The 112,579-nt window shown below is 39.3% G+C and overlaps 1 protein-coding gene across 6 annotated transcripts; it reads right to left on the bottom strand.

The window, feature by feature from the left end:
* Positions 1–39,734: 39,734 nt before the first annotated feature.
* On the bottom strand, positions 39,735–112,336 carry PCGF5 (polycomb group ring finger 5). 6 transcript variants are annotated; one of them, XM_086751853.1, is made up of 13 exons: positions 112,247–112,299; positions 111,226–111,328; positions 110,457–110,567; positions 98,414–98,530; positions 76,376–76,679; positions 65,192–65,288; positions 61,067–61,122; positions 60,885–60,944; positions 56,840–56,988; positions 55,396–55,494; positions 53,698–53,787; positions 51,796–51,855; positions 39,735–49,460 (listed from the first exon to the last, which is right to left on the bottom strand). In XM_086751853.1, exons 5-13 carry the CDS (start codon positions 76,485–76,487, stop codon positions 49,413–49,415), a joined length of 771 nt encoding a protein of 256 aa, XP_086607979.1. In that variant the 5' UTR covers positions 76,488–76,679; positions 98,414–98,530; positions 110,457–110,567; positions 111,226–111,328; positions 112,247–112,299; the 3' UTR covers positions 39,735–49,412. The 6 variants fall into 6 exon arrangements, with proteins under 6 accessions (XP_086607979.1, XP_086607982.1, XP_086607985.1 ...); XM_086751856.1 differs by lacking the exon at positions 111,226–111,328 and having other exon boundaries at positions 112,247–112,312; XM_086751859.1 differs by lacking the exon at positions 51,796–51,855 and having other exon boundaries at positions 112,247–112,298.
* Positions 112,337–112,579: the final 243 nt, after the last annotated feature.

Genomic DNA, 112,579 nt, shown 5'->3' with positions numbered 1-112,579 from the left:
GACATGGCAAGAGAAAAATTCACCAAGTGAAGAAAATGAACTTAGTGACCACACAACTTTTACTAAAGTTTCCATTTCTCCTCTCCAGAAAGCTGGTGTTGGTTATTCAATCTTTAAACTTCAGTTAACTTCACTTAAACTCTTACAAGATGTAACAGTAGCATGATCTCCCCCAAGGTATAGCAAGGAACAAAAGTTAAGGAGGAGATAACCCTCTATCTTTGTCAAGTCTGATCTGGAAATTATTTTTAAATTAGATAGAGGCAGATATTAAACACAGAATTTTATCCAATTTCTGTTCGGACTGGAAATAAGAAACGAGTATGCCATGCTAAAGAAGGCTCAAGTGAGGAGGCAGTATATAATGTTTAATTCAGAAAGTTGCATGTGTACCTGTGTCATCATATGACCTGTAAAATTGTAAAATACTGGTAGAATTAAGACTTCTATTTAGCGTGGCTTGGCAAATGCTTGCTTTCTGGCGGCTTAACAAGCTAGCCTGATTTCTTTAAAAAGAGAACATTCCTGAACCGAAGTGACAGCGCGGGACAAAGCTGCAGCCATTGCAGGGCGCTGCTCCTCCCGGCCGCAGCGGCCGGGGCGGCGGGGAGCGGGGCGGCGGAGAGCGGGGCTGCAGCTCCCTCCAGCGCCCGCCCGCCGGCCGCGGAGCCGGGAGGGAGCCGGGAAGGAGGAGCCCCGGCTGGAACAGCATCGCCCGCGGCACCGCCCCCGGCCCCTACCGCCTGCGGGTTGTTTCGTAGCTTGCAGACATGTTGGGACGTCGTAAAAATTCCGAGATTTTGAGCTTTACAAAGAATACATCTGGGATCAGGTCACATATACAATAATTCATGCGAGCATCCTGGAGACTGAGAGGACAAATGGCATAGATTATCTCCTATGTTAGTTTTGGCAGGCTTAAGAGCTGGATGCTTGAAGACTCTTGAGGATTTCACGTCTTTAATGCAGTATGTGGTTTTCGCTTTCTAATGTCTCAATGGGATGGGTACAGTGCTTGCTCCTTCCGATCCCTTGGTTAGCTAATTCTCGTTGTGTTTCTTATTTCTTGGAAAGATGATGGCTAACTTTTATAAATCGGAGAGATGTCTGAACAGCTTACAGAAGTCTTGAATCTCCCACGGAGGAAAGGCCTCTGTCAGAACTAAAATCAGAGGGCTGGGGCAGTTCCTGCCCCCACCCACTGAATGGTGCTGTTCTTGCGGATGAATCTGCTCCTTTCCGGCCAGGCTTTTCAGGCTGGTGTGTAAGATAAACCAGTTCTGCTTTTGATCTGTTGTTACAAGCCCGTGGGAACCCAGAGTGGAGGAGGAGCCTCTCCTTCTGCTGGGTGCTGGTGGGGCTCTTCCTGCAGCAGAGCAAGCCCTGAGCACAATTCTTCCTAAATCCCATTCCTCACATGCAGCTGGAGCCAGACATGGATCCACCTGCAGATCTGTAACACAGGCCCCGATGTGCCCCAGCTCAGCGCGTGGCTGAGCAATAGCTGTTGGGTGCTGTGTCAAACACGCAGGTACTTGGCTTTTCCAGGCACAGCCTTCTCTCTTCCAGGGCTGCTTTACTTTCCCTTCTTCCCTGCTCAGGGTAATGGTTGTTTGAGAAAGTCAGTAATTTCAATATGTGTACCAGGGCTTTCTCCCCTGCCTCCTATATACACCGTCGGTTCCAAACCCAACACTGCCACTTCACAAGATTTTCTTAAATTTCCTGCATTTCTATCAGTTGCAAATTTCCCCTTGCACACTGCTACAGACCCACTGGCTGCCTTTCAGCAGCTTGCCCGGAATAGCTGTGAGAGTGAGTAGAGATAAGGAACACTGTGCTGTGCTGTGGCAGCCACAGACCAAAACCACAGAAGGGAGAGAAAAACTCCCAACAAGACCCCAAACTGTCCTGTAGCATCAGCATAGGCCCATCACACATGCATACTGATATGTTCACCATACCTCTGAGGAGCACACCTGAGGTTTCACAGCAGCTTTGAGGGAAGACAGCAGCTTCATGATGTATCCTCAGTCAGTGTGAACTCTGACACCAGAAGCACCGTGCATGCCAACAAGACGCAGCAGGACACACAACTCATGATTTTCCAAGGGCACCAGGCTTATGGGATCAGATGGGTGCCAAGGGCATCCCTGTGCTGTGCAGCATGGATGCTATTCAAATAGCCTGATCGGCTGGCACGTGGCTGCAGACGGGGCACTCCAGTGCAGGTCACACTAGCGTACTACCCAAAGGCCTTTAAAAAAAATACACCAATGTAAATGAATAAGATCTAGATGTGTTTTACGGATACTAGCTAGCTTCTTTTACAGAAATACTCATACTCACTCAAAACTTGTTCCTTCCTAAACAGTGTCTATTCTAGTAAAACCTCCTTGTCCAACATAAAGCACAAAAACTTCCCCTCAGTGTGTGTGGAACAAAAGGAGTGATACAAACACAACTAACGTAATGGTAACTGGATTCACTTAATAAATGAACAAATAATACTGTTTTGCTTCTGTCATCTTCAGAGGAAATGTTCACCAAGTGGTTAATAGTAAAATTTTCTGCCCTTGCACCACACAGAATCCCAGTATATAAAAAAAACAAAACCAAAACACTGGTGTTTGACTCTAGTGGTAGAAACTTTCTAAAAGCAAAGCTTTTATAGCTTATAATAGGATTGATATATCTGACTTCTTCCCGAGCATTTATCTTTTAAGAAATGTTACCCCTTTGTACTTTTCCTGCACTTATTCTCCTTAAAAAAGAAATATTCCAATATTTTTCACAAATATCTTCACCTCTACATAATCTCAATAGGGTCATACTCACTGGAGTCCCTGACACACATAGTAAGGCTGTAGAGAATCCTGTAGTTACAGAACACTTTTCATACATAAATAAGAGGTACTAAAACAAACTGCTGTACCAGGTCTCTGTATAAATTATTACAATTCTTTAAACTGAAAACTCCGGCTACTGAAAATCAACCTGGAAGAGCTTTTCTTGAGACTGGCTTCAGCTCTGGGCTTTGTTGGCCAGTACTGATAGCATGAGCAGGACATCACTTCCCTTTTCAATCTGAGTGATGAAATAGGCTCATCCCAGTCTTCCACCCCGCACTGCTCCACCTGACCTCTCTGGAAAAAGAAAAAAGGCAGAGCTTCCTGTGAACCCTCTGTCCAGCAGAAGAGTCAAAAAGGAGAGGCGTACAAATCCTCCCTGTGCTGCAAAGCCTGGGTTGGGGTGAGCAAGGGTGTCTGCTCTGGCAAGGTGCGGAGGGGAATCTGGGCAAGGATGGCCCTGCTCCCGCCAAGGGGCTGAGCTGGCAGCAGGGGAACAAGGGAACCAGCTGTGCCTATAGCACAGTCTCCCACATTTTCAGCTGATACTGCAGAATTTACTGTTATTGAGTATAGAGGGGTCAGATTTGGTGGAAAGCACTGCAGGAGTACAGGCTCCTTCCCAAGACAGTGGTGCCAAGTTATAACGTCATCTGTATTCAGCCAAGTTGTTCTATTTATAATAACCTTTCAGGTGACCCAATCGTATACTTGGTAAAGCATTTCTAAAGAAGGAGATTACTTTCTATCTTTCCAGGGTATGAAGTAGTGTACTATATAAATACTGCAGCTTAACTACTGTCTATTTTGAGTGTCAGTTAGGATCAGGTAGTGTTTATACACTCCTGATTTTTAGCAGTTTTTATTCAGGACTTTTCAAATTTGCATCAAGCTGAAACTTGGCATGTAAGCTGTCAGCACAGATGCTAGTTTTATTCTAAAAATAGAGTATGTTAAAGCTTTTAAAGGTGCAAAATGGCTTATTTATACAGTGGTTGCAGATGCTTTAATATTTTGGCTCTTTCAGCTATACAGAAGCTTACTGTATCACCTCCCTTCCTCCTCCATTCTCCAACGTTACAGTCCTGAACAGTGAGGAATAAGAAGCAAGTAACAGCACTGTAGTAATAATCCAAGGACAGTGTGACCTGGAAACAAGCGTAAGTAACAGTCATTTTTGGTGAAACAGAACTATCTGTACAGAAGCACCATAAAGAAAAAAAAAGGAAGAGAAGACACTCAAAGTGAACATGTTACCCAAAATGATGACAGTGAAAGTGAAGATACTCAGCACTGTGGAGGGCCTCTAACCCTCCCATTTAAACAAGGAAAGACTTCTTCCCAGGGATTACTGTGATTACCGCAGAGGACAGCTCTACATCCACAGTAATATTTGTTGAGTATGTGTATATACATCTAAGGCATCGCAATTCAGAAAACTTCTAGTAGCTTAGATTACTGAGGTGCAATGATCTACAATGCTGTTTGAATGGTAAAAAGCTGCCCCTTACAGAATAAACCAAACCACATCCACAGGTGAGCCCATTTGCTCCATTTTGCACAGGCAAAGAATGTCTCTGAAGTTCACAAACCTGAGTTCTGGTAGACTAGCAAATAAAACCAGGAGGTTATAAAACACAAGGCCTTTCATGCAGAATGTCCTGCCAACAGCTGCAGAAGGGGGCAGATCAATGTGAAGCTGACACACACCCTGTTGTCTTTCTTTTGTAAGTGCTCTGAAAGACAGGATGGGAGAGAGAACAAAGCTAGGGAGGTCCTGCCTGTCAGAGATCTGTCTCCAGCACAAGTTTCCGTTTGTAACAAATGGAAGCAAAATACACATAATTATTTGCAAGCATGTTTAAATATAAATCAAAAGTGTCCCATATGATATGTGGGGTTTTACTATTTTTCTAAGTTTTAAGAATACTTACCGGATGCAAAGGTTGTGATGAGATTTCAGTTGAACTTACTCATTTAACACGATCTTCAAATTCACAGCCGTATTTTTTCTAGTAACAATTTACTCTTCATAGAAGCACTTGTGCCAATACAAGTTAATGTGCATGACTACTTCTTTATTCTACCCCTCTTGGGAAGGCATGCTCCATCTGTTTATAAAACAAAGACATTTTGCCACAATGGTTACACACAAATATTTTTAAGTTTAGATCCTTTCATTCCACTGAATTCAACTAGACCCAAATATGAATAAAGACCAGTCACAAGATTATAAGCTTGAAGCATTTGCTCATCCATAACACAATGTATTCACTACTCAATTTTTTTTTTCTCTGAAGAATGGTAGAATTTCAACCTCTTTTTAAAGGTTTTCATCAGTAATTTATCCTCTAATATTTACTCCATATAATGTCCAGCTCTATCAAAAATAACGGATAACGATACCACATCAAGCTCTATTTGTGGCTAAGATTTAACAGCACAAACCTACAGTACTTATGACATACAAATGTTTTAGTCCTTGCTGTCAGAATGCAGAAATGTGAAGGACCTGAGCTAATTTCTTTGGGTCTCAAACAGCTGTGAATGAGAACTAATTTACAGTCAGGTTTTGAAATCATGCCAGCAGGAGGTTGCTCTTCAAACAAATGGTCCAGTATACTATTGGGAAGGTCACATATCTCATGTCATCATTTGATGGGAACCTTGTCAGAAGTCTCCTCCCCTCCTGCTACAGCTGTCCTTTTGAAATAGCTAATGTTTTCTGGTCATTCTGTGCTCTGTGAATTGTTTCTCTAAAAGCTTATTTACAGAAAACACAGGGATCCATTTTCTTAACTTGGCAGGCCTGGAGGTAGAACCAGATCATGTTTGTTAAAAAACCCAGTGCTCAATGTGGTACAAATATGAATCTTTTTTAATAATTTCAAAATGTTAACTTCCTTTTACAAATAAAAAAATATTAAAAAACAAACCCACAAGGAATTCTTCTGTATCAATCTTTTGCTTTTGAAAAGATACATGAAAATTTAGAGATTGCATTTTTTCCTAATGTGCATAAAAAAGAGACAGCCCAGAAAAATATGGGCAGAAGAATCCATGTTTGTGTCACTGTCTGCCTAGACCATATCTTGTATCTGCATGAACGAAGGTACCTTCCTTCACAACATACATCATCTGCTGCTGCTGTGTGGGCATAAACTGGAGTTTCTTTAGCACTGTACTCTCCTTTGAAGGAGGTTTCAGGAAGCCTAGGCATGAGATTAGGGAAGAGCACAGAATGGCCATGGTGCCCAGCACTCACACTCTCAGAAGTCAGCATCGCTCTCCGGGATGCTCGGTTCAGTGCAGAGCTCTGAGCATGTTGTCTGTGCTCGCTAAGTGTGCTCCGGGTGGAGTGCGGCACCTGGAACCGAGCTGTCACAGGGAACGGGCCAGAGGAGCACACCTTGGCCAGAAGCTTTTTGTGTCTCTTCCACAAACCTCAGGTTGCACTGTAATGTTTCCCCTCAGGAAATGTCATGCTTGATGCCAGAGCTTTCTAGCTCCTAGGAGTTTCTTCTGTACCTGTTTCCAAGTGAGACTAATAGAAGCTGGGGTTTTTTTGGTAGGTTACTCATCCTGTTGATAGTCAGCAGTGGCTGTAGTTTCGTGAACGTTTCCAGGTAGCAGAAACCAGTTCTGGTGTTGAAAGGAGCTGTCCACCCTTCCCCACCCTCCAACTGCTTGCTGTCATCCCACCACTCCCCTGCCCTGGTGTTTGCAGAGCATTTTGTGTGGTCATGTGGAGAGCTGGTTATGCTTAAACCAGGGAAAAACCAAGAAAGGTTGGTAAATCGTACGTGAAAAGACAGTGAGGGCCAGCAGCAGGGCCTAGGCTCAGCAGTGGCTCAGTGCAGTTTCTGAAGGTCAGGCGGTAGCTCCAAGGCTGGGAGGCAAGGACACTGATGTAGGTGCTGTACAAGAAAGGATGACTGAGTCAACCCCTCGGGGAGATTCAAACAGGGCACCCCTGGGATTTGGAGCCCAAATTCACTTCTGGTGGCTGGCTGCCTACAGCACAGAAAGGGAATGTGCACATATGTTATTTTTTTTTTGTGAGAACTGCCCAAAAAAAGGTACAGTGAATATTTTTTGCTTGTCGTGTGATTTGACACGTGACATACCACAGCAATCTTCCAGGGCAAGGAATGTGGTCCTACTATGTATCTGATATAATTAAGGATGTATGACTTAAGTACCAGCTCATGGCAGCAGTCTGAAATGATACCATTGGACTGAGATACAACATTGTGGTTTTGCTTCCCATCTAGGGAATTGCAATATGTGCTAAAAATACTGTTGGGCAAATGGAAATGCAGAGTGCTAGCATACGGAGAGGGGAAGATAGAATGTCAGTCCCTGTAGAAGTCACCACAGAAGAGGGAAAACATAGCATTGAACATTTTAAGGTGAGCTTTTTTGTGTTGCCAGCAAGATAAGCTGGGACTAGGTTGACATTCTTTATCCCTCCCTCCCCTCTGTCACTTGCAGGATGAGAAATGATCTGTTTAGAAATGAGTCATAGGTAAATAAAACGTACATAGGTAAGCATTTGCACCATATTAAGTATCAGTTTTCTGCCACACATCATATCCGTGTAGCTGCTGAAGATGTTCTTTTCCTCCCTGTGTTTTGTCAAGGGAAGATGCATTTATTTTTCAGCTGTATTTAAGTCACTCATCTCTAGGGAAACATAGGAGGGGATGCTTGACACGCTAGGACCGTGGTGACTCATCCTGCCCTCCAAACCCGCTCTGTGCCCTGGCTCTGCTATCCCAACTCTGGGTGGCACACAATGACTGTGATTTCAGACAGCAGCCGTGAAAGAAGAGTCATTCTGACAACATTTTTGGAAAAAGTACCGGTGACCCTGTTTGAAATTGTGGTTACAGACAGCAGCATCTGCTGCATTATTTAAATTGCTACATTCAAGTTCTACAAGCATATAATCAGAAGAGAGGGAGCAGAGAAATTTATACACAGAGTTACTTGTAAAGGACAATAAGGTAGTAAACAAAATGTTCTGGATAAATAACAAATTAACCAAAGTGACTAGATTTGAACCTTAGAGAGCTGTAGAGCCAACTCCTACCCATTTTACCCATATGAGTAGTTTCATTAACAACAATCTGCTGCTTAGTAAATTGCCAGTTATACTTTAAACAATTAAACTTGTTCTTTTGTTTCTCTATTGTTACACATTTTAATAATTCGAGCCATAACCATTAAAACTTGTGCTTTTGTACCGCCATGTTGCAAAATACACTTCACATTACTGTTAAACCACTCAATCTCCCTTTGCTGTCTGATTGTCAATGTAGCATCCACAGAAGAGGCAGAGGAAAAGTAAAGACGTCCAAAACAGGTGCACGAGCGGGATGATGCAACCGTCTGCTCACTCTGCCCCCAGAAGCAATGTGGCACCTCGGGGCCATCAGCATGGATCCCAAAAGTGGGACCGAGTGAATTCCATGCCAAAACGTTGACAACATCTGATACGCGCAAGAGGGATGCTGAGCGCACAGAACTGCGTGTCTTGCTGAACATAATACCATGCAAACACCAGTGGGGTTAGAGTCACCCTCAGTAATCATTTATGTGCTATAAAAACAGATGTGCCTTATAATTGCATCTAAAAGGTGCGATCTCAAAATTAACAATCCAAAACCTGCGCAAATATAAAAGTTTTGTAACTTTAATTATTAATTTGGAAAAGTTACTCTCCATTTTCTTATACTGTAAGTACCAATTTTAGTAAACTACTGAGTAACATCTATGGAGTTTTCAAACTGTTTTTTATTTTGTCACATTTTAATGTTTATAATGACTCTATGCTACATAGATAAAGGGGTGGTTATGCATGTATTGGCTTAGAGCAGTGTGTTTTCTTTTTAAAAGAGTTGTTTGTGTATTTTCTTTTCTTTTATACTATTCATGGAGTACTTAAGGCTATTCAAGAGAATAAATAGCTAAACAATCATGATCTTTAATATGCACATGTGCAATACTTACTCTGTGAAAATGAGTTGTCAGAATTTTGTATGAAGTTGTGGGTAACATCTCTTTCCTGAACAACGGCACATTTAGGAAGCGACTGGCAGTTTTCAATTCTGCCCGTGAGAAGTGGCACTCCAGAAGACTCTGTGCCCATTCTTCTCAGGAGCGTTACTGAGAGGGCGACTGGCTCAGTGGTGCAACAGCTCTGGAGGGAGAGATTTAACTTTGCTGCCCTTATACAAGGGGAAAGTGAGGTAAAATGATATTAATGTGAATTTTTATCCTTACTTCCAAGAGTTACACTTGAGAAGCTAGTAGAGTTGTGTACAGGCATTATTCATCCCTGTTTCTGGAGACCCTAAATCTGTTATGCTGAATGTTGCACACAACTGGAATAAAAAGCCAGGCCCAAAGAAATCTGGCAATCTGTGTGTGACACAACAGACAATAAATGAATGCTAATGGATGGAAATATGGAAATAATTCTGTTACAGGCTGCTCAGCAATCTGAAGAATTGGTATGCAGGGAAGGTGAGAGTGGGTAAAAACTTCCTGTTTTCTAGCAAAAAGACTGCTTCCAAATAGAAGGACTTTGCTCAGTATCTTTTTACAGTCTAGCTGGAAATTCCTGTTGACACTGATGAGTATTTAGTGATTTTTAAATATTTCATCCTATATTTCGTGCATGTTTTTGATGAATGTTGTGGAACCCTCCTGGATAGCCCCAAAATTGTGACCTCTAGGTTAAGGAGGATCCCCTAAACCTTGGGGTTCTGTCCTAAGGCTGAATGCAGTTTCACCAGAGTTCATCAGTGTACATGGTGGTGGTGCCCTGCAGTTAGAAATCCAGCACCTCTGGCTCTGGTGTAGATTCATCAAGAGAATAAGCCAGAGACCAGGCTGCCAGTGTCCATAGGTCATGGCAAATCCATCCCAAGCAGAAAAAAGTGTCTTGAGTCTTTGTATGGCACCAAGGATAACACAGTCCCAATCCAAAGTGCAGCTCCATGATACAAGTAAGAATGATTAATGGTAACAGACTGCTGTACAACTGAAAACACAGGTCAAGGACACAAGATGTCCTTGCCTCAGTAATTTTCCATTTGCTCATCATGCAAGTGTCTCCAGTGACTATCTGACTGTTCTCTTGGCTTGTTCTAGTCTTGTGGGCAAAGCATTAACTGTGATGAACTCGGGGTTCACGTGAGCTCAGCTCACGTGGTAAGTGAGACTCCAGACCCCCAGTCTGTGGGAGTAACTCCGCTGATGGCACTTCCTTAAGTAGACTTGTGCCCTCTGTTCTCTGCTGTATAAACTTGGCCCATTAAATCTAAGGATTTCTGCTTAAAATTGGTTGGCATAATGGAGTTTCTGCTGAAAGATGATTGAAAAAGGAGAGAAGTGAGTGTAGGAAGTGAAGCCAAACTGTAAGTGGTGTGAACCTTGTTTTCCTTTTCAAAGTAAACCTAAATGTATGTGATCTAATTTAAAATGATAGGATGCTTTTGAAATATATATAAAATGTTTCATTTTAGTAAGGAGAAATGCTGAAAATCTTCTTTGCTACCAAGCAGACACATGGATGACACTGGCTGGCAGCCTGTTACAACACAGTAGTACAAAGGGAATTTTTTCAAACATTGCCATAATATTTTTTTTTTCTTTTTCAGTTGAGATCTTACTACTAGCAAGTCAGTTAACTGAGAAGAATTTCTCATGTTTTGGGTGGTAATGAATCTTCCAGAACAGTGTTAACCAACACCTCAGGCAGTTTTGCTGGTTCATATTACTCTATATCCCACAATACATATTGCTGAAATGGGAGAAGGGGCTTAGGTACACACTTAAAACATTTCCTTCCTGGTTTTGGTCAGCATCATATGACTACATGAGAGAAACAGCAAGGGATGCATCAATAATATAAGCAGTAAGCTACATCTCAGGTTTTAAGTTAAAAAAGAAAACAAAACAAAACAAAACCTCTTCCTTCCCCGCTCCCCCTCCTTACTCACGTCTAACTGTTCAACGGACTTTGTGAGAAGTCTTGGAACAATTTCCCTTTTCAACACTTCTCATTTAAATGACTTACTAGAAATTAATATTTCATAGCATGTCAGGACTCTGTTCTTCAAAGCTTTGTCTCTTTAGTGCTAATTATTTCAACAAGACCTATACTAAAGGCAAATCCTGTCATTTCTCTATATTGTCTGCATTAACACTATAAAACTAGCTTCATATGATAGTTAAAGTTCTCATTTCTGGTGTTTCCTCATTTTCGCTTTTTAGTGTCTCCCATACAAAGAAGTGACACAGTTTGAAGAGATGCAGGGTTTGGAAATCCTGCAGTTATCCAGCCATGGCCTCATTAGTAAAAAAGAAAAAAGCAAGACTGATAAAATTTAATCCTTCCTTCCCTTTCTCTTCAAGCCAAAGCAACCTTCAATTTCTATACTGGAAATTCCCATAGCAGTATCCATAAACAAAGTAATGTTTAACCCTTCAGGTCAGTTTGAAATAGTATGTATTGCCTGAGCAAGGAGGCAAGGTCTGCTTAAACACCTACATGTTTGGAGTTAAGAAACTTAGAGAGTTTCCACTGGACCTCACTTCTCTTGTCATAATGGAAAAAAAACCAAAACAAAAACAATCAACCCTCCTGTATTCATTTCACAGTCTAATGGGTCCAGAGGTAACAAAATGACCCCCCAAACCCAAGACTTACATCATTTGATCAAATGGAAAGACACGCAGTACTAAGCTGGAAATCTTTTCCATGTACCTTGGCCAAGGTCAAGACAACTCTGTACAGCCTTTCACCTGGGGTGTCAGTATTTCAGATACACTTTCAGAAGCTGTTGCCACAGTTCCTTCATGCACTGTGCACACGGAGGAAAACATGTGTAAGGCAAAGGCCAGGCTCTTCATCTCCCCCTTTGACCTTCCCTCTTCTTCCTTTATTCATACTCAATCTTCAGCAGCCCATCTCTCAGCTGCAACTAGGAAAGAGTCTTCCTTTGTCCTGGCTCCTGCCTGACTCTCCCTATCTAGTTGAGCTTCCAGGTGGACCCTCAGGTTGAGAACTCAATAACAAAAGCCACTGCGAATGGCCTACAAGAGAACAGCGCGAGGGCTCACGGCGGCTTTCTGCCTGCCACTTGCTGGTATAATCCTCCAGGTGAGAGTATTAGGGCTGATGGGTGCTCTGTGTTGCCAGAGAAGCATAAAGTAAGACCAGCGCAGCCAAAGAGCAGTGAACACTATGAGCAACAGTGGCAATAATTTCTCCAGACTCCTCTTTGTGTCACTGAGCAGCCCGAAGCTGGGGAAACACCTCAAAGAAGGAAAGAGCCAGAGTTTCAGGCTTCCACTGTTCGTCCTCCAGCCTCTGAGCTGAATGACCTAGATCAATTTTGACTTTCTAAAACCGGTATTCAGAAGAACCAAACTTCACTGCTTCAAATACTCAAGGCAGCTTTCCCCTCAATAGCTAGATATGACCTTTACTCATACACACTAATTTTTCTGAAAGAGAACAGTTGCCTTTCCATGCCCTTACCAGGTGCCTGACATCCTTATTCACATTAATCAGACACATGAAACTAACAATTCAGTTCCAGTTTTATGAAGTGCAGATTTCTGTAAGGACGGAGTTACCATCACAAAACAACCTGCTATTTATTATCAAGTCCCATCGGTTTTGACAAGTTTATTAGTTTTAGATGTGGATCTTCGGTAACTCCCATTCCTTGACTATTACAAGAATTACTTTAGCCTTTCAAACTCTTGATAAACATGATGCAGCAATAAACGAACTGAAATTAAAATAAATGTGGTGGCATTAGCTCTGCATTTGGACTGAGCTATTATTGTATTTTTTAGCAAACACAAGGAAAAATACTTGTAAGGTGGTTCTTTTGAAGTAGCAAAACAAGTAGGATGATTTGGGGAGTCATGGTATGAGTAGGACTGAGTCTTATAAAGAAAAATCCCTTCTGACATTGTAGCTGAAAAAAACAAGGCATAATATTTTCCATTTATCCATACAAGCTATTGCAACGATTTCTGCAACACAGCTGAAATGGTATCTACAGATAGCCATTGGGGTGCAAACTTAATGTTTGTATGTATGAAGCATCCTGGCATGCACAGATGATCTTCAAATGCAAAATATTAATTCTCTGTTTTGCATCACAAAACGTTTGCTGTAGTCCTACAGCATTCAGAAACACTGTTTATGATCGAGGGCCAGATTGTAGTATCCATGTTCACAGTTATTTAGCTTTTACCCTAGCCTTTCCCAAATTTTCCTCTGTTTTGTCCTGCTTCTGTTGGGCTTGTGACCATATAAACTATACGAACAATTGTACTTCTGTCAGGCTAGTCACTCCATTGGAACTCCCAGAATCTCACTGGGCTGATAAGTCGCAGTTCGATAGCTGCTGCCAGACATAACAAGGACATCCACTGGTGTCAGTAAAGCTATTTGTGAAGCAAGACGCTGCTCAAAGGGAATGAGGGTATCTTACAGTTGGTCTGCTTCCTAGGAATGTGGAAGTTAGGGGAGCAACAACAGGCAGAAATATTAAGAAGTCTTTTTGTATGGTTAAATACTTACTTGGGGATTGCGAAATATAGGAAAACAGGGAACAAAAATATATTAATTCAATAAAGACTGGATTAATGAGGATGATTCTTCACCTCAAAGCTGAAGCACAACAATGAACAAGTATATGTTCCAGCAGAAAATCCATCGCTATTTACCTCCTTCTGTTAATACAATCATAGCTTAGGCTAAGCCCATCATAAAACTTAAATGAACTGGAAAAGAGAACATTCTGTTTTGCAACTGTTAAAAACATTTGAATACGATGTTAAGTTTGCCATTGGTTTTGGCAGCAAGTCCTTGCTCCTCTCAACTCCTGTGTACACGCTTTCTACTTTTTTGTAATAGGGACCTTTTCAAGTCATTCATTTCACTGGGTTTGCATGGGAATGATGCAATCTGGACAGTGTGGAGAGCAGCCTTTGAAAGACATAGTTTCCGAGGTTGTGCTGGGTGACAGCAGCACTTTGATCTCTCAGACACCTGAAACTTGCACTTACTGTAGGAAAGACTGGAATTAACGAGCAAAATAAGGTGATACTGGTCACTCGGCTGCAGCTGCAAAGTCTCACCTGGCACGTGGCTGAGTTTTTGGGCAGGCAAAGCATATACCAGCGTTGTCCTTCAGCAGAAGCCCCAGGATAGATCTGATACCGAACAGAAATAATTCTCACTTCATCTGTGGTGCTTAGCAAACAAACTTGTTTCGCTAATTTTTCTTCCCTCAGATTCTGAACTACAATAATTCTCGCTTCAGTGAAACTGGAATAAGGAAGATTCTAAAAGCAGGAACGACTGATAAGACAGGAATAAAATGACTTCCATGTGTATGTGATTATTATAAATGTGACTTCTCTTTTAAACAGAGTACTGTAAACAAATGCATGATCCAGTTTATTAACTGAAACTGGCTGGATTACAGTTTGAAAATAAGATACACATGTTGGCAATTACTATACTTCACTATAGTTAGGCCTTTAAAAAGCATACTTCATGTGGTTTTTTTTCCTGTAGAAATTGCAGCCTTTTCAGATTGCCTTACTAGAAGATTTTGAGACGTATCTCGTCAAAATGTATATACAAGCCTGACTGCTGAATCTGTATTCAGATAGGAGAGGGCGGATCCAGACTCTGGCAGTTACCTGGCCTGGGGTAGAAGTTAGAAAGCTCTTCCATCCAGACAGGGTACACTGCAGAGGGGGACTAGGTATAAATGTTTGAGTAGTTAGCATGTTTGCCTATAGCCTGTGTTGTTCAGGATATGAGACCATGAGATGCATGGCCTCGTTCAACTAGGAGAAGAGCTGTGTCAGTGCTCTGTTTTATCAGGGCTATTTTATCTCGCAGGATGGTTGTTCTCATCTCCTGGTCTGTAAGATGGTGACAAGACAGACCTTCCCTGCTTCTCATAGATGTTATTAGGGGAACTTAAACTGCCAGGCTGTTAGGTAGTAGTTGCCTAAGAAAGGTAGATTTTTTTTTTCAATGTTTTTTAGAGTAGCTTTTAAAGAAAAAGCTTCTCTACTTGGTTTAAATAAAGAGAGAAACCTTCTGAACAACAGCAGCCTGGCAGTTGAGACACACACGGGATGTCCAGGCCAAGTTCTTGTTCCCTGTCAGGCGGAGCCCTTGCTTCGCCCTGGGTCTGCTGCCTTGCTGGTACACAAGCCTTACGTGCTAGGCTGCTGGCCGCTCTGGAGCAAGTCTCAGAGTGAGAGCCTTCTCTTTCTGACACACGACAATTACATGATTTAAGCACTTCACACATCTTGAGAGAGCTCTGTGCTGGGATGTGCTCGTTAGAGTGGAGGGGGCAAGTTAGATCCCATGGAAAGGAACAGCGATACAGATCTGAACCAGAGCACCATATTCAGCCTAAACAGATGGTTGTTCTTGCACAGTTTGGACAGACAGTTGGCAAAACCAGCCAGAGGCAATTCAAAGATAATATTCCTGTGCTGTCCCACTTCCCCGTGGTAAGGAAACACATGCTAATCCTGGCACTAATCCAGCACTGGGCTGTGACATTAGAAGGACATAGGCAGCAAGTAACAAATTGTCTGCAGAGATCATTAGGGATGATTATTCACTCTCACAATACCAGGATTTTGTGTAGTGGATGCAGAAAAAAGAAGAGGAAACCCAAGCCCTGAATTGCTGCTTCAAGCCTATAATAATTTCTAAGATATCCAAGCAATGATGACAAAATGTTTTGCAGATATTATTGGAGCAGTAATTTTGGGGGCTGTTAGTCCCATCCTGGCATAGGTAACACAGGCAGGAGAAAGCCAGACCTTACGTCTCCCTTCCCGTCACACAGCCTAGAAGACCAATGAAGTATCACAATAGAGACAAATGACAGCACAAATAAACCTCCTCATCAAATTGACTCCAGTATTAGTGGCTTACCATGAAATGAGTTAGAAAGACAGGAAGTTAAAATGTCGAGTTTAAAAGCTAAAGGAACTAACTCTGGCCTTGGCTAAGATTCTCACACAGCAGCTCTACAAGTAGGAGTGCCACAGTTCAAGTATTATTTACTTCAACCAAAATTTACCACATTTACAATATGAAGGATTCCCTCAGTGAAGGAGCTATGTCAGTCCTGCTCTCCCTTCCAGCACAGCAGAGGCAAAGCTGGCCAAGTGATGAATTACCTTAGCGTACTGCACTTCAGGCTCATCAGGGGTGTAGCAAGACATCACTTTCCAAGCAAAGCCTGGGATAAAATTACATCAGATGCCATATCAGCCTTCAGCTGCCCTGAGCAGGCCAGTAGCACAGGAAACCTTTTTTTCCTCATCTTATGTTATAGCTTTCCCCTAGAAAAATTCAGATTATTTTTGTGTTTAAGTGCTGATTTTAATGTCACTTTTTAACAACATGAAATAATTTGTCATTTGCAAAAGGAATAGAGTTAAAATGGAGGACATCATAAATCTTACTAGAAAAAAATCTGTTCAAATTACATGAGATGGAAATATGTTCTGAAAAGTCTCTAAAGGATCTTAAAAATGCAGTAGGTGACAGAGATGCCATCCACTTACTTAGTCCTTAGTCCTACCTACCATCATGACTAAACTAAATAGCAAAATAATCACTTTAGGAGGGATTGGAAAACACAGGGAGAAAACTGAGCGAAGGACCAAGCAAAGCCAGTATTCCTACCTCTCTCTCTTTCCTTTCATTCTACAAAGCCAAAGATTGTTTTCTCATCATTAGAAAATGAAAGCAAGCCCTGCCCTGTTTAGTTAGAAAGTTTGGTCTCTTTATACCAGCTATCTGCTCATACAGGCAGAAAATTGCAGATAAACCCTTGTAACAGGCTCTCTTTTACTATAAGACCACATAAATGGTTGAGGTATTTATTTCTTGGAAGAACAGTAGATGAGTTTCTGCTCTGCTTCTGCGTTTGTGGGTGTTAACTGGTGACAGCAATTAAAAATTATTGCCTTGTAAATTGTTTCCATTACCAGCCTAGGTCATCTGTTGGAGGGAGGCAGAGGTGAACAGGGCCACAGCAGTTTGTGGATTTCTCAGGTTGGCAGCCAGCACTAGCACTATTGTGGTTATGTCTTTCTTCCTGTGAAGGACACGCACTGGAGCAGAGCTCCACCAGCCTTTACAGCATGAGTGGTAGCAGGCATCTTGTATTGCAGCAGCTCCAAAGGGCTGACACGATTGTCTCTGCTTTCACGTTCCCATCTTTGCTGCAAGTTAAGCTAAGTCATAAGTCAGCTAATGGCTTTAGCAGCCACCTGCAAAGGATGAGATGGACATCACTTCATCAAGGTTTCACAGCAAGCCCCAGCAACTCATGGTGGCAGTGGCTTTGTCTCGTGGGGAGCTGAACTGCAGCATACCATGGCCCCAGCAAAGATCAGACTGCATTTATGCACTCAGGCTTTATAAAACAGCCATCTGTTACTGTTCAGACACAGTGGACTCAGGTGGGTTTTGGCAGCTGGATCCCCAAATGCATTCAAAGAACGGGATGGGACCAGACTGTGACCAAGATATTGTCAGTGATGTAGACCTGGGGGACTGCTCCTGGGACAGAGATCCTCCATCATAGCAAACCCCCTACCAAGAACTGCAGTGATGCAAGGACAGAAACACTCATGTCACTACCTATAAGGTGCTGGTTTCATGATTTGCACAATAATTATTAATGGCAAATTTGTCCCTTGCTCTCAGACATAAAATTTGCAAAGCTATGAAGCCAGGTGTCTGATACTGTAGAAATCACTTCAGAGATGAATACCACCAAAATTATTTTTAAGTGGCCATTATGGAGGTGTTTCTAAAAGTGAAAGCCTTTGTTTAGGGAAATCTGCTAAGTTGCCAGCTGACAATAAGGTTACCTAAAATAGAACTGATGGAATTTGGATGCTTAGATGACAAATCTATCTTATGCTAAATACCTCTCTTTATTGTTCAGGCACCCCTAGATTTTAATTTTTATGTTTTCTAATACTTGACTTCTGTTATGGTAGGAATGATACTACTGTCATTTGGTCAAATCTAGCAGCCACTACCTTCATTAAAACCAATAGAAGCAAGATTAGATACCAACCTATTTACAGCAAAGCCAACCAACCAACCCCCCAAAAACCCAAAGAAACTCCTAAAACTGTAATTTATACAGCACTTTCTTTGATGCAGGTTGTGTTCAGCTCCATGAGAACCATGAGGGGGTACATTAAATCTTTTGCAAGGCTGAAGAAGGCAGGTACCAGATGGAAGACACTTTATAGTGGATTTACTCTGACTGCTTCTAAGACATTGAAACTTTGGCAATTGTTTGAGATGTCTTCAGGTTCTCTGGCTAGAATCTGTTCTTTCAGGCCAAACATGGACGTTCCCAAACCAGAACAGTTTTCTAACCAACACTGTAACAGATCAAAAAAGAAAAAAGTCTCTTCTCTCCTATATAGTTAAGGGAAACCCACAATGAGGAACTCAAACCCAATACTCTGCTTTTATACAGAAATTCCAAGCAAAGAGGAGCAGGGGAACAAGAATTGTAAACAGCCAAGGAATGGTCTTTAAAAAGGATGAAACATTAGATGGTTTCATGCATATCTTAAGAAGATATCATTGTGAAAATGGCTAGAAGGAGCTTTTGTTAGTGTTACAAATTTAACTGGAAGCAGAATTCTGTCACAGTAATGAAGCTGTTACTGTAAATATTTTACAACAGAGAAATAAGCTTTTAGTAGCTAATAAAAACATATATATATATTTTTAAAGGGTGCATTACCCAGGTCAGCATTACATTTCACCTTTGATTTCCTTTTTTTCCACACCCTCTGCACCTTTCTTTCTTGCTGAAGGCTATAATCCTTGAGAGAGCTGGATAGTGAGGCTCTGCACAAGTGTAATAGTCTAAACCCGTCTTTTTTTTTTTTTTTGCAGATTGAGACTTAAGAATTTAATGATTTACAAGACAACACCTCTGCTTGAGGCCTTCCTTCAGCTTTTATTAATTAAAAATACATGGCTGTGATACAAAGCGGAATCTCCGTGAGGTGAGAGGCATTGCATTCCCGAGTATATTTAACAGAGAACAACATATTAGATGCAATTTAGGACTCTTCTATATTGCTTATCTCATTGGTGGCATACATTTAGGAAGTGTTAAAAAGTCTAATGCCTATAAAACTTAAGCATGTTACAGCAAGCCAAAAAAGAAAAGGGAGGTTATGCATTCTCTCAGGAATCTGTCTGAGGAAGTTATGGGTGTAGCTGCAGCACGCTTTGGCTCTGGGGAAAGCCTAGCGCAGGCAGTGTTGTGGGATGGCCCTGGGGAAACTTACAGAAACAAAAGCTATAAAGTAAGAGAAAAATCTAGATAAGAGAACTGATATAAATCCTTAGGAGAAATGAATCTCCTATTGGACTGAGAGCAGAAGAGGATTATCTTCCCTCTGGAATGGAGTTTGTTGCAGAAAAAGAAATGAAATGCTACAGCAAGAATGGGTTCCCCCAGAGCAGTTACCGGGACCTCTCACTCAGAGGAGTGAGAGGGGTTTTTTCTGTTCTGCTGTTTTGTTAGTTACGGCAGTAACAGCAATTTAAGCAACTGAAAGAACTTTAAACAGCTTGGGGATGTAGTCAGGATTCTGTGATTGACTATTATTCTGTGATTTATATAAAATGAATGGGACTTAATGCAGCAGGACTCCAGATCTTGCCCTCCTCACCGCTGACCCCAGAGCCACTCCTAAAGGTGCTGTGAAAACCTATACTTAGTACTGGAAAGAGCCATTACTGACAAAAATGGTTTCAGAAAATGTTCAAAGTAGTCATGTGGCCTCATGTCTGAATTATTTTTCTAAAAGCAGAAGTTACCTGGTTAAGTCTATTCTGGAACAGTATTTTCAGAGTACTCAGAAAGTCCTGCTTTGTTTGCAAATTTAGACCAGAGAATAAATAAAAGCAACTTGTCAGCTTCATCAAAACTATATATTTGAAGCTGGAAGCAAATATCAGGATACCTTCTCACTTGAACATTATGGGCCAGACTCAAATGATGGAAATCAGAGTAAAGCTCAACAATGCTATTTTGCCAGTTCCCACTAACTGGACTTCTGACTCTGGGCTGAGCTGCCCCATGGTCAGACTCCAGTGCTGACACCTGGGCAAGGTTTCTGCTCCACAGACCTGCAGAGTGACCACCAGCCCTGCACATACACATTTTAAGTGTAGCTTCAGCATCTGCAAGTGGACCAACACATTCACTTGCATAAAGTGCTAGGCTCTGCTCAATTTTGCAAAAGTCATGTTTATCATGTTAAGTTTCTTTAGGGAAGAGGGAGACAAGAATTAGGCTCCTTGAAGCTGCTGCTTCTGCTGCTGTGGCTTTTTTAAGTATAGAATTTATTGGTGTAAAAACCAGACATGTGCCTAAGGCAAAATTCCAGTGCCCAATGTTTTATATCTGTGCTTACTTCGCAGCATCATTCGAGACCCAGAAAGGACTGGTCCAAGTAGTCTTAATAATAATTGCTTAATAATATTACAGCAGCTTCTCAGGAGGTTCCCACATGAAAAATCCACTGCTGGCAGATTGAGGAGGGAAGAGGTTTAGGCAGAAATTCTCCCTCTGGCATACACATCTTTAGGATTTTATGTGGACCTAAACACATGAAGAATATAGCTTTCACCCACAGATGGCGATGAACACAATCTATGCTTTCCCAAAGACAGAAAATTACATATTTAGACTCAAAGAAATGCCAACATATAGCTTAAGGAAAGACGCTGTAGCTTATGTCAAAACAGTATAATTGATTTGGCATGAAAAAAAGTGAGAGTCAGACTGGTATAACATCTACCCATTCATCAGGCTCCTGTGCAACCCAGTAAAGCACAAACTCTGAGAAGAAAACTGCCTCATCCTAATAAGGCAGAGCTGTCTGCTAGCAACATAGTCTGCATGCCTTCTATATGAACTAATGCAAGCCACCAGAAGAGCAGCTTCTGTGTGGCTGAGGAGCCGTCTCATCTTTCCATCAATAACAAAGTATGATCATCTTTGCAGGATTACTCATGCTGAGTTGCACACAAATGCTTTGCTAGTATGTGTGCTGCATGAAAATCTCATGTTACAAGAAAAGCCACTTACTGATGTCCTGGGTTACCCTCTGCATCTCCTTCAATATGAAAGCGCAGTGAAAAAAACCCAGTCATCATGCCTGAATAGTAAGCTTTTTTTTTTTTTGTACAGGGAATATAAAATTATAGCAAATATTTGATTTATTTTTTACTCTGTAGTAAAATGATATTGCTTTTTAGTTTGACTTGTCAGGACCTTCCTTTGTTTGGATTTGACTCAATATGACTGAATCCTTTAGAAATAATAGATGAGCTTTGGAACAGAAGACACGAGCTCACAAGAAGGGCACCTATCCAAACAGCCATGCTTCTGCCTACTGCTGAGTGGAGGTGGAAGGGTGTCTGCTGAGATAGGAGCTGCTTCTCCCTTATTTTGAATAAATGTCTTTATTTTTTGATATATTTATAACATTTATATCCACTACTTTGATGTGTTTCAGGGAGAGCCAGGTCTCCCTACTGATGTCAAGAGAAGCAGCTGAAAACAGGCCACTAACAATTTTTGGGTTTTAAAGCAGGATGTGTGGCTGTGCAGGAAAGAGGAGATTTCTTGTTACAAGCACAAATAAAAAAAAAAAAGTAATTTACAAAGAAGAATGTAAGTAAACCATGTCAGAACTATTCATGTTTTACTGTAGCTCTTATATTTTTTTTCCAAAAAAATTATCCTTCCTACAGCAAGATTTGCATCTGAATTATTAGGAGATTTGCTTGCTTAAGGACTGCAAGATGTGGCTTTTGCTCCGAAACTTCATTTTGGGCTTTTCTCATTCAATCAGAAACACCCAATATATTAAAGTGAAAATGAACACTCAGCTGCATCTACTGCATCTTACTGTTTTCTCACAATAATTATAAACATCTACCCAAAGCATGGTGACATTTTGTACTTCTGCAAAGGAGCTAAGTTAAAGCAAACAGTGACCTTTTCCTACTGCCTGCAATAATCACATATGGCTCTACTGGCCTCCTAATCCCCCTCCATGCCCTCCTTCCAAATTTCTTCCTGGAACAGGGTATTAGGGACTTAAAAGAAAACAAGGAATTGTGATGAGGGTACGAGAATGTGCTGTGGTGTTCTTGGGTGAATAAACAGTGCAACTGAAAAGATTTTGATTAAACAGAGATGTTTATCTCGGAGCAGAAGAAAACAAGCTTATTCAACTTGTATTTCTATGAGCTGGTTTGTTTTTGTTTGTCATCATTGGGGGCTCCCTAAAGCTTGGTTACAATTAATTTTCAGTTCACAGGAGATACTCTCATTTGCTCATCAATTATTCAGGCAGTGAAGGTAGCCCAGCCATTCACACGCAGAAAGGAGCCTCTACCACAAAAACCTGCCAGTTACTGTAAGCAGCTCCTTTAATAGCAAATTTCTGCAAAACCACAAGATACACAAGAGGTGCATCATACCAAGCATAAATACCCCTCTATAGATAATAAAGCAGAAAAGAAGTTGAAATTTGGAAAGGTACTTTTAAAAACCCTTCTAATTAATATGAATACATAGAGACAAGGCAAATTATGATGGATTTCTCTGATGTGCCATCTCCTACAGATACATATTTTCTCTACCAAAAAACTACATATATCAAACTCTACCTGTGACAGGAGAGAAGCTAAGTCTGATGAGGGATTTACAATTCACTTACAAGGCCTCTTATTTCACTTGTAATTCTTTAATAGTTTCAAGTTGCTAGTTACATGGTTTTAACAGTGGGCAACTTCCCTGCATGGGTTATGGTTTTCAGTTCAAATTTCCACTTCTGAGTAGATGGACAAACCCAGTTATTTGAACCTATAGATCTTGCAATAGTCCATCTCCATTGGAGCAACAGAGAGGGAGATTGCATTTTTCTCCTCTGGATAAAGGATTTCATTCCTCTAAAGCAGAATCTGTCAGCACACACCAAGCAACAGTGATGTATCTATTTACCTGAGCACCTACAGCTGAGCAAGTGTCATAGTTTAGCCCTGATGGGGAGCAGACTACACAGCCTCTCTCTCTCTCACTCCCCCACCCTCCAGTGGGACAGAAGGGAGAATTAGTAAACAAAAGACTACAAAAACACCTGGGTTGAGATGAAACAAAAAATAAATTTAAGAGCAATAACAGAGGACAACAAAACAATGATGGAAAACAAATACAGTACAATGGCTTACAACAAATCTCCACACCCAGCTTCTTCCCAGTAGCAGGAGGCTCCCCTCAGCACCCTCCTCACTTATATACTGAGCATGATGTCAGATGGGATGGAACAGCCCTTTGGCTAATTTGGGTAAACTTACCCCAGCTGTTAGCTAATTAGTTAACTATCCCAGCTGGGTGCCCCAGCCATAGGGGCCACCAGCTCCCGTTCTCCTCCCAGCTCAGGTGAATATTAACTCTATCCTAGCCAGAACCAGGACAGCAAGCTATTAATTTAGTAAGCCAAATTCAGAGCCTCATTCTTCTCACCCTAAATAAATGCTCCATCATCATTCCACTGCTTATGCTCTTGCTCTGCCATCCACGGAAAGCTTGGTGACTCAGAAGTGCCCACTCTTGGGCAAAAGAGTGGGGAGGACACTAGAAAACAAAAGTACAGGAAAAGAAGCCTCCTTAAAACCAGGAAAGGTCTTATTATAAATATATTTTGAAGTGGGCAACAATAGAGGAAAACTTATTTCCTCTTTCTCCATGTTGCCTGAGTTCTCTAAGCATGCTCTGAGCCCAGACTGCAGTTGGGAGGGAGCTCACTCATCTTTAACATCAGTTGCAATATGCAGGGTTTACTGGACTGAATGCCCTCATTTGGGTTGAGAAATAGCGCTCTCATGTCACTGCTTTCTTTACTCCCTTAAGTTCCTATCTGCTCTCTCCATGTCACTATGATGAGAGAATGCTGAGTCCAGTCCCAAGCAATCATTCTGAGTATGTATTTCAACTTTGTTGTGGTTAATTAACTTGTCAGATAGCAATCCAGGAGCAGTTGGATATATAGGTCCCTCAGGCATGCTGCATATTTTATCTTGGCCATATCTCTAATTATAACCATAGTTGTGATTAGAATGCTGAGATACACGTTTTTACACCTTGCTCTTTCCTTGCCAGTCCAAACTTTCATTTCAGCCTCCTCTCTCTGGCTCCAGTGGCAAAGAAAACAGACATTAGTGACAGGGAACGCCTGCCAATGCAGCAGGGGCGAGCCAATGCTGATCCCTCTTCCAGTAACATGTCCTGGCTGAACATGTCCAGACTAAAAAGTCATTACAGCCAAACTTACACATCCTCAAAAGCAGCTAGTATCACTAAGTACTAAAAGGAACAGCGTTGTCATCAGAGCTTCTTGAGCAGACCACCTTTAGATTAACGTATAATTTAGAAGCAGGTTTAAAATGAGCTTTTCCTTATACTGGAGGGCATTTCTCATGCTTAGTTGTGCTAATAATACATAACCCCTTGAAATACTCATGCTTTCAGAGACCTGTTAGGATCCTTGCAATGAGGGAATTTAGACCAGGAGAGCTGGAAAAAAACAAACAAAACAAAACCAAACCCCTGACAAAAAAGGATACAAGGCAACATCAAAAAGGACTTACGCAGGACTCAAGTACCTGATCCCAGACTCTCCCTGCTTGGTTGCCTCCCTAGCAGTGGAGAAAACTCAATTTGACAGAGAGATACCTACTTTTTCTACTTCACAATGCCCAGGTGCCCTGAGCTGCACCACTTTATACATCCAGAAGTGTCTTTGCCCAGAGAGAGCAGAGGAGCTGAGCATCCAGCTCTGCTTCAACCTGCTCTCCACTCAGAGACAGGGCTTTAGCTCAGCCAGGTGGCAGGAATCACCCCCTCGTGGTGCACTTGGTTTCCAGGTCTCAGAGATGGAGGCAGATACCATGGTGGTTCCTGCCATCTTGTAAGACAGAGAATGAGGTGGGGTCCCCTTAATTTGTTATAAGTCTGATGCTTAGCTTCTGCCTGAGGGCAAGAAAGCTGTGATTCTGAGCAAGATGTCTTTGTCACTACGTGACAGCTTCATCCTCTGTGAGGCAATGGTCCCCGTCCCACCAGCTGAAGCTGTGACACTGTTCAGGGAAGGACTCGTCATGCTCAGGGCACTCCAGTGCAAGCAGGGAGCCCTGGTTCTCTCTCTGCTGCCAGAAATGCTTGCATATATCACTGTTCAAGTGCCAAACACAACTCGTCTTGGGGGCAGGAACCACAGCTCATAACTCCCCTCTTCCTCATGAGCGCCCTAAGCATTAACTTGCAGTCCTGCTGCTTTTTGTTTCTTTGTATTCATGCTTTTGCTTTTTTAAATTAACTTTGGTTTGGTGGCACACATTCAAAATGAGAGGGGAAGGACGTTCTTCCAGGATAAGCAGTTGCCTTGAAAATTAGGACACGTGGATTTGAATTCTCTCAGGTTGAGAAGGGAACCGAATATAAATCCCCTGATTTCTCTCCAAGGGCTGTAACCACCCCTTGCTATGGGGAAGGTGCACACCTGATGCACCCAGCCAGCCATACCCCACGCCTTGAGGGAATGGGCCTTGGAACCGTCCCCAAAGCAGAGCCAGCACCAGGCTCCTGCAAGAAGGCTTCTCCCTGAAGCTTGAGGCCTGCAGTCCCGTACGGGACATTTCACTCAGGTAATTATCCAGGCAAGTTCTTGCTGAGCATGCAGACTTTGCATGATCCTTTCCTCAGGCTTTCTGACTGCTAATCTAAAATGTTAGGGGAAAAAAAAAAAAAAAAATCAGTGATTTTGACTAAAAATTGATACGGTAATAATGATGCTTTCAGGATTGAGCCAATATATACAAGTGCTACACTGACCTTAAAGTTTGAGTGAAATGGTCTTATACCTGATTTAGTTACTTTTTTTTTGGCTGAAAAGTACTTTTCCCTCAACTTCTTTTCGAGTAATGTTAGTACTACCTCTGGGCTACTTAGAGCTAGTCAAACTGCAAAAAGATTGTCTCAGGGCATGAAAAAATGCCAACAGATATTCACAAGCTGGGCTTAGATCAGGTGCTGAGTAGGCTACTGTGAAGGCATCAAACAATGACCACTTCAAGGCATCCATAGCAAAGGCCTAGGGGCTGGAGAGGCTATGACCTTGCCAGTGCTTTAAGCCCTACTGTCGTGTCTGCAAAAGATCAAAAGCAACTGAAATAACAGTTATCATGTTACATCATGTTGGTTCAATACACAAATACATGTATGTTCCCTTTAGTTTTTCCTGTGCTTTAATAAAAGTGTAATTTAAAAAAAAAAAATCCATGAAATTAAACTGTGTATGTCAAAAGCCAAGCCTATTATGTTTCGCTACTTTTCAGTTAATCTACACTAACAGGATTTTTAGAAGTTCAACATACCACTGCTGTCCTGTAATAAGAGTTCACAGTATGGTAAGATACTCTGCCTTATTTTTCTTCTTGGCCCAGAGTGAATAATTCAGCATTGCATGTTTCATTGTCTGAGTCATAAATGTTGAAATTGAAGACACAGACGCATTGGAGTAGTGTCTCATTTTGCTTGCTTAAAGATCCACTGAGATATGTTGAGACATTTACAATTCCCATGAAACTCAGGCTTCTAACTTGAAGCTTTTTATGTTTTCCCAGCCACTGCCAGGACAGCAACTCTTGAGGATGCAATACATGTTCAGCAATTGCAAGAATGCTGAAACCCCTAGATATTGTCTGAGAAGGGGATATGTGATAAACATTGCTTAATTCTCCTAGCAGTGAGCGGGTTTTACTGGTGGACAGGCCCATGCTAATTCTCATTACTGTGTAACCTTGGTGGCAGTCCCTGTTCCTCTGCCTACAAAGAATTTTAGTATTTAATGAAGTTTCTGTTTACTGAAATGACCTCTTTTACTCTCTAACACCCACCCATTTTGGTAGCAGAAGAATGCAGTTAGATCCTCCCAACCCTTTCTGCTCCAGGATAAACAAACCCACCCCCTTTAGCTCTCTTCTCCTCTGTAATGTGCTCAGCATCCTCCTCAGTCCTCCATTTTAATGGCTCACAACTGAATTAATCTATTTATCAATAATTGTGCTTGTTTAAAAAAAAAAAAAGTATTGCTGGTCTTCCTACTGGAAGTAAGCCCAAATACATCAGAATGCAGGATGAAAGATATTGAACTTTTTTTTTTTAAAGGTGAGATTTTGCTCCTTGTCTATGGAACTAGTTGTGGTCAACTCAGCAAGAGTCATTTGTGCACCTGTTGAAGTCCATACAGAGCAGGAGTAAATCTACTACTGCAGTAAATGCAGTGAGTCCAGTGTTGTTTGACATTGTTCTGTAAGTCAGTTGATATAACTGACTTGATCCTCTACACCAAATCCAATGCCAAAGCAGATTAATGTTTGCCATTTTGGAACAGAGATCAGAACTGATGCTTGTCTGACCTCCCTAAGACACCCCCAGTGCAGGAGCTAGCTAATACACAGCTAGTGTCTAACAGAAAGGGTGCAGCTCAAGGTAATGTGGCTACCATAAAAAGAGCACCAGCAACACCTACTTCAAATTCTGAATATGCTGCCTGTGGAAAAAAGTCAGTGGAAGACTTTAGGAATTTGTAAACATGCCAGCCATTTAAGTAATTGTGTTACGTTACGTACAATAGTGTAGATCTTCATCCATCTGTAAGTACTGTGCAAACTTTTTCTGCAATGCTGAATTATTTTCTCTTCTGCAAGCTGAAGGGTACTGAAACGGCGGCTCTGGGGTAGATCAACAGAGCGGATGGAACAACCTCAGCAGCCCGCTCATTAGACCTCCCACACGACCAGAACTGGGCAGGATTTTTTGCACAGCATGTTCCTCTTCTCCAACCTCACAAGGCAAATTAGAGTACATCCAATTAAGACACAGAGGAAGCTTCAGCTAGAAGGAAATAACCTAGTTCATATTTCGCTGGGACCTGAGGGTGATACATCCATCTTTAGTAAAGCAAACAGAACAAGGATAACAATGCTTTGCAGTCCAGGGCCGGAACACAACCCGTACTGTAAATAGAGGGTTTACATCTTATTCTTAGAAGGATCATCTTTTAAAGAGTTGCCAAAACCCTCACTGGCCAAAGTTAATGCCCTCTGACATGTAGGGAGTTGTATTTTTAAATGTTTTGTCTTCGTGACAACCTTATCCCCTAATGAAGGGCCACCCCACGCACACCCCATTATAGTTTGCTGTGTCACAGCTTGCAATCCTCCCTTTGTTGGTCGTATTTGCAGCCCTATAATTCAATACTGCTCTGATCAACTGGTTCCCTGTAAAAACCTTTGGAATAATTGAATTGTTTAGGTTGGAAAAGACCTTTAAGATCATCAAGCCCAACTCTTAACCTAACACTGCCAAGTCCACCACTAAACCATATCCCTAAGCACTGTGTCTACAAGTCTTTTAAATACCTCCAGGGATGGTGACTCAATCACTTCCCTGGGCAGCCTGTTCCAGGGCTTGACAACCCTTTCGGTGAAGAAATTTTTCCTAATATCCAATCTAAGCCTCCCCTGGTGCAACTTGAGGCCATTTCCTCTCATCCTGTCACTAGTTACTTGGGAGAAGAGACAACACCCACCTCACTACAGCCTCCTTTCAGGTAGTTGTAGAGAGTGATAAGGTCTCCCTCAGCTTCCTTTTCTCCAGGCTAAACAACCCCAGTTCCCTCAGCTGCTCCTCAGGAGACTTGTGCTCTAGACCCTTCACCAGCTTCATTGCCATTCTTCAGATGCCCAAATCTGAACACAGTATTTGAGGTGCACCCTCACCAGTGCAGTGTACAGGAACATCTTTGAAAAATTATACAGCAAAACCACTCCAGAGATAAGAGTTTTCAGGTAGGCTGGAAAACACTCCCTGTCACAGATGAGACTCAGGAGTTTTTCATTTGCTTTAATGCAGTATGTGTTAGAGATGTCTATACCACACAGTAAGGTGGGGAGGGGTTTACAGTGAAAACAAGTAATACTGCTGTAAACCTTTTACACCTTCCAGCCCAAGGCCTGAAAGAATTTCCCAGCTGCTGGTGTAGCCTCAGGGGCTGCCCAGGACAGGGCACTCCTGGGGACAGTGGCTTCCACAGTGCTCAAGGAGAAGCTGCTCGACCCACAGCATCGACCCACAGCATCTTACTACAAACCCCTTGCTGGTGCTGAGCTGCTTTGGTTTTGGCTCTGGCAGGAAATGATTCAGTTGCATCAGTGCAGAGCTATTCTATTCCATGGGCAGCCTCCCAGTCTACTGCACGAGTTTTAAAAGCTTACTAGGTAAATATCAGATTTCATATTGTTTCATTTACCATTTCCCACTCCAGTCCCAGAGCAGCGATGTAACTTTGCATTTCTCATCAGATTGCTGCCGGTCTCCTCTCCTCTCTTCCAAGTTTTCCAAATAACAAGAGTTAGCATTTCCCTAGCATTCACCCTGCGCCCATATCAACACAAAGCCAAGCAAGGCCGTGGCACCTCTTCAGGAGCAGGAGGAACACAAGAGACTATGAGACCAAAGACACTCAGGAACTGGTAGAAGGTACTGAAACCATTTGAGTCTGCTCCTGGGTTTAAAGAGCCAGCTGCCAGGACAAAAGACTATGGAAAATATCCTCTCCACAGACTCACCGTAAATGAGAATGGTCAGTGGTGACAAAGCTGCTAAGGAGATGGTAACTGTAGCTAATTAGATGGGCTGCTGCCTAGCTGTCTGAAACCCAAGGATTTGTCTGTGAAATATTTTATTGTAATTTTCTGGGGCCTTGCCAGCCTTGTGCATTATGCCAATGTAGTTCATACAACATAAAAGATGTTTATTTTCCCTTTCTTCTGTTATTCATACCTTAAACACATCATTGTGTTCTCTGTTAGGTCTTTTTTATAGGAAAAGTAGATGAAAGGAGGTAAAGGATTGAGCTGCAAAATCTTGCATACCAAGCATAAGGGAACACTTGTGAACTTAAAAATATTTTGCAAATAGACAATTATTTCAGTGCAAATTTTTTCATTAGGAAAAAGTTTTAGCATGTGAAATGGCCAGTTCCAACATTTTCCTAATTCATTTTTCAGTTCAAAATTAAACAAAATTCCTGTTAGGGTCATTTTAGCTTGGCATCTCCAAGTCAGCATCTCTCCCTCTTTCTTAGCATGTCTTTATTCTTTCCCTGCTGGAGATAAGCTGGGGGATTTGCATGCTATGTTCTCACTGACTCATTTTCCAAATATGGCCATTTAACAAATATTATTTCTGCGGGCAGCCATCCCCTTCAGATCCCTCATAAAGGAAATTACTCAATCAATCAAGTTAATTTTCACTCCCCCCGAAGCAGCCACCCACCCCAGCAGATGTTCAGAAACAGACTAAAACAAAGCTGAAAACCCACTCAGATCCAAACATCTCTTGCCAATGTCCTCCTGCAGCTGAGGTGGAAATTAATACTTTATCTATACTAGGAAGCAATGCAGAGAGCAAGACTGTGTTCTGCTGCTTTAATTAGCTAACTGAAAAATTAATAAACAGCAGTGATGAGCTCTGGTCCATTCTCATGATGCTTACAGTCAACCCACTTCTACTAGAAATACTGGTTTTGGGTTGAAGAAAATTTACAGGTGACATTAACCCTAACGAAGTGTCCCCTGCTCACAACACACATTACCGCACTTCTGCAGCTGGCCCAGAGGAACAAGTCTCACTGCCTTGTTTCATCCCAGGATGAGATCCACACTGGAAAGGGAGCAAAGACTCACCTGGAGGTACTGAGGAAATCCTGCAGCTGCATTACTTCAGCTTAGGTATGGATGCCCCTGGGGAGACCCTCCAAACTTCTTGAGTGGGGTCTGTTTTTGCAAACCTGTAACCTGTGGCAAGTAATGCACAACAGCATTAATCACAGGAGGAAAATACACAGCATGACTACTTTTACATCTCTTGTTTGAAATAAGAAAAATAAGGTTTAATAGCACATATACTAAAAAAAGGATCTGGGGATCTAATCTAATCTGCTTTACATGAACATGGTGTTCATGGAGCAAGTCCAGACTTTAACTGAGAAAGCTTAGAATTAGGCTCTTCTCCAGAAGAGTCTTACCTTGTCCAAATTCTTGCCACATGCAATCTCGCTGATCCTAACATGCTGGCAAAGGCAGCAGAGAAGTTTGCCCCAAGTTTGAATTTCCTTGGGAGCCACACTTGGGTAGAAGGGGCACTGGCACCCTTAAGCAGATTTAGTGAGTGCATTAGCTGGCCTTAGATAAAGTTTGGAAGAAGAGAGAAAACTGAAGGTTTAAATTGAATGTTAAAAAAAAAAAAGAAAGATTTTTCTCAGGCATAATATCAAGAAAGGTTGTTAACAACTGAAGCAGGTCACCACAGAGGCAGGAGGTACAGGGGGTGGAAGGGAAGGAAGAAAAAGCAGTTGGTTATGGAGAAAGAGATTTCATGGTCAAGATAAACCTTGTGAAATTACTCAGAAATGTAATACCAATGTAGAGCATCCATCCTTGCAGTATGTAGAACATAATACAAGAGAGATGTGAAGGAACTGAGACCATCAATTGTAAGCCTGTAATAGGAAGCTGAAACCAAGGGAAAAACACTGTGAATAATGACAGCAGAAAAGAGAATGAAAGGAGAAACTGATCTATCTACCAAGATAAAAAGAAAATAATGCATTCTTAACTGAGTATGGCTAACCAGGGCACTTGTAGACTAGATCTATTCACATGCCTAAAATAACTCTCCTGTCTCTGTAGCATCAGAGGTCACACTACCCTAGGCCTTGCATGGCACTATTTATGTTACAGGTGTCACTGTGTAAGGAAATTAGCCATCTCCCAGGGGTTTATCTCCTGGGACTCTTCTGAGCTGAAAGGCAGAGGGAGGCAAATCAAGTAATCCACCCTTGTGAGCCAGGGCAGAGGATGCTGTGGCTGCCCCGGGAACGTCCTGCAGGTTCCTGCCACCTCACATGAGTGGGATGGGAATTTTCCAGAGTAGGGGTGGCCTGGGGAGGATGCCCCATGCTTTGGTGTTGTGCTAGTAACGAAGGAGCAGTTGAGGACTGAGACAGCTTTGCATTCAGACCTCAGTAACTGCACATACCTGTGACTGCTGGTTTAGCAGCAATTTCCATCCTGCTGACACAATCAGCACCAGGAGAGCCAGTTGCAAAGAAATTAACCACTGTAATTGCAAGCAGAGTTGTTGCTATTAAAAGGACAAAGATGTTTTAATGACAAGCAGAGGAAAATCTTCTGTAAGAAGATCTGATAAGTCAGCACCTGATTTGACAGGAGATCCAACCTGAAAGGATGGAAACTGGTAACACAATGCAGCTGGCTTCTCAGATGGGACTTCTGGTGCGGAGAACAGCATAGTCACAGATGCTGGTAAAATTAACAGCAAAAGCTCGTGGCTTCACAAGCTCATTGGCTTCTGCAGCTTGAACTGAATTGCTGACAAAAGATGGTGAGCAAAATCCTTCTGCAATTTAAACAAATATCTGTGACATGTATCATATCTAATGAGTTTAAAATGTGGAGGTCCAGCACATTTCTGTCAGCAGCTCCTGAATATCAATAGCTGCTTTGCTCTCTGTTCTGCTTATTGGGAGGCAGCAGACTATCAGGTCAATTTACCTTAGTTTTTCTACATAATTACCTAGCATAAACGCAATCAGAAGAGTCCAGCTCCAGCTGCATCGCTTGTTGAAAGTAATAGATCCTGGAGATTAAAAGGATGTTTTTAGAAATCTTTACCACATAAGAGAGCTAGAGCTGTGAAGTGGTGTTTGGTGAGTGGTCCTGCCTGGGTATGGAGCCACACTATTTCACCAGCACCAAGCTCCTAAAGGTCAGGGCTGATGACAGACTGCACGCAGATGGAATTTCCAAACCTTAAGATAACTCTCTGCACCACCTCCCCAGCTATCACAGCTAATCTAGAGCAGCTGTCTCCTGCATTTAAGCTTAGTGTTTGCCTAACCACTGTAAAGGTATTATTTACAGTTCAAAATCCTGACTTGGTCATCTGAACCTAGGGAGCGGCTGTTCGAGTGATCATGAGCAGCAGTGAATTCTATACTAACAGCTTAGGGCTCAACTATTGCCTTTGTACAGGAAAACGGCCAGGTATTAATGAACATGGAGAATGTCTGTAAAACCAGCTTTTAATTTTTTTTTTTTAATTCTGCTTTCTTTGGCTTCTACTTTGATGTTTAATGCACTGAGTTATTTTTTTAAATATTGTGTACATTTTTTTTTCGATTTAATAAGACATTTTCCAGTCACAGTGCTCTCTTCTTTTGCTGCTGTCACAGTTGCAGTCTCTCCATGCCACTGAAGGTCTCTCAGTGCTAACGGAGGAGTTTTGCTTTCTGACCTTCCAGTATCAGGGTTTACCATTAAATTTAGAAAAAAAAAATGCCTGGGGCTTTTGGGAAATTGTCAAAAAGTAATTTTTCTTTGAATGAAAAGCACAAACTCTCAGTATGCATTCCACCCTTGACAAAAGCACTGGGTGCGGGTGAAAGCTAAACAAGCCTTGATCCATCTGATTCTGGAGAGCCATGAGGGAACTCTTCCTCTTGCCTCTGTTTTCTCCATGTTCCAGTCTGGAACTTGGGCCTTGCATGCATCCACGTTGCTCTGCTGATAGCAGTCAGCTGTGCTGTGTTCCTGCTCCCCGTTCTTACTCAGACTCACTTTGGCATCTGGGCATTGCTGGCTTGCTCACATATTCATGGAAGTCAGAGAAAATCTTCTTCCCACCTTCCTTTGTGAATTTTGTAGAAGCACAACTGGAGCATCTAAAGTGCTGCTTGGAAGGGATCTATGACACTTTGAGCATTTTTAATGCAACCTTCACAGGTCATCACTCACCAAAGGTGGATTTCTCTTCCTTTTCTAAATATTACTGATGCATGAAGAGATACAGACTCAGTTCAGCTTCAGCTCCTCAAATTAGGAATGCATATGTGCCTTGTGGTCTATTGCATTAGAGGTGCTTGTACCTGTAGGCTTTTAGAGATGTGTATAATTGATCCTGTGCCGAAGTGGAAAAAAACACATTTGACTCACAGAGTAAATGGAAACAATCGTCAGCCTCTGTGGGGACTACATTTAGATAAGTTCTCTTAGCAGCAGTCTACAACCCACTATGCTTTTGCTCTTGGGACATGGTATCTTTTCTTAGAAGCTATTAATAGTATGAAGCACTATCTAGTGCTTACTTTCTCACAGAAATGTTTTATTTATATTCACAACTGTGCACTCCTTACCGTGTTATTTTCCACCACTACCACTCCCAAATAAATATTCTTATTCCTGTGGTTGCTTGTGGGCAAATAAAAGCAGACCAGACAATATAGCTGCTTCCCAACAGGTGGCTTTTCTTTCCCATGACCTATGCTCCCAAAGTATTTAGCAACAAGAAAATTGTGAATCTGCAGACTGTGTCTGGCAGCGAGTTTCACAGCCTGAATCTCAGGCTGATGGCCACACCAAGAAGCCTCCTATCTTCTGCCATAGCTAGGACACCTTTTTTTTTTTTCTGTCTGTAATGCTATGGTAAGGCTCTGGGATGCTCTTCTTTTTCCAAGGTCAGATTCTTTAGTAACCGAACACTGACAGAAGCTGGAACTAAGTCTGAGCTTATGAGTAGGAAAATGTGAGGACATTTAAGAAACAGTCATATCTGCTGGTCACATATTTTAACTTGAGGCATGGCTTGGCAGCAGTTCAGAAGATGGGTGATATTAAAAATGTATTTGTTGGTTAAAGGTAATATACTTTGAAATGCAGTTTTTTTTTTAATACATGCACCCCACGGGCAAACATTGTGCACAATGAGGCATGGTGTAAAGGCAGCCTGGCTAGCAGTGACCCGAGCTTGCACCTTGGCTCAAAACCCACAGCCACTGCCTGTCTGCTGCCAGTTTTCGCACTCGTTGCACATTGCTGCTAATAGCTTGAACAGTCCTGTGCCAACGCAGCTATGGTACTTATACTCAACTGGTTGCCTCATTGCTGCTCTGTGGGGTGGCTGCCTGGTATTCCCTTGTGCTGGCATGCTGAGCAGTTTCCTCCACATTGTGCCATCTTTGATGCTACATCTTTGGAAATTCTTGGCCCTACCTGCTGTTGTGCAACTGAGAGAGCCAAGAACTATGAAAGCTGAAGACTGAATTTCTTACAGGCTCTTCAACTTTGGCTTTAGCCAGTCTCCTCCTGTGACTAGCAGCAGATGACATCAGAATAAAGAAAATGAGTACACAGTCCTTTCCCTTGGAAAGACAAACAGTCTGGCTTACCACATCCATCCTCTTCTCAAAGTCCAGCAGATATTATGAAGAACATAAAAGAATTTAGCTTCTCTTCAGCTTCTTTAAGCAGTGATTATTGTAGTTTCCCCATGTTGGGAAATAAGCCTATATTACGGCTCATAGTGATAAAGCATCTCACTCCATTTCCCAATGAAATAATTTTTTTTTACTCCTGAGAATTTGTTTGCCATAGAATAGGTCTTGGCCAGGAGCTGGAGGCAGAAACAAGCATTTTGAGGCAGATGGTAAGCAGTTCACTATGTGCAGTCACTGAAAGGGTTTTTCTGGGCGCTTTTCTCCAAAGCCAGGGGACAGACCTGAAGAGATTTCAGTGTGAATTCTGATTTCACATTACTCTTACCTTGAAAACTTATCTTGCGCTTGCAGCTGAATGCAGTATTATTTCTTGTGCTAAGTTGTTCTATTCTACTTTCACCTATGGCCACGTTGCCATGGCAAAGTCACTCCTGCCTGTGTATGTTTTAAATACATAATGTACAAAGCACTCTGGATTTCTTTGACATGGTAGGCATCTATTTTCCAGGTGATTTTCTTGTTTTAAAGATAATCTGTAAAACAAATGGAGAACATGTTACCAGTAGGCCAATTCGTATTTCCACAACGGCGTCACTAAAATCCTACGTTCATGTGCTGCATGTTACACGTGCGAGTACTGTTTAAGCATATACCTTTTTACAGGCTCAAGCATCTCCATAACACATCTTTGGTTTCATGCTGTTATCGTGCTGCAACATAATTCCTTGTGGTTTTCATAGCAAGTACAGAAAATTAAATTATAGCAGCCTTTGGTTGAAAACAAGAACAGTGCAGACTTTATCCTTCATAGTATAACTTCTCTAAATAACCTATAGCATTATTTATTTATTTATTCATTCTTAGATTAACACAGATTTCCAATAGCCTGTCACAATGACCAAACATTTTTTAATTTTATATGTCTGTGAATAAACTAAAAAGTCAGATTAGATGGGCCATGTTCTGAACATGTGCATTCATCCTCTCAAAATATTAGCCAGAGAGCTCTTCAAAGTAGCAATTACTCAAAAATAGAAAAACATGTTACATATTGCTTACCTCAAGCAGATTAGCAATGTTCTTCCATTTATTTATAAGGTACTCTGGAAGCACCTTTTCACTCTAAGAAGAAAGATTCTGGCAATCAGCAGAACATGAAAAGAGGGGGTAAGCTGACTGCTGCAAGTTACAGAACTATTTACTGGTACAGATCCATGCTTTTTCTTTCTCTAGTTCCAGGGATTTTCATTACCAGAGAACAATCTGAGCTGAACGTTTGCAGAAAGTGTCTAGAAGTAGTCTGTGAAATTGCTGTTTAACATTATAATACAATCAACACTGCAGATGAAGAAAGAATAAATATAAAAATACAGGTGCTATTCCAGATGCTATTTGCTTCCAAGGGATACCCATTGGCAGTACATCCCTCTCCCTTTCCTTTTTAATGAATTCAAATACATTCCAGAATGTGGAGAAAATGAATGGTGTCCAGATAGTTACTTCTGGATGCTGTACCATACAAAATCTATGGAAGTATTTAATATATGCAATATAAAACCTAAGATATAGTCTATACACAATGCTATATAGTAGGTTTTACAATAAATAGTAGGAAATCCATTATTTTCAGCTACACTAGCACTTCTTAGACGTACACTTAGAACAAGTGCCATTTTTTTTTCAATGATAGAACTCGTTTAGATCAAGGCTGGTGACAGTCAAATTGTTCACATGAACCAGAATCAAGTTACTGTGTTGAACTTTGTGAGTCCTGTGGAATTAGGCAAGTCACCCCTTATATCACAAGTAAATAATTTACTTTGTAACATGAGTCATGCATTATCCGTCTCAGAAGAGACCACTAGATCGGCTGTTCAAAGCCATTTTTCTGCTGGGAGTTCTTCATGAGTAATAAGCCAGTTTACAAATTTAACATCATCAACTAGCAAAGCAGAGGAGCAGCAGCAAACTTCCTGAGCCCACTTTTTAATTTCTTCAGAAATCTTGATGTTGGGTGCAGCATAAGGACAAGATGAGCACACAGAGTACTCTCTTGACATCTGCATCACTTTAAGCAGTTCACAGCGAGGAGCATGAGAAAAAAACCACCTTCTAGAAAGTAGTCAAGACAAAAATCATACCACTTTGAGAAAGACAGGAACAGAAAAATTAAAGGAAGAACACTGGCTAGTAAAAAGCTCTGCCAGTTCTGCAGATGTACTGGGACATCAAAATCTGTAGAGACTACTGGCAGCAGGACTGGAAGTCTGCAGGGGCACTGACACATACATGTTGTGCATCTTCAATCATCAGAGGATAACATTAAATCCAAGGAATTTAAAATGTCCCCAAAACTGGTATTAAGTACAGCTCTTCTTAAGAATAGCTTCATTATTGTAATTATTTTCCGTATCTCTAAATGCACTTACTGTAGTTATTTGTGTACTGCAGAAAAGGACAGAACTTCACCTATAAGCAGTTTGGAAAAGATGGACAGAGTGTTTTTGAATGTAAGAATGTTTTCTCTTCCTGTGTTAGTTTAATGGGATAGATGCCAATGCTTTTATGAATTATGAATGCAGCAGTCTTCTTTCCAAATGAAGATGTTGGAAGTCTGCCACTGGAATGAGGTGCTCATATTACATACTGCCAGCAAATTTCTGTTTCTTTAATGAAAACTAGATTACTAAATCACTCTTCTTTTGAAAAACATTACTCTTGCCTATAATGATGTTGCATAGCATATTCTCCTCTGGAATAAAAGAGAAAAAAATAATCAGGATAGAAAGCAATTTGAATCACAGTTCTAACAAGGAAATTCATATGCCATGCCCCAGATGTAATAGCTGTTTGTATACCACCTACCTTCCTCCTTCAAGAAAACATAATCCGGGTTTATGATTGATCAGGCATTTGTTACTAGTCCTATGGATGTTTTTTTCCCCACAATGATTCTCTTTTTAGCTACCGGAAACAAAGTAATTCTTTAAAATAATTTAATCATCAACATTTTTAATGGAAATCTGGCTTGTGGAAACATTGCTCCCTAATTAGGTGCAGAATTTTGCACTTAAATACAACTTAATTTCTCTTTCATAAAGAATGTAGAGGCATTATGTAAAGTTTTTAGTTTTTTTTTCATCCCTACCGAGTGACCCTACGTATCAGGAACACTTTTAGAAGAAGGGAAAGTATTAGCCTATAACCTTTGACAAATCTGGAGGTCCAATATTCAACATGAAAAGAATTCAAAGAAAGGAAGTGAAGCTGTACTGCTTCTGCTGCACAGGTTACACAGCAGCCAGTGGTGCCACCTGACTGCTCTTTGCCTGCGTATCTGCAAACCGCAATGGTGCTAACAAATCCCATGGAAAACGTATTTCATTTACTCATATGCACATATTTCAATATACTATATATACCTTCATATTTTGTGTTCACAAGTAATTCTTATCTTCTGCTAACATCCAGAAGAATTTTACAAAAGGATGCAAAATGCTATTTGTCTCAGGTCATTTTAGTTTCATCAGCAATTCTTTCTATAATTTCCAAATCTGAACCACATCTCAGATCTCATGTGGTGGTATTGCAGGTTTCACAGTAGCACCTCAGATAAAAGGTATGATGTTTCTTGAACAACACCTCTCCCTCCATTGTTTTTCTTTGCAATAACTCAGTATATAGTATGAAGACTGTTAGTTCACACCAAGGGCTCATTTATAAACATATCCTCTAGCTTCCAAATGGCATGCACATTTATTTTGCATTACCTTAGAGTTTAAAAAACCCAGCAACATCATAAAGGGTACTCAGAAGGTAAGTGCACAGAACAATAAATCCTACTGAAATCGTATTAACTCTGAAAAAACATCAAAAAGGGATAGAACAAAAAGGAAAAAAAATCTGACATGTTAAAAAGCAGTGAAATTAGGTTTAAAAAAAAAAAAAAACTGCGGCAGAAGCTCTATGGGATTATAAGCACTGAAACATACTTTTTAAAAAAAGCCTCAAACACAGTCACACTGTGTAACCCACCTGGTTATATTTTACAAATGGGGTGCCAAATCCAGTCAAGTTTAGTGTTAGGCAGGCTTTGCACCCATGAAAATTAATGGTAACACTCTCTCTGACATTAACAAGAACAAAATCAGGCCATGTGAGTACCTTCTGATTTTTCTATAAGGCAAAAATATTACTGCACTCCATTTTCTACTGTGCGTTTCTGTGAGCTGATAATATGCTTGTATGATTTAAGATATAAAGCTAGTAAATGTTTTAATTAAAATATTATTACAAATTAGAGAGAAGTCAGATAAAACCAGAGATTTTTTTTATTGCACAAAATAAATTATATAGAAACAATGCAACAAAACAACTCGTATTGTAGGCTGCACAACAGATGTTACAACATGAATATATTTATTGCTTTGAGAAAGGAGCAATTCAGTGCTAGTAAGCAGATTAGTTATACTTCTTGCTCATCTAGATTTTTCATAAAATTAATCCAGCTGGGCTAGTGGCATCTTGCAGCATACAGGTCAGACCAAATTGTCATTTGCTATCAGCTGTTATAAAGGTGCTGTGAACATTCTTGACATTAGCATGAAGCACTCCATTTTACACCACTGGTAGTGAGCCATACAGGTAGTTACATAATTAGAAATATTGTTACATATCAGGTATATTTATACCCAAGATTCTAAAAAGTTCATTTACAGGGTTTGCACAAGCTGTTGAGCTAAAATAAATTTTGCTTACAAACGCTGATGCAGCTTCGAACAGGCACACTTCACTCCACAACAAGAGGCAGCACCATGGGGCTTTGCCAACCCGCCACTACCAGCAGTTCCCGGACCCAACCGTAAAACTGCTCACTAGTGCTAACTCCGTTAGAGGCGTCTCACTTTTTCCAGGTCCACATTCAGCTTCTAAGAATTTTAGCACAGATTAAAAAAAAAACACACTCCTTTGGTAGAACTGGGTGAAATTTGTAGTGCCTTTCTAAAGACTTCAAAACACAACATATTTGGTTCTTTGAAAGATACAAGACTGCAATAGCTCAAACAGATTTAGGTTTTTAAAATGCTGCTTTGTGGACCCTGAGATGTTCACCCCCCATGAATTCATATAGAAATTAGCTCTTAACAAAAATGATAAAAATGGACAATATTCAAATAATAAAGCACATCAAAACCTGATCACTGACAAATCTTTGTGAAGCGTGCACATTAATGAGACAGTGGCATTACAAGCGTTCACTGTCTGAGTGAAATTCTCTCCCAGTTTGACAATTTTGTAAGTATTTACTCAGCTGAGTTTGTAACATTGAATTCTACTGCTAGTGCACACACTCAATGTTGCAAAACTTCTTTAGTTATGGGAAGGTTAATATAGTAAGATTAAATTTAAACAATATTAGCCACCCATGAAAGGAAATCCAGTGAGGAAGTGGGAACTCTGGGTCATTTCAAGTCTTGGCTACAAGGGTATTTAAAGTAAGTAGCTCCGCTGAGGTCAAGCTGAAGAGCTGAACTCAGCATCAGGCCCACAGAGGAGACCTCTGTAGAATCCCACTGAAATAAGTAAACAGAATTTTGAAGGTACACTAATAACTACAACTACATGTAGTGACTACTTTTAGTTGTAGACTTTACTTTAATTAAAGACTTTAGTTAAAGACTGTACTTAATTAAATTTGTTGCTTTACTGTTTTTTTTTCCTGAAACTCTGTTAATCCACTATGTGGATTATGCAAAATACAGTTAAGAGTGAGGTTTCAAACAGCCAAACAGACATTACAAAAAATCAGTCATTCGGAATTTAAAACATGCTATTTGTACAATGCTCAGAAACTTTAGTGATGCAATCATGTTTCATGCATGTACCCAGCAGTAGTTTCCTTTGGAGGACTGTAAGAGTTCAATGTGACTAATCTGGCATACTTTTTCATGTGGGAAACTTCTTAAAATGCTGTACATAAAATCTGGTCACCATTTTGTAAAAATGTTTACAGGTATAATAAGATACAACTGAATAACCAAGAATACCCTAAAACATCCATTACAACACAACTATCACAAAAAATTATTAGTATTTTTTATAATTATTATGAAGTAGAAATGTTATAAGGCAGGATAAAGCTAATATCAAAGATGAAAAACAGCACCACCAGTCTATGTTTTGCAATCAGCTTTCTGATCAGATAGAAATGTATTTTCATAGTCAGATACAATTGATTAAGGTAAGAAATGCATTTAGCCCAGCTGTACTAACTATACAGCTTCACACAGAGTAAACATTCCATAAATCAACAGAAAATGCATTTGAGCACAAAAAAATAAAAATATGTAAGTGATTCTCTACGCAGCAGTTTGTTTTCTTTTTTTTTTTTTCCAAAACATTAACATAGATAGATATTGGACTGATTAAATATCTACAAGTGCTTTTCCTTTACAAAAATACATATATTCTTAATAGTAGGATAGACTGTCATTAACAATGACCTGTGTTTTTTTTCACTTCAATTTGAATGTTTTATAAGCTAAATTTTACAACCACAAAAAGGTTTATTTGTAATATGATGTTATCACTTTTGACAAAAAGCTTAAAACATTTTATATTTTAAAACAAATTAGCAACATAATATCACAATATGTTCTATGAGCTCCTAAGTACTGTGAGGGCTGTTATATTAAAAACTGGTAACTACTGATCAAATGCAAGGAAGCATTAGAACATTATTACTGCTCACCATAGGCTCCTTTCTTATCATAACTTGGATCACAGCTTATATAAGGACACTTAGGCCCCCATTCCTAAAAAAAATCCATTGAGAGTAACTCGATAGCATCTATTCAGTAGCCTGGAACATCCAACAATTCAGGCTTTGCATTAATTTTTAAAAATGCAAAATATTTTCCTTTCAATAGTTAAGTCTGCAATAAGGGGAAAAATGATGCATTGCTTCATATTTATTCTAAGAAGCTTATACTTGAGAAAAAAAATACGATCATTAAGTTTTTAGAATGAAATATTTCAGTCAGCTAAATAATTAAATTGTCCTATTACTTTCCAGTTTAGTTAATCACTATCCTGGAAAAGCAAATCAAGACATTTGGATTTCTTTATTCTTTCTATTTTATACTACACAAGTAAAATAATCGGTCTTCTTGCTAATTAATGGTCTCATGTCAAGGACAGCAATGCCATTTGCTAAAAAAATATCTATAAAAATCTGTAAAACATACTTTATATCTTATTATCCTCCAAGTCTGTCCTTTCTACCCTCCAAAATATCACTGAACTACAACTAGGAAATCCAAAAGTAGCTTGGTGACTGTTTTGTGCTTTGGAAGGTTTACAGGATTGACAGCACACTGAAGTTTTTTTTTAGTTCACAGGCCAGGTATAGCAGACACATCAGTAATGCAAGCCTTTGTGCTTTTCTCCGGGAACGTGAGCTATGACTCAAAGAGCTACTCTAGGTCCGTTAACTCAACCTTTATGCTACTCCTGTTGTTTTTTTCCTTTTCTGTTTTGTTTTGGAAACTGCTAGGTGTGCCTAACCCTTTAGCTTGGTGACACAGACAGCTACCACCAGTTAAGTTCTGCTTGACTGATTCCAGGTGTAACTCTTGACCACGGCACTCCAGAGAAGCGTCAATGCCTTATTCCAAGTCAGTTTCTGGGTGGCTTTACCTTTGGTATTAAATAGGTCCCTTAAAACTACTAGGCAATCAGATTATCCCTAAAAATAGTTTATTAAAAAAAAAAAAAACACTTTTAAAATGAAAAAACCTAAATATCTGGCAACCAAGCCTAATTTTAAATCAATTAATAAGTGATATTTTTCAGTTAAAAGGGAGCATGTTTCATTTTACCACATCAAAATTCATGAGTCAAAAGCAACAATGTCTAGTATACTGAAGATAATACAAAACAGAATTTTAGGAGTAGAATACCATCATAAAATACGTGCCTCGCACTTTGATAATGAGCATCTTTATTACAACTTCATTTGTAATACAAACCTCAGTATGTTAACTAGCAGCACAAACGTTTTACTGTTGCAGCAGTTTTGTATATTGTATAGCAACCTGCTCTCAACTCATAGTTTGCCTTCCACTCACTATCATGAAGAGGAAAATGCACAGTAACTACTTCTGTTCACTTCATCCTGTCAACTGTCACATTATTAACCTTGTTAGAAGCATTTGCTAAAGATACACATAAAAGTTATTTCAAAGAAAAGTATGCCTAATGGTTCAGATAAACACGCAAAGTCAAACTAATCCCTCTCTTTGGTTAAAATTAACATCATGCCAAAAACCTGTAGACATCTTTCAATCTGGAATGTCTCCTCCATCCCAAGCTTACAGAACTGGGTCTCCTTTTGCAAGTACAAAAGGTAGCCTAGACATTCCCACCCATCTATAAAGCTTCCCTGTTTCACTGCCACACTCCAAACTGTACAGATCTAGATTGCTTACTAGAGAATGAGACAAGGTCCTTACTCAACTGTAGTACCAAGCTACCTGAATTCAGATGATGATTTACGGCACACACCTTGGATGGAAGAATCTGTTAGGAATTCATTAATTAATCACCTTCCTATTCTGGAATCTGATGTTTTAATGTGATCTATAGACAGTGTAGACAGTAGCTTAAAAAAAAAAAATCAACAGGTAGATCTGCTTATGAAGACAAATATATTACCACTATAAGAGCATCTTTTGGAGGTCATTCCCACAGAAGGATGTTTCAGCTGAGGTCTGAAGGCCAGACTACCCATGTATGATAAAACTAGTGGTAAATGAGCAGCTGGAAGCTTTTCACATTTCCTCTAGGGGGAATCAATCCCTTATATGTCTTGGAACTCATCCTTCAATACGCTCCAGTGGACTGCAGTCCTTCCTCAAACAAGCGTCCTTAGCTGAAGACCTTGTGGAAGCACTACCTTGTTCAAACTGGCTATAAAGGATTCAAAATGCAGAACTGTGAAAACTTTGCTGAAATGCGTGAGAGCTGCCTGATGAATGAAACCTAGGAGCTGATTCCTCATGCGCAATTTCTCCTCTGTAACTCCTTAATATTTCTACTTGTTGCACATGAAATGGGCAAAAGATGTATAAGACCCTAGAATTAATTACAGGACACAGAGTGCCTGAATGGACATTTTAACTGAGATACATAATAAAATAACACAGCATGAAGTAAAATGAGAGGGAAATATCCTGTATGAAATATGCATTTTCGATGGAAGCCAACAGATGCCTTCAACCTGTCTAGGTTAAGTGAAGAAACTGGACCAAGCTCTTGATTTAAGCATCTCTGTTTATATATTTGCTGTGGATAGGTATATATGTCTTAACTGCCTTCGGTCTTTTCCATGATAAAAATAAGTTGGATCAGTTCATGTAATTGACCAGTATTTTATGTAGTACCTCTATAAACAGGGCTCAATCTGTTTGAGACTTAAGACTGGCTTTGAATGACTATCAGTTCTCTAGTATTTCTACCAGATGTAGTATCTGGCTGAGATGGATGCTATTCCTTTTGTTGCAAGCCCTCCCAAGGTTATTTTTCTGGTGTCTTCAGTTACATGAAAATGTAAAGAAAACCACAAATGGAACAATACAACTCAGTGATGGGTTGAATTAAAGAACTAAACCCTGGCCTATTTTGTTATTTTAGAAAACAGCAGAGAAGGAAAATTGTTTACTTTGCTCACAAAGTCATGTTTAACAATTCTACATAGGAGAGATGAGATGGAACTGTGGACTATTACTTTGTCTGCAGCAGAGAACAAGAGCCTAGCTTATATCTAAAGGGAATGTGATCAATCTTTTTCCTCCTGCAGATATCCTGGAACTGTTTTTGACAACTGCAGAGAGAAAAGTCAAGTCAAATTATTGGAACCTATGGAGGAAAAAAAAGACCAATCCAGAATTCAAGGGTTCCTCATGCAGAAAATGAAACAATTTAAATATAAAAGTAATTATTTTCATACAGTTTCTGAGACAGGTTTTTTTTTCAATTTTAAATTATCTAACAGAACAGATCTCTTTTTCTGCTTGCTTCCCATGAAAGAAAGCTTCTCAATACTGCATGTTTATGAAATATTCCTGCTGAAAATATTAAGACCATAGATAAATTACAGAGTCAAATACTACCCTGCCAAATGCAAATAATGGGCTTAAAAGGTATTCTGTATTAATAATCAGGCACTTCGCTTTATAGAACATTTTCAGTGAAGTCAAAATAATACTTAGGAATTTTTTTTTGCATAATAAGTGCAAGCTAGCTGAGTATGCACAATATACTTATAGTATTGCATACTCCTAGGACCCAAATACGAGAAGCTTTCATATGAACAGTACCTACTATAGTGATGAGTCACTTAGATTACTGTAGAAATATTATTTGGTATTTCATCCAAATAAAAATATGTTTATAGGACTAGGCCCTTAGCTATGAGCAGCGTAGTAACACATGATGGAAGATATCTTTCTTGATTAATCATCTAATTCCACATTGTTTGAGATATTATAGGATCTCACCTGTAAAATATAGCTTACAGTTTGTTACTAGACAAATGCACCATACAGCTATGCTCAACAAAAAGTTGCTTATGACTTTCATTAATGAGTTACCCCAGAGTTAAAAGCAGATACAAGTTTTTAACTTTTTTTTTTTTTTGGGGGGGGGAGTGGGGAGCACCAAATGTGCTCTAAATAAGAGACAGCAAGGTTAGGTAGTAGCATGGAATTTTTAAGGTCATATTCCTCTGCAGCTAGGTACTGCCAATATAGGAAAGCCATAGAAACACAGTGGCAGCAAGACTTGTTTTATATTCCTATTCTTCACAAACATGCAGTGGTGACACTTTGTCATGGAAATGCTCAGAAAGTGTGACTGTACACAGCAATCTGCTCTAGGATGGCATATGGTGCAGTTTTAATGGAATGCTTACGTACTCATTTAACTTTACCCCATCTTTGGCACACAGGACTCTGTACAGGCATTCTCATATTCCTATGCTGTTCAGATATTCCTAATTGGCACAAATGAATTAAATATGCGTATCTGTAGACACGTGGCACAGAGGTACTACATGGGAGAGAAATTTCCTGTAAAGAAGGCCATGCCTGTGTTACACAAGCTGCCCAGTTAAGATATGTATTTCATTGGCACTTCACTGCTACAAAAACTATTAAACTATAACAGCATTCAGGCACCGTGCCATCAGATCAGAAATGCATGAAGTGTAGGTGGCTAGATCATACGCATTTAAGGCCATGATTCTCAGCTGGGAACATTAAATCATATCTGTCAGTATTTTCCATACTTCAAATGAAGATTTGCCTTCTGTAATCTAGCTTTAAGTTGCATCAACAAAATATCATGAATTAAACAAATATCCAATTCTGATCAAGAGAATTCATGGTTCTCTGAATTGCGACTACAAAAAGGCATTAAACAGTCAAATCTTCTATTAGTTGCCATTCAGAAGCCAATACAAAGTAGTCCTATCTCAGGGTTTCTGTTAGGTGAATGCAAACTTCTGTGTAAGATAACTTAAAACAGATTTAAAAGAATGTGTTCTTCTCTTTTTAAAACAAGTCTGTTCAAATTTGTCAAAACAGCAAGCACAATTGTTGAGGAAAAAATTGTCCCCTGCACCAAGCAGAAATTATGCTTAAGCGTACTACCATTAGTTTTGTGATGATCTGAAACAGGCGTTTTATGTCAAGTGAATCTACAGTGAAAATTCTGGTACAAAAACACGTGAAATATATAAAAACTGCAAGGTGTCATTTGTGTGTGCATGTAAATATTTACAAATAATATTCTATTCCTACCGTACAAAACAACTGTATATACTAAAGAGAAGAATGATTTGCAATTAGAATGCATGTTCTACTCTTCCAAACTGCTCCATGAGGAGGATCTCTATATACACAAATAATCTACTTTTCCCTAGAAACTCTGTAGAGAAGGGCCCTCCCTACATGGAGTATCTTCTTGTTTCTGTCAAGTAGCACACCACAGACTGGGTGGCAAAAAGACGACCGCTTCCTGCGGTCAGCATGTGCACCCCTTCCCATCTGCAGTGTGGGCAAACCAGTGCCTATAGCAGTCGGCACACTACGCTTGCAGAAAGGAGCGGCAGCTTCCTAAATGCTTTGCTTCCCCAGGTTCACTGGCATCTGCACAATATGTGCAACCTTGGCCTGCAATGGCAGGTTTCCCAATGCTACCAACAGCATCTTTACTTCTGTACATCATACGGGCTTTGGAGTGCAATGGTAGAATTCAACCAGACTATATGTGGAATCCTCAAGTCATCGATGTTAGAACTCCTACTGACATTAAAGGGGCCAGATTTAATCCACAACATGCTTATTTCTCCTACAGAAACATACTAAGGTACACAAACAAAAATTTACAAAGGAGTTACAGCCTTGCATGTATCTTTTCTACTTGATCCCAAGATAGAATTTTCACTTTGTCTTATCCAAGTACAGTTAGTTGACTCTCTAGTAGCTTCTGAAAAGTTGATTTGGTTCTTTCTTGCTATATGCAAAAGGCATAAGAAAGTAAATAGTCATCTACAATACTAGCAGGTGTGTATTAAGGAGAAATTACATAAAGGTACTGAACTATAACTATCTCCACAAGATTTGAAGTGAAAAACTCAGTTCAGTTTTAAGCAGAGCAAAGACAACAGAAAACTACAGAACACATACGCACTACTATGCTCCCTGCAACATTACCAGAAACTTCACTAAACATTCTACCACTACGCTTGCAATACCTAAGGCAACAATCACTATTTATCCAGCATTACCAGGTCTTAGGAAAAAGAAGACCTGAACAATTATTTTGGTCAGACTGCTTATCTTCAGTATTGCATTACCTCTAATTTTATGGAAATGATTTTATGATGTGACTTTAACTAATGAAAATGTCTATAATGAATTCTAAACTCCAGATAGTCACAAGAGATATATAATGTAATTAAAGCTATATATTATTTTTGTCTTAGCATATACCTCCAACCAATCTTAAAAGGAAATGCTTACTATGAAAGGAATAATTATATAAAATTTTGCCTTGGTTGTAATCTTATAGTGAAATTTATTTGTTCTATAGACATTTACATTATTTTTAACTTTATCTTTATGAAGGCTTTATTAGAAGAAATGTAATCTGACCAGAAGCCATTTTCCAAAAATAGCCAGTATCCCAAATTCCAATCTTTAGGGAAACCATAGAAAAGTGCAATCACAAAGGCTGCAATGCCTTTAAGCAATATTAGCAGAATCTATTTAAAAGATTTTAAATTGTTTTGAATTACCATGTTCTACATCTCTTGTTAAGGGTAATTAATCTTCCTTCACTGCAAAAGGACTGTTGCACACTCATGAGTGAGCTATACCTGGACCCATGAGAAGCTTATCAAGAAAAAGGTAGTGGCCCAATCACCACTTTTCTAAATATATTTTCTATACAAAATATCTTCAAGGTATAATCCTTAGTTATTTTACAGTACTCTATGATTTAGACAACAATATTCAGTAAAATAGTAAGTGTGTGAAACTGCAACACCACATGGAATGAGCACTCTGCCATTTTGCTAGTGTAATCAATATTAGGACCAGAAAATTTTTCTAACACGCAAGCAAAAATATTCCATAGTTTTTGAATCTTGACTGTACACTTCATGATTTTGGCTATGATTTGCAGCACACTTGTAAGATACACAAATATCTTATGCACATTTCAGTAGCAGAATGGCACTTGGCTTGCTCTAATAGAAACAACAGAGATGCAACTGACAATTTTAAGAAAGACAATGTCCTTATTTGCATGCTGAAAATCTGGTTGTGTCCCCCTAATCCAGGCACATCCATTCATTGTGCAATCTGTCGATGGGTAAACAAATAGTGCAGGATTCATCTCAGTGGGATCTGGCCCTTTGGTCTAACCGAAGTCAATTCTAGGTCGATACTGAAGTACCATGGGGTAAGACTAAAAACAAAAGCAAGAGAAAAACAACAACAAAAACACACAAGAAAACATGAAGATATAATTCATAAAAATTACAAAGAAAATGCAATTAGAGATTGCCTTAAGAATAGCCAGAGCTTATCCTTAAGAGACAGGTATATGACAATCAATTTTATTTCTATGACATAATTCTATACATTTCAACAGTTAAATCCATACCTGTACTTCAAATCTCTATTTAATCTCTAAGTCAGGTAGTTGTAGTTATTTGTCATTAATACAGAATTCCTGTATTGGCTTTTATATATTTCATGGTTTACATGTTTTATGACACAGACTGTGCTCAAATGACTCCTTATTTCTGTGTTGCTGTGTTTGAGGAAAAGCAATCTTGAAATTTTATACTTTCTAAAACAAAGTCCATTTATAGATTACGTACTTTGTTTGATTTTTATATATATGGAGGTTCCATAGCTATACTAGTAGTCAACACTAGTTAATGGAAGCCAGGCTACTCTGGTATTAAAAAGAAAATAAATAAATAAATAGATCAGGTCAATTGGCTGTCTGCTGATTTTCTGAGATATGAGGGCTAACTTCTCCCCCAAATCCAAACTCCTCAACTTCAGATCTAGTGATACATTTCTATTAGTTCTTACTGGGGAAAAAAAAAAAAAAAAAAAAAAAAAATCAAATCAACTGCTTGGATCCCTGAATTGGACAAAACTGTTGTGGAACAGGAGGCAAGAGTGGGTGGGTTTCCAGAAAGTGCCATGGAATCCTTGGCCACTTGTTGCTAGAAGTTCTGTTTAATGAAATGTTTTGTTTTCAGTCTGTCAGCATTTAAGTCTGATGTTTTCCTCTTAACTTCATTAGGATACTGGATGTTTTCTATAGCATAAAACCCAGGAAAATCTTATTGTCTCAGCAGCTGTACGGGCCTAATTACCTCTGTGCCACAGGGCAGAGGAATATAGCTAATTAACCCTTTTTTATTGCAAATTTGGAATTATAAAGAACTATTGCAGAAACTATCATTAAAACCAGGAATATTTTACTGTGTCCTTCAAATACAATACAGATTAACTTCAGTGGCCAAAAAAGAATGATATCACTGCAGAGACCTATACAGGTGAATAAACTTTCCATGCCACGGTAGTGAAACGATCACCAGAACTATGTGTGATCATACTTGCTGGGGATTTATAAACTGGAGCACTGACAAATCAAAACACAAACCCAGAGGTATTCAACAGCAGCAGGACCATATAGGAGAGAAGCCAGGGAGCACCATGTGTAGTCCGCATGTGCAATTAGCCAACATATATTTGCAGTATCATAAATTACTTGTTCTCTGACTTCTTTCCATAGGATATGATTACCATATTATTTAAATGTTATTTCACATGGTTTTCACTTTGATTATATAAATTGTCTCTAAAAGTACTCAACTCTAATTGGAAGTGCACACAGGCAGAGACAGAGCAGTCACCTCACTGAAATTGCCACGTAAACCAGCGAGGTTCAGTGTTTTTCTAAACAAGACTACAAACCAACTGTATAAATACAATGCACTATGGTGGCACAATTCTAATAATTAAGGTAGGCATGACTGCAGTAGGTCATTCCCATCCACAGTGGGGAGTGACTCTCTATCCTTGACTTTAATTTTTTGCTCAAACAAAAATCTCATTTCAAAGTTCCAAAGTAACTTTTAGAAATAGCTCAAATAAAAAAACCCAATGAGGAAACTGAAATAGTTTCATATAGGTATGAACCAGTTTGATCAATTAAATTTAGAAATCAACTTCAGTTTGCAGATTCTGGAGGTTTTGGTTGGTTATATTCTAGAGAAAAGGCATTATTCCATTTCTAATTTTAAAAGATGTGAAAGGAATAAGAGTATTAGAAAAAGCTAACATTTCTTTATTTCATTAAAAAGAACATATGAATGGCCATAAAGACATGAGACCAATGTAATCTCTTTTGATTCACACTCTTCAGTTTTGATTCCTTGTCAGTGACTGCCCAACACTACTAGTTAGAAGGATGAGATAGAGGAAGAGGTAGATAATTGTTCCAGATTCTGTAGGCTGATAGCTGCATCAATGATACCTCTCTAACCAAAAGGTAAATGGCCTAATGAAAAGTAAAATAAACCTCTAAACCTTTTGAGCGGGTTCTATTTATTCATTCAATAAAGCTTTCTCTGAATGAATGAAAATGGTCAGGCCTTGCTCATAGAGTTTTAGCACTTTGCAGTGAGGACTTACAGAAGCTCCACAACTTGGATTACAACTGAAGTGCTGACAGGACCTTAATGACTGTAGTATGTACAGTCGTGAGTGCCTCTTACCTGATAAAAAGTGCCATCCTGTGAGCAGACTTGCGAAGATGAGCAGTTCTGACACCGAAACTGCGAAGGAGATGATTTTCCAATCAGATAAGAGGCATCCACAGCTGGACATATACATTTACCATTTAATGTTTTGTTTTTTTTTTTTTTTAATTTTCAAATGTAAAGCTTAAAATTAATTTACTTATTTAAAACAGGAAAGACTTCTCTAATGAATAAATTGATATCTCCCTTTACTACTCTACCTCCTGTGAAGTCCACAGGTGTGCCAGCTCATAGTGAATAGTACCAAAGACGGAGAGAGTGGTTTTACTTCATCTTCATCCAAAAGAAGAGATAGTTAATGATTTACCATTGTAACTTCTGTTTTATAACAAGACCCAAAACAGTTAGGGAAAACAAAATTACAGAAGTCTAGAAGTTACTGGATTTATTATCAGCACAATGTAATTCTTACAGGTTTTAGTTTGTCATCTCTGACTTCAGGGGAGTGATTTAAAACTATCTAAAGGAAAAGATAAACACATACCTGACTATACTATGCGTAAGTAAACACAATTTAAAAATTTAATCAAGAGTAGTCAACTCTTACACTCACTGACTGTTAAAAACTACAGTTCTGAGATTTTTTGAAAAATTTTAACCAGCACAAAAAATGTCCTTTCTGTCAAGATGATAGTTACTGTTGAGTCCAAACCAATGCAACTGCCAAAAGTTCATTTATAGGCAGGGGCTGCAGGATTAAATGTCACGAAAGAATTCCATTATCACTAAAGTTGTTGTCTCAACAGTCAATACTAACAAAAATATAGGATGGCAAGCCAAACAAACACCCACTGGTTTCAAGTGTAGTGTATTAGAAAATACACTACTTAGAGCTCTCTTATTGGTACACTACTGAGGTTTCAGCAATCATCAAATTTCAGTGTAATATTACTTTCAAATTTAATGAATGCTTGCCTGTATACATGAACTCGCCTAATTCCTATCAAACTCTATCCTTCCTCCTCTCCTTCAGATTAAGGTTAAAAAAAAAAACAAAACAAACAAAAAAAAACACGTACAGAAAGTTTGGAATTTTCTACAGATTACTATATAAACATCTGTTCAGTGCTTAACCTTAGCTGCACTCCAATATACCCTTCACTGGTAGTGACAGACAACAAATCTGCATATACTACAGAGCAATAAAGAGTGAAGAACAATCAACAGCCACATACAAACGAATGTATAAAAGAAACAAGAAATGGGGATATGACTTCTAACAAAAAAATTTAAAAATACAAGGCAATATAAGGTCTACTGAATCAAACTATGAGACCCGAAAGAAATGTCTTTTAATAAGTTAAATATTGCAATTCTAAAACATAGACACGCAGCAAGGAAAACCCATTTAGCTGTGTTATCTGGATGTTAGTGTTATATAGCATATCTAAAAACCATGGGTGTATTATTAACAGAAACAATAATAAAACTACATTTTTACAATAACTTTTCAGTGTCACTTTCAGTTTACTGACTGAATAAAACAGATTCTTAATAAAGAACTGTTGGATGCAGATTCTCCAACTATTGTAACTCAAAAGGTGACTAAATCAAATTTGCAGAAAAAGAACAAGTGCTTGGGTTTTCATTTACTTGACTTAAAACCCAGAGTAGAACTTGCAGGTTAACTTTGTACACCTGCTATTTTAAAGTTTCAGAATCTACAAGATATATGTGCTGTAGAGTTTCACTCACAGGGTTTAACATAAGAAATCCAGAAAACATGCAAAATGCATGTTTAAATATGGGTTTTTTGAAGGGTCACAGAATATATTTTGGACCAAGCTGTGAAAGCGTGTGTACTTTCTATAATATATATACCAAAACATCATTTATTAATAATGTAACGGCATTTACGTTTTCGCCTCTTAGTCTCCATCTCGTCATATAGATGAATTCCATAGTATGATCCTTCCCCATGATTTCTCCATTGCATAGTACATCCAGCTTAAAATACAACAGAACAAACAGTAAGACAAAGGGATGCAAAATTGTAATGTCTAAATGAACTCCAAAGTTAATCTCCAAAAATTAATCCCTCAACTCCTATTATTATACAATAACTCAATCAGACATGTATCTCAAACCTGGATAAATAAAACATACTGACAATAAACAATACTGCTATTTTTAGTAGTAGTATTCCACCTTATTTTTTCATTTTTGTGTTTTCAAAGGTGCAGACAGAAATAAGTCTGCTAAACGAGGCAGGAAATCACTAGCAGACAAACGCTCTCCGTATGTATCGGTAGTGCACACTATCTGTTTGAAGAAAAAGCCTTGTGCTGTATTTTGAAGGCTGCCTTGCTATGTCAACGCTCTTTCACATCCAAAGATTACAAGACAAGGGTCTTGTAATTTTCATTATTAAAATATAAATTATAAACTATTTTTTAAAATTACTTGAAAAATAACTGTAAATTACAAGGAAAATGCATTTCTAAGTATACAAACATGATTCTTCATTAACTAAAGAGAAAATTTTTAAAAAATTACTTTACTGTGAAAAATGACTGAATTAAATTGTATCATAGCACGTTATTTCTACCCTCCACTGAAAATGTTTGAAAATTCTTTCATTGCTATACCCATAATGTTTTTCTGGTTTTTAGAGGAAAAAAAAAAATTTGAAGAAAGCAAATACCATGTAACACAAGCCATTAAGATGCCAGAGACAGATTAAATTAGCATAATTAACAAAACATCTGGTCAGCAGATACTGTGATAAACTCCTGCACATAGCATTGCAATAACCTGTGCACCTAGCCTAATTCACCCCGACCTCTGACCAAAGCTGGGACGCTGCCACTTGCGCTAAAGGTAGCCTGCAGTTCATGGAGTCATTGACTCCTCTAAGACAACTAGCTGAAGAAATAGTCTGTGCTGAGGTCAAAATTCCTGTATCCCTGGGAAGAGGGAAAGCAGAGGCAAAAATCTCACACTTCCCAACTCCATCCTGCATCACAACTTCTGTCATGTTCGGAAGTTTGCCCAGGGAACAGTCTTGGCCGAGACTAAATCACTCACCGAGCAAAGATCCTCTATCAAATTCCACCTAATTCTAGAGAAGGTGCGTAAAAAGTATCTGCATTTTGAAAGACTGAAACAGTATTGCTCCTCACTTCTTCATCATTACTTGATAGGTTCTTACATCTAAAGAAAATGAAACCACAGAGTAATTTGGTCTATGTCTAGCTGATCTCTCCTTTTCCCCAGCAGCTACTAATGCAAAACTGTGACTTTTTTATTAGCCACATGGAAAGAGAAAGGATTTATTTTTTACACAAAAATATCAAAACCTAATGTATCTGTTTCTTCACAGGCGAGCAACAAACTGAAGTTACTAGAACTGTATGAGTTCCTTGATTAGCAACTTTAGTCAGTATGATAAAATGATCACTTCTCATTTATGGGCAGAAAATGTAACTTGTAATATTGAACAGTACTTAGTGATCGGGCTAAAAAAAATTCTCAGGTTCAAATATGATTAAATTTCTTAAAAACCTAATACTATACAGGGAAACAAAAACACAAGCATTGTTCTTGCAAATGTACCTCATAAGAACTTGGAAGTTTTAATTTTAAGCTGAGAAACTTTTTGATAGTTCCCACAGTCACTCGAGTAGAACAGCGGATAAATTTCTTCATTAAACCCTAAAGCAACAGCAACAAAACAGAAAAACTATGTTAGAAATTCTGAAGCATGTTAACAATCTTTAGTGCAAAACCAGCTGTAATTGATATTTTTTTCAACCAGTAACCAATTTTACTGCACTCTCTCCTAATTCATAATGGCACCATAGGTTCATTTTTGTTCACTTTTTTTTTTGCTAAATTTACATGACAAACAAGTTTATTTAACCCATCTCTAGTTCTAAAGAAATTTCCAAAGATACAGAAAGGAGGAAAGAAAAAACAAAAACACACCAGAATGACCAAAAGGCCCAGAAAAACTGAATCTAAGTGTCCGTGTTAGTAACATTGAGGGTCAAACAAATGTTAAATTTCTTAGAATTTCTTCAGTCCTTCCTAGAAAAAGGAAGTAAAAATATCCTCAAATAATCCAAGTAAAACAGAGGGAAGCTACAAATCTGAGACATGCTCTATTATCACAGATTCTGTGATCCAGAACCTAATAGTTTTGATTCAACAAGAAAGCTGCAAACCCGAGACTCCTCTATGGTGATGGAGATACAGATTTCTTACTGTATATAGCACAAACAGACAGTGATAACACAAACACGTGTTCTTGCTGAATCAAAACTTTCTTACTGTGTAAGAACTTCCAAAATTATATGTGTTATGTAGTACACAGAAAATACAAATAGTGTTTTATTAAACACATTTTTAGTATTTTTTAATTCTTGTTTTTGTCATTTGATAAAACATTTTTAAAATCTAAGAGCATTTCTAAACATGTTCTTCTAGCCTCAACAGCATTACATAATCTCCCCTTCACAACTAGAAACCAAAATATCCCTAATTCTTAAAACAGCAGTTAGCAGGTATTACTCTACACATTTTACAGATTGAAGTGTCCCGTCCAAGGCCACAGACATCACATCAGTTTCAGAATCAGGTTTACAGTTCAAAAGCTCTGGATCCCAGCCATTTGGTGCGCAAGATATCTGAAAAGTAGCTTCATGCTGACATGGTAAGACAGCAATCCTGAGAGTGTGAGGCAGCTCACCTACAGCTAGCTTTAAGTACCGCTATGGGATGCTGTAATCTGTTGCATAATGCAGTTATACACAGTCGAGGCTGTAGACTACAAAACTATAAACCATTAAAAAGAAAAGAAATCCACTACCACAGATGGAATTTTTCACAAAATTCCAAAATGCACTGAAATGTTGCAAACAAAGGGACCAAATAACCATGGAACTGGAGATGGGCCACCACATTAAAATGTATAGTTAATAGTTATAAAATGATCTGGTTCCCGTAAGATGCTATTCTGCCAACAATAACAACAGCACAGATTATCTTTACTACTTACTTTGACTACATTATCCCCTGACTGCCCATTGTTGCGTAAACAGTCGAGGCAGATGGCAATCTGTGGGTCACTCCTGTGGTAGTCTTTATCTTCTTCATTTTCATCACACTCCTCATCTGCTTTGGGTTTATCAGCTTTTGGGCTTTCATCTGTATAAATACAAAGATCATATTATTTAAGTGTAAAATAATTAAAAGTCACAGTAGCAACAAACACGTATTTAAAGTAATAGTTCATTTTCAAGAGTGTATTTTTTCTTGAAATTAACTTCACACAATTTTAATTCAGTGCATTCTTCAATCAATCAATTTACAAACCTCTGAAAACAAGGTTTTACTACTGACATTTTAATGTAATATGCAATCAACAGATTTCCATGTGACAGAAAATAATGAGGCTGATGGACCAACCACTAATGGTTATAGCTGTCTACTTCTGTTTGCGTCCAGTGATTAGAACTCTGCAACTGTGCATGCATCAAGATCACTCAACCACGCAAACCTACTCTATGATGTGGCAGTTCACTGCCACAGCATACTGCTTTTAAATAAACAGTGGAATAACTAATCCCAACACTTGTATATCAACGTAACATGCATAATCAATTCATATTAACCATCTGACACAATAACTCAGTGGAGACAAGTTTCTGAAATGTTATCATGAAGTAAACTAAGGGTAGATAAAACAACTTTCATCCACTTTTGACCTGGTCTAAGTCATGTCATTGTAAAACCTCCAGGTGTCTCTCTCCAGAAGGATTTTATAGCTGAATAGCCATATACTTATTTATTCCCCTTTCAAAATAAAAAAATGTAAGAAAAGAGGAAAGGTCCTCATTTTTTTGGCAGAGCACGTATATCCTATACAATCAGATATACCATATGTTAACTCTCCTCACTGATGCTGTTACATCCTCTGTTGATTCCTGGTTTTAAAATCTAACTCTTTGGAAAAGGTACCATGTCCTACAGTTTTCAAAGGTTTAGCATAGTTGAACATTTGAATCTTAGGATATCTAGATAAGGTTGCCATGTATGTAAATAATAACCATACAATGAGCCATAAAATAGAGTAATTTTACAAATTTGGAATACATATATAATAGGACTATTGTATACTGTTTGTTGTAATTATTTTTTTCGGTATCCTCAACTTATTTATATTGATTTAAAACAAAGGCTGCTCTCTGTTGGAATAAAACATTATCACAAGTAACTTGAATAGGCTACTTCTGCATTTCCCAAGAAACTTTCATATCAAATTCTGCTGCTTTCCTAAACTTACCAGAAACTTTTAATATCATTTAGAAGAGTCAAGATGAGAAGATACAATAAAAACCTCAATAAATATCAAGCTACGCTTAAGCTTAAAGACACAGTAATTAGTTCACTTCATTCCATTTACACTTTCAAGATGAGTTTTAAGCTACATTCATTGATTTTCTTTCCTACAATTTTGAAGTATTTGATAATTAAAAAAAGATTTGTCCACACATCCCTACTGGCTATTGATACATGTAGCTGAGTGTGTACTATATATATATTTTGTTCCTATCATTTGTTTGCAAACAGAATTTACAGTATCAAACTACAGATTATTTTTTTTCTTTTTGTGAAAGTCCAGGAAGCAAACTTTTTCAATCAAGGTGCAGTCTACCTGTCAGAAGCATTTGTCTGAGGAGTGTCTGCTTATGATTCACAGATTCTTTGGTAATGCAAACACATCCACAGCTTTCAAAGTTATCACTGCTGAGTAATGGAGGAAGATTCAGTTATGCAGGTTAAATACACTTGAAAGGCAAACCAACTACAGAACTAGGGAAATTAGCACATTTCCAATCATAAAATCATTACATGAACAGGTACACACACAAAAAAGGTGGCATCTTTCAAGGTATTCTGATAGAAATTCAAATGCTCCTCCATGTAAATGGCACCAGACTATTTACAAAAAAAATTCCTTGTAGATACTAAAATTAACAATGTTTGTACAGGCAGCCTCTAGAAATCAATGTGATGGTCCATTAGAGGCATGTAAAGTTCAATATGATAGAAGTTTAAAAAAAAAAAAAGAAAAGAAAAAAAAAGAAAAGAAAAAAGTCTCACCAAAATGGACTCTGTGTTCTCCAAGTCAAAAGCATCAAGCCAAGAACAGAAGACAGGAAAAGCAAATCAACACCCCACCCACCTCCACCCCTCTTTCCTTAAGGCGTAAATTGGCGTCTCATTTTTCTTCTCAACTTTCTTAAAACCTTGGAAATTGTGTACTTCTTGTGCATTTCTCAGATAGTCAACGTAAAACTGATCACCAGAGAATGAGTCAATGTAAAGCTGTTTGCCCTTTTCCTTCTCCAGTTCAGACTGGAGAAGAGCAACACTTTTTTTTTTCTCTGTACCACAGTATGCATCCTATCATCATCCATGAATTCTCTCTAGCAACCACTCCGCTAGTGGAGTCATCAGTGCCTGAGATATGCTTTGTGGTTTGGGTTTTTTTATTTCTGATATGAGAAAATTGTAAATCCTGGGATTCTTTTTTTTTTTTCCCCCAGATCTCAGATGCTAAGGCTGGAGAACTGTGTTGTGACCCGTGGTATGCTACGTAACTGACAGACTCTTAAACTAGACTGACTATGTGATTGCAGGGCACAGTATTGGCAACTGAAACTGTCCCTTCTTACTCAAATTATTCTCATCAAATAATTTATTCTCAAGCAAGATTCTAAATGCTTCTTTATGGCAGAAAATAGTTTATATGCTTATAATTTGTCTTAATAAGGCTTTCAAATGGTTTATAGAATCAAACTTCCATAGCACAAGGGCAGAGTCACTAAGAGAGCCGAATATATCTGTAACTACTTAAAAGTATATTTTGAGAGTTAGAGCCTTCCTCTGATACACAAAACAATCCAGTCACTCATTACGCTTAGTAACTGATCTCCATTAGGTTTACTATTACATTATGGGTGGAAGGTAAGAACCAGAAGAATAAATTGGTTAAAAGTAAGTCACATTCTATGAGTTTGCAAATTATGTTGGTTTTTTTTTTTTTTTCTATCTGTGTATACAGCGGCAAATCATTTTCTAAACTGTCACCAAATCTACATTTCATAAAAATATATTGTAAATATTTTAAAAAACAAATAGGTATACATTACACAGCATGTTGTAGTAAACTAATATAATTTCATCTGAACTATCCTGCAGTTCTTCATTTAATTATGTAACAAAGAATCTTGTGCCTTATAATGGATGCCAAATGCAAAGCAACAAAACTACTGAGAAAGAAAATGAAATGTTATGAAGTTGAAAAGAAGATATTATAAACAACTAAATGCAGAAGAGTATTAGAAGACGTTTACTTGACAGTGATCCTCTACTAAAAACAGCTATTTCTTGAGCTTAGAAGAGCCTTTCAAAAATTCTTAAAAATGCCCAAATCAAATACGCTATAGTGCCAAAACTTTGATGTCAAATTAAAGGGGCATAAAAACAGTCGGATGCAGCCCTCACTTAGCACCCTCAATACTGAGCTCACTAAGTTCATAGGTCAAAAAAAGAAAAAAAAAAAAAGAAAAAAAACACCCACATTTTTGAATCTATACAAAACAATTGTTTAGCATGTGTGGAAAACTGTTGTAGTACTTGTCATAACTATTTCTTGACAACCTCCTACTTAACAGCTGGTCAAATTCAGTAACAGCAAATAATCTGTAAAAAACTCAAGTAGTTTTGCATCTTGCTGTATTAAGGAAATTAAGAATTCAAGTAGAAAATTGCATAAGTGTTGAAAGTGAGAGCTTAGGGAAATGCAAGTAAGAATAATGGTAAAACAGTTAGTGTTTATAAAACAACTGGTTATGGATAAGCAGCAGTACATGAAGGCCCAGACTACATTTACATAGATTTGTTACGACTTTCTGGAGTTATCTTTGAATTCAGCAAAACCAATGTATATGTATAAGTGTTTGAAGAAACAGGGCTTAATGAGCAATGTTACTTAACATTCAGAGAAGAGAGGGGAAAAAAAAAAAAATCATCACCTTGTCCATTTTCTTGAGGTTTGTTTTTCTTCCAAAATTCGATCTCTCGCTGCAGTTCCTCTAGTGAACATCAAAGAACAGTAATGTGAATTTTTAAATCAATACTACAGGTATATAATCAGAAATAGCCATATGCCCTCCATAAACCCAAACAGGTACCCGAAACCAAATCAGAAACTTACGTTCTCGAAGTCCAGGCACCAGCTTAAATATAATTTCCTCTAAGGTGTTATCCAGCCTTTCAAAGAGAGAAAAATAAATTTCACATTAAGCAGAAACTAGCTATTTTCAGGCTTTAAACAACAAAAACTGCATAATAAAATGAATTGCGTATTTTTGGTAAATACTACATAATGTAAACCCAATTGATTTTAGCTTGAAGAGACAACATGCACTAAAGCTTATCTCAACCACCTCTGGAATTGATTTATTTTAGAAGTAACCAAGGAATTTATATTTTTTTTTAATGTAAAAAGACAAACATGAAGCCAAAGAGAAAAAAACATTATACTCTAAAATTTTCATTGTTTTAATGTATGTTACGTGCAAAAAATTATATTACTAAAAAGAACAAACCGGAAAAGTAATATCCAATTTTAAGGTCCAGGTCAAGAGCAGTAGGCATGAAAATTATAAACTCCATTATCATATCAAGTGTTCAAGTGCTTTGGAAATAAAGCTGTTGTGAAAAACTGAACAGACTATTCCCTACTCATTACAACACAGACAAGCCAATCTTGGCAGGATAAAGAAGACCGCAGAGCATCCATGCTGCTCTGGCTAGACAGTTCTCAGTACCCAGCCTAGTTCATTTAAACTATTTAAATCTGCCATGAGCTTGTCTACCAGATGACAGTACACAGCACAGGCATGTCCTCCAATATCCTCATATTAGTGCCAGAAATAGCTATGACAGTCCCCTCCAGAGGACACAGTGCATTCACCTTTGCTGCTATAGCTAAAATATTTTTCTTCCCTTTTCTCTGAATTTTACCTACTCTCCTATCCATTTAATTTATCACTCACTTTCTAGTTCCACTTTCTTGCCCTGTTTCACTTATCCCTCGGTTTCCTCTCTCATTCTGTTTATTTTCCCTTTCTGTCCTCTGTCCTCTACATCTTCTCATGTGAACAGTAACTCCCACTGTCCACAGCCTAAACAAAAATCCATGACAAAACAAAGTACTAAGTAATATGGCCAGAGAAATGAAATACCTTGAGATTCAATCAGAAGCTATAACATGATAATTGCCTTTAGTTTAGACATTCATAACATTAGAATATTCCTATTTAAGCTATGACCATGATACATTTTTTAATTTCTGCTTCCTATAAGGACAAAACCAAGCAAACAAACAAGAACGTAGCAAGTGAAATGGACCCACTCTAAACCAAAGCAGCATGGAGAGCACTTCCTCACAAATAAGAAGAAAAGCAAAATCATGGATGTCAGAGCACTTATCTTCTGATAGATGACAATATAAGTCTACCTTTCCAAATGGTATGGTATCTGTTTTAGCCTCTCCTCTCAATTTCTAATGCAACTAGATGGTACAAGTTCCCACACTAGAGCACTGGGAACTTAGGAACCTGTTGTGGAAATGGAACTCATTTCACATTGTAAGAAAGCACCAATCTTCATAACGTATTCATTAAGAGAAAAGAAATAAGGACTTCAAAAGAGAACATTACTACCTTAATTCAAAATCCCACTAATCATTTCTCTGAATGGTATAATACATGCTGTTTTTCCTAACTTATTTTTTTAAATTCCCACTTAGCATTTCCTAATTTGTCTTCATTGGCCCAAAAGTCACTGGTAATGCAAACATAGGAAGAAAACCAGTGTACTTAGTAATTTTACAATGCTAGCAGCAAGAACTGGCTTCATACTCTAGTCAATGCCTTTATTTTCTTTCAAAAATGAAAAAAAAAAAAAAGAGCTATTTTGTCCTTATAAATGCAGAACAAAACCACACTTATCTGATCTTTAAGTACAGGGAAAGGAAACTTAAACTAGAGAGAAAGAAGAGGAAGTTATAAAAAGATTATAAAAACATTTTACAGTGTTCCTATTATCCATGCCTATGAGAACTCTAACAAGATTCGTATTTCTGTGACTCGGCATCAAACTCATTCCAAAATGAAACCACTTGACATAACTCCAGAGTTAGTCTCACTCAGTCAATATGACACTTCCTGTTAAAGCTGAAACAAGAGCATTCACATTTGAGACACACCTCTTTCCACCCCCGCATCTTCCAACCTCCAAACCAGAATATATAGAAAGAAGAACCAAACATTCATGTCTGCTTCATATTGTTTCTTTTTTCACCTCTTCTAAAAGACTGAATGAGTTATAAGATCAAAGCTACTCTCTGATAATTGCTAATTATCTGATGTGAAGCAAACGAAGACTATCACTCAGGAAAACTTGCATCCAATGATGCATGCTACCAAGAAAAAAAAAGAAGCCTGCCTTCATGGTATAACCAACTGAGGCCCAACTAAATACTGCTGATGCAGAATTCTGCTAAATCAGGAAAGGAAATTCTAGAATTTAACAAACTTCCTGGATTTTCATTTTAGAGCTCCACGTTGAATTTCAGGCTTAGGCTTACAGTTTCAACAGACCCTAAGTGCTACCAACTAAAAGATACATCTGAAAAACTCACATAGGTATGAAGTTATTCAGAATTGAGTTTATAAAGTATTTTATAAAGTTTATCTCTAAGATCTCAATTAAAAATATTATCCAGAATGTTCAACGCCATTTCTCAGAAAATGACTGCATTCTTGAGCAATGATGGGGCTGGTCTCTACAGCCAGTCTAAGACACGTATTAAATTATGTAGGCAACATCCAAAAAAGATAATTCCATTACATTGCTCATGTGCCCTTCTGATTATTAGTTTAGCAAATGTTTAAAACTGTTTCATAAAATACAACCAGCAAACTACTAGTTATATGCAGTTTGTTGGCAAACAAAGCCAATTACTCTAAAAGGAGTTTCAGGAAATAATTGCAGAGAAAATAGCTCTTCCCACATTTCTGGCTTGTGGTCTCAACTTTTCTCACCCTTTTATCATTTCCTGCTTAAAACATATTATTATTTTACTAAACATCTACTAGATGTTTCAGAAAATGTATTTTTCAGCTCCCATGAAATGGTCCTGTCAGAATAAAAGAAGTATTTCTAAAATGTTTTTTTTTTCCCAGCTTATTAGTAGCCTTATGCACTCTGTATAGCATCTTCTGTTACAGCCGACACAGCACCTCAGACATTGACAGGAGATAAGAAAAATATTTATGGTAAACATCTCCAGAAGTCCTTGTAGTCCTGCCTTTCCAAAAACATTCAGACAATGAAGACTTAAACCTTAAGACTTACAGCCTTTAGAGTTGCTGGATTTACTCTCTCTCACCTATCCTGTTGTTACATAAATGCAGCATGGGAATTGCTCTGCACACACATATCCTCATTAAAATTAGGCAAACTGTAGCAAACACAATGACATTAGGAAATAATACAAACTAATAATATGGGGGGAGGGGAGTTGGTGGGTGGAGAGACTGTTGGGAGTGAGGGCAGGGAGTCGCCTCATCATTTTAGGAAAATATGAAGTCCTTCCACTTATGACGATGTTTTAAAATTTCTCTGTACTATACTTGAAGGATGGCTATCACCTTTGTTTCAACATAACATCACTAAAAGAGAATCCAAAATTTCAAGAAAAATAATTGTTTAAACAATTATTATTGTGATATAAAAATATGAACTCTGAGGAAAGGGCATATTCAGTGTCAAAACTTTCTTTCATCAGTGTATTTTCTTTAATCTGACAGCAGATTTCAATTCAGATTAGTAGATCTACGCCCTGGAAAACATTCAGTTATTTGCATGATTCATTTTCTACATTGCTCTAAGAAGAAAAAAAGGTTACATACAGTTTGGACTGCCCTAAATAATTTGAAAAAAGAAACTCCAGAATTTATTTACATGTAAAGAATAAAAGGTATTTGGTTTGTTTATTTGTTTAATAGAGGTATTAAAATATTTATTTTAATTTGTACAATATACTCAGCCTTTCTGTGTCTTTCCCTTACCTTTCCTCCTTTTATTATATCTGAAAAAACTTGGTTTACATTTTATCAGGAGATGAGAAACTGACAATCTATGACCAAGAACTGTTGATACATGTATTACACAAATACGCAAAAAAAAAAAAAAAATTCCTTTTCAGGATAAAGATATTAAGAATTTTTTTTTCTTCCATTTCAGCAAACATTGTGCAATATCATCTTACCTTAACATTTCTAGTGGATTGGTCTCATGCACTTGGTTGCCACACCTGGGACAGTCATTGCTGTCTTCAAAGTGTTGAACAATGCAAGTCTTACAAACTGAGGGACAGGAAAAAAAAAGAAAAAAAAAAAGAAAAAAAAAAAAACTTAGTCTAAGATCTAAATAATATTGTTTGAACATAATCTGATGATACCAGCTAACTACTTCATGCATCAAAGATAAAAGAGTATTATTTTAAAGCAAGTAACTACAATGTCTGTTCATATCCACTTCTTGTTCCTCAAAGCCATAGCTAGTTGCGCTCCGGCGAGACACTGAGTTCAGCAGAACAGGTTAGACAAGCGCTGCTTTAAAGTATGCAGTATTGTTACTACTTATAATACTGCCAGCATCATAAAATGCAACACCCATACCATGTAGCACATGTGAGGAGCAGGTTCTGAGAAAATGCATGCTGGGGAGCTCTAGCCCAGAAGAGCTCATCATCACTTCAGGTGATTTGAAAATCACTGCACATTATTTTCTTTCCAACAGTGCTGCTGGCAACTGAAACTACTGTTGCAAACACTCCTTGTAAGAGAAAACTTCACAGAAATTGGACACAAGTTCAAAGTGCCTATGGTTCCCTTTTGACATAGTACATTCAAAAGCAATAACAGAACTTACAGTAAGCATTTAATACTTGAATCTTATAATGAAAAATCAGGATCATAACCATGGCAAGTATAAACAAACTCAAACCAATGTGAATTTAAAATCCAAAAATCTGAACTTATACAAACCAAGGTGCTACATGACTGTTGCTTCCAAATGATTAATTGCAGACTATAGACTTCACTGCCATTAGTAAGAAAATAGAAGCCAAGCGGATGAAAACAAATATACCTGCTATTATTACTGCATTACAACATTCTGGATGGAGATAAACCCCATCCTCTCTTTATTATTACTTCACCTAAACTGAAGTGAGAACTGCAAATTCATCAGTAAACGGACTGAAAAAATAAATAGACTGCTGCAATTGCAATATGCTTTCTGCTGAAACAGTGTAATTTCTTTCATCAATTATCTAAAGAACTAAGAGTACCTCTAAAACAAGCTGGTAAACCCTAATTATATGACAATCCTTAAGGAATCTTGAAATTCCTTTAACAAATCTCACCTAAAGAGCGAAGCCTGCAGTTATTTTTGCCTTGGTATGCTCAGAAGAGTTACTACAAATCAGCTGATGCTGATAATGCAGACACATTAAACCTCTGTGCAGGTGGTTTTTCCAACTGCTTTAAAACACTAACCTAAGGATATTAACTTCATAGCTTTCGTTGAAGCTTTGATAGACTGCAGAGCTTGCTGGTGGGTTCCTGGTGCTCTCCCCAAGCTAAGTGGCTCTAGCAGTGCTGGATGCAGGGCAGATTTCTGACGATCTGCTAAAAGGAGCTCAGGAAGCCCATGAGTCCTGCCAAACAAGCCCAGCACGTGGGGTACAGTGCTGTCCTCTGCACGTGGGGATTCTAAAACATCCGAGAACACTGATGCTGTAAGAGCACTGTTCAGCCCTCAGAGTTTGAGTGAATTTTTTCTTAATCTCAAGTTGTGAGGTATTTAGCACTGGCACACAGATGCAAGAACCTGTAATCACAGAACTCTTCTTGTATCACAGATATTTTATAATTTGTTAAATTACTTGACTTAATTGACTTTTACACACATATTCCCTAACACTTCCACAAGGTAAGAAGTTTAGTACAAAGCAGCAAATGTGATGTTTTATATGTACAACATTTCTTCACTTTTCTATATACTTTTTATAACTAATACTCCTAAAACTAAACATTTTGCTACTACACTTGCAGAACATAAATAATTTCATCCCCCATATAGAAGCCCTCATGCAAGCCCAACAGAGCATTTAAGAACACGCTTAAATTAAAGCACAGGTCCCAGTAATTTTTAAAATACATATAGTTAAGATTGCTGTAATCTTGCCTCATTAATATGACTGAGACTCTCCTCTAGAACTGAAACTAGCAGAAGTTATCCTTGAAATTGAAAAGATAGGAAGATTCTCAGCTCAAAGTTTTTCTTAAGATGTAGCATCTGCACACGTTCAATCCAGGGGCAAACATCACAAGGTGGAATTCTTTAGCTGATCAGTAGCTTCTCAGCCATCCCAGCTCCCATAACTATCTGAACTATCTTTCCTTCTGCCACCCACCTGAAATACAAAGCAGAGCAGGGAGCAAGTGAAGGCACAGTTCAGTTCCTTCACTAATCAAAACCCAGCCACATACACACAATGATGTAACGGGGAAGAGGCACAGGCAGTAAAATATATACAAAAATCATCTCTCCAAGAATATCAATCACTCATTTCTTAAATGAATGGCTAGCTGGATAAGGGTTAGAGCTTTCTGATTTCAACTAGCTACGCCAAGATTAAACAGAGGTGGCATGTTTTTTCATTTCTTCACCTACATCTATTACAGACATTTTTAACTGCGTTGTTTGCTTTAGCTATCACAATTATTTTTTTCTTTGCACTTTACCTTAAGGTGGTTTAAGCTTTGTAAGATTTTAGTGTAAACTGATAAGAACGTGACATTGCTCACCAAAAGGTGTCACGAATCTGCTCTGCAGTGCTCCCTTTAAAAGAATATCCTGATTCTAAGCATTTCCAGCACCTTCAAAGGCAACAGTGTACCCTCATTTCAGGAACACAGCCCTGGAGAGGAAGGAGTGTTGTATAGTAACATGTAATAAACAAAAAGCCCTCTCACCTGTAGCTAGATAACAGGGTGCACACTTGATCCTTGAGGTCAGGAAGTGTCACAAATGGGTTTCAGAGTCACAGATGAAGAAGCAGCAACACTTTCCCAAAGTTACTTTTTGAACAGGCATCGCCATTAAGACATAATGCTCTGTAAAAACACGTACTGAGGAACAAATAGAAACCCTACAGGTGTCCAGATCTGAAGTAGTTGCAAGCAGCTGCCAACATCATTCAAGTGCACAGGTAGAATGTGATTAGCTGGCCAACCAACATAACGTAATATTCTCCAGAAATGTTCTTCCTTATCTTCAAGCTCTAATTACTGTACCTTTACACTTTTGATACTACCAATAGTCCCAAAGATATATAAAAAAAAAGCTCCATCTAAAACATGAGCATGCCATGTCATTTGAATTGAAAAAAACAGCAGCTAATAACATTAATATGAAATTCTGATACAGTGTTAATGAGAAAGCTAGGATGAAGTAAGCTCTTCTTTCTGAAACAGGCCATCCTGGTATCAAACCATCCATTTATCTTGCTCTTCTTGAGAAGAGCAAATCTTAAAAAGGTCGTACTCTGAACATGACACGAAAATCAACACAGAAGACAACATGGTACAAAACCATGACGGAGAAGGCTCTTTAACTGATAGTCACATGTATTATAATCACTGTACAAAAATGAGAAATATTTCAAACAGAAGACCATATGCAGACATAGTGGCTAAACTGCATTTAAATTTATTTTATAGAACCCAGAGATTTTTAGAAAGAAGATAGTCTAGAAAAGGAAACATCAAGAATGGAAGTAGTTACCATAGGTTTCTCAATAATCTCCATTCATTAATGGAGGAGATGCCTTCTCCCTATTTATCAAAAAAAAAAAAATCAGGACATTTTTTAGGCATGAGTCTTCTACATTATTGAAGTAGAGAAGATCAAAGCAATAAAATGTAGAAATACCAACTCTGCGTGAAGTAAACCAAAGGACTAAAGAGGTCCTAACCAGAGGACTTAAATCTATTAAATCAAATGTCAGGTATAGTAAAAGTCTGAAACAAACGTCCCAGAATAAGCGCTTCCTGGATGACTTCAATGAGAATGATAATAACCATATTCTGCCCAAGCTTCTCACGGAATCTGTCAAATGTGCTACTGCCAACTGAGTTCTTCAACTGCAGCACCTGGTATCTCGTAATCCCGGTGTCTATACTGTGCTGAAGATGGAGATGATACACTACTTCTGTCAGGAGAAACTGCACAGATTAGTGGTGGGATGACAATACTGACGAGAACCGCAAGGTTTAGAATGAGCTGTTATCTCAGAAACTCCATTAGTTGAAGAACCTCAGTTTAAAGAATGTGGGGAAGAAAAGGCTAAGAAGTAGTAAGATGATGAAATTGTGAAGTCTAACACAGTCGTGAATAACAGCCATATGGAAATTCAACTGAAAGTCTGGCTGAGGTAAGTAACATCAAGGTTTGGTTTACTCTAGACCTTTTCCAACATGACTTCACAGAAACTGAGTTTAGAGATAACTCTTTTTCAATGGAGAATGGCAAGGGAGATAGAGTTCCTCAGCTGCTAACTCCTATAATAAAGGAAGGGAGTGGTCTTTAATTTTTTTTTTTTTGTAAGCCTCCTGTCAAATAGAAAGAGCAGCATCTCTATGGAGTAAATCCTTCTAACCTAACATCAATTTTAAAGAATAAAAAAAAAAAATGGGAAAAATGGTGTAAAAATAGCTGGTATTGGTCAATATTAATTTTGGAACTGATAAGCCTAACCCCTAGCCTGCTCTTATTTGCGAAATTTTTAGCAATGGAGACTCTAAGAGGATTAGCACAAAAATGCTTCAAAAGGAGTACCAGTGGCTTTATATCAATACCAGAGTGGTTTTTTTTTTTTTTTTTTTTTTTTGTGTAAGCAACTAGCACTAGCCTCCTCCAGAAAGCACTTCCCCGTGTTTTAAGAAAGCTATGTCTGAAATTCTTTGAGGAGAATTTAATTCCCTTCACTTGCTCTTAGAATCTCTGCTCCATTCGCGTCAGAGAAGTTCCTGAAATCTACGATGAGATGACACTGATCTGACTGCTTTCAAAAGGACTAATTGATTTCTCTTGTAAAGGTATTTTAAACTTGGCTTTGCTAGGCCTTTTGTTTGTTTTCCGAACTAAAGACAAATAGGACCTGAGCTATAGCTTTCATTTATACCTAGAAGAAATTTGAAATTATTATTATGCAGTAGAACTCTATGCCCCAGGACAGATAACTAATACACTTATTTAAATTCAGATGATTGACTCCCCCAAACCGCCCAAATACTAAACACTGCTAAACATAAAGCCTGCTAAAATCCACACTAATTTGAAGAAATATTTATAATATAAACCAATCTATGGAAAGGAACTGAATTAGTCTGTCTGAATATATTTATATGCTCTCTTCATGTATTTTTTGAGAGACCATGTGGGCTCCAAGAAAGAGACTAATGATCTCCAGTGTAAGAGACGTCTTTGAGCAGAATATACACAGACAAAGCATCATAAGGAACCACGAATCTTAAACCAGTCCTACATGTATGCATTCCCCACCTCAACAAACATACAGATCTCAGTAAGTCTTTGTGCAGCCAGCTCAAATTAGATCATCTCATACCATGAAAAAAAACCCTTGAAACTGTAAATCAACAGTGTAGTAATCTAAAACAACTTTTGCTTTTTGTGATGTAAAGTTGTGGTGCTGTGAGGATCTGCCTGTCAAAACTAAATGTGATTTACCGATAGCAATGTGAAAGTCAAAAATACACAAAAATTCTAGCATTCAAGAATAATGAACTGATACGTGATACTCCTAGTAGGAGGAGGATCATCAACCAGTATTTTCAGATATGATAGGTATAATCATCTTCTGTTATTCTCAATATAAAACACTGAACATTTTTGAAAGCCTATCACTTTGAAGTTTCAGAGAATGGGATTAAGTCTAAGTATTGTGTGAAAAGGGTGGAAAAGGGAATCTTTAAACACAACTAAATTACAGAAATACTTAATTCACCACCTTAGCGTGGTGAGGGCGGAACTAAACCCAGAATCCTTTAATACATCCAGTATAGACTACCAAAATGACATGGTTTCACTTGCTTTACTGTAGGTCATGGTGTGACAGCAAACATGCAAAAGAAAGCAGCTTAACCAAGATGTACACAGTCTGCAGAATTCTGAGGTACGTGCTACACGTGCCAGTGAAATGAGGACTTGAATTTCATGGTTGTACTACAACACCTTGGATGAGCCACAATAAAACTTAAACTCACATAAGATGATTTACTACAGCTGATTGAAGTACTTGTGTGGCATATGCTAACTGGCTGGCAACCATAACGTACTACACAATGCTCTGTTTTCCAGTACAGAGATATCTGGTTCACACATTCTTTCAGATCTTTGTAACTAGCTGAAAGATACAGATACAAGTGTCAGGACTGTGCTGTATGTCATCTTATGCAAACAAAAAGAGTACATATCTTGTGCATATCTACACTCATATTGTTTAATGACAAGACTCTTCCTAGGTTATTTTTTAAATGCCAGTTAACAAGGTACCTAAATAAAACTTCATATTGTGTTTTTTTAAACAGATTATTCCACAAGAGAAAGCATCATTAGTTAATTGTGGGACAAATTCTTTGTCAGAACTCATTGGCTGAATTCTTCCAAGGATCTCCTCTCTCAAATTTAATCACTCTCTGTTCCAGTGAGCAAAGGAGGGGCACAGGATATGCACAGATAGTGGAACACCAAACCCATTTTGGTGACAGCACAAAGATGTAACCAGTCATTTGGTCTGTTTAATGAAGTATTTAGTTAGCTATCTTAAACCTGCCTTAAAAGCACTTACTTTTAGGGAAAGTGTCTGCATAAAAACAGGACAGAGAACTTCAATACACTTAACCATCCTTCTCAAAAACTATACATGTGAGACTACTCCACTGTTAATTACAATTACCAGACACAGTCAGACTGAATTTCCTTCTGTGGAAAGAGAGAAATAACTTCAGTATGTGGTAATCAAGAAAGACTTTTTGGGTTGAAATACTGTATTTCAAAATAAGACAGATCTGCTAACCTTTAAGATTTGCTACACACCATTAACTGAAACTTCTCCAGGAGGAGCATGAAAACAGTTCAGCTTGCTTGTTTGAGAGTGGGAAGTTTTGCTGCAGTAAAGTTCTTTTGGGAGCTCCTGGTGAGAGCATAAGTTTTAAGCAAAATCTGAAAAACACTCTGGTTGCAAGAAAGGTTTCTATCAAGACAGAGAGGTTTCAATATCAAGGTTTGATACTGAAAATTACATTTCTTGTCATTTTCCTGTGTGGAAGGGAATTTCTGAAAGTTCCCAGACTGCATTCGTTGACAATTTCTTAAGGTAAATATTAGAGAGCAGTAATGCACCAATTTATCTGCTGCTCATAAACAGGGTAAAACTGATGATGAATACAGCCACAGACAGCAGCTTGCCTTGCAGCGACCACAGGATGACCAAGTTCGGCATCTCAAGGAAGGATACAAAGTTAAACAGCAGAGTCAGGATTCTGAGCTTCAGGAGTTCAAGCTTGTTTAAGCAACTGCTAGCCAGATTTCCCAAGGAAGCTGTCATTAGAAAGGTACTTAGGAAAGCTGGCTGGTTTTTCCTGAAGGAAAATTTATTTAGACCTCAAGAGCTAACCAGCCCATTGCAGAGGGAATTTTGTCAGAAGAACTGCTTAGTGCACAAGAACTGCTTGGTGCATAAGCTTCTTAATATGCAAAACCAGAGCATATTAGAAGTGGAAATAAGGATGGGAAACAAAAGGATATAAAATCATTGTTCTGGCACTTAGGGACGAAATAAGGAAGGCCAAAGCCCAGCCATAGCTAAAGTTGATGAGGGATGTAAGGACATAAGGGGATTCTGCAAGTAGGCTCATAGCTGAAGGGAGTTCAGGCAAAACGTGGGTCTGTTAATGAATGAGGGAAACAGCTTAGGGATAGATTGTATCGAAAGGTTTGACGTCTGTAGCATCTTTTTTTTTGCTTTGGTCTTCGCAGGCAGAGCCTTATCCCAGATCTCCACGCATACCAGCACAATTTGGGAAGGAGAGGATTGAGCAGCAGCCAGGGAGCAGCAGGTTAGGGCCTACTGAGAAAAGCTGGATGTATTCAAAGCTACAGGCCAGGTAGGATTCACTAAGCTGAAAGCTTATCACCATAATCATGGTGATCATGGGAGGTGCCCGATGACTGGAAAAGGGTAGTATGTTATGCCCACCTCTAAGAAAGATGGGAAGGATGACCCAGGTAACTATAGCTAAACCACGGCAGATCACATCAAGTCCATGTACAGGACAAAAATGTAGACAGGAATAGGCAATACTGATTTACCACAAGCAAATCATGGTTGAGGCCGGTAGGTGATCTAGTAACTGCTATTCAAATGGTGTAGGCTGTTATAGGAGTGACAGAGCCCAGCTCTTCTTGCTAGTGGCAAATAGTATCACAAGGAGCAAGGGTCACAAGTTGTTGTTTGGTAGGACATTGAGAAAAACTTCTTCACTAGGTAAACAGCGTAGCACTGGAAATGGTTATCAAGAGAGGCTGTCGAGACTCCACGCTTGGAAATTCACAAGTCAACTCTATAAAGCCATGGCTTGTCCCAGTTGGCAGTGTTGGCAACTAACCTTCCTCATGCATGAAGCTGGCCTAGACAACCTCCAAAGATCCCCTCCAACCAACATTTCTACAATTGTGTAAACAGTCTGATATTTTTTAGGACACTGAAGAGTGTTCCCGAGGAAAGTTTATTTTCCAAGTTTTGTAAGCCCACACTGTACTAAACCACGGAATCATGCAGGAGACAGATGATGGTACATGCCCTTTAGCTCACATCTAGCCTGCTTCAACCAGCAGTTCTTAAATAACCTTGAGAACTGTCTAACAGACTAGAAAAAAAAGGTCTAAGTCCATAAGACAAAACCATTCTGTTGCAAGTAACAAAAAAGAAACAGAGTACTGAATTTGCAAAATAATTATTTTGCAGTAATATAAGCATTTCCTTCCTAACAGAGTTAAGAAAGCTTGTACTGCTGATGCCCAAGTTGCACTTATTATTCCCAGTAAATGGTGGAATTGTCCATCCAACATTTACAAAAACCCCATCAGAAACTTCTCTTACTAAAAACGCACACATTTCTCAGAGCAGAACTTTACTACTTTACATTTTTCAGCAACACAGAAGATGTGAATTAACTGCTAACTGATTTGGTTACTATTGATCACATTAATTCCTCTATGATCACTGGAGAGCATCTATGTCAATACGTGCTTTTCATCTTGCCCAGAGTAATACACTGTACTCCCAGTGTCTAATGAATTTATGCTGTTTCTTAAACTGTTAATATCTGCAGACTTTGATCATTTGTGCAACACTGTTTTGAATTATGGCAATTAGCAGTACAAGATAAATACCAAAGGACAGTTAAAGTCGTTGTATTTTGTGGTAACTATTTAGCTATGACTGAAGAACTATACCTGCACTTCAAAAAAAAGTGTAAATATTTTCTAAAAGCCAAAGTGGAAAATAATTTATCAGAGTACCTTCCTGAATTCTGACATATAGAGATCATCTTTTCCTCTACAGACATAAGACTTACATATCATCACTTGAAGGTTTTCATTTTCCTTTCCATCATTGTAAGTTTCACATTTTGGCAACTAACCTTTGTTTTAAAGAAACATCACCTTCTTTCCTGCATGACCCAAACACGTGGCAGCTTTCCTGTGAGGAGAGCTGTGCAACTCTATGGAAGCCCAGTAAAATTCATGTGTGCTAATCTGGGAACTAGGCAGTAACAGAGCTGTCTCAGCGAAGGGCTCACAATCTACAAGTGAACAAAAGAAAGAGATGCTGCTGAGAAAAAAAAAAAAGCTCCTGCCATTATTGTTTTTGTAAGGGGAGCAAAAGTAAACAAACAAACAAATAATCTAAACAGAAAGATACCAGAAGTAAACCAATTTTTGTTGCTAAGCCTGAGCTGATTGCTGATGCAACTTTTTCCCCGCATCCCAACCTTTTAGAAGTTACTACTGTTCATTAAACTTCAATCATAAAAAAATAACTAATAATGGAATTTTTCTATTTCTTAAAAAAGGGAAAGATAACTCAGTAATAGCTAATAGACCTCTCTCCCTCCTGTTTTATGTCAAGTTCTTAGAAGGACGCTTTGCTTAACTTCTCTCCTCCTGAACCTAAATTCCTTTGCCAAGTAACCCAAATCAGAAGAATAATACCACAAAACACATTATAATCCTTAGCTGATATTAGACTATGAAAAAGTCAGTTCAACATTACTTTTCCCCATTAAAAAAAACTAAAAAAAAAAAATTATAATAGCAAACAATATTATATTTGTACTGTGAACAACAAATAGGAATGGTATGTTTTAATTCTCTATGTGCTTGATATACTAAGGACATAACACTATAATGTTAAAATTAGCAATGAAGACAATAACAACTGCAAGAACAACACCACACAGAAATGACAGGAAATGCTAAGACAAGGCTTTTAACTGATATTTATTAAAGGTTTAAAAATGGGAATTCTACCAGAAAACATATAATTCCCTTACTCTTCTTTTAGAACAGTTCAAATTTTATTTGAAAAGATGCCAAATTCTCAAGATGGTCCAAGCAAACTGTCTTCTATTCAGAAATAAATGTAAAAAAATCAAGTGTGTTAAGTAACTTTGTGGAAGCAAGACGACCGAGTTTGATAGGAGCATTCATACATTTAATATAATTCATACACACCAATGTTTTAGAAGTATTAGGAGCATAAGACAACCTGAACAATTTTTCCTGAGTCAGTTTCATTCAAAGAGATCTACTCCCTAAATAAATATTTTGCCAGCTTTCAAGTATTTCAATGCATTGTGCCATGGAACACATTACAGAGAGATGTGAGCCAGGACTGACCCAACTGGTGTATCCATCATGCACACTGCCAACAGATACCTTGGCTTAAGTCTCAAAAGCACAGTTATATTATCAAAATACCACATCCTACCTAACAGTCTTACTTGAGATCAGCCAGGCCACAGTGATACATGTTTGGTCCTAGAGCCAGCACAATGACCACTACCTTGGGGAACAGAAAAGGAGGATCTTCACTCTGCAAGGTGTTAAGCAGTCAACACGCCCTCAAGATAACCAGAATGGCAGACCAGTGCCTAGGGAAACCCCACCAGAAACTCCACAGCATTTCATGCAACACTTCAGAAGCAAACAAAAACCAGCACAGAGACCAAATTAAGTATGTAACACTTCAAAGTATCACTTACGAAAGAAGGATGTTTTGCAAAGCACTACTTACAGGTATGGAGGCACTCTGTGACTGTTGTTGGCTTGATGAGATAGCCTTTACAGATATAACAGGTGATATGAGGATTGAAATCTTTCACCAAGTGCTTCCTCTGAGTAGCCATTCGGGGGGCAGGAAGCGTTGGCAGAGTGCTGGGGGCCAGAGGAGCGAGTCTGAGTGGCGTCGATGCCCACGGTTCACACGAGCTGCGGCGCTGCTCCGTGCAACTGGACCTCTCCGGGCATTTGCTCGTAATTCCGGAGGTCTCACGGGGACATGGCTCATAACTCCTGCGCCAGGCGAGTCATTTTCCGCTCTGTAACACATGTGGAAAGAGAGAGGTGCGTAAACCTGGTGGCACAGTGACGATGCTCCGGAGGACGCGCGTCGCCATAAACTTGGCAGGGGCAGCCGGGGTACGGTTCACACGGCAGCAGCGCTGCGCCCGCCGCTCGGCAGCCGCCGTCCCTGCCCCCGCCGGGCCCCGGCCGCCCGCGGGACAAGTGGCCGGCCGCCGCGCTGACAGGTGCAGGGGCCGCTGCCCAGCCCCGGCGGCCTCCTCCGCCCCGCGCAGCCCCGCCGAGGCGCGCCGCCGTCCGCAGGCCTTGAGGGCCCCCGCCGGCAGGAGCCCTCCCCCGGCCCCAGCGCCGCGCAGCCCCGCGGGAGCCCGGCGGTAGGGAAGGGCGGCGGTGCGGGGCAGCTCGGCAGCGGGAGCACTCTCCCCTCCCGCCGCTCGCCCGACTCCTCTCCCTAACCCCCCTCTTCGCTCGCCCCCCACCCCCCCGCCGTACCTGGCGCAGCCCGGGGGCCTCGGGCGGCCGCCCAGCGAAAGAGAAAGGGAAACGGCGCGCGCCTCCCGCCCCCTTCCAGCCCTCCCTCCGTCCCTCCCCGCCGGGCCGCCGCGGCCGGTCCCAGGGCGGGCGGGACGGGCGCGCAGGCGCTGCTCCCCGGCCGGGCCCCGCTGCGCCACAGCCCGCCGCGCCGCTCCGGGGCGGGAGCCGCCGGGAGCCCCCGGGAGGCGGGGCGGGCGGAGGTGGGGTGTAGAGCGGGAGGGGAGCGGAGCGGCGCTGCCGGCCACAGGTGAGCGCAGGAACGGTCGCACCCCAGCCCGCTCCCGCCGGCTCGCCACTCGCCCGGCTTCGGCCCTTGCTGCCTTTCGTAAAAATAACTTCAGCGTCTGCCCCTGGAAGGGCGACGCTTAAGCCCGTTCTTCCAACCCTTGCCCCCCGTCCGCCGAGCTTTTATAAATGCAAATCTTAAACCACTGGGCGAAGTTAGGCCCAAATCCTGTAAACAGCTGTACATGCGCTTCCCCCTAACCGGGACCAAGTAGCCGGAGAACGATTCAGCACGCGTGAAAGCTGTCTCCGTGGTTCAATGCCTCTGCTTTTTGCTCCCCTCTTCTTACAAACACGTTTATTCTACACTTGTTTTAACAATAATCACAAAAACACAAGGAAGCATTTCCTACACCAGCTGTAATACCATCACGTTACCTGTGACTGTGCTAGGTCTCTGCCTTTCCACCCTGCATTTGAAATAAACGCTCATTTTGCATTGGCCCTCCAGTGCAGTCTCCCTCTCATCCTCAGGTATGTGCTGCAACAGCAGAAGGCTTTCATAACTTAGACCTATTCCTGCCATCCATTCCTACTGCTGGAATATTTCCCCTCCAGCACATCACTTCAGTCGCCAGGCTGAGTCAGGTGCATTAGAAACTTCCAGTGCAGCGGGGAATGCACGGTAATTCAACAGAATGTGCAGAATTTTTCCTGATAACATGTTCATCTTGTATGAGATTATTTTTCCACACTATGAACAAAAGTTTATAAAGCTAAAAATCTTTCAAAGCAGCACGTGGTATAGTTTAATAAAAAGTTGTGTTTTGATGGTTTTGGCCTTGTATTGTTAACCATAGTTTAAATTATTATACCATAAAACACACGCTGCTGAGTCAAAGATTAGAGAATGCTAAACTCTCACAGAGAAAGTAGACAACATAGACTATGTCTACCTCATGGGAATATTTTAATTAGCAGTCACATTCTGTCAGTTTAGTAGAAGTTGACAGTTTTCAGAATGAGCATGAGAGTGGCCTTGCTTGAATGTGCAGTAAGCATGATGCAGCGTTATTAAACTTACATACATGCATTTAAAACAAGCAACTGCTGGTGTTCTCCTGTCTGTTTCAAAATGACTGTGCCTGGTAAGATTTGTTTTAAAAATAAATTGGATTCTAAGTGAGATTTGAAAGCATAGTTTATCAAGTGTCCTTACTGAAAAAAATAAAACATTTTCAAAACCAATTTATCAGGTAGGCTCATGTTTACACAATAATGGATATACAATGTTCTATTCAAGCAAATGAAAAGCACAGAGTTACATCATTTATTATACTGCATAGCCTATACAGTAATAATAGCACAGCAGTTGTGACACTTGCAAACATACGCCACTGGTATAGATTCCCACAAGCCACGCTGAAGCCTTTCTTTTAAGAACTACCAGGTCAGCGCCAGTACACGTGACAAATTCTTGCCTCGTGTCCCCACAATGTAGGAGCTCGGTCCTGCTGGTACCAAGCTGTATTTATCAGATGCTGAGTGCCCTTAACTCTCATGGAACATGATGAAAGTTGAGGCATTCAGCACCTTTCAAGACCACAACATAAAGAACAAGTGAGAAGTAGTGCAGAAGATGCTCTCATTTCAGTATCAGAGGAAAGCAGTATAACAAAGATCCTTAAATACTTACTCCTCCTTTATATCACGAGGAAGGAAATTATGTTAATAAATGCTTATGAATTAATTATAATTTCAAATGTAGTTAACTCCTAAGATTGCATACAACAGGTTGGTTTAAAAATATAGGGCCATGTAAGTGGTCTCCTTATAGCAGTTAAAAGGTAACAGAGGAATAGTGTTTGAATCAAACAAGGCAGTCACTTTCATGTCATGAAAGAAACAGAATTACAAAATAAACTGAGCTAGTCACAGTAAATATATATCACATATTAGCGACAGCAAACGTGGTGTTAGAGAGAGGGTGATTATAGCCCTCGACTCAAGGATGAAAATACAGCTGCTCTCATTTTCCAGAGTTTCTTAAACTTCTCAGTTTCCTATTGACCAACTTGTGCTCAGTAGTTCTTGGATTGTCTTCTAACGTAGTACTTGCTTTCTTTTAAAACTAAGTTGTTTTTACATATATGAGCTTGTCTAACACATGGAGCATAAAGACTGCTTTATAAGCCTTATCAAAGTAGAGGAGTAGTTTGTTGAAAACCCTGACTACTGCATCATCCTAATGTGTGAAACAGAGTAATTCTTTACATTTGATATGAATAAAATGTATCTTTTTAAAGGAACAGCCAGGACACATAAGAACTTGTGAACTTCAACCATTTCATTAATTTTACTCATTAATGCAGCTCCAGCTTTTTTTTTTTTTACCAAAAAGTTTTATTTCCGTTCTCAAGTAAATTCCAGAGAAAAAATAAACATTGGTCAATACAGCCAAGTTCTCAGTAAAATCTGAAATGAGTGAATAATTCTAATTCTGCAAGTACATCCACATGAGTACAACCTTACATCCCCATAGGGCTACACTGGAGTGTGTTTCTAGGCAAGTCTCCAATCACCCTCCAGTTATCCTAAGAGTTATGTGTGTTTTGTAGATGGAAGAATTACTGGGACACATCTGGACTGGGAAAATAATGACAAAAAATCCCTACTTTTCTTAACAGACATTGTGGAGCAATCTGAATGACATTTAGAGGTAAGCTGCAGCATTGACCTTCACTGAATACTGAGTCTCTAGATATGTGATGGAAATGCCATTTTATGACTTTTAATATCTTGCAAACTTCACAGAATTGCTTAGGTTGGAAGAGACCTCCTGAGATCATCTAGTCCAACCCCTCTGCTCAAGCAGAGTCAGCTAGAGCAGGTTGTCCAAGACTATGTCTACTCCACAGATGGGTCGGTACCACCTCTCTGGGCAATCTGTTCCTGTTTTGACCACTCTCATAGTGAAAAAATATTTTCTTGTGATCAGATGGGATTTCACGTGTTTCAGTTTGTGCCCATTACCTCTTGTCCTGTCAGTGAGCACTACTGAGAACAGGAGAACAATTTGACTTCCTCATTTTTGTTCCTTCCCATCTACACATGCTGGTAAGATCCCCCCAACCTTCTCTTCTCCCAGCTAAGCAGTTCCAGCACTCTCAGCCTCTCCTCATATGAACGATGCTCCAGCCCCTTGATCATCTTTGTGGCCCTGTGCTGGACTCGCTTCATGTCTTTCTTGTGCGGAGAAGCCCAGGACTGGACACAGCATTCCAGATGTTGCCTCATCAGTGCTGAACAGAGAGGAAGATCACCTCCCTCAAACTGCTGGCAACTTACTTGAAATTACTGCATATTTGCTCTGTTATGAAAAATAGATCAATATAACCACTTTTGCATCTTTTATTTCCAGTGTTAAATTCCCTGTTCACTAGAACAGTATCTAAAATAGAACTGACTGGATGGGACCTCTGGACACCACCTAGTCCAAGGCCCCTGCTCAAAGCAGGTCTACCATTAGATCAGGCTGCTCAGGGCTTTATCCCAATAAACTCTGAGTACATCTAAGGATGGCAATTTTACATCCTCTCTGGGCAACCTGTCTCAGCCCTTGGCAATTCTCATAGTGGATTTTTTTCCTTAGGTCCAGTTGGAATTTTCCTTGCTGCATCTTGTGTACTTCATCATATATACGAATAATTTACTAGCAGCAAATAAACTTAACTCTTACTGTCCTTTATCATGGTCTTTGCCACTATCTTGGAATCACTGTCATATTTCTTTGCTTTTTAGGCAAAGTATAGGATCTTTGTGTATCGTATAAACAGTATTATTACTATGCTCAGTGTGAAGACCGTCTTTGATTTGATAGGAAATGCTAGGAGTTAGGCTGTCCTTAACCCCATCTCTTATTTGTGAAAGTGATCAGCAGTAGGGCTTTGTGTTTCTACTGTGAGGCCTTTTTTCATCCATACTGAGCTCTATATCAAATGCCATATATTAGCACATAATAGTATTTCTGGGATATACATAGCATTTCTTTCTTTATGCTTACTCTTCTTTTATAGTCTAAAGTAAAGTAGCAAAGCAGGTTGTAAAATGCCAACATCTGTATTATTACGCCATTGACAAGTAATTAAACAAGACAAATGCATTCAAGATACATTTCAAGAGTAAGGTAAAATTGTGTCACAAAGCGCTCCAACTTTCTTGAACTAATTTCAAGCAAATTTAAAAAAGTAAGAGAAATTGTAAAGTAAGTTCCTAAAGGTTTTATAATAACTGGTTGCAGTAAAGGAGGGGGAATCAAGTTAGTGACTCTACCAAGGGAAAGATGAGCAGATCTCTATTGTTAAACATTTCCTTGGCACACTAAAATACTGATCAGCCACAGTACGCACCGTCTCTTCCCAGTTAGAGAAATAGAGAAAACAAGTAAGGAACAAGGTCATAGCAGTGGGAAAGGGAGATTGCCACTGCAAGAAAAAAAAAAATCACAACTGTGAAATAAAATTGACTAGAAACTGTCACTAGCATGAAGGAGACAATTTAACTTCAGCCACTTGTATGCAGACGTTGAAGTGAAAAAATACCTGGTTTTGAACATATTATTAGCTGACCATTAAACATACTTAGGGAAGATCTTGGGACCAGCTTGACATACCTCCCTGTGAATAACAGATTTAAGAACTGTGGTTACAGTCTTCAGGGGTACTGCAAATGCAAAAATATCAATCTATGACAGCAGAATTCAAACTATTCAGCTGAAAGCAGCTGTAGAGTTAAGAATTAGGCATGATGGGCATATTTTTAAAAAGTATTTTCCTTATGTTGCCTTGATTATTTTGTCACTATTTTGTATTTTTTTCTCTTGGAAGAGTAGTTTTAATAGGCATGATTGTATGCATCAGACAAAAACATCTCCAGAAACTTCTCAGAGAAAGTGGGACAAACTTTTCAAATATTAGTGACCAAATTCTCTGTTTGGTTACTCTAGTGTCCAACTGTCCAAACTGTGATCAGCTGTTCCTTTCTGGTTGTTGGTTTGTTTTTTTTTTTTAAACACAGTAAAGGTACAGTATAAGCTACCATGTGGCCAAGCTGATTCTTCACGTGCGAGTGACCTAGTTGACATTATTTTAGCTTCAAAGGCAGTTCTTCATTACGGTATAGAGCCTTGCATTGTGCCACAACAATATTTTTTATTCTCTTAATAACTAATTGATTTTTGGTGACAAGGTGGAGTGACAGGGGTTTGAACCATCGGAGACTGCTCTCAGGGAGTGATGCAACAGCAGGAAGGATACAGGATACAAGACATGCCATCAAGAGGCTTCCATGCATCCATTTACCTCTGTGCTCAGTTTCAAAACAATGATCTGCAGTGGGGTTAGGGACTGCAGGCAACTAAAATACTGGTGGCGTCCTCAGCCTCTCCTGGCTTTGTCTTATAGCACATTGTAGTTTCTATGCACTTTGTCTCCTGTACTACATCACCGTTAGATTTTTATAAGGTTTTGAAAAAAAAAATATTTTGTGGTTCGCGGTATGTTCTGTAGGCTGAAATGGAGTAGGCATAATTTCACAGTTGCCGGTGATTGTGGGGAACCACATAGAATGACCAAAGTAGTCTTTAACAGTCCTATGTTTTATATAAATTTATAGCAATCCTGTATACGTACTTAGAGCAAGTAATGGTTGCACATTTTGGTAACAGCTTAAAGATGATGCATAATTTGAAACAACCCACCTTGGTTCTAAATCAGCTGCTCTCCATGCACCACAAAGATCTTGCATCTTCAGAATTACTTTTTTGGTCTCTGGCCAGTTATTTCACTTCCACTGCACAGTCTGTTAGACTTTCTCTGAACTCATGGAAATCACACCTGTGTTGCGATTTCTATTATTGTATAATCTCTAACACTTGTTAACTACTTTACCTGTATCGCTATCTGATTATATGCTTCTGCCAGTTCAGTCTCCTTTTACTCTACTCTCTACAATAGTATCACCTGCTTATTCTGTGGCTTTTCCAGATAAATTCTACTTGGGAATTAATGCTATTTCAAGTCTGCCTGCTACTGCACAATGGAAAAAAAAAAAAAAATCAATCAGTGACAATCAGAATCACATTATCAGACAAACTCCAGTGGTGTTAACATGCACAGGCCAGCCTGAACACAGCTGTTCTCTGCATGGGCAAGACTGTCTGCTCCATAGATTTCCAGAATCTGCTGGTCACCGGGCAAAACCTTTACCCTTTCGGGGAAGAGTATCTCTATACCAGTATAATCATAGGTTTCCATTTTTCTGATCGGGTCTCAACAAAGTCTATGCTTTTCCACAAGACATCCTAATGGCTATTTGCTATAGTTCAATTACTTTTTTTTTTTAAAAAAAAATTATTTTCTGTCAGCATTATATTGCTTCTTCCATTCTATACTGCATTTTATATATTATATACCTTTTTTTTTAGTCTTCCCCGCCCCCCCGAAAATGTCAAAGCCACTTATATCAACATATACAGCTCAGCTAAACAATAATGTGAAGGGTTCAAATAGTTATATAAGAGTGTCATTTTTCAGTCTCTGGGAAATGGAAAACAAACTGTAAGAACCCTCCAATGAGTCCCCTCTAAAGTTGTTACTAACAGATTTTGTTTCTTACAGTTGAAAACTGGCAGGAATGCAAATCAAATTGTATCACACATGTCAAACAGCTTCACAATTATGCAATCAACTTGCACTGCAAATTAAAAACAAGACTTGCTACTAGATTTTAAGTCAAAACAAATTTAAAACTCCAATAAGCTCAGCAAAAGCAATCCTTGAGAAATCTACTCATGCCTGTTTTGATGGCAGAATCAGCAAACAAAGAGGCTTCAAAGGAAATAGAAAAGTGGCAACCAAATTGCCTCATCTTTTACAAGACAAATTAATGACATTCACAATGTCTTAGGAAGTTAACTATCCTACTTCAATCAATTTTCAACAGGAGTTCTGTTTCCAGCTCTCTCAAGAATAAAACCTTTAACTTAATAACACAAGATTGGAAGGACTCCATTTTATTTGGACTACACGGGAAGACTCTCATTCATGGGAACTGACACTTTGTCTGCCAGTTAAAACAGTAGGCTTCATCGGAAAAAACCTAATATAGATACTTGTGAACTTAATTTTTAACTTGTAAAATAAATAGAGATTTTTTTTTTTCTGAATAAATTAGGAGAAAATAGAGGGCAGACCAAGACACTCCAACCTTAGCTTCACATCCCTGGTGCAGCAGCATGTTGCATGTGATCCAGTGCATCCAATCATATGACCACAGTCACAGCTGAATTTGGCCTACTGAGTTAGCTAGAAGATATTATCTCCACCTTTCCCTAAGATTAACCAGAATTAGAAGTTCTTTACGTATTTTGGACATTTGTAACAGGTCACATGAATAAATGCGAGTCAGTCCAGATAATATTTTACTGAAAGCATTGTCTTGAAATATTAATTATTTTATTCGATATACTAATGGAAAAAGATTAAGCAAAAGTGATACTTTTAATTGATTCTTCATTAGAATAATACACTAGTTTTACGGAAAGACAAGCTCAGGATTCTTGCCAGAAGCTGTTCTCAAGTGAACAATCGCTCCTCAGCCCATAACTTGGCATCATGTGTCAGTTCTGCAGTCACATTAGCTTAGGATGTTGACAGTGCTGGTTTCCCAACTTTAGTCTCATGACTATAGTAAATCATAAAAGTTTGCATAAGCAGTGCCTGTGTCTGACATGATAATCACTGAGTTTTCTAAAGAAAATATGTATAAAACAATTCTCAAGTATGCGAAAAAAATCTGTGGTTTTTTTTCAGTTACAAAATCATGGCCTTCAGACTCTGCCTGCATGTAAACAGCATATTCCAGGTTGATATGCACTCAATCAGATTGAGTACAAAATCAACCAAAAGCTGTGAGACTGTTTACCATCCCTGCATCTTGAGCTGCCTCTCTGTAATGCTGGGAAGTCTGGGTTCAGCACGATGCTGCTGAGGCCACACGGCTTTGAGCCGAGTACGTTACGGCAGGTTGGGCTCCCTCTTCTTAGGCTCTGGACACAGCCAGGCTGAGTCTCTCCCAGAAGACAAATATACACAATCCTGCTTTTAAAAAGCTGTACTGTCTGCAGTTGTTCATTCTCAAATTACTAACTTGTCGAGTCTCATCAACTAGACAGGATCGTGAACTACTTTGCTAGAAAATTCTGTAGGAAGGAAATTATGGTAAGAAATGCAGGTAACACTTCAGGAGATTACATGCTGTGGAGTCTAAGAAATCAGTTCTTAAGCACAGACAAAGCTCTTTTAGAGATGCAGTTGTTTGAATAAAACAAAATAATGTCTGTTTCGGTCCTGAAATGTCTAATGGCACTTACTGTAAAGGTCTGACAAATGCTCAAATTGGACCATTCTATGAAGATTCTTGCTTTGTATTTAGAAAAACAGATCTTTCCTCTTCAAAAAGCTGTCATTTAGCAAGAATCACATTCTTGCAAAATTCACTACGTTCTCCTGCAGGAGTATCTATACTTAAATGGCAAATGAATTATGTTTATATTTCATACTTAGGCCCTGCTTCTATAAAGACTTCCATTCATGCTTCACTGTGCATGCCCATAGTCCACGCCAGTCTACAGTCCAACTCATTAAAGTGGGTAACTATTCACTTGCATCACGCTTAGTATGTAAGTCTGCCGGCTCTCATGCCAGCTAACCTACCCCGCACGCACCGGAGCCCCGCTCCGGGGAAAGCAGGGCATCACACGGATACCGTCAAGCCAAGCCTTCAATTTAATGCTGCGCAACACAGGGTTAAATACCCGTACACCTGCTACACACGTGAACGCACCCGCCCCCTGCGCCCATGAATCTATCCGTGCCCGCCACGCACCTGCCCCTGCACCCATGGACTTATCCGTGCCCACCACGTACGTGGACGCACCTGCCCCCCGCACCCATGGACCTATCCGCGCCTAGCGCGCGAATCACTGCAGACTGCCCCTCCTGCATACATGCAGCCCTGCTAACGTTACCCCACATAAGTCCATGCAGCAATGTAAATATATATGTAACAGCCACCTCCTTGTATTTTACAAATGTGTATAAAATCAGCAGAGAGCATGCATCATTCTTTACTCCTGTTTCCTGCCTCACTGCTACTTCTAATCTGTATTGCAAGAGCTCCAAATCCTATAGTCACCATCAAACATGAAGAGATTCTAAGAGATAAAATTTATCTCAGATACAATACCTCAGCTTGAGGTTGCCACCTGTCTTTTTTTTTTTTTTAACAGTATCAACACATTTGAAAAAAAAAAAACCAAACCTTTTCACTTTCCAAATTTTTCACAATTGGTACTGAACTGAGCTGCCTGTTAAATACATTTCAAGAACATCTTTCTAAAGCAGATGATAAACTATGCTAAAGACATCATACAATATCTGGCCTTTCTACATTACTACAACCTGTACAGACTTTGCTAAGTTTTTTGAGATGTGACTATTTTCTTCAGTGCTGTGATAAGTTTAGGTTCTAGAGGCTTAAAGCTAGAAGGTTTCACCTGTCAATTTACATGGCAAATCTCACTCCATTCCCTAACCTAAAATCCTCCACAGGCTTTTAAGAATAAAAGGCGTAATACTCTTAAAATTATTTCCTTTTATCAGAAATCCATAGATGGGAATATGAATTTTTGACAAGGTATTTGGCTTATGAGAACTTGTTGATACATATAACACATAGCCTGCTCCTATCATCAACATGCTGTCTATTTAGTAATTCACATTTAAATATAAGACCTTAGTTGCCACAGCTCAGTAGGAATAAAATTAAGGAGATTTACATTTTCTTGCTGAGAAATCTGGAATGCTGTCTAGTGTTTTATCCTTGTGTGCTTTAAACTTGTCAGAAACTGGTGCCATCATAACCCTCCATCAGTCAGGAACTAAAATATGTATTTCAGGGCTATGTCTTCCTCTAAGCAGCAACTTACAAAAATCATGAGAGAAACAATTGTTTATAAAATACATCAAAAAGGGATACTTTCAAACACACACACAAAAAATTAAATCAGTGAATAGTGTAAAAAATGCAAGAACAGATGAAAACCCTCAAAAGGAGGTATTGAAACTGTTTCCTAACAATCCTATGTTAATGTCCTTCATTCAACAAGGACGACATAATTAATTTTAGTACAGAGAGACTTAATAATATTCCTGAAAACTACAATTTTGGGTACAATTAATGTAGTACTATCAAAACCACATAATAAAGATTGTTATAAAGAAGAGAAATTGAAAGTATATTGTTTTGCTGTAGACAGATTACATACAGTCACTTTTTTGATGAAGGAAAAAGCAGCTCCATAGTTTGTCTGGAGTCTAGGACCACCTGTCGAATCTTTAGAAACATAATTTTTATTTAGTAACAAGGTCAATATTATTAACTTTAGGCATGACCTTGCAATGATGTTATTGTCCAAACCACTGGCACAGATGGAAACAGGAGACAATTTAAATGGTACTTAGTGCCCAAAGAATAACAAACTTGTAACCACTTACAAGAACACTGTAAGTAATTTATTTAGCATAGACAAAGGAAGAGGAAGATCTCTACTTCTTTGATAAGTGTCTCTTCTTTAAAGCCACAGAACACAGCAACATTAATCAGGCAAGATACAAATAGTGACAATAGAGTGTGAAAGGTAACTGCTACTCTACCACATAATTTTCTCCCTCTATTTATGATTTTATCATACAAAGTGCTTGAAGAGCCACTAAGATGATTAAGGCATTGGAGCACCTGTCATATGAGAAGAGGCTGAGAGAACTGAGGTTGCTTAACCTTGCTCAGGGGGGTTCTTATCATGGCTGAACTACGACAGAAATCTCATTTAAACATAAGGAAAAAAACCCCACTATGAGGATGGACAAAAGCTGGAATTGTTTGCTTAGTGAGGCTATGGAGTCTCCATCCTTGGTAATCTGTCTAGTTGACCCTGCTTTGAATAGAAGGGCTGGACTAGACAAACGGACAATGAGGTGGACTGAATACTGACTGAACTGCCAGCCTCAAAAGGCTATGTCCAGCAGGAGGTCAGTCAGTACTGGAGTACCCCAGGGGTTGATAGTGGGGCCAGTACTGCTTAACATCATCATTAATGACCTGGTGATGGGACAGAGTGCATGCTCAGCAACTTTTCAGATGATGCAAAACTGAGAGTAGTAGTTAATACACCTGATGGTTGTGCCACCACTCACAGGAACCACAAAAGGCTTAATAAATGGACCTACAGGAGTCTTATGAAGTTCAACAAAGGGAAGTGCAAAGTCTCATACTTGCAAGGAATAGTCCCCACACCAGTACATTCTGGGGACTGATGGGCTCGAAAGCAGTTTTGCAGAAGAGGACCTGGGTGTCATGGTGGACATGAAATTAAACATGAGCCAGCAATGCATCCTTGCAGGAAAGAAGGCAAATAGCCACCTGGGCTGCATTATGAACAGTATTACCAGCAGGTCAACAAAGGTGGTGAGACACATCTGGAATCTTTGTCCAGTTGTGGATGCCCCAGTAAAAGAGACATGGACATATTGGAGCAAGGCTAGTGAAGGGCCACAAAGATGACTGAGGGATTGGCACATCTATCACATGAGAACTGACTGAGAGAACCGGGAGTGTTTGGCCTGCAGGAAAGAAGGCTCAGGGAAGATTTTATTATTGTCTGTAAATTCTTGATGGAGGACACGGAGAAGAGTAAAGAACACTGAGCAAAAGTCTTCTCAGACACGAGGCAACAGACATATACTGAAACACAGGAAATTCTATTTAAACATCAGGAAAAAATGGTTTTTACTGTCAGGTTGGTTGAACGCTGGAATTGTTTGCCCAGAAAGGTTGTGGAGTTGCCATCCTCAGACATTTTCAAAACCTGACTGGATAAGGTCCTGAGCAACCTGCTCTAGTTGACTCTGCTTAAAGCAGGGGCAGTGGACTAGATGATCTCCAGAGATCTCAGCAATTCTGGGATTCTGTGAAATACTAACCAGAATTACTCAAAAGGTTTGGAATATGCTCCCTATGTGCAGTTGTAGGCTACCTGTGAACAGAAAGTGTTAGTTATTCCAGTTGAGTCTAAACTTCATCAGAGGTGTATGCCATGGTGAATGCTGGGGTCTCGTCTCACGGCCGTAACATTGGTCCCTGGTAAGTCTGCACCATGGATACTAGAGATATACCCAAGCATGCACTGGCTCTGTCACCTCCTTGTCTTCATCGTCCTTTGGGATCCACTGTCATGAGCACCACAATGTAAACTAAACAAAAGCCACTGGGTCTTCCTAAAAATCATTACAGATCAGCATCATTATATTACAGCAGCTCTGTGTCCATTTGCTCCATGATATGTCTAAAAACTTTAAATTATGAAGAAGCTACTGTATATGCTAAATGATTTAAGGACAGATTTACCATTATAGTAAACTTCCTGGTATAAGTGCATAACAGCAAAATACACAGTCCTGTTAAACTGAGTTAATAGCTGCTTTGCATGTCCAACTTCCCTCTTCCTTCTCTTCATTCAAGTTTTTATCTTTCTCTTGTCCCTCCTGCATTCCTCTGCTTCTATGGGTTGCTACATTTTAACCCAAAATCTGATGAACAAATTTAACTGTTAACTTCCAGAAAAATAATTCTGGTTTTGAAATATTATAGCTTTGGGGTAAAGGTGCTACTCCATGTTACTTCTGTAACAAGAGTCTAAATCCTTCTCGAAGAGGAAAACTCAACAATCTTAAACTGCAGAATATGCCTTTCCATAATATTGAACTCTACTCAATCAAATAAGTTTTATATTCAGTGCGCTAATTGGCTTTTGAACACCTATAGCACAATTGTCATTGAGAAAAATGTAATGTCAGAAGTAGGGGCTCTCTGTAAGAGGTGGTTCAGAATGAGAATGAGGGGAACTACATTTAGGGTCCGGGCTGTGCATTACCACTATCCCGCCCTAGGGAAATCTGTGCAAATCTGAATTGACTCAAGCTTTAGTTATGTTTATTTCTTGCTTTTCTTAAAGCACCAAGGAAATCATACTTCTTGGGAATTCTGGGGCAACTGTAAACTAGTATTGCCCAGCAAAACAGCTTTGTTGAGCAAAGCAGCCGCAGAGGCATGCCTTCTGGTCTTCTGTGGGGAAAGGAAGAATCTGTGTATTATGGGGCAGGGAGGGCCAAGGGAAGACAGAGGATGGAAAAAGCTTGCTTCCACAGGAGAATAAATCAGAACAAAATCTAAAGGTTGACTGCAGAATTTACTAAAGGAGTAAAACAAAAGCTGATCAAAAGAAACCAAAATTTTTTAAAAGGGAAAAGCAGATCTAGTCTTTAATCTAGCTAGCTCCAGTAATTATGGAAGTGAACATACAGAATGTACGTCAGCATCACCTAGCCACACAAGCATGCAGGGCAAGCTGGGTCCTATTTACTAAATACCTGACATTATTTTTATTGCTATTTAACAAAGCTGGCTAGATTACACTTAGTGCAAATACATGCATTCAGCTAATACACCTTAATCTGCAGTTGAAACTTTCACTTTTAGAGTTCATCTGGTCTGAAGAGTCTCCAGTCTAAACTATGTGAAGAAAAGGATGCATTATGGAGCCTGTTTTACACAAAGAGTAAAGTATTTCTAGCTGGTATCCTAATAAATTTCTGATGTCAGCCACACAGAGAGATATGACTGCCTAGGAATTCAACTTCCAGCTCTCAAATTCCAATACAATGTGTTAATCACAACATTATTCTTCATCTGAATGTTCCTTTGGCATGCATTTAAACCAGACACCTAATCTCTGAGGTGTGAGATTTTATTTTGCAAAACACAGCCATATTGAACACTTAACCTACATATTGCCTTATATTGCCACTAGCTCCTGAAAATAATCGAGATATCTGCAGTTATTTTTACAACAGGATGGATAAGGAATTAAAAGGTAAGTCTCAAATTTTCAGCATATGGAGGCAAGTATAACATTTTGCAAGCTAATATATTTGAAGATAAAAAGCTGGAATCTTCAGAATTTCATACCTTACATAACATGTGTCTGTGTATTTATAGATATATAATTTTATACACTTGCAAAATGGGAGTGAAACAGAACATTGTGTTTTAATTGCATTTTTGCATTCACTTTTAAGCAAGAGTAAACGACCACTTCAGATGACAAAGAATCAGACCCATCAACTCATCTTTCTTTTTCATATTAACAAACATCTAATGAATGTGAATATCAGTTTACACAGCCTAATCCCACACAATACCTCCATGACTTCCTGAAACAAGATATTTTTATGTCTCTATGATGCAATTAAATGTACTTTTGCCTCTGTTGTGATGAAGAGGTTGTTGGTTAATACAGATCTAGTACTGACAGAGTGTTTTACAGCTACACATTCATTATTAAAAAGGAAATAAAAATGCACAGTTAAGCTCATTTTCAAAGCAGCAGTTAATATTAACAATCACTGAAACAGAAATACTGTCTCACTTTATATTTGTAATTAACTGAAAGTATTTTTGGTTGCAAATAAAAGAACGTTATTACAGATTCAAGCACACAGACATATTATACTCTGCAGCTAGAGTTAAAGATAAAGTCTCCATCATTGCACTCTATGCAGCATGGTTAGAAGTGTACTTGTAAACTACTCTTATTCCACACATGCACAAGTACCACAATCTCCAAATAATTAAAATGATTAAATAAAGGATACCAACGGCGTCCACAGTGCATTGATAACTCTGGAAGAACAGTGTCACTCCTTCTAACTCATGTAAGCCATTCCTATGTGAGAAAATTCCAGCACTACATCATCTAATAAAAAGTGTGCCGGAAGCACGTGGACACTGTTAAGAACTGAAGAGGTCCTCTGGCCTACTGCTCTATTATACTCAGTCTTGAAGCCCCAAAGACTGCAGTATAATCCCATGGATGTTTCATTATCTTTGGTTAGGTCATGATGACCACTGCACAGGTAGAAACTGCTCATATGAAAATGCTGAATTTCGATTCTTTTTTCTAGTCCCTTCTCACACCTTCCAAACCCAAGACGGTTAGGTACTGTAAGTACCTCCTACTCTGTCTAGTGAACTCTTTACTCCACAGCGGAGTCAGTGAGTCATTTCACTAATGACATGTGAGGACAGATGAGGAAAGACTACGGTTTTCACGCAAGATTCAAATATTGTTACGTAAAGAAAACTGCTCACATGAGGAATGCTAGACTGCTTACATCCCTACAGACTACATGTCAACAAAAATAATAGCAACCTTTTTGCTCTATTCCCAAAACAGCACTGCTAGTAGACCTGCAAAACTCTCAGTAGATTCCAGCAAAATTTTCAGTTTCACTAGAGACTAATGCCAAATATGATCTTTCAGATCTCATTTCTCTATAAAAGGAATGCATTATGTTAGACAGGAGTAGGTAGAAACATAAGACATTTAGGCACAACATCCAAAAGACTCCTGCACAAGAAAATAAACACTCCAGTTTGAGAAAGTTAGTTGAGCATTATGCAATGCACACAACTGTATAAGTAGTCTGTTTTCTGCCGTAAAAGGAATGAAACAGAGCACTTACTGACCTAAGCACAAATTTGTGTCCAAGACAAACCAAAGTTCTTATTTTTCAATTCATTCAAGTCTTGAGCAACTTCAGTGGGACACGCTGCTCAAATACGTACCTTGAATATTTTGATGTGTGGATTTCTTTCTCAGTCTGAGTTAGAAATAGTTATAATTTCCCCTACCATGAGAACTATAAAATGTGTTCAAAAGAGCTAATGATATCTATAAAACTGTCTTCTTCCTTCCTAACCAATATGCTATCTATAGCTTTTAATAGTTTAAGTCTCAAATGCTTCCTAGGTCATCCTGCTAAATAACTCTACTGGGCCTGGCTAGGATAAAGTTAACTTTCTTCACAGCAGCTTATATGGTGCTGTGTGTTAGATTTGTGACCAAAACAATGCTGATAACACACTAATGTTCTAACTGTTGCTGAACAGTGCACAGCATCAAGGCCTTCTGTCTTTCTCACTCCGCACCCCAGTGAATAGATCGGGGAGTGCGCAATAAGCTGGGAGAGGACACAACCAGGCAGATGACCTGAACTGACCAAAGAGATATTCCATGCCATATAATGTCAGGCTCAGCCATAAAAAGGGAAGAGAGGGGGGATTAGGGAGGTTAGCTGTCTTTTGCTTGGGAACTGGCTGGGCATCAGTCTGCCTATGGGAGGTGGAGAGCAATTGCCTTTGCCTCACTTGTTTTGTTTTCTTTCCTTTCTCTCTTCTTCCACTTATCAAACTTTTTTTTTAATCTCAACATCCAAGTTTTCTTGCTTTTACTCTTCCTTTACTCTACCCTCGTCCCATGGTGGGGTTAGTGAGCAAGCAGCTTGTGGTGCTTAGCTGCCTACCAAGGTTAAACAACAGAAATAACATAATCGACAAAATAGTAATGTCCAACCTTTCTGTTGTGTTGTCAGGTGACATGTGAGTAGGTACTGAGGGTTTATGTACACTTGTGACATGACTAAGCCTGTATTTGTATTACAACTGGATATATGCTGTCCCGTTTCTCCATGGCCAGATACAGATGTGCCTTGTACGACATAACCAACACCTCTGAGTGATGGAAAGAATGTGGGAGTGGGCTGGGTGCAACATGAACTACTTACCCAGGCAGTATCCAGCTCAGTCTGTGTAGTTTGTCTATAAGTCAATCAGCTACATGAGAATAATTCTGTGTAACAGTATACATTTATTATGTGTTGCCAACATAAACACTTTCAACACACTTGCACCAAAATAAACACAAAAAGTCTACCAAAACAGGGCCAGCTACTGCACATGCTTCTCTCTTTGGGGAGAGGATGTGTTAAAAGCATGTGACAGATGTTAGGCACATTGTTTAATACACTGCTGGAAGATGTTTCACTTACATGGCAATAAAAACAGTGTAAGAAACCACAGAGAATAATGACATGATCTCATAACAGATAGATATTTATATCAAGACATTGACCTTTTTTTGGAATGGGAATATACTAGATGCAAATGATAGTATTTTTGGGAGCCATCTCACTGATACTTGTTACTTTTACTGCATTCATAGTAAAGCATCATTTGTATTACCGAATATTCCTAATATCCTCTCACTGAGCAAGAAAATGCTGTATTACATCAAAACCAAAAAACTTCTTAGCAGTAGATTTTAATACAGAAATTTTATGGGCAGAATAGAAATCAAAATGTAAAGGCTATAAGCTAGAAGTTGTTGCAAGAAATTTTCCCTATTGACTTTAGGGGGATTTGAACCTGTGGCTTTTGCCTCCTAAAATAAACACTGCATCACTGTCACACATATGAAAAATACTATGAACACTGAATTGTACTGCAGAACTAGTGTAATCTGCTTCTTATAGCAAACTGAGTATGTCTTACAGGGGCTTAAAGATTACTGTACACCTGAGGCAAAGCTCTTTCTTGCGCACCGCTGGAATATAGCACAAAGATGACTTAAATAATGTGGTTATTAACAAGTATGTTTATCAATTGTAACAAAATACTTATTTTCTAGCAGTGGTATGAAAAAATCTGCCAAAATGAAGCCTGAAGGATAGGAATCCTGACTTCTCAGGATTCCCAAGCATCTGTTAGTTCTACTTACACAACATACACACTTGCGTTACCTTAGGGAAGCTAGGGGACACATCTCCACATATTATTTTCTCTACCCTTATTATTTACAAAATAGACATGAGACATTCACTCAAGTCTGGCTTTCTTCTTTCAGAAAGAACTCTTTTGGAATGCTGATCTTGGACCATTCTGCACCTTAGCTAGTTTGCTTTTATCAGTTGTTAAAACAACACTTTTTCTACATTTATTTTTAAAGAACATAAATATATAAATGGAGAAGGGTTTAATACAGAGCAAATAGGGAACAGTACTTTTACATGAAACCAAATGGCCAAGCAGATATCTAACCTACTTCGAGACCAACATGCTATGGAAACACAATACATAGCTCTCCCTTGTATCCAGGAGCTATCTTTTGTGGAGTTACAGGGCTAGCTGTTGCTTTACTTTCCATGTACTTTTTTAATACTACCCACCACAAAAGGAAACTAAAAGGACATTTAAAATTTAAATAGCCAGATATTTTACAAGAGACTCTGTCTATAAAGTGCTGACAAACCAAACTAGATAGGCTATTCTTGAAAATGTCTCATCTGTCTAATAGCATCTTACTGCCTTCTCGACATACATGTCCCTGTATTCTACTTTTACTGAATTAGCAATCTGAATTTTGGAGGATTTCAGGTAATTGCATGCAGAACATTCTCTGCTAGGGTTGTGTATAATTAAACATACAAATGTTACAGAAAAAACTGACTGCACAACCTTTACTGTAATATGTATTAAGTCAAAAAAGACCACTGTGATCATCTAGTCTAAGCTGCATTAAAAAAACCCAAGAAACGTAGGATTTACTTGTATTAATTCCCACCTGAATTTCAACAGATTACTTTGAATAAATCATCCTTCTTAATTTGCAAGATTACCAGTGCCAAGGAATCTACCAAAATCATAAGTAGTTACAATTAGTAAATAAAAAATAATAATTAAAAAAATCCTTAATTGAAGTCTGAATTACTCTAGTTTTTATTACCTCATTTGCTAAGCTACAGTTATTTGGTTGTCTTTTAATCTACAAGACTGACCAATCTGTTTTTGAATATCACTTACTTTGTCTCAGTCTCAAATCTTTCCATTTAGTTTACCAAAGATAATATTAAGGGATGGCTTGATTACTGGCTGGAAGTGCCACCTTAGCTTTACTTTTACTAAGCTGTGTCTCCAATCTTTCATGATTAAGCATGTGTCCTAAGTCCTGTACCATTCTTTTAGGTCTTCTATATACCCATTTCAATTTTTCTGCATTCTTCTTCAAGTGCAATTGCCAGAACCAAGTTCAGTGTTTGAGTAGTGATCACAGCATTAACAACCACAGAAGCAATGTAATTCGACCACTGCTTGATATTCCCCTTGCCCATTCATCCAAGACTACCTTCATTCTTTTGCCTCTCCTTGACACTGGCAGCTGATTATACCATGACCCTTCAAAACTCTTTTAGAAGTCTGTGCTTTGTGAGGGAAGAATAAGGCACTCTGTAAATAGAACCTACAAATAGTTTCTACACAGTGATTTCTATTCTGCTATTTATCCTATTCTTCTATTTTATTCTCTCAGACCTTTGAGAGACCTGGAATATACCCATGGAAGTGAATGAGACTTCTATTTGAACTCATCTAATGTCAGGAAGTTTAATCACATTTTTATGGAATATATTGATTTTAGAATTACCCCCATGGGTTTTTTTTTCCCTGCTGTTTCCCTCAAATACCGCATATGTATTTCTGCAGCTTCAAGCGAGGAAAGAGTTGGTAGGATATGAATGCCCAGCCCCACTACGTGCATTCTTTGGCTTCCATCTCCTTTGTGATGCTTGTTTGATTCACAGTTAAGCTGTGAAATGTTAAGTACAACATTTGAATCAAATGTCTATTGTAGGGAAATCATGATTATATTACCTTAAGAATATGCCAGATTATATCTCCATTTCATTTCTGCCGATGCACTGGTTCTTATTCAAGTTATCTAGTTAAACCACTTTTGTAATGAGTTCCTCCTCTGTCTGCTCCCTGTCCTTTCTTCTGGCTGCCCTGAACAAAGAACTAACAAACTTCTAGCCACAGCATTTTATACCGACTTAAGTCAGTACTTAGCAACAGTGAGATCATAACTTGAATTTCAGTTCAGTGGGCACTAAAATAAGTGTTTTTATATACCAGCCCCTAGGATATAGGCCTAGAAAATGTATGTGGTGATCTTCCAGTCTTCTGTCTTGCACTACAAAGAGACAGCTTTTGAAATTGTACCAGTAAGTCCATCTACCTAAGACTAAAAATAATCAAGCCATTTTTCTAGGATTAGGTGACTGATCCAGCCAGTCACCTTGTAATGCAAGTATACCTGGTTTTAGCCTGATGAGCTTTTACATAGCCAAATTCTAGACACAGTTACTAGTAAAAAAAAATGCAAATTTAATGCTACAAAAGTGAAAAAGAGCAATTAAGGTTTTCTAAATTTAAGTAAGCTTTCTTGGGTTTTAAATATAATCTGATTTCAAGGGAAAGACCTTTTTCTTCCTTGCTTTATGCAAATTCACAGGTCTAAATTCAGAATTTCCACAATAAGTATAAAGGATTCAAATTGTAGCCCCTCAAATTAGCAGGAATGCTTGCCAGTGCTTTCAGTGGAATTATGGAGTCAGAACTAGACCAAGTTACTCTCTGGGTGAATACTGATACAGCGTTATTTAAATGTGTGGAAGATTTTAACATCTTCAGTATTAAGAAAATGAATTGCCTTTTGACTTCATATTGTGGAGATGGAAGAATGCATCTCAAGTATTTACATATGGTTTTCCTTCTGATATCTTAAGGAGGAAAAAAAAAATCATACTCAAAACATTTTTAACAGTGGCAAAAAAAATCTAGTACTAGAAAGTTGTCCTGACTTTGAGGCTAGTTTTCATACAAACAAGTCTTCTTACATATAAGACCCTTCAGTATTTGGATAAAGCATGAAAAATACTTAGTGGATACTAGGTACAACAGAGTAGGAACTATGCTAGTCTGAACCCATTTAAACGTAGTTTTTCTGGTAAGAAGTAATCTTTGCCTGGCCAACACGGACTCAGTGGAACTATCTTACATGCTATACTCTATACTAAGTGAGGTTTGTCTTCCAGAGTAAAGCATGATCTGAATTCCAAGGAAAATATTTAGAATTTCATACCAGAACTTGTACTCTAGATTCTTCGCCACAATCCTTCTGTGATTCTTTTCAGTGTACACAAGTTTCTTCTTATTCTGAAATTTATCTTCTACCTGGAGTTTCAATCAGTTCCTTGTGCTTGTCAGATAAGAAGGAACATGCAAAGGAAGAAAAAAAGAAACAATGAAAAAAACCCACCCCTGAATACGAAACCTTGCTAACTCAGAAACATAGAAACAGGAGTGTTGCAAGAGAAAAGCACAAACATAAGACCTAAAAACTAAAAGACTGCAAACATGTTTACAGAGACAGCGACTCCAGCCTCCCAGACTGAAAATATTCAGCACCTGCTTGCTCACAAGAAAACAGGTACCTGCAGTTAGTCGTTATGCCCAGCAGTCTCTTGTGCAGGTAACTGCAATGCAGCTCACTCCTGCAGGGACACCCTAACTATGAGGGTGCTTCAAACTGGCATCCCGCAAAGATCTTCCCTACTGCCCTTCCTCTAGAGAAGGAATACAGCCTAAACATCTCCTCCTGCATCTGTGTGTGGTCCAAATAAAGTACAAGCTGCTAAAGCAACTATTTTATCATCAAAATTTCTTTCTTAGTAGCACTCAAAAAAGTTCTGGAACTCCTGCACTATGCTCACCACACTGACTGATTTTGGTACATGGCGAGACAAGAGCAGCAACTGCACAGTCAGCAGTGGGATTTCCCTGCCCCGTTTAGCTATACAGCTTACACGGAATCACTGCTTTCCTATATTTGCTATAGGTTCAGGGACTGATACGTGCAGAGCTGGTGACTCCCAGGTCAGTGTTGCTCACAATAACATGATAAAATGAGCAATGATGGAGTATCAGTTTTTTTAGCTACTACTTAAAGCCTGTGCAGCCTGCAAGATACATAGAAATGAGTGATTAAAAAGAAAAGTTACTATAGTTTAGCAGCTAAATTAACATATGGGATGCAATGTAACACTTCTTATTAATGCCAAAATTTTACCACTCACATAAGAGTGATATTTAGAGCAATACCACACTAAGTTGCCTGATCTACTCTAACCTACAAAGAGCTCCTGCAGTACAAGCTCCCAAGATATCTATCAATACAGGATGCTCAGCAAAGTTTATGCTTTTCTTACTGGTAGGAAAGCACAGGAATCAACATTTAACTGTCAATCACCAATTTCAAGGAATTCATAAGTTTATTGCTGTGAACAAGGTAAATCTCACCCACTCCAATAAGCAGGATCAAAACCATCCCTCTCGCTGAGGTATAAAAGAAGAGAAGGTTCTGCATTGTCCAACTTTAAGTGTTGTGGGCTTCTCTGTATTATTCTACAGTTGCACTAGTTTTTTAAACTCTGCCTGTCTATTCCCACAAATACCAGATTCAGAACTCATCCATAACATCACTGTCACAGCTTCCTAAATAAGTTTGTTTTAATAAAGTACTCTTTATGAATCTCGTTTGCTTTAATGACAAGAAAAGTTGCAAGCTGGGTCTACTAGCAGTGAGATATATCTGTGCTGTGAGCCAACTAGAAACGGTATTCTGGTGTCACCATGGCACTGAGCCACAGCTAATATACTCTGTCTTGGAATTTCAGTAACCATAGGCAGGTATCTTCCCAGTTTCTTCAGCCTCAGGCAGTAGGAGCTTACATCAGCTTAAAATCACATAGATGTGCCCCAACACATATTTAGTTTAAGGAATAAAATAGCACCTTTGTACCTCCAAGCAGCACACTCAAGTACATGATGGAAAAATATACCTGTATGACTCGTCCCTCTCCCTGAACCCCATTTGTCTATTACAGTCCTTTGTCTAAATACAGAACCTTTAAGCAAAACCAATCTCTTACACATCTCCATGAAACCAAACTCTGTTGAACTCCATATCTAGGTGGAGCCTTCCAAGATTAGTGTAACTTCAGTAAAAATTACAGACTCCAAAAGAGTTTAAGAAAAAATATCCGAGCCTTTGCATATGTGAACTATAAGACTGGTTTTAATACTATGAATGTGTATTTCCTATCAAATAACCTAGCAGGCAGTTATTCTTTTTTTTAAATTTTACTCTCAACTGTTTGGTATCACACACACACACATACCCACTCATTCCTGCAGTATTTCAATGCTCCCCAAAGAGTAAAAAAATCTTCTCCACAACCTATTCATCAATACAACACTGCTAGCCACAATTTACAGTTACAGAAACAGGAGACACAAAAGTCTAGGTCCAAACTGTCCCAAGGACTCTTCAGTTCCATACACCTGATGTAAACTTTAAGGTTCAATTTTTCAGGACACTCGGAACTCCTAGCAGTAAACAGCTCAGTTTCACATCATTTTTAGCTGTACTGATGATGTCAGAACACCAGCAAACTTGGGACACGTGTCTGACAAACGTTAAAAAACGAACGGCCCTCTGTGAACCCCTGACATCTCACCTGCACGGCATAAAATAGTCATTTAGCATCCAAGATGGGCAGAAACTAATCCTCCAACGAGGCCTTCAACTTCCCTAACCTGAGACCATTCTTTCTCTTCCTGCGTTCCTCTGCGCCCATTCTGCACTCTACTGCAGACAACAACTACTGATAAACCCCCAGATACTTTACAGCTGTGCAGTGAATAAGGGGGTGCTGAGAAGAAAGCCTTTTAAGAACAGAATTGAAGAGCACTACAATGGATACACTATGGTCACACCAACAGCCTAAATTAAGAAATGTCCTAACATTTTAGCCTTTTAGCCTTATAACAGCTGTATTATAACAGTCTATTTTTTTTTTATTTACCCATGCCCAAAATACAGGAATTCTACCACAGAGTTAGTATGACTCCGAGCAGTGTGAGTTGTCAGCAGCTTGACTTCTGCACCCACCAAACACACCTCACGTGTATGAATAAACAGAACCAATACCAAGCCAGCAAGCGCTGGAGGGAAGAGACGTTCTTTGCCTGTTGTTCTCCCTGGTATTTGCTGATAGCAGAGGAGAAAAGAGGTTCAGGAATTATGCTCTCTACTGGTTTTGGACCCCTACCCTTCCCCTCAACAGGGGACCCTTCCAGATCACTCAGCATCTATCTCCACTTTTCCCTGTGCCTAGACCCTCCTAATGGTTTTCTAATTTCCTTTACCCTCTGATACTTTCAAACAAAAGCCACTTGCAATTCTCACTCCTATGCAGAGCAGTCACCTCTTTTTTGTCCTTCATGAAGTCTGTGCCTCTAACAGTCAAATCAGAGCTAATCTCCTTCTCTTTAACACTTGTATAGGAGCCCACATTGGGATTCAAGGAGGAACAACAACAGGGAAAGTCCTACTCAACTACTTGGCTGCAGATGCTCTCTTTGGAAAATGTCACTGCCAAACTCCCACCAGCCTCTTCTAAGAACATATATAAACTTATACTTAGAAGCTTATACTTATACTTAAGGCTTATACTTAGATCAAACACTGTTCAATTTTCACAAGAACAAGAAAAAAAATACATTCATAATACAAGGACAATAATTAAGCCAAATTTGAAGTCCTGGGTTAATGAAAAGGTTACAAAAATTTGTTTAACTGGGCAAAATGACAACTCTTCCCTAATCTTGTTCTTGGAATTATTTAATAACTGACAATTGTATAAGCAATTCAAGACAAGGTCCATGGTAACTTAACTATGGTAAGTACAAGCAGTACTTGCGGTTAGGCTTTCCTCTGTCTACAGGCAGATTCAATACTGGCATAAAGTCAAATGAATCAACTGAAGTTTAAGTTACAGCAGTTTTCATCAGCTAAGGCTAAAGTTCTAAATTATTTGTATTTTTATAGATTCTGCCTTGGATTCATAACACCCAAGAGATTTCCTTTGAAAACCTAGGTGAGAATGACATGGTAAGGAGCTATCTTCACTGGCAGGAAATACAGGAAATTTCTTTTCAGTCAGCACATTACCTGTCAATGTTATCATATATTACCCTCCCAAAAAGATGCAAACTATAAATCCAAAGATCTTTGCAAATATTCTTTATGTATCAGAGGTTCTTGAGAAATCTAGGTATAGGACAGCTAGATGGGGGAAGTTGGGAGGGTTCTTTCTCCACTGCCAAGAAAGAAATCAGATGGAGAGTCTGCACCTAGTAGTCCAGAACCAGAGAACATTGAACTTGCTCCAGCAACTCATGCCCATGTAACCCAAACCCACTTCTAATGCAGCAGCCTAGTAAGTATCCAAGAAAGGAAAACCAGAGATTACCTTAAATAAATATTAAAGAACTGCTTTCTTATAGTACACTGTTCTATTAATGCTGTTCTTCTGTCAATGTAATTACACACATATCAGCAAGACCTCTACGAGCCAGAATGAATTCCATGAGAAAGTTTTTCATCAAAAAATTCCACCTCACTTCTCAGTCCTAATCACCAAGTCAAACCTGGAAACGAGGATTCATAGATCTTCTAGATCAAAAATTATAGACTTACTAGAGATACTGCCTCTACCACATGATGACACTTCAGGCGAAAGCCTTCAGTGTTCTGGTGGTAATGACCCGTTTTCTTTCTACCTCTGATGGACTACTACCTCACAAAGCCTCCCTATAATAATATCTCCTTTGTTTTACAGGTGATAAGCACGCTTTTCCCTCAAATTAGCTCTTTGATTGCCATAATTACAATAAATGCAAAGAAACTATTCCAAACTTATCCTAAATCTACAGTTAACTGAACAGCAGAGCGGACCTAATGGACCAGCTGTACCAAAAAAGGGAAGCACCACTCTGGAGCTTGTTGATCCATCTGCAAGTCCATTTAACTCACTAGCCCAGCAGAAAACTTGTTCTTATTAGTTTCTTGCAGGGTTAGCTAAACTTCTTTGGGGGTTCAATGACTGCCAGGGCTCAGATAGCGTAAGAGACAGTAGCAGCACTTCCCTCGTTCAACAGCAGTGCTTACAGACGTCTTCTGAAACCACAGAATCATAGAATGGTTAGGGTTGGAAGGCACCTTCAAAGGTCATCTAGTCCAACCCCCGTGCAAGAAGCAGGGACATCCCCAACTAGATCAGGTTGCTCAGAGCCTCATCCAGCCTGGCCTTGAATGTTTCCAGGGATGGGGCTTCCACCACCTTTCTGGGCAACCTGTTCCAGTGTTCTATAACTCGCATTGTAAAAATTTTTTTCCTAATTTCCAATCTAAATCTACCCCCCTCTATTTTAAAACCATTACCCCTTGTCCTATTGCAACAGGCCCTACTAAAGAGCCTCTCCCCATCTTTCTTGTAGGCCCCCTTGAGGTACTGGAAGACCGCTATCAGGTCTCCCCGGAGCCTCCTCTTCTCCAGGCTGAACAGCCCCAACTCTCTCAGCCTGTCCTCATAGGAGAGGTGCTCCAGCCCTTTTATCATCTTTGTGGCCCTCCTCTGGACCTTCTCCAACTGGTCCATGTCCTTCTTGTGCTGGGGGCTCCAGAACTGGACACAGTACTCCAGGTGGGGTCTCACCAGGGCAGAGTAGAGGGGGAGAATCACCTCCCTCGACCTGCTGGCCATGCTTCTCTTGATGCAGCCCAGGATGCGGTTGGCCGTCTGGGCCGCAAGGGTGCATTGCCAGCTCATGTTAAGCTTCTCGTCCACCAGCACTCCCAAGTCCTTCTCCTCAGGGCTGCTCTGAATCCATTCCCTGCCCAGCCTGTATTTGTGCCTGGGATTGCCATGACCCAGGTGCAGGACCTTGCACTTGGCCTGGTTGAACTTCATGAGGTTGGCACGGGCCCACCTCTCCAGCCTGTCAAGGTCCCTCTGGATGGCATCCCTCCCTTCCAGCAAGTCGACGGCACCACACACAGCTTGGTGTCATCGGCGAATGTGCTGAGGGTGCACTCTATCCCACTGTCCATGTCACCGACAAAGATGTTGAACAGGGCCAGGCCCAACACGGACCCCTGAGGGACGCCACTCGTGACCGGTCTCCACATGGACATTGAGCCGTTGACCACCACCCTCTGAGTGCGGCCATCCAGCCAACTCCTTATCCACCACTCGGTAGTGGTCCGTCCATCAAACCCATGTCTCTCTAGTTTAGAGAGAAGGATGTCGTGCGGGACAGTGTCAAAAGCTTTGCATAAGTCCAGGTAGTTGATGTCTGTTGCTCGTCCCTTGTCCACTGATGAAACCGCACCCTTAGTTCAAGGTTTGCTGCTATTGTGTGAGACCTGAAGAAGGGCTTGTATGTCCAAAAGTTAGCGTGTTTTTCCCTATTGTACTGTATTGTAGTTGATGTAATAGGAGCTATTACACCTTCAGAAGCCAGATGTTATAGAAAAGTTTCTCTGTTAAAAGTTTGTCACTGGTTTAATCCAGCTTCACACCGAATTCACTGGAAAAGCTCCACTGCAATTAATGGAAATTTTGAATTGTAGACTAATCCCATGTAAATTTACATTCTAAATTTTCAGAAATGAATACACAAAAGTTACACATCAATAGCAGATTTTAAACACTTGCCTGTGTGAGGCACCGACTGTCACCGAGTACACTATTTCAAATAAATCCATTTGCATTCTGTGATCACTGTCCGCACAAAACACTTGCAAATTTTGGTAAATATGTATTTGGGATGAAAGCATGAAAATTTACTTTATCTATGATATATCAAAAGAGTTAAGATGGAAAGCTGAAAAATATTGGTTTGATTAAGCAGCTCTTGAAAATCACTTTGTATGCAGAGAAATTCTACAGCCAGAATCAACCAAAAATACTTAGTCAAAATATCATTTATATCATATAAAGGATTTTTTCTCTCTGCAGCCAGTACTGATGATTCCTCAAAAAAGTAAATAACAATTTTATAAAACCATGAAAGAAAGAAACATCTTTAACTTCATTCAATCCACACGTTGGCTATTTAAGAGCTGATCTTCCATCTGAAACAAGAATTTTGTTTTCATTATGAAATTAATCAAGAGCCTGGTTTCTTACATATTCCATTCTTCTTCTTGAGAGAGGAAATAAATATAATTGCACTTGCTTTAATTAGTGGTGATGCTTCTCTAAGAATCACTCAAGGCTTTTATCTCAAGATCAACTACTTTTCTGTAGCGGAAAGAATTTATCTGTCTGTCAGACCTGATCAGTAGTAACTAGCACTGAAATCTATCTTCAGAATATTTAATTTTTGGATTATATTACTTTAACAAACTTTCTTACTACACAGAGGTTTTAACAGATGTAACATGATGCAAAAACTCATGTGAAAAAGTTCTATCTAAGAAACTTATGTAAACAGACAATCCTGACACATTTTACATCCCAAAGAAAAGTGATAATTTCTCTTTTGGAGACTCTGAATGCATACTGGAATAATCTAATAAATAGACTTTTCAATTCAAATTAAATTAATAAAGCAATAATATTTTACCGGTGCCATTAAAAAGAAGAACCAGAACTAGGAAGCACAATCCAAAGTCTTCTGCTACTGAAAGAAATGCCAGTGCTTTTTCATTCTTCTACACAGAGCTTCAGATTAATATCTTGTTATAGGTCATGTAATCAGTTTTACATTGTATTATTATGTCAGCAACTGCTAAGGAGACTCAGTGTTAAGTCCTGGAGAGCTGTTTTTATGAATCAAGCCCTACTATTGATCAAGGCCAGTAAACAGTATCACTGCACTGACAAAGCAAAACCAGGAATTATGACCGTACAAGTAATTTCAATCTGCAGGTACTTCCTTTCTGCATCACAAATCCACAAACTATGAAAAATACAGTGATTAGGACCATGCCAAGACTCGAAATTGAGATTGCTCCCTAACAAGAACTTTTCATGCGTTAGGATGCTCAGTGAAGGCTACAAAACCACTGGGGCAGAATACATGTTACAGCAGAATACATGTTCTTGTCTTATATTAGGGATTTTTCTTAAAAGCTCTTATTTACATAAATTATCCCCTGACTGAAAACAAAAATGAAATCTCTATAGGCAGTTGAAAACATAAGAATGAATCCAAGTGTGTTCTCATACACCCACACTACCTGTATGAATACATATTAAAATGCTTTGATTTCTTATATGATGGTAGAAACCCTTTTTAAAAATGTAAATGTTAATGCATATTAAAATGTTCCATTTTATAGTTCTAAAGAGAGATCTTGGATATTCTACTTCTGAAAATCAGTTTGTCAGCTGCAGCCACTGGGAAATACATGTTACTGTCTCATAAAAAGTCGTAAAGTCACCTATATGATCATAGAACTACTAGTACACAGTTGTTGCAAACTAAGTTGGGTGTTTTCTTGTTTTGTTTGGTAAAATGGAATTCACTAGTACTGACTGAAACTGCTACAGAACAATTATATTAGTCCTGAAAAAGTAATTCATTAACATTAATATTTTTAAAGATCACTGCAAAGGGAAAGCAATACAAATGTACCAGGTAACACTACACTGAAAATCCATATATTTCCTATACTTGATACAGTGCCAATGTGAAATCACCCTTGTAATTACCAGGTGAAGATAAATTGCCTCTCTGTCATCAAGCTATAACCACAGCATTTGGTTCCTCATGGAAGAAGTCAATTGTAGCAATTTCATCAGTCTATAATCAGCGCGAGCAGCCTCTAACTCCACATCTCTGTGAAGTGAACCAGGACAGCTCAGGTATGAAAAGAACCGTGGGATTCTAAGCACACAGATCAACAAACCTCTACTCAGGGTGTTTTGGCTACACAAGAAAATAGCTATTTATTTATTTATTAAGCAGGACTAGAAGATACCATGAAAATTACAACCAATCTGTCTCTTACAGAAGTTCATCACATTTGAGAATTCCTGTGAGATTTTTCCTGCTGAGCTACGTTAAAACAAAACCGAAGTCTTATTTCTCTTAGGGCTTAATTTTGATCTTGGTGGCATTAATGGTTTCCCTCACTGGAGCTTCACATGAGTCACAAAAATGTTAATTTAGATTTGTTATTCTCTTTCATTTGTACCGTTGTCTGTTTGGAATCATATTTTAGAGTGCTGGTCTTTGGACAAATGTTCTATTAAAACTGCAGAAGAGTTGTTTTGCTTTTTCTTTGCACTGTGATAGAAACACAGTCAAGATTCCAGAAAAAAAAAAATCTAAATTGAAAGCTATTATTTATTACTTATTTCCATAGAGACCGGAAGCCAAATCAGCCAGGATACTGAAGTGCTACAAATTTTACAAATACAGAATGAATGACAAAGTGTTCCCCAAGAGCTCATAATACAAAAACTAAACTGTAACAGGTGAACTGAACAAGTGTGCAGCATGGAGTTTGGAAGATGGGAAATAATGAATGGGATGCAAGCAATTCTACGGCCATTACAAACTCGGACCCTCCCTGCTAGTATCAGACTGTACTCACTGATTCAGCTGCCTGCTATCCATAAGCACAGAGCCACAGACTTTTCTGAGGAAGCAGATAACTGCCAGAAAGTTGCCAGAAACAATGCATCTTTGTCAGAAAATAATTTTGTAACACTGCCATCAACAATATGCATAGAATGAATCATACACATGAATCAGGAAAAACACAACTTCACCATGTATGTCCCAACGCTATTTCTCGGTACATCTCCATGAGGGATTTAGTGTGCAGGAAGGGTTCTCTTTGGTAAGAATTTGCTTTGAGCAGAAGCGGTATGACTACAAAGTGGTTTTCCTCCTTGTGGAAGAACCAACAGTGAAGCTGTGCAGAAGGGGTCACCAAAGGCACCCCACTTGCAGTGGGGATGCCTGGTTCTTCAGCAGCCGCTGCTCAACGCCATGGGGTACGCTCTTTAAAACAACTAGTGCAAACTCAATTGCCGCTGAAGATTCAACATGGGAGAGCAGTTCTTAACATAACAGACTGCAATAACTTCAAGCCTGGTGCCTCCCTCTTTGCGATGCATCAGTCAGCAATACAAAAGTATCTTAAGCAAACAAAGATGCTCCCAATAACTTTTACTCTTGTCTTTAACCTCTTCTGAGAAAGTAAGTCTTCCCATCTTTTCCTAGTTAGGTCTTTTATGAAAATAGGATTATTATGGTAAATTAGCAGGCTATTTTTTAAATATCTGCCAAACCTCAAAAAAACATGTAAAACAATCACAAACAAAGGAAGAAAATTATTCCATAATAGGAAAGAAATGACCAATGTACAGCAGCAAATTAAAAGTTTGGCCAGATGTTAGGAAAATGGCTGAGACATGCATGAATTCAACTATTATAATGGGATAAATGGTTTCAGCTTTAGGTAATCAGTGAAATTCATTTGTTTCACATGTAAGAACTAATCGTGACAGCGGTTGAAACCATAATGATCAAGTAACACCATATATCTTTCATTCCAGAAGTGTCCTACACTTGGCAGTGGAAATTTTTTCTTTTAAAAGCAACAATTAAGACAGAGACAGTATATGTCCTACACACACACATGCAGCTAGATATACGCAGTCTTATCATAGCATGGCGGAGCTTGCTGGCAGTGCTACACCTGCTCTGATCATTAAGGGCTTCAGTCTCAAAGGCTGTCAAGCTGGTACTTTTCATGGCAGCGCGCTTACTGGAAAAATGTAAAGAGAAAAACACAATAATCAGGGAAGTAAGCTTTATTGTGGGAAATGTCTAAGGCACTATTCGCCGGCATTCAAGAACAGACTAGCTACAACTCTAACATAGAAAGTGATACATCTTGGTATAGTATCACCTTTCCTAACTATTTTCTTAATATTTAAAGTATTGATACTAGTAACAGAAATTAAACTTCTTCCCAGACAATTGCAACAACTGCCTTTAACTGAGGATCTGGGGAGCAAACGACCACCACGACCACCAGGCCAATGTGTGCTTGCTGCAAGTTTTCAATAGCTGAAGAAAGGATTCTCTTTTTCAACACCAGAAGTATGTCTTTCCACAGGACTAATTAAAAACTTTGCATGGGACTGCTGCATCTGTCTAGAAAGGGTCTTTAAACCAAAAACTGTGAAAAGGAAATAATATTTTTTTTCATTGGGATGTTAACTATTTGTTTCCAGTTGAGATAGCTGGAAAGGCATATGAAGGTGCTGTTGGCACCAGTCTTTCAGAGCACAGGTGATAACTTCAACTATCTTTTGAGCAAAGTACTATTCATCTTGAATAAACATTATAACTTCATATTTTTTTCCTTCGTGATAAAAGGCAGTGTAAGTTTTGAAATATATTCATAAATTTATCATGCTAAGAACACATCCTTTGTACCCCAACATGGCAAAAAACCAAGATACAAAGTTCAGACACTCCACTTTTATCTGCACTGCCCTCCACTGTTCTCAAAGTTCTGCTGTGCATCCTACAGTAATCTGCTTATCAATCCTAAAAATGGAGCTGCACAGAAGCAACCTTAAACCAATCCATTTATCTCACTTTATTTTGCACATTCTGCAGGCTTAATAGTGAAACCCCAGAATTTTTCACTTCTACTTTGAAGCCTAGAGTGCATATAGAGCAGGGGAAAACGGCTGGAACAGAGTGGTGAGGACACTTCCAGTATCATTTGCTTTACTGCTTTCAGCTGAGGTCTGGGCGCATAGAATGCCATACACACTGCATGTTTCCATCTTCTTTGTATGGAAATTAAATAAAAAAGGATAAATGCTATTTGACTGTTGACTTAAATGCACAAATAAAATAGTATTTTTTCCTGTTTATTAACTTGACCACCCAATACACCTAACCAGAGAATCTCTATTGCAATGTGTTCACGGTCTCATCCAGTCTTAACTTGGTTAACTTCAGAATCTTCTCATAGCGAGGTGTTAAAAGCTGCGCAATGAACCCTGAAGTAATACAGTTTTCCCACATTTGGCTGCTCCAATCCCATAATTAATGCTATAAAATTGTTTTTGAGGTGCCAGTGTACTCTGTTCTACACAAACAAAAATGGTAACATGCCTTTTCTGCCAAACAGTAACAAACACCCAAACCAACCCCTTCCATGACTGATTTATTCCTCCATTCCTTTTTGGTGAATAACTAGGGGTACAAAACATGGGCAGCTAGATAAAGGACACCTGATGCCAAAGGAGACATGATTTTATACTGCAAAGCCAAGTGCTTCTATGTGTAAAGCACTACCTCCCTGTTGTAAACAGTGACTTCATTTCTTGACAGCAGCAGGTATGCTGAGAAAAAAAAAAAAGATGAATTAATTTTGTAAAATGTATAGTTCTGCCTCTGTGCAGGGCGAGATAGACATGTCAAGAAAGCATGTAGGATGGAAATTTCACTTTGGAACCAAGTCAGAGTTGAAAGAAAAATTATAGATAGGACCCAATCTCAATCCAATTTAAAAGAGCAACAGGCAAAAGGATCAGGAACAGAAGTCCATCTAGGTACAATTGTAATGTGCTTACTAAATAAAATAGCTTAATTTGTTTTCCAAACATGTATTTATATATTTTTACTCTTACAGAGACTAAATATTTTTGCTTAACAAAACTAAGCAAAACAAATCCCAGATTAAAAGCATCTGAGATGTGTCTCTGGCTTCAGGGTATGGACATAGTGCAGTACCATTTGGGGATTTTCTTGGTTTTTACATTTTATTTCAAATTAATACACTTTGAATAATACAGTTACTTAAATCTTAGCATAAACATTCCCCTTTTGAGAATTTGGCTAATATAGAAAGAGGTTACCATTCAACCCCTGAGCCAGGAAAACAGCAACTGAGCGTTGCAAAACTTTCACAGCTCACAAGCCAGCCCCAGGAAACCTGGTGGGTTTCTGAGCACTGTCTATGCTCTTACATCCCACTGCATACCAGAAACCGACACTGACCTTTCACTATCGACAGTAACAACTATGCTCCCTCGCAGTTGTGTGTGTATGAGAGGTGATTCACTTGCTTTTATTCCATGGAACTGATGATTCATTCAATCGTCTCCAGATCACGTTAACATATTAAACATGCACATAAAGGAAGGAAAAATCAAGTTCGTAAACTTTGTTATGCTTAAGTGTTTATTTTTTTGTTTATTTTTTTGGGGTTTTTTTTTTTTTTTGAGAGAGAGAGAAAGAAAGGAAGAAATCAAACATGCGGAGAGGAACCAGAACAGGTCGTGCTCCTGCCCAAAGGCAAGGTTTGGGAAACACACCCAACCCACGTGTATAACCTGTGTCACCGGCGGGCCCTGCGCGGGCCGGGCTGCTCGCTCTGCTCCGGTACCCGGTGCGGGGAAAGCAGGGCGGACCCGTGTGTGTGCGTGCGTGTGTCCCCTCGCCACACCGAGGAGTTGTGCCTCCTCCTCCAGTGACATCTTATATAATAAGCCAAGCTAATCACGACGGAAGCGAGCCAAACTGCCACGGAGCATTAGCCAGGGATAATTACCCGCAAGAACAGGCGCTTTGGACCAGAACCCGCTCCTCGCTAACTCGCCGCCCTTGCTAGAAAAATCCTCGCAGGGGTGGAAGCCCCTCCAGCGGCAGCCCCGCCGCGCTGCGCCCGTCCCCCGCAGGAAGGCACGGGCACCGTGGACGGCGTCAGCCACCCCCGAGCGTGCTCCACTGTCCCCGCTGGCAGCCCGCACCGGCAGCCCGCACCGCCGCCCTGCCCGCGCCCCAGCCCGGCTCCCTCCTCAGCGGCGAAGAGGAGGAGAAAGTTACTCGGCGGCCGCTGCCCCTCGCCGCCCCGCTCCCCGCCGCAGCGCAGTTCACGAGCAATGTCACGTTCAACAACTTGTTATGACACATGATCCCCCCCCTCCTCCTTCCCGCACGCATCCGCACCCCGCCGCCGCCCGCCTACCCGGCGGCCCCCGGCCGCCCCTGCCGCCGGCCGGCTCGGCGGGCCCCTTACCTTCCCCCTCGAGAGGCCGCGGGCACCCGCGGGCGTGTGCGCGAGTGGGGTGCGTGTGGCAGCGCGGGCGGCGCCGGCTGGGCGGGCGGGGGGAGGGGAAGGCGGCTGGGCGGCGGGAGCGCGCGCCTCGCCGGAGTTGTTGGCGGGCGGCGGGGGAGGCTGCGGGGAGGCGCGGGGAGCGGGCGGGAGCGGCGCGGAGGGGAGAGCGGGGGGCGGAGGAGTTTCCCGGGACTTGTTTACGCATTGCCGCCTCGCTCGGTGCATGCACTTCACTCTCTGATTGGACACAAACTGGGGCACAGCCTGGCTCGGGAGCTGCCGGCCCGGCAGCGC

Source organism: Chlamydotis macqueenii, chromosome 7 (genome assembly GCF_036417535.1).
Source record: "Chlamydotis macqueenii isolate bChlMac1 chromosome 7, bChlMac1.mat, whole genome shotgun sequence".
NCBI classification, from domain to species: Eukaryota; Metazoa; Chordata; class Aves; order Otidiformes; family Otididae; genus Chlamydotis; species Chlamydotis macqueenii.
The sequence above is the reverse complement of the archived record's forward strand: the minus strand, read 5'-3'. Positions and strand labels throughout refer to the sequence as shown.

What these genes read in the sequence shown, in the direction of transcription:
- PCGF5 (XM_086751858.1), bottom strand. Translation starts at nt 76,487, where the DNA reads ATGGCTACTCAGAGGAAGCACTTGGTGAAAGATTTCAATCCTCATATC. An exon ending in GGAGACTAAGAGGCGAAAAC is followed by an intron (nt 51,856 to 53,697) that starts GTAAATGCCGTT and finishes TCTCCTTCGCAG; the next exon opens with TTTCGGTGTCAGAACTGCTC. An exon ending in AGGATGGCACTTTTTATCAG is followed by an intron (nt 49,461 to 51,795) that starts GTAAGAGGCACT and finishes TTTTGTTTTTAG; the next exon opens with TCTTACCCCATGGTACTTCA.